The sequence below is a fragment of the Labrus mixtus genome, chromosome 10, assembly GCF_963584025.1.
Source record: "Labrus mixtus chromosome 10, fLabMix1.1, whole genome shotgun sequence".
NCBI lineage: Eukaryota > Metazoa > Chordata > Actinopteri > Labriformes > Labridae > Labrus > Labrus mixtus.
The window spans coordinates 7,063,687-7,171,984 of record NC_083621.1 but is presented as its reverse complement, the minus strand read 5'-3'; the positions used below and the strand labels follow the sequence as shown (position 1 = coordinate 7,171,984).

The window sequence follows — 108,298 nt, the reverse complement described above, 5'->3', positions numbered from 1 at the left end:
TTGAGACAAGCCATGATATTCTGAGAGACAGCACACCCAGCTCAGAGCCGTCCCCAAGGAGACCCTTCTCCATCAGATAGACTACATCAGAACACACAAACATGGTCCCTCATCCCACAACATCCCAGGAGGGCAGTCTGACCGTCAGGGCTCTATACAGCTGATAAGCACTTATGCACAGACTTCCTTCCTCCTCTGTATCTTTAAATGGATGACGGAAGATCCATCACTCACAAATGGGAGCATACAGTCATCAGGAAGTTAAGTTTCAATCCAGAAAAAAATATTATCCAGAAATGATCAAATCAAGTCCTGTTCAGGCTTAACTTAACATAGTCATTAAACAGTAACAGGATTGAGAGGAAGGGACTGTATCAACTTTGATAAGAACTTGTAAATAAATCATGGCTAATCTCTCTCTCTCTCTCTCTCTCTCTCTCTCTGTAAAAGCTATACGCACATTTTAGAATTCCCTGAGTCTTGCTGACGTGAAGAAAGAGATGAAAGATTCATGATTGTTTAAAAAATTCAAACAGATGTCCTGAACTTTCGCTACACAGCAATGCAGATAAATTATTTAGTCTTTGGATGCAAGAAAGGTATTTTGGGAGATTGGACCCGGGCAAGTAAAATCCAAACAATATAAGAATCCAGCAGACAAAAGCAGTGATTATTAGGCATTTGTGTCATTATCATCAACTAGCTGTAACTGTGATTTGATTGCAGCAAAGGATAATACTTACAAAAAAAAATATTTAATAAACTGAGTCCTTTAGAGTGCCGTGCTTTGTGTGTAAAATGTTCTGTTCCTCGTAAGACTTACACTGACTGTACTGGGTAGGTCAAGCTGCAGCGTCAGTCCGTGAATGCACCAGCAGAGGGAGACCATGACACATGACAGAGCTGTTTCCCTGCCTCTAGTTTTATTTTTTCTTCACTTTGACATTTTAATCAATAAAAGTGAGACTATTCATATATATATTTTTTTTAAATAAGGACATATATATTCATAGGTATGACTGTATTATACAATTCAATGTATGTTAATAGCCCCTTAAACGCCAATAGTTAATTTGTTGAAAATAACTTGCTTAACAAGTTGTCCCGCTGTCTTGAAACATTTTAAAATAATCTAAGGGGATGGCGGTGTCATCAAAGGTAGTGATGACGTAGCCTAACTTTAAGAGTCGGTCAGCTCTGAAGGGTTAATTTGAGTCGGACATGATGACACTGAAACAGCTTGATGAATTAGCCTAGCTGTGTTTTAGTCCTTTTCGCCGATTTTTTTTTTTTTTTTTTTGTCAGTCTTGTTTCCACAGGTGAGTGTAATGCCTCCGTAGCCTTAAGTGTAAGCACGAGCTCGTCGGCAACACAGAAATGTAACGCTCACGCGCCTGTACTGCGTCGTACTGTGCCGTCCTCAGCGCACTGCGTCATGGCGACAGCGGGGAGAAAGTTACGCATTTCCTAGCCGGAGTTTATGGAATATCACTCCGGCAGCCAGAAGACACATGTGTAAGTAGCCTACTCCACGTTTATACAGAATGTTGCTGAGATAAATACGGGAATACTTCCTGGCTGTATCTTACCTGTTCAGCAAGGTGAGCTTTCATGACACCTGTTAGCCAGCACTGTGTAGAGTAGGCTACTTATCTTATCACAGGTATCCCCCTCTTATCAAAGTCTTCGAAGTTTTGATAGTACTGTTATGTGTATGGTTTCTTTTACAGAGCACAGAAGGACTTTGGTCAGAAATGCTGTAACTCTTTAATTGTGTAATTTCTGACACTACTGGTGTCACTGAAGTAGCATGTCCCCTCTCTCTCTCTCTCTCTCTGTTGATTTCAGTGTTTGTCAAGTACCTGAAGCCCTAGTCTCAAACAGAGGCGACACTGTTAACATGGAGGAGCCAGCTCTGGTGGCCTTGCTGGAGTGTCCTCTGTGTTTCCAGCAGCTGGATGTGTCAGCTAAGGTCCTGCCCTGCCAGCACACCTTCTGCATGTCCTGCCTACAGAGTCAGGAGGCAGCCCACTCCAAGCTGCTCTGCCCAGAGTGTCGGGCTCCTGTCCCAGCCAAGACTGTGAACGAGCTTCCCACAAACCTCCTGCTGGTGCGGCTCTTGGAGGGTCTCCAGGGCTCACAGGGGCCCAGCAGGGGTGGACTCACTGCCCACTACACAGTGCCCTTGTCCAGAGGCGGTTTAACTGTGAGGGAGGGAAAGCAGCAGGAGAGTCAACATAGAGAGAAGCAAGGGCAGAATGAGGTCAGTGCACGACCCTGGCATTACCCTGGTTGACACTTTACATGGCCTTGTGAATTATGTCATTTTGATTCTGTTAGAGTTATTTGGAAACATATTACACAATATTTTAATGGCTAAAACCCACTGATGTTTTTACTGTCAGAAAACTGTGCACCAATCTCTATGACAACACAATTATATATTGAATGAGTGGTTACCAAAATACAAATATGAATATTTAAAATCTCTTTTACATTATGTGAACAGTAACTCTGCGTCACATTGTGATATTATATTGTCTTGACAATCGGTTGAGATACTTTTCACATGGCATGGTTGTCTTCTTTTGGTGATTAAATACACAATAACTCTATATCATACTGATGCAGAAATCTGAGAAAGAAATCTTAAAGAAATCCTGCATATTGATTTTTAACATTGCCCACATTGTCCTAATACACCCACACAAGCTGAAGGGAGCATTACCACAGTGTAAACAATAATCTCTCACAGTTGAAGAAATATAACTAGTCTTATTGTCTTTTTGCCCCTGTGGTGATTTCTAACAGTTTATTTATTTGCACTTTGTGCAAGAGGTTTAACTTTCTCATACTCTGTCGTGGCATATAAAATCTTGATCTTGAACGTTTCCCCTCAAAAGATTAACATTTCTCTTCTGGTGCTTTTCTGATTTTCTGATCTGATGATTTGTTCTGCATAGGGTAGAGAGAATATTTTGTGACAATTTATTTCAAGCTATGATCAAGCATTGACAATTTGTTTTGAGCTATGATAACTTAAAAAACATTAAGAAAAATATGTATTTGGTTAATGAAGATGGACCAGAGTAAAACTACTGTCCTCTGATATTTCCTGATAAGATATTCTGAAAATAAATTCAAATTCAATAGTTAAGCGCTCACAGACCATTATATTTTCTTTGTGTTCGATTGTGCTGATTTACAGGTGTATTTAGTGTTACAAATACATTTATTTTTTAGTGATTAACCCTGACTCGTGGAATTCTTAAAATGGGTTGTTAAGTCTTGTATATTTTTTAGGGTTTAAGGAGTTCTAAAAAAACAAAAACAAAGTGAACAGGAAAGAGGCAGCAGACAGTGATGTGAAGCATTATCTTTGAGAATCATTAGTCTGTGTATGAAAAAGCTCTGTTTTACAAATCTGTCTCCCACTTCAAACCCTGCTGAGATCTGTTGATCATTAAGTTTCTTCACAGTCTGTCAGCCATGACATACTCATTTGTTGCTTATGTTTTATTCTCCGAGGTCATGAGAGCACATTTCTGTGTACGAACTACACAGAGCTTCTAAGTGTTCTCGAGTTCAGCCAGAATTCAGACGCTTCACCCAAGTTTGTGACGATAACATTATTCTCATGCTGCTCAATTACACTGAAAGCATTTTAAAAACCTCCTCTTCATAAATGATCTATCTCACACTCATGTCTTCATTAATGCCCTTTCACGTAGAGTGTAAAAAAAAAAAAAAGTCCAAAGTTAAACTAGAGTTAATCTTTAGAGGGGAAAACGATGTGTCATGTTAAAGGAAACTATTTCTTGATAAAAACATCACAGGTCTTAACATGCAGATATTTGTCACTCATCACTCCTCCAGAGAACCAACACTAGATAATGCTGAACTAAACGAGACACACTGACTCCTCCTGTGGCTGGACTGGGGGGATTTTACAGCTTTAATATTCTGTTATCTGTCATGTGACAGTCACACACTTTGTGTCTCAGTAAAGTTAAGGGGACATGCTTTCTTTTAACTGCTGAAGTTGCAGTTTATGCATTATTTATTTAAATGTTTTATCTTTAAAGGCTTTATATGCGATTTATTTTGATCCAGCAGATGTTGCACCTTGAGCACCAGCATGAAACCAAAACAACTTGCGGTGCATTGTTGTGTTAGCATTAGCATGCTAACACAACAATGCACCTGAAATGAGCGTGATCTAGAAACGCAGTTAAGCAGTGAGTACAGTATGGTGTTCTTCTTTACTCTAGTCCCTCAATTAAACAACTTTTATTCGTGAGGGGAGGAGTCAGCCGTCATCCCAGCGATTTTAAACAAACTGAAAATATGACTCGGAAAACATCACAGACAGTGGGACTCAGGTGTTACACCCATTGTAGACAGTCATTACTCACAGAGTTATTTTCAGAGGATATACTTGATTTATACATATATATATATATATATAAAGCCTTTAAAACATAAAATGTTCCATATTACTTTCCCCCAGCTTGCCCTCAGAGATCTGATGCTCAACCAGAGAGCTGAATCAACCAGGGAGCCAATCTACGTGCTCAGTAATGGTAACACCCAGAAACATAAAGTGGATGAGAACTGGCACCATCTCGGAAACTATGCTGACAGTAGCGGTTTGTCTGTCACTGCCGGCCCGCTGCAGGTTGTCAGCCAGATCCCCCAGCTGCAGCCTCTCCAGCAGTCCCAACCTCTCTGCAGGGCGCTGTTCGACTTTAACCCCGGAGAGATGAATCAAGAAGACAGTAAATATTGTCTCAGCTTCCTCAAGGTCTGACTCTCACACAACTGACTTATCACAGCTGGAAAATATTATTTTAATTTGCACAGTCTTGTGTTTGTACACTTGATCTCTTGCTAGCAGGGTTTGTTAGTCTTTAGTAAAGCAACAGGAGAATGATTACAAGCAAACTAATACTTCTGGGAATAATGAGACTGAAAGAGCAAAGGTACACCTTGATTCTCTATAAAGGCCATCTTTATACTAACTACTTCAACTGTCCAACCACCTCTGTCACATTATTAAACATCAAGACTTTGACATTTAAGTCTTTTCTTCTGGTGCTTAGTCATTCAGTGAAAAATCCTGACAGTCATGTACCAAATATTTGTAATTGTTTGGTCTTAAAGTGAGCAACTTGTTAGGAATTACTTCACTTACAGCATACAGGAAACATTTATAAAACGTTCTTTCTTCTCTCGTGGACAATTTAAAAAAAGTCAGTTCACATTTATGCTACAACCACAAAAGATCTTCAGTTTTTGCTTTGAAAAAACTTCAACTGTAAAATTATTGTTTGCCTTATTTTTCTGCTAAATATCACATAAACCGGTTTCTTTCTGGCTGCTGGTCAAACCTATTGTGGAATATTAAAGATCACTGTGGTCTCTGTTTTTCATGGGCTAAATGATGTATTGGTTAGCTAAATAGATAACGAATGGATCCTTCAATTCTGAAAATAAGTGTTAGCTTCCTTTAGATTTGTTTAGACATAAACTTTAGTAGTCTGTTAATGTTTTAGCAAAGGAAGTTTGCGTCGATGCTTATAGATAATGGTAATCGTTTTTTGTGCTGTGCTTTATGAGACTTTTAGAGCTGGAGGTTCAGACCTTTCCGCTGTGGTCTTTATGTCCCCTAAAGGATTTCAGAGGCAGTTATATAAGAGCCTCTGTAGTTGTGTGCTTTCCATTAAAGCACACTTACACTCAGCTCTTTCCCCCTAGTTTTAATGCAGATGGTCAAATGGTTTTTAGAGCGAAGCTGTCCACAGAAAAGACTAGGCCTGCAGACACAAAGCGAGTGGATGTCACAGGAGAAACGCAGTGCTCAGTCTCCAGGACGACCACACTCTGCTACACACACCTGGATCCTGTTTGTTGTTTTATCCGTATCTCTGCTACTCAGCTTTGCTCCACTAAGTTCAGCTCTCTCTGTGCGCCTGTTGCTTATTTCTGGGCTACAGGGGGACATCCTGACTGTCATCAGGCGGGCAGATGAACACTGGATTGAAGCCAAGCTAGGGGACAAAGTTGGAATTTGCCCTTTGCAGTTTACAGAGGTAAGTTCTCTCTAGTTGTCTAGTTGTCTTCCCTCATTGTTTGAATGTGGCTTTGGCCTTTTCAGCGTGATCAAGCTTGACACCTGCCGTTTGACACTTGGGACTGACCGTGTAGCTCTACAAATTAGAGCGTAGACGACGTCCCTGGATGCCATTAATTCCAGATCACTGCCAGGGCACTACCTTGATTTTCATTCAAATCTTTTTTTATCCGTAAAGGTCTCTCCTACACTTTAAAGTGCTGAGGCATAGAGCTCATCTGTGAAGCCTCGCTGTTTCTGCAGATGCTCATTAGTGTGTGACTATGTGGCTTAGTCATGTTTGCTGTGCTTGCTTAGCTAGCTGACTATCATTTGTTTTCCTCTGTGGTTTCTGCCTCAAGGATGAACATCATCCCTGCCGGGGAAATTTGCTTGCTTCTACAGTCAGTTAATGTGGTGCCTCATTCAGTTTTCTTTCCTCACTTTTCATCTGTTCTGCTATAGTTTTTTTTCTAATATTTTGCTTTCTTCCCTCTTATTCATCCCCTCGTCTCCTGTCCACCCATATCTTCTCCTGAAGCCCCGCCTCAGTGATGCTCTTCATCTTTATCCAACTCTGTTCTCTATGCTTTCATCCTCCTCTTCTCTCCCCTCCTCCTCCCTGAGCCTGCCTCTCCTTGTGTCGTGCAGCCAGGCGTAAAGACACAGTAATGCTTTCTCTTCTTGGGTGGCATAACAGCACATCACTGTGGGGAGTGAAAGCATTAAACCTGCCATGTCTGTCTGTCTGCCTGCCTGCCTGTCTGTGCAGCTCCTCTCTTAGCACCAGTCAACCCTCCCTGGCTTAGTGGCTGGAACTTATGCTTCTGGCGTCCTGCTTGCCTGTCTAACAAGTTGTAGGGGTGAGTTGAGTGGTGAAAAGTGGGTGTGTTTAGACAGCCGTTTTGCTGAGGTTGATAGGAGCTGGTTGCAGGTAGCAGCGAGTTCTAGATGATTTTCTGCACTGAGGATTGACTTTTCTCTATATGGGGCTTCATCCTTATTTTTAAGATGGTTTCAATTTATGTTTTTATCTCTTTCAGCCAAACTCTGTTGCTGCCAAGCTGCTGGAGGGAAAATCTCAGAGGGGGAGTGAATCAGCAGAATTTCACCATCGCACTGGGAGTGGGAGCAAAGAAAAGGCCACTAACATTCCTAATAGGACCACCCTTTACGGGGTCCCTCAAGTCCCAGCAAAGACCCCCATCACCAATGCTTTGCCACTCTCCAACCAGCGGAAACAGCCTGCAGCCAGCGGCGACAACTTTTATCAGACCAGCAAAGGAGAGACGACAAAAATCAGCAACTTCAACAGCTTCAACCATCAGGGTCAGTCGCAGCGTCTCTCCGTGCATGCTGCAAACCGTGGCCTCTCTCACCCCTCCAGAGTGAACTCTCAGCGAATTAGAAGGCACTCTGAAACTACGCACCGACACCTGTTACAGGTGAGTCCTGTGCAAACACATCTTGCCTTTTTACGTTTAAAATTGCCCCTGTAAAGTTCTCAGATCTCTCTTTCACATCTTTGAGCTTAACTGTGTTCCGCTTTGTTTCGGTTTTTTATTCATTTGTTGAATGACTGAAAACATATGGTTAGCAAAAAAGGTGTTTTTCTGTGAGATAATTGATGTTTTTATTTGAGTCACTGAGGGATCAAGTTATCCTCATGAGTTGCAGGGAGGGATCTGTGACACTAAGCTTTAGGAATGAATGTGAAAAAGGCATCGCCCTTGTGCTAGCCGTTACATGATGAAGTGTCTTTCATTAGAACAACACAGATGTGGAAAAGTGTTTTAATGTGAAAGGAGGTGACTGGACCAAAACTTTGAAAGGTCTTTAATCAAGAGATCTGGAGAAGAAGCCAGTGTTTCCCCTCTGAGATGAGTAGTGGTTTTACAAGGTGTGTGTCCTTTTGCCATCTTCAGCAGATACAGATATAGTGCATGAGAGAAGTTCTTCTTGAAAGGGTGTTTAACAATGTACAGGTCAAATTCTAGTGCTTTTATAAACTACTAACGACTTCAAACACAATGCTGCAAAAAAATGAAAAGAAAAAACAACTCAACTATGCTGTAATTAAAAGGAGTGTGTTTTATACTCTTGACCCTAAAAAGAGGGTCATCTTTTGAATTAATTAATTAAAACTCTGAGTATAACTTCAGAACTTCTGGTTCCCAGGTTATCAGAATTCATTACTTGCTGTCTAACATGATATCTGCTGTTTTTTTCTTAATCGCTTTTTTATCCGTCAAGTTGAAAATAGAAAAGACAAGAACAACTTTTGAACACTTTCCCATGCTAAAAAGCATGCTTTGGAAATGCTCTGAGAATATAATCTTATTTAGTTCTTATCAACAGAGACTATACTTTTTGATTAATTTTCTTTGGTATGAACATAGCGTGACATGTTGCCAATTATTTGCATTGGGGGCGATGGCAACTAAAATGTGAATACTGCACAAAGTCAGCCAGTGCGTGAGTGCAGTGAAAACATAAAGGCCTTTGCAAGGTTTAATAATATCACTTGCTGCCAACTATCCTGCCTGCTTAGATAATGATGTCCTTTGATTTAGCTCAAATTTTAACTGCTCTGCTTGCAATAATACATGTCAGAGAATACAAATCGAAATCCTTAAGCAGGAGAATGAACAGGAAAGGAAGGGAGTTGGCATAGAAGTAGGACTTTAGAAAAAAAGGAAATGGAAGAGATAAGGCAGGAACAGGTAAAGTTGAGAGGAAATACCAGGGGAAAGATGATGCAGAGTTGGGAGAGAAACGGAGAACAAAATGTGTAAGCTGCAAAAAGGCAAAACACAGAAACATAGGAAGAAGGCGGAAGAGAAATAAGAGATAGATGTAAAGAGTGGGAGGCTTGGAGAGTCCCTCAGTGTGTCCGCTTATCTCTCTCATGCTGATCATGATGAGTCACTGGTGAAGTTGGTTACATAAGAGACCCTCTCTCCCTCTCTCCCTCTCTCTCTCTCTCCTTCTCTCCTCCCCTCTCCTCTGCCTTCAAACTCCTTCCTCTTCACTAAGCAGGTAACACTCACTTTCACATCAGTGGTCAAGTAAAATCAGGAAAGCCACGCACTTTTTCTTTTTAAAGGAGCTGAGGGTTCTGTCCCTAAAGCCGAGGCTGAGCTCTCCTCTGACCGAGCCAGCATGTATGCTATTCTTGGCGCTGCATCCAATCAGCTCTCACCTCTGGCTTTGCTCAGATGCAGCTTCCCACCAACTGTGGATGAAATGATGTGTTTTTCGTGTGAATATTGGCAGGCTTATGTAAGAGCAACATTTAGGGTGGGAATGATTCAAAAGTGAGAACATCTTTAAATGCAAAATAGAAGTGTTCAATCACACATCATCCACTTTAATGACACACCAAAGAGACTGATAATGTTTTCTTGTATTTAGTAAATACATAAACTGTTAAACAATGGCTTAAGAAGACTAAAAACAACTAAAAATATTCAAAGCATGTGTAAACAGAATGGGATTGAGTATCTTTAAAGTGTCCCATATCTAAAACAGGGACCTCAAATTACAGTTATCTTTAGATATAATATTAATATGCCTTGGAAAGGACAGTGGATAGTCAGAAACTTGGGGGGTGGGGGGGGAGAAAGTCGGGGAAGACATGCAGGAAAGGAACCACAGGTCAGATTCGAACCCAAGCCACCCGCTCTTGAGGACTTAGGCCTCTGTACATGGGGTGTGTGCAGTGACCTCTAGGCTACCAGCGCCCGGGCCTCTTGATTTTGTAAGGTACGATATCACATATCAAGTGTGATGCAGGTTGGCATCTAGTCATACAGAAATCTAAGCATCATGCCTTGTGGTGCTAATCTCCAACAGACATCATGTAAGTATCTAGTAGAGATTGATGACATCTTGGCGCACCCAATTTGTAATTATCTAGATTAACTGAACATTTGAGGGCTGTGCGGGGCATTTAAATGAGGCATTCATTGATACTGTTGCTTTACAAATATACATCCTTAAGCCAGATTTTGGGTGGGGGGGGGGGGGGGGGGGGGGGGGGGGTTCCACTCTTGTATAAAGAGTTACAAAAATGTAAATGTAGTTGAAGATTTCTGTCTGATTTACTTCAAAATGATTTCTCAGAATCCTGGTTATCTGTAGATAATCAACATTCTCTGTATGACTTGCACTGCAATTTGAACAGCACCCGCCGCCCACGTTAGTGCAAGAAAAAATCTGCAGACTAACTGGCTGTTGTCTATATTTCTGTCGAATAACTGCAGTTTGATCAACCGTATTGAGGAAAACGTGCATTATCATTATCCAAATTAATTTATTTGCAATCCCCTATCAAGACCATTTTATCACTCAACCAGCACTTTTGTATACTTCTGTAAAGAAGTACAGACTTCCCCAATCAATATGAATGAACCAGTAATAAACTATTTTATTGCTATTCTTTTATATATAACTGTCAGATAAAATAAAACTTTATCACTTATTTTATAATGTATTTCTTTTCGAATGCTTTGAGCCTCTGTTCATACTGTCCTTATTTTTTAATGTGTACAACAGAAAGTTGCTGTTTGACTTAAGTCGATTACAAGACAAGAGGTCAACCAAAGGTTGGCTAATTGGCTTCTTTATTTATGAAACCTGTCTGCATGAGTTTGTCAAGCATTTACACCTAATAAGGCTTTATTAACTACATGAATGATAGGTGCGCTATCCTCTCCATGTAAATATAACCACTGCCAATGTTGCATTACACAACATTATAAACTTGGGTGTTTGTTGCCGCTTTTAGTAATTCTAAACAAGTAGATAAAAAGCCACAGATGACAGTGATGCTTTTCCTTGTACTCTTGATGACATGCTGGTATGTCTTCAGGACATTATAGCACCACTTTATCTCGCTTTACTTCTGCCTCACAGCACCGCCATTGATAGGTGTGACTTTGCTTAGAGCAATGGCTGCATCTTGTTTATGACTCCTTTTGTGCTTCTCTGTTGTACTGTGTTTCTTTGCAGCCTAATGGAGGGGGAGCTGTGGGATCCAGGGACATGTTGTGTATAGGTAACACCAGGCCCACAGGCCAGCTGTAGTAGTTGAGTTGTTGTGCTGTTAAAAGTAGCAAATCTCTGCAGAGCTTTAAACGTAGGTTAAGTTTTTTGTTTTATTGTATTAAAAGAATTGTGGTATATTTTTTGATTGGATAAATGATGAGGATATAAAAAAAGATCTAAGTAAAGTACACGTTTCAGTTTGGACATTACATAAAAGGATTAATCTTCTGACTGTCATTAACGACTGTGAGACACATCTCTGTGTCACTCCATGCGAGTCAGCGGCTGTGTCAGGCCTGACTCACAGCCTGCTGACTTCAAGCCTGTCACACTTTGTTTGCTCTCAGATTTAAAAAGAGAAGAAATTTTTATTCTCACTGCATTTTGCATTGCAGGAAATGTATACGTCATCATTTTTGTAGGAGTTGGAGCTAAAAATATATCCATCAAAAATTATATATAATATTCAGGAAACAAATTAAAGGAAAGTCCTGAATAAAGAGAAACATATCTAATGCATATTTTATCACACAGAACATGAGAGTTTGCTGAATAATTGATGGGTAACAAAAAAAAAAAAAAGTCAATCATATGTTATGGCTTCAGCAGTCCCAACACACCAGCTCGAATAAAACATCCTAGTGAGAGTGTAGAGCAACGTGTTAAAGACGGCACTCTCCATCACCATTATTGAAAAACCAAACAGATACTTTAGTTGGTTTGGGCCAGTTTATATTTGACATTAGATGAACAATAATATAAAAACCCTTCATACGTCCTTTCAAGTCTTTTTTTCAATATACCCATGCCCTTTGTGCAAGATTTGGAATTGTTTTTCAAATAAATTGATTTTATCTGAAGTAAATATGAGGCTTCAGTTTTTTTTTTTTGACCAATCAGCTGAATATCTTGTTGTCTCTGTTTTCCTTCCAAACTCCTCTGGCCAGTCCATCTCTTGTTCAGACTTACATATATCAACAACTATGAGACAGGTTATCAGTGGATTTATTCAAGACAATCATGATGACCACAAGAAGAATCCTAATGACTTTGATGAATGATGAACCTCTGACCTATTCCTCCTCCCCCATGTAACGCAACCGTCTTGTCAAATGTTTATGTTCTTCAGTGTTTCGGGTTCATTGGTTGAATAAATCAGCCTCAGCTGCACTTTTTATTTTATAGTGGTCAACAAATGATATTGATTGTAATCAGGTGGGGTTGTTAAATTATATTTAAAGGGTTTTTGTGAATTTCTTAAATAGAAATCTGTACATGGATCTTTAATATTGTAAAAAAAAATGCAACACTTATATTTACCACCATTTGAGAAACAATAAATGTAAGAGAAATTAACTTCTGATAAAGGTGGAATAAAATGTTATCAATGTTACACATGTCAAAAGTGACATGGCACTGAGCCTTTTTCAAATAACAAAGTGAATGTCAGTCTATCATTTAAAATGCTCTCCAGTATCTGTGGGTGTGGATGATTTCAACATTTATGCAGTGGATAACAAAAGTGCTAGCATGGCTGTAGACTCTTGTTTTTATATTGTGCTCTTTAATCATGAGCAATGAATCACAGACTGATTTCCATAAGATGATCATTTTGAATCTATTATTATTATTTCAGAGTGAGAAGAAGATGACCAGTGAGACCCCACCCACCATCTCCATGGCCCTGGTAAACCCCCAAACGTCCTCTGCCTCTGCAGACAGCAAAAACTCCTCCACACAGCAGCTCTCAATCAGTGTGTGAGTCACTGTTTTAAAAGTATACTAATCATTTGATGCTGTCAGATAAATAAGAAAAGAAACAAGAACCACCTAAGTACCCTTAAAGTAAAATCTGCATTTATATTATAGAAAGTTTGGAAATAACAAAAACCAACCCTCTGTGTGACTCAGGTGTGCCGTCCTGTACTCCTACAAACCACGACAGCCTGAGGAGCTGGAGCTGAGGAAAGGAGAGATGGTGGGAGTGTACGGAAAGTTCAAAGAAGGTTGGCTACGTGGGTTGTCACTCAGAACTGGCAAAGTAGGCATCCTGCCCAGCAACTACATCTCGCCTGTGCTCAGGTGAGAGTTCATGATCTCTGACTGCTGAGAGTGGGAGCGAATGACAGTGTGATTCAGTGTTGGCGGGATGACATGCCATCAAGCACAAATTTAAATTGTTCAAATATAATACTAATGCTAGTGCTAATTTAGTTTAAATGATTTTACTTTGAGAAGTTAAAGTAGGAACATCAGTTTGTGCTAAACTAAAGTGTGTCATTGCCTTACTGCAGAACCTCGGCCAGACTCCTGGAGAACAAAGCAGCTAGTTCTTCCTCACAGTACAACACAGCAGCTGGAAAGAAACCCACAGCTGCCAAGAATCCTGCTGTGGTCCTTGCTCTTGATAGGGTCAACACAGGTGGAACGATATACTCAGCAGGACAGGTCCCATCTGTGCCAAATGGAGCACAGCATGCAATGCCATCCACTGGTGCTGGAAAACCATTCCTCTATGGGGGCTCACAAGGTTGGGAGACGGTGAGGCGAATCTTTAACCCTCATAGAGGTAAGAGTTTAACAACCACATCTAAAATATCACTTCTTGATTTATTTGGATTTGTAGTGCTGTTAAAGGATTCATTTAAATGTCTTTTTCAGGATCAAACCATTTCTCCCAAACATCCAATATGAACATCCCGTCCAACTCGCAACACTTTGCACAAGTTCAGGCGTCCGGCTACTCACCTGCCCTGCAGAGGAAGAAAAACAGCAGGATCCTGTCCAAATCCAGCAGACCACTGGGCTGGATGACTGAGCCAGCAGCGCCCTCTGCTGCTGCAGGTTTTAAGGACAGGGACTTCATTGCTTCGCATGAGGCTGCATTTCAGTATGACAGGCATCCATCCAACAGGCCTCATTCAATACTAGTCAGACCTGACTCACACAAGAACAACACAGATAAGGTAAGGTTACATGATAAAGAGAAATTAGATTTCCTTTATCTAAAGTTACACATGCTGTGAGCATTCCTAAACCATACCTATGATTACTTTTATTTCATATTTTATTTCCCTAGCCTGCAAAGTCAGTGCGGTTCCTAGCAGATGAAGACTCCCCTCCTCTAAGACTTCGGACCTCCTCCTGGTCATCAGGAAGTCAGGTCCCCTCCAACGTCCGTCCTGGGCCCCCTCTGTTAGAGGTTTGGGCCCCATCGCTCACCCTGGGAAGAGATGGGCCAGGCATCATTCTCAAAGAAGGAAAGGTTCCTATTTTTCGGCAAGGCCTTGAAACAACCATCTCAGATATAAATTCTAACCCACAGAAATCAATACCCTTACAGCCGTCCCTATCTGCTGTGTCAGCTCAGTTCAGCCCTAGCAGGTACGTTGGATTTGTGTTTGACCAACAAAAAGTTGATAGATTATTAGACAGATATGGTGGGCCTGAACCTTTTTTTTTAAATAAAGACTCTACTAAAACCTCTATCATCTTTTCCTTTTTTAATTCCAGACACAGAGTGACCTCAACACATTTTGCCCAGACAGACTCTGAGCTCAGTCTGCTTCTAGGGGAGTTGGTACTCGTCCACAGACCTCGACCTGATGGACGGATTCTGGTTACTCAGGAGAGCAGTGGACAGACAGGCTTATTCCACTGCAGTGTTCTTCAGGCCCTGGAGAGGCTCAGCTGACTGTGTAATAATGTTGTAGTACTGTATATTTCTATATTCCATATGGTCATACTGCCAAATGACTTGACTGACCTGCTGAACAACAAGACGGTCCAGTGGTCCGGTATATAGAGGTTCAAAGGTTAATACTACCAAATGACAATCTTATGAAGGAGGTGTTTTTTTTTGTTCTGAGTGCATATGAGACAGTGATTAATTCTACAAAGATATATTGTGTACTTCCAACATATGTGCATGTCTGTAACACATGTACTATTGTGAGATTTGCACAAAAACCCACCTAATGACTGTTCCTCGTTGAATACCCATGTTACACACATTGGATAGTGCCTTTGTCAAAACCCACAAAGAAAACAAACTATATTTAAATATATTCAGAGACATTATACAGTAAAATATCTGTACTGATTACTTGGTAATAAACTCTACTTCCAGAACATTGGTAGTTTGGTGTCTTAGTCTTTCATTTAAAAGTCCAACTGCAAACTAAGATAAGAGTAAATAAAGCAATTATATGTCAACGTTGCCTTATTAAACCGCCTTTGTGTTTTTTGGGTAACTGCACAATCCACATGTAAAACTTTACTCTGAAACCTCTGGCAACAACATGGTTAGCTTACCTACAACTATGGGACTCTTAATCAAACAAGCAAAAAAACCCACTATGTAATAATTAGCTAAAGTTATGTTCTGTATAATTGTGTCTTGAGTGGTGTCCTGTCCAGGACCAACACTGGTCTTTTAAAGCTAATTCCAGTTTCAATATTTGATTTCAGATTGTCTGAAAACTGTTTTTCATTATTTCTGGCAAAAAATATAGTATTATATTTACAAATATTCTGATAAGGACGATTTGAATTTGGTTCTTAAATAGTTTTGACCACAACTTGAACTAAGTATCCTAACTGAAAAGTGAAGACAATCTTCAAAAACAATTTCAGATATTCACATACACATTTTCTCTTTTAATTTATGAATTATGATCTCTTAAATGATACATTATACTCCAACTTTAAAATAATTTAAAGATACACTTTATTGGCCCCAAAGACAAATTTGTCTTGGACTCTGTCCTGCAGTTACAATAGAATAAAAAAAACAGAAATAGAGATAATACGAAATACAGCATTTCATGTAACAATTTCACAAATTAACATCTTACAGCAGTGACATGTTGACGTATTGCACGGCCCATTGGCACACCCTATATTACTTGTGATTCTGAAAAATAATGGACATCGGCACAAATTAATGTTTATAGCGGTTCAGCGTAGTGTGGGGGAACCGAAATCTCCTTCCAGAGGGTAAAAGCTATTGTTGCCTTATAATTCAAAATACATTAGCCAAAATCAGAGTTATTAGACCATCAGTGTCTCTTCAATGTGCTTTTAAAGTATGTGCCATATGAACATACAGTAAACTTGGGTCAGGTTTTGTTCTAGCAAAGGAATGTCATCCACAATGCACAAAGCAAAGAACGAAAAGGGGCTCAGCAACAAGCCCCCCCCCTCCAGCAGGTTAAGTCATTGCCAACAGTGCATAAAGTATAGTTGTTATTACACTGCAATAAATCACCTACAAAAACGTGTGTAGTTACTAAACATATGCCATATAATCCCCTTTTCTCATATATATAAATTATTAGATAATAATGTAATTTAGTAAATTGCAGCACTATTTGCAATCAACTGAGACCCCACTACCACTTTCCACTGCAACGCATGCGCAGTCCGACAGACCTGACAGAAAGCTGTCGGATGTGAGCTTTTGATGTTATGGGCACAGCGCTGGCATTTAAATTATTCGGATAACCTAGAGGCATATGCACAAAGCCAAACGTTTAACTGTTATTTTATTTATACAATAATCGCCTTTCTGCGTTGTCACTATGCCGGTAAGTAGCCACACCAGTTGGCATTGTTTTGTAAGAAGGGGTTCCTCCCTTCCTCCGACCGCACTGATGTGATGCTAACCGGTTAGCATTGTTAGCTTTACAGTAGCCATTTGTGTACGATACTGGGACATGTTAACTCTTCCGTAATGTGATTTTTCAAGTTACCACTAATAATGACGCTTTAACAATGTGGCACTTTGACCTGAACGTTCAAATTAAAGTGCTGTTGGTCTATTTAGTATGTAAGCTATTCGCGAATGCCTGCCTAGCAACCCGGGGTATAGGCGACAACGTTACGTCACAAGCGTGTAATTTAATCGAGTCACTAAACAAGCTAGTTGCACATTGATACACATAGATACTATTTCCTTACCCGTGTGCCGGCTATGTCCTTGTTCTCACTCTGTTTGACTGAAATGATTATTATGGTCCATTTTTTTTCAGAGTAATAAGCTTGAAAAACCTTACAAGCAGGAGGTAAATGATAACGTTAAGGTGGTGGTGAGATGTCGGCCTCTGAATCAGAAAGAGAAGATGATGGGCCACAAACAGGCCGTGAGTGTGGACGAGATCCGCGGGACCATTACAGTGAACAAGCTGGAGACCCCACAGGAGCCCCCTAAGACCTTCACATTTGACACCGTGTTTGGACCAGACAGCAAACAGCTGGATGTCTACAATCTCACAGCCCGCCCCATCATTAACTCAGTTTTAGAAGGATACAATGGTAAAATGTGGGGGACTTTACCCCGTATTTTTATAAAATAACACTGCTCTTAAATCTCTATCGTTGAAGTAGTAACTGGATAATCTGTGTCTAATATTGTTTTCATACAAACACACTCAAACATGCACATTATAACCTTTTCTTATATGTTTCTTGAATTGTTTGCATGAAGTTTTATATCTAACATACTAAATGGTTTTATTTAGACCCTTTTTTTGGTATATTATCCGATACTGGCATTGGTGAGTTTATGCTCTGCTGTCCATTTCAGGAACCATTTTTGCATATGGACAAACTGGCACAGGAAAAACCTTCACCATGGAGGGTATGAGGGCAGTGCCCGAACTCAGAGGAATAATCCCAAACTCATTTGCTCATATTTTTGGTCACATTGCCAAGGCAGAGGGTGACACAAGGTGAGAAAGCGATCATTCAAACATTCGGCAAAAAACAAAAACAAATCTATACCACAAATTAAAAAGAACTTGTCCTTCAACCCATGTGAAGTCCACCTGACAACTATAGATGTTAACATTAGAGTAAAAAAAGTGAAACTCCTGGTCTTTTGTTTATTTTTCCACTTCACCACAGTTATAGCAGAAACTGAGACATTTATCAATTTACTGTCTTCTTGTTTTATTCTGAAACACTAGTTTAATATGAATATAGTCAGGAGTCATTCAGAATGTCAAAGGCAAGTCTTGTGTTTAATACACTGCAAGTAAAAATGCAACTAATCTTCAATGGTTTCTTTAAGGTTGTCTAACTTTAAAAATAAAAATTATAAAAAAAGACCAAAACGGACATGCATTTCCAATTAAACTGGTTTGATGGATTTTATGCTTTTTTTGGAAATGCAAAACAATCAGACTCAGAATGAAAATAACACATTTGTATCTGTTCAATTGATTATAAATGGATAGCCCAGTGCTTTTAAGTGGAATAACATTTCTTTATAGTTTGAAAATGTATGTTTTGATTAGGCTGCCTTTATGAGGCAGTGTGTTTCTCATTGAGGTCTTGTTAGCAGATTGAAAGGCTGAATTCAGACAGTCCAGTGTTAAGTGTTGTGAGGGATTTTTTGCTCGATATTAATTGATTAATCTCACTTTGAATACACATTTTACTTTCACAGGTTTTTGGTTCGTGTTTCATACCTGGAAATTTACAATGAGGAAGTGCGGGACCTGTTGGGAAAGGACCAACTGCAGCGTCTGGAGGTAAACGAATATTCAAATTCATTGTTAAAACTTGGATTTCTGAAATTAATGACAAAACGTTTTTGGAGATCATGAATAGACTATTTTTTTTTTTTACATGAAACTAGCAGAAGATGGTGCACTATATTTTCATTTCCATGATGATAAAGTTCTATTTTCTCATTGCAGGTGAAAGAAAGGCCAGATGTTGGAGTTTATATCAAAGACCTCTCTGGTTACGTAGTGAACAATGCTGACGACATGGACAGGATTATGACACTGGGGCACAAGAATCGTAAGTAGAACAATCAATAGCTTTAAAAGGGAAGTAGACACCCTCAAAATCAGACCTTAAAACTTTATTTTACCCCGATGCATCCGGCAGATATGTGCTAACATCATATCAGATAAAAAGAAGCTCCTTCCTTGCATATAAGTAAATATGAGGGAGCTTAAGCAATCTTGCAGTCTTGCATTATTTATAACATTGTGTGGATTACAAAATAAAATCTCTGTTCTTCTTTATGTAGATAACATGTATATAAGCATTAAGCAAAAGGCTTGTTATTAAACATATAAAATAACATACAGTAAACAGCTGAGTATAGATTTTACAGATTGCAAAGCTAATAGGATAAAACATCCAAGTATTTTGCTTCGTATTTATGTCAACATACATAATAATTTCACTTATTTGCTCTTCACATAATTGTATGTGTTTAGGGTCTGTTGGTGCCACAAACATGAATGAACACAGCTCCCGTTCTCATGCTATCTTCACCATCACAATCGAGTGCAGTGAGAAGGGTGTGGATGGAAACCAGCATGTGCGAATGGGAAAACTTCATCTGGTTGATCTTGCAGTAAGTAATTACCCATTCCAGGGGCAGTACTCACAAAGCCTCCTAAGTAAAAAGTGTAGCTACTAGTGATACAATTCTAAGAAAAATATTAGAACCATGATGTCTTCTAAGAATTTCCCCTTAAAGTTAAGACTAGATCCTGTAAAAGATAAAAGTTATCCACAAAGCATCTTAGCCATTAAAGGGTGCACTCACATTAGGCAAACCAAGGAAGTGCTTGGGCACAGTACACTTTTACACAGCTCTACACTTTATACTACTATCAGCATATGAAGAGGCCGCTGCACAAGTGGGCATGTGTTTTGTAACATTTTGTAAGCTATATAAAGTTCATTATGAAAGTATGGCTTACAATTTATTCAACAGAGATGTTCATAACACAAAATAGAGTTCATGATTACACATTGTCTGACTATATTCTATGATTAAGCCGAGTGATTTCAGTGTCTTTATATGCCCATTTTCAATTACAGAGCAGTTTTTCTCTCCTTTTTTGATCAACCAATCACAGCTTTTGAAAAAATATGTAAATCCTAGCAATGAAATCAACCACGTTTCCTCACTAAAATAAAAAGTTTCAGTGCCTTCCTCGCTCAGAGTTGCTCTGAGAATGTTCTTAAATCACTCCTAAGCTCGGACTCCTTGCTGAAATGTTTTAAGACAAGTTAGGGTGCTCTCTGAAATTGTTCTCAGAATGTTTGTAAATACATGCCCAGAAATGACAACAATGATATGTGCCTTACTGCACCACAGTCTTATCTTACCACCACTCATGATCTGCCTCCCTACAGGGCTCAGAGAGACAGGGCAAGACTGGAGCCACAGGTCAACGTTTAAAGGAGGCAACAAAGATCAATCTCTCTCTCTCCACACTGGGTAACGTCATTTCTGCCCTGGTGGATGGCAAGAGCACTCATGTGCCCTACAGGAATTCTAAATTGACCCGTCTGCTGCAAGATTCCCTTGGAGGAAACTCCAAGACCATGATGGTAGAGTAAAAAAGTTATACATGAGTTGCACTTTAAAGTTTTTTTTTGTTGTGCTTTTTATTTTCTTTGCAATAAATGTGCATGAACCTGTGAATTACATGCAGCTGCCATACTCAACAGTGACTTGTAGTTTTTGCCTTACTTTTTTCTTAACATACTTCTCTCCCCAATAGTGTGCAAATATAGGCCCTGCAGACTACAACTATGACGAGACCATCAGCACCCTGCGCTACGCGAATAGGGCCAAAAACATTAAGAACAAAGCCAGGATCAATGAGGATCCTAAGGATGCTTTATTGCGCCAGTTTCAGAAGGAGATCGAGGAGCTTAAGAAGAAACTGGTGGAAGGTGATGAGCCAAACAGTAAAATATATATATATATTGTCATTGGAGTTTTTTTTTGTCTATTTAAAATGCTGTTTTTTGTGTTTTTAGGTGAAGAGATCTCTGGCTCAGAGGGCAGCGGATCAGATGAGATGGATGAAGGTGCAGATGAAGGAGGGGAGGCAGGAGAAGGTCGTAGAAGAAGAAGAGGTTAGAATTATGTTTTTATGCACACATTGATTCTGCTATTATACTCTACTAATATATGCATATTACAACATACAGAACATTCTGCTGATTACAACATTATAGCCATTGTGGTTGTTTTTTTGCCAAGCAGTGGTTTAAAATGCTGATTCTGTAAAGCGTTATATATACATCCGTTTAATTTTTTTTCTTCTACCTAGTCTGATCTCTTATCAGTGTGTTAATTGTTATGAGTCAGCATTCAGTTCGTAATGGTTAACAAGCAGATTTTCTTAAAAGTAATCTAAGTAGTCACCCTTTTTGCTGGCTGCCGTCTTTCACACAGATCTCACTCAGGAGTTCCCCTCCTGTTCTCACCTTTTACTTCTGCGTTTAAGTGAGAATAACTGTTCAATACTGACACCAAGATTAATTAGGTCAAACTATGTTGCAATGCCGGCATAAATGTTCCAGTGATGTCATTTTCCTCATAATATGTTCCTGCTGTCTTTATTGCTATTTTCAGTGCTTTATTATGACGTCCCTCTGAATGAATAATAACCAAATTTTTCCTCTCCTGTCAGTATGGTGCTTTACCTGCAGTTTGCATGCTTTTATCCACAGCGCCATGATCTGAAACTATGTTAGGCTTCAAGCTAACCAGTGGCTCTTAGGGAGTAGGGATGGGTATGGTTCGGATTTTAGCGATACCGGTATTGATACCACTACTGCTTCTTAATAACAATACTTACTGATATTCTTATCGATGCTACAAAGTTTGCAAAAAAACCGAAATGACATGAAAGATGTCTGAATGTAAAGGACATTAAATAAGTAATGATTTCACCACAACAAGGAGAACATTTTTAATTTAAAATTACTTTATTTTCAATTGATAAGCTATTGAAATAAATGCCAGACAGTTGAGATAAGCCTAGAAACTCTGACAGTTGCATGGCAACTCTTATTGTTTTAACTTGTTTCTACTATCATATCAATATGTTATAGTCTACAATGAACTCTTTGATGTGTCACACGGCTCGTTGGGGTTTTCTATCATGTACAACACTGTGTGACCGTATATGGAGTAATGTTCCCCATTCAGATGCAAACAGGGGATGTTTGGTTGGTTATGTTTAGTTTGCACCTTGACCACCAAACTACAACAGGAACTATTGATGGCTATTCATTTTAGATAAAATTAAGCATATCATGTAATTCTTACTCATAGTAGAAGTACAGGAGCTCAAAGGGGAGTTTTTTATGTGTGTTAGAAACTTTATGAACCTTCTGTCCGGAGCAGGTTTTAACGTAGTATTCATGATGTACATCAGTGCATGTGTGAAACGGCCTTCAGACTTTTCTTGGTCTTTACAACCCCTGTAGGCTCACAGTCAAAAAGTCACTGACCTTTAGTTTTTGTGTCACAAATATTCAAAGGATTTACATGAAAATGAATGTAAAGATTGTTGGTGTGCAAGAGTTGACGAGTATGTGTCTGTGAACTATGAAGCCATCCTTCCAAAGGATTGACACAGTCTATCTGTATGCATTTATTTATATTCCTTTTCCTCTTCTTTTTTTCATGCATGGCCTAAATAACTAAAGTATTGACATACAAGGTTGTTTCTGCATGAATGATTTCATATCCGTGATTCAGATTACACGTTGGCCAGGCTTTATTTATAATCTTTAACCCCTTCATATCCTGTCCCTCAAAAGATGCAAATCAACTGCATCATTTTACACTTCATGTTGTGATATGACTAAAAAAAAAATTTGGTTGCATCTTATCTGTCACTCCATCTGTTGTTTGATCTTTCTTTCTCCCACTCCTTGTCCTAAATGTGTTGTTCCACTCTGTAGAGTCATAAGACTTTCCAGATCCCTCTGTAATGTGTTGCTCTTTGTCTCTCTTTCCTCCTACCGGTGCAAATACTGCCTGTGTGGCTTTCAATACACCTTTTATAACAAGAAGACAGAGGTTGGTGATAGAATATACTGAGAATAGTCTGACTGCCCTGTAGCAAAAGTGTCTGTACTTGCAGAAATTATTCAGGTGACTGCCATGTGTTTCAGTAGCTATTTCACTAACTCTGACTAATCTAATGGCAGGTTAATTGTTGCTAAACATGATTTGTCTGTACTGACCGCTCTACCAACCATGGGTCTCATCATGTTTCCGTCTCCAAATTCATCATGTTATTTCAGAGATATCTGTAGTTTATGTTTTTGTTTTGATTTAGCTTCACTAACTAATTATTTAATACTGTGCATTAGCAAGTCATAGTTTTAGTAATGCTGAACTCCATTGGCACTGGCGTCAGGAAGGAAGTTAAAAAAAACACTCCTGTATTACAGATTATGAACTGAATCTGCACATATTTAAATAATTCTCCTGCTGGTTACGCTATCAATGGACTAATCGTTACTTAGTGCATTCTAATCTATAAAATAAAAATAGTTTGGTAGAGAAAGACACATCGATCACATCCTGGCAGTTGAGCACATGGTTCCCTGTGTTTCTCTCTTAAGGAAGGAAGAAGGTTTCTCCTGACAAGATGGTGGAAATGCAGGCAAAGATTGAAGAGGAAAGAAAGGCTTTGGAAGCCAAGTTGGACATGGAGGAGGAGGAGAGGAACAAGGCAAGAGCAGAGCTGGAAAAGAGAGAGAAGGACCTTCTGAAAGCCCAGTGAGTTCATCAAATACAAATATCTTCACTTTTCAAATAATAACTGTAATGTTTTATCCCCTCATTTAATACTGATTCCTACTCTGAACTGTTAGGCAGGAACATCACCTTCTGCTGGAGAAATTGTCTGCCTTGGAGAAAAAGGTGATCGTGGGGGGTGTGGACCTCTTGGCCAAGGCAGAGGAGCAGGAGAAGCTTTTGCAAGAGTCCAACAATGAACTGGAAGAACGTCGCAGGAGGGCCGAGCAGCTGCGGAGGGAGCTAGAGGAGAAAGAGGTACGAGAGATGTGAAAGAGTTTTTCCATCATGCTGTTATCAGGATGACATGAAATGAGTATATGAATGTGTGCATTAGTTACATCATATCTAAAAGCCCTCTGCCCTCATGCTCTATCTGTTGTAAAGGTGGAGTTGTAACTATGTCCGTGGTTGAGTTGTGCTTTTTTGTTCATCAAAAATATATGCATAATCTATAACAACCCATGATTTTTACCTTTAAATCAAATTAGCCCGGCTAAAGCTAGTTTCAAAATGAGGTGATGCATATATGGCAGCAGTAACTTTTACACAGCCAGTTCTAGGCGGGACTATACGTATAGCCTAGTCAGGTAGAGTCTCCCATAGGTGTTGTTTACATGTTGTTTATGACAGTATTTCCTGAGGTTCTACCATATGTTAGGATAGATCTCCCTCTGTGCTATCCATCAACATGACAGACAGTCTTTTGGCCTTGACATTTTCTAAAGTGGTCTCTTATTGAATAGCGCTTCTGTCTGCTAAGTGTGTTGATTGTCTCCAACTGAATGGGAATAGATGATAGATTTATTCTTATTCGTGTAAATATTTCTTGTACTTATTGCTTGATATCTTACTCACAGTCCTATTCTATTTGATTAATATTTTATTGTAACTATATTTCTACTGCTACATTGTGTTTAGAACAACTGTAACGACCTAATTTCCCCCTGGGGTTAATAAAGTATTTCTGATTCTGATTCTGATGCACTTAGAAAGACTTGTTTATATTAAGTCATTTAACATGCTTAAGAACACAAAATATGATACTAGTCAGCCACTAGTCATGGGCTATGTCTGTTCTTTAATGTTTAGTATTACTGGCATTACATACATAAATTTCCGAGTACAGACTCTCACTTTCTTTGTGTTTGCTTTTCAAGAAAAACCACAGGACCCACTTCATTTTTGCATGAACTAATGCATTTAAATGTCACAATTTAAACAACTCAACTCAACAATTTCCCTTTATGCTGAAAAAGAAAATGTTGTCTAGGCGTCAACCTGACCTTTACCATATATACGTTTTTTACTGTCATTACCATAAGCTTGAGCTTTCTGGTCTTCAGAAGGAGCTCACTCTGCATCATCACTGATTCCTCTCTTTCTCAAAACAGCAAGAACGTCTAGACATAGAAGAGAAGTACACTAGCCTTCAGGAGGAGGCTCAAGGAAAGACTAAGAAACTGAAGAAAGTCTGGACGATGCTGATGGCTGCCAAATCAGAAGTAAGCAAAGGATAAACAATGAAGAATGAGATATCAGACGTTGAACAGTCCCTATCAGGGCGAAGTAGTGTTTATCATACAGCGAGAAAAGGGTAATGTTCCGAAGGACAGTTGTGATTATTTTCTTTTTTTAAATCAGGGCATAAATTGATAAGCTATAAAACTCAATCCATGGTTGTACCTCCTTGTTGTTTCACTAAATCAGACCGATTCACGTGGTTGTGTTGTGTTTGTCAGATGGCAGATCTGCAGCAAGAGCATCACAGAGAGATCGAGGGCCTCCTGGAGAACATCCGCCAGCTGAGTCGTGAGCTGCGGCTCCAGATGCTCATCATAGACAATTTTATTCCCCAGGAATACCAGGTGAGTACGGGAGTGGACGTAACAATCAATTTTTTATCCCTCAAATCTGTGCACACAAAGAAATGTGGTTGTATGATGTATGAAAATGGTGTGTACTGTGTATAAGTTGCTCCTGAAGGAAATGTTGTGTGTGTCTTTTTAGGATTGGATCAAATTGATTGTCAATATTAATTAATCAAATCATTAAAATCTCAACATTGCAATGTTCCCAACCCCTGTTTGTTTTTACTTCTATTTTTTATATATATTTTCTTATGTGTAGGAGATGATCGAGAATTATGTGCACTGGAATGAAGACATTGGAGAATGGCAGCTGGTGAGCTGAGCATGCATAAGTCATGCACACACTTACTGTTCAAAGGGTAAAACTCAGTCCAGGACTTTTTCTCAGTGCTTTTGTTTATTTCTTCTTTCTTTCAGAAATGTGTGGCGTACACTGGCAACAACATGAGAAAGCAGACCCCAGCTCCTGATAAAAAAGAAAAAGATGTGAGTTCTGTGGTAACATTTGATGGTTTTTGTTTTCTGTCTTGTAAAATGTATCATCCTTATTCCTCTTCTCTCCCTGCCTCCTTTAGCCATTTGAAGTGGACCTGTCTCATGTGTATCTGGCCTACACAGAGGAGAGCATGCGTCAGTCTTTGATGAAACTAGAGCGACCCAGAACCTCTAAAAGTGGAAAGAGTGGAAGACCCAAGACCGGGCGCAGGTAATCTACATTCTGCACAGATTACAGACACCATGAAATGCCACATCCTCTTGAGCAATACATCCCCCCCCCCTCCCCCATGCAGTGCAAGTGTTTTCTTCCATCAGTCCCTACTTATATTCACCATTTCAAAAATCTGATTCTGATTCAATATAAATGTATTTTCATTCTCACAAATATTTTTACAAATCGGATTGTACACTTGAACTATGAACTCTCCATTGACATTGGTGTTAAATTTCACACCAACACTTTATCTGCTCCATTCAGTGCAGTTTAAAATAACTAGTGCCAACAAAGGCAAAAAGATTGATGTATTCAGGTTATCACCTGACTGTCCTTATGATTATTGTGAACAGGATATCTTAGCAGTGCCCATCAGCAGAGTCTAAAAGGATAATATAGTGAAGAGATTACTTTTTAAACTAAAAGATAAAGGTCAACTTCTGTGTAACATAGTCGACAAATATTTGTTCTGACTATTGCTCTCCTCCAAACTGAGCTGAATGCAGGGAGGGAATTTTGTCAGATTGTACAAACTCTGGCAAACAATGATGAATGGTATGGATATTTATGGTCAGACTAAGTAGCCTCGCTGCTGTCCTAATGTGATATATTAGAAATGCATAGCATCAGGGTTTTTCATCTGACTAAGAGAACAACACTATTAGAGATCCATTTGACTCTTAAATAAGACTCCTTGTGAATCTGTTCACTATACAGTTAAGGAAATGTCTACTGGAAATCATATTCTCTCCTGAGAAAAAAGTGAGAGAGGGGGGGACCTTCTTTGGTGTTATGTCACTCCTGTAAGCATGGTTTACATTAGCTGGTATCACATGCAGTTGTCTGGCAGGTGTAGATATCCATGGTCAAAATGTCTAGCATTAAAAATGAATAATGGCAAATTCAATTTGAGCATTTTTTCCCTTTTTAAAAAAATATCTCTCTATGGTCACCAATCCTGATCAATAGGCTGCACTAATCTAATGTGATCTAATGTCTCCCCTTGCTCTCCAACTCTCGCTTATCTGTGTAACTCCTGTCTGATGCCTGCTGGGCAGATCAGGGAGAGAGATGTTCGCTTGTACGTCCTTCGATTGAGCTGCGAGATCTCATATTAAAGATGAACCTTCTTGTGCTCTTGTTTTGAGTTTCACCTTTCAAAACAAAGCTTCCTCTCTGAATAAAGCAAACAAGGGCTGCTCGGAAAAACAAACAAAAACAAATTAAACAACAACAACCTTGTATCGTCGAAGGTAATGGCTCCAATCCAGACCGTGTGTGGAGCTGCTGACAGACTGATTAAGCCCCTGTTTATATTTATTATAGTAATGTCAAAGTCATATTTACAGGCTTTAAATACAGATCATTAATATTAAAGTCATACAGAGGCAGAATTGTTTTCCAGATCACTGGAAAGTTTTAGCATGACATCTTTTGTAAATTTTCCTGCGCAGTCACCACCAGGTCTCCGTAGACTTTGTGACTCTGTGTGTGGCTGTTAGCGCTGGTGTGTGGCTGTTAGCGCTGGTGTTTGTGAAATAGACACTTTTTTGGAAAGGGGTGGAGTTGCATCGTTGTTTTAAGAGAAAGAGTCGCACATCAGGCAACGTTGTGCTGTACACAGTACTGAGAGGACGTTTAAGGCATTTCATTCGTGCATGATGACAAGACACTCCTCTTTCATGTAAACATTCCTTTCCTTTTTTTGTAATATATTCATGTTTATGTATGCAATATACAAATGTATCCACAGTCCTGGTCATGGTTATACATTCATTCTATGGAGATCAATGGTGCATGTGAACTCAAAGTTGTCTGGTTGGCTGTGACAGAGAACTACAAACTAAACTCGTTTGTTGCCGTGGCTCGTCATGTGACAGGGAGATGGTGGATTTCTCTGTTATTTTAGTCCTCCGCTGTCAGTATACAAGGGAAGATTGTGTACATGACCACTTTCATTCATTCACATCTTCTCAGCAGGTGGTTTGAACAATTATGGTTTAATCCGTCCCTTGTGCATCTTGGCTGAATTATCCTGAATCTCTTTTTTTTAATCTAAGACATACTAGGTGACTAAAATAATTTAGCTTGATCTGGCTATATTATTTACACTTTCAGTTGAATATGATCAACCTCACTTTCTAGTGGGACAGTGTATCCTCTGCAACTCGTGGTCCAATTAAGTTTTTTATCAGTAAATCAGTAATACTGCTATGCGTAAACCAAAAAGTAACTGTTGGTTCATCAGAAGGATATTAATAGCATGATATTATGATGTGTAAACTAGATAGTATTTGCTCTTATCAAGCGGTATGGTTATTCTGAGAAATACTGAGCGCTTCCTGAAAATGTTTATAAACTTTATCGTGTGTCTTATCTCCACACAGGAAAAGGTCTGCAAAGCCTGAAGCTGTGATCGAATCCCTTCTGCAATGAAGAAAGCAAAGACGAGAGCTTGGTTTCTCTGCATATTTCATGTTACTTTAGCAAAACCAGTCGTTAGTCGAGTCTTGAGAATGAAATGTTCAACATAATTTAAAAGATTATACACTGTATATCCACTATGGTTTTAAATGTGAATCAGCTGCACCCATGATAGGACTAAGAACTCTTGGCCAAGACGACCTGTTATTTGTATTATAATCTAAGATTTCTTTAAGGATGTCCAACGTTTCTACGTTTCTTTGGCACAGTCAGGTGGTAAAAGCCTTTGTTTAGATGAAACTCTTTTACCTGAGCACCTTTAGCACTAAGGAGGAAACACCATAGTTTTAAAATATGACCAACATGAAACAGAATGAAAAAGACATGAACTGAATTCATATCTGTTGCAAGTATATTTAACACGCCAGGGTTCAACCTGGAGGATGTTTCCATGGAATACAAAAACTCCTTAATGCTGAGGGAAACAGAAACACTCATGTTTTCACACAAGAATGACAGGCTGTATTACGTATCAATAATGTAGTAAAAATGTGACTTATTATTATTCCCTTATGCTTCTAAGTCAAAGGCATAGGGGCGTGCATGCTTACCCAGCTCTACCAGTGCCATTTGCTATAATCAAAGAAAGTCTTTGAATTTCTTCTCACTGTAGAACACTTTTTGTTCCATTGAAATACACTCTACATACTGTATGCCTCAGTATAATGCACTAGTAGGAGGTCTCTGTGGTGAACATTTTCTTTAATGCTGTTCTGTAGTGGAACTGACTTTGATTTTGTAACATATGTTAAATGTTTACATTCAGCGAACCCCTGGATATTTTATTTATTAAATTATTTTTTACGTTTGATCCGACTTTTTGTGTACTGATCTGTTTCATCTTGGGGATGTTGTCTTATTGGTAATGGGTGCCCTTAAAACATCTCATTATGGGATGTAACAGCCATAAACAGCTTATCTAATTGCCCATAGTTCAGCTGCAGAATCAAAGTAATCCAAGAAGGTAAATGGTGTCTTAGAAGACGCCTCATGTTCTAAAGTCTGACTTCAAGTTGTTTGACTTCAATGGTAGGAGTTATTAATAATTCAAACTTGAATCAGAAATGATTGGAAAGAAAAGAGACCTCAAGACAAAATGAATGTCACTTTATGATTTATTGACAAATAAATACCAATATTACAAAATAGAATATATAAGAAAATAAATTCTTCCTTCAACAATAAATAAAAATAACTTATGTTAGTTACATTTGTCGCCTAAATAATTTTCATGATCAGTCACGGGCTCACTCCTGTCCTCTGGGACTTTTCCTTTTTAATTTTTGCACAGGAGCTGAGGTCTGTCAGGAATCTCGTCATGTTGACAAGGTTGGTTTTATGCAGGTCACACGTAATCTGAAATGAAGAAAAAAAAAAATATATATATATCTGTTTAAATTGTGCATAAAAATCTAGAGTTACATTTGTTAAATATGTGAGCTTTTCCAATAAACAATTAAAAGAAATTATTTAAAGAGTCAATGTATACCCATCTAAATGGACTTTCACTTAGAATTTCTCTTTACCTTCGGCTGGATTGAGTTGTTGTACTCTTCCAACATGTGGGTGAGTTTATTTAAATCCGTATCTTTTAGACCCTTCTCTTTCAGAGCCTTCTCAGCCAAGCAGAATAATTCTTTCTGTGAAGACAGCACAATTAGTAACAGTTTCCAACAAACTCAGTTAGTCTTGAATAACCTTGAAAAGTAAGAAATGATGTATATGTCCAACAAAATATCAAACACCATTGTGTACAGTTATTGTAAAATGTTTGCAACATACCCAACATCTTACTCCGTTTGTTTCTGGCCAGTGTATAAACTCCTCCTTCAATGACAAGATGAAAATGTCAAAACGTTATCAAGCAAACTAAACCACGTATTGTTTTTGTAGTTTTCTTACCTCATTTGAATTCTTCTGTAAAATGTTGTTTGCTTCTTGCTTAATTTGCTCAAGATTTGTCACAGTGACCGGTAGTGATGCTGTGTAGGTCATCACAAGGATCGTCGCTGAAAGAATTAGAAAAGTGAAATTCTTCATGTCTTTACGAGAGACCGCGTGCCAACACTGTAAGGTTGAGCAGAAAAATAAAACACCTACGGATACTGTCTCGTATTCCTGATGCTTCTTATAGTGTCATCATGTTCACACTCAAAACCCTATGTGACCACAATCTAGAGACACGTAAGAGGAGGAAAACACCAAATAAGGGCTTAAGGATGAGGTTTTTCAGGTTTACTATCAAGTGTTCCACTTAATGCATACACTTGTGGTTATATGTTATAAATGAATTACCTATTAATCCCTTAACAGCAAAGATCTCACCTCAAAATGCTGGGGTCATCACCACTAAGTGTGAACATCTAGTAAAGGATATTGAAACCTCGGGGGATTTTGGGGTAGATAACATGTAATGACCAAATACTATGATTACACTGTGAAAACTGTCTTATACACATTGAATCAAGTGTTTGGCTCCTAACTGTTCAATTAAACAGCCTGCAGTGATGTTTATGGACATTTTTTCACCCCAAATCTTTTCACCTGATAAACTGAATGCGTTTCCATTGGAAAGACAGCGATCCACATTTAAGCACTATTTATTATCTGTAACACCACCTGTGTTTCCCCTGCTATGACATATCAACAAGAATGCAGGCACATGTGAATCATGTTGAGTCAGTCTATTAGCTTGAAGAAATTAGGCAGAGGAAAATGTGACTGACAAAAAATGTCCACCTTTAGTGTCCCTTTGACTCCAGCAGAAAAGACCTTCAAACAGCTGTCAAAATAAAACACCTGCACATCTGTCAGTTCAGAAGAGTCTTTGTTAAAGTAAGTGGAAAGTCAATCAAAGTAAATCACTTAAATACTCGTGAAAATATTTAAAACAATGTTATGAACTGTAACAAAAAAGTTTTCTTTGGTTGACTGTGCTAAAATAATGTTTTTCAAAGTGGGGGTCCGGACCCCCTGGGGGGTCGCCAGGGGGTTCTAGGTGGGGTCATGGAAACTTGGAGGGAAGCGGGGTGAAACTGGAATAAAAAATCAAGTTCTACTAATTCTATACGTTCCATTTTGTTATTGATCGCTGCATATCCAAACTTGTATTCTATTTCTACCACAGTGGAAAAGGGGTAGGATTAAATAAATTGTATACTTCTTCCTACTCCTTTTCAGGCATATCAATTGAATATATGTAATTTTCTTTTTCTCTTTTTTTTTTTTTTTTTTGAAATTATTTGAACATTGTTTTTTGTTTATTGTATTTTCGTGCTTTTTCATTTTTGTTTTTGTATTTTTTATATGTTTGATTTTTATTTGATATGTCTGAAATAAATTTAATCAATCAATCAATCAAACAGTCTTTCAATATTGTAAAATAACACACAACAAAACGACATATTGAATATAACAAATGATTAACGAGGGAGAGTATTTGTAACAAATATGTGACTGTTACGATGACTGTTTATTTTTTTGAGACATAATCTATAAAAGACAGTTTACAAACAACAAGATTTTTCATTGTTAATTAAATAGGAAACATAGTAAGAATCTGTTCATTTAATTTGGGATATTTGCAATCATAAGGTAGGAGGAACTTGTGAAAATGTGCTCAAGGGGGTCCCAGCAATGGCAATGTTTGGGAACCTGCTTAAACATCTCATTGAAAGTCTTGAAACAAAGCTCACTTTTGATCATTTATTTCTAAGACAGATTTTCGCTCATACCTCCATCAAATAAAAAATATTTAGCCCACATTTTTAAACTGATCCTCTCTGTTACGGCACCATTTGCATCACTGCACCAACACCTGACAATGTTTGAAGAAGAGCCCCATCTTCAGGAAATATTTGTAAGTAAAGCAATGATGTTACAATACTGTAACAAACCTCTGCATTTCATTCAGGTACCAGTCACAGACGAGCAATGGTGCTCAAAATAAGAGTGTTGTAATTTTATTGTACTTACAAAGTATTTTTAATTAATTAATTAATTAATTAATTAATTAATTAAAACATGTTCTATTAGTCTATTCACTTCGTCTACCAGTCTATATCTTTTCATCGCTTCATCGTGTAGAGAAACTTGCTTGGATGCGAAACAAAATAGCGCGCCATGAACTGTATCAACAAATGAATGAAATGGAAATACAGCCAGCAGCATTTCACTTCCCCGAGAAAATCACTCTCTCAGCTGCTTAACGAATCAATAAGCTCCGGTGAACATGGACCACTCAGAGCAGGAGCGCGTCGGAGGATGCTGGCCAATAGGAATGCGCACAGGATTTAGGCTAGATGCGCCATTTTACCGCGTCCACAGCCATCCGGCAAGATGGTCCCCTTGCTTTGTCTGCCCTGACCGGAGTTGTTTCGGTATTTAGTGTTTCTTCTTACTTCCGTATCATCCGAATAGCTGTACGTTTGATTGACCCGGACTTCTTGCAACATTAACTAAACGTGTCTCAACCAGTTACGCAATGATGTCGATGAAAAGCAGGTAGGAACACTGTCTAATCTGTTTGTTTAGGCAAGTAATGTTTGCATCGATACTGTGCTACCTTCACTAGCGGCGCGCCGGGCCATGAGTGCTTATTGCTAGTTAGCGAGCTAGGCTATGTTGAAGCTATTAGCTGCGCAGCCGGCAGTGTACAAGTCCGTACACATGTATCGTCAGGTAGGCACATATGGAAAGAGGGAGACTTGACATCGTAATTTCAATTGAAAGCATTTTGTTGGTGTCTAGAATTGAATGGATTCTCGTAAACGTTGCATCGCTTTTTTTTCCGAGGAGCTACCAGCTAGTTTTGTGCCAGGCTGCAGGGAGCGCAGTGCCATGGTATTGTAAGAAAAGCGGGAAGGCCTGTATGTGCATTTTTTTTTTTTTTCCCCGGTGCATGCCATGCACCGGAGCTTGCATGCATGCATGCACTGCCGATATTGCAATGTTACCAGGGCAACACAGGGCAATGGGAGGAAGTCGCTCCTCGTTAACGTCGGGACGCGGTGGGCTGCTAACGTTAGCCGAAACTTGACATCTGTGACAGTCGAGGAGCTCAGGAGTGTTGTCAAAACATTGGGAAGAAGAAGAAGAAGAAGCACAGAGCCTCTCAAATGCATGATCGTGCCTATTCTTGGTTGGCGAGTGAGCTCTTTTTGTTCGACTGGCAGGATTTGGAGACACTTTAAGGCCTGGTTGTGAGTGTGGGAAAGCCCGACTCCTCCAGATCTAATCATTATTATGATGACGCTAAAAACAAAACAGCGGCCGGTCAACTCGTGCTACACGCATTTCTAATTATGTGTTTAATATTCACATTAATACGTATTGGAATATTATATTTGTCATTATATATATATACATATATATATATAAATCACTTCGTTAAATTAATAAACAGCAGTTTGTTAAACTAAGTCTGAGTTTTCAAACCCCCTGAACAGTGTCTGTTTAGTACATCAGTTTCTGACTTGAGAGTGAACTATTCCACATGTTTATCTACCACTCCTTGTTGAGCGTGTTGGATTTTCAACTAGCTGCCCTTTAATTTAACATCAAAGCGAAATATATAGAAAAACAGATTAAAAAAAGAGTATTGATTTAAAAAAAAAAAAAAAAAAAAAAACTCTCAGGCAAGTTGAAGTTCATGCGTTATGTTGTCATTTTTCCTCTTCCTGTTTATTTTCCTTTGCTCTTAAAAGTAAGTCCAAGCTTTGCTGTCATAAAACAAAAAGCACAATGTCCTTGATAGAACTAAATAGAAGTCCAGGCAGCAAGTATACACATTAAAGATATGTTTGTTTACAGTTCAGCTATTTTCAAATAATAGTCAAATAATCTAAATAAAATCTCAGAAGTTATCCAGTACGGATCAGTAACTGGGCAGTAGAAACCTCAGACTGTTTGTTTTTTAGATAACTGTAAAAAATGTAGACGTGCCATTATATTACACATTAACACACATTTCTGGAATGACCTGCTGTGGCATGAACATGTAAACAAATCTTTAAATTTCTCCCTAGGTAAAATGAGTCTGCTTTCTTCTGAATCAAACACAGACCAAATGGCAGAGAAAGCAGAGGAGGTAAGTTCGCAGCCTCTTTTTAGAATCAGTGTGATGACAATAATTCATACAGAAACAAATTATATTGCTGTTGTCAAAATAAACTTTGTATTCTCTTCAGGCTGGGAGCTCAACAGACACTATGAAGCCCTCCTCTTCTCGAAACAAGAGGTAAGGAGCAGTTTCCTGTAACCGGAATGTTTTCTTGTTTCTTTATAACCCTTTTCACACGTACGGAAATCTCCTGAAAAACTCCGGAGATTTGGCTACCCGGAGGTTCTTTAGGCTATGTGTGAACACTTCGCGCGGACTTTACCCAGAGTTTCTCCGGCCAGACCCCTAGTATTTTATCCGCAGAATATCCGAGTGAGCTGACGTCTGAACGCGGCCGGATATACTCCGGAGATTTCAATTCGAGCCAATAGAAAGAGAGTGACGTTTATATACTGACCGGCTAAAGTGTCTGCACACGACCACTACGATCTCCGTGCACGTAACGAACCTGCTGCATTATGTTTTCTGTTCGTCAGTATGTTGTTCTCCTCTCTTTTGTGGATGTTGTCATTCCATTGGATTACACATAGCATTGATATAAAGGCAAATATTCTCATTATAGCGTCGTGTAGCGGACTTTGTTGCTATAGCCGCTACTTCCGCGTTGTTTATTTACGTCACGTCTTACCTCGGAAAATCCCCCGCACCCCCCCTCCCCTCTGACAGGGAAAGTCCCCCGCTGTGAGGAGCATATGTGGAACGGCTAGTTCGGGAGAATCTCCGGAGCGGTCCTCCTGTAAATATCTAGATATTATCCGGAGTGCGTATGTGAAAACGGCTCATGGCTTGTCTTCAAAACTGTTCCCACACACAGCTTGTGATATTCAAGCTATTTGCTAACTCATTTTAGGAAGTCTGCTACTGTAACCAAGCACACTGAACAGAATGAACCGGACTCGGCTGAGAGTCAAAATGAAGGTGCCTCCTCTGACAACCCTTCAGACAATAACACAGGCAGCGTATCTAAAGGTACGAACTACAGATTTGGTTGATCTTGACACATCAATGCTGAAACTTAATGGGATGCTGATTATGGAATTATTATATATTTTTTTTGCTGTTGTCTTTGATCAGGCACTTTAGTGATGAGGCCATCTGGGAATGAAAACAAAGGCGCCATGAAACTCAGAGTGGATTTCAAACAGAAAAGTACAGGTGATTTCATTTCAGTTTTTTTCATGTCCTTGTTCACAAGTGAGGACATGTAGAATTTTAGTGTAACTTAACAGCCTAAGAGTTGCTTAGTGAGTGCAGAAGGAGACCGTTTTAAACGTCTTTTCTCCTTGTTACAGATGATACCCTGCAGAAGAAGATTAACTGCACTGCATGCGGAAAACAAGTATACCAGTTTCAGCGCAACTCTGTGTATGAGCATCCTGCGCTCAAAGTACTTATTTGCAAGGTAGGACAACTTAAATGTACGTTTCAAATATTTTGATAGCAATAATAGTAAATTATCATGTTGTTGTATTAGTTTTAACATGATGTCTTCCTCCTCTAGTCCTGCTACAAGTATTACACAAGTGATGACATCAACAGAGACTCTGATGGGATGGATGAGCAATGCAGGTACCTCCCCCACAAAAAAAGACATGTCTTTGTTTAACCAAATAGATGTAAACATCAATAAAATAGATTTTTTTTTTGCTTGACTAGTTTATTTGACTTAGCATGTCTAAATACATTACTTTGATTTATCATATGTTTTATTTTGTTGGTTTTGTAATATTTAATTAAAGCATTTGACCCATTTTCAATTCCTATGTATTTCTTTTATTTTTTAGACATGCATGATGTTTACTCAATCCTTATTCAAGTGCCAATCATTTTGGAAATTAAGTGGTCTGAATGGTTGAGGGATCTAATTTTCTTTATTGACTTCTTCAACTTTTCATTCCCAGATGGTGTGCTGAAGGTGGCAAACTCATCTGCTGCGACTACTGCAACAACGCTTTCTGCAAGAAGTGCATCCTGCGCAACCTGGGCAGGAAGGAGCTGTCAGTCATCACAGATGAGCTCTCAAAGTGGCAATGCTATGTCTGCAGGCCAGAGCCCCTCCAGGACCTGGTCTCCAAATGCAGCAGCATCATGGATAAACAAGAACTGAAGCAACGGAAAGTAGAGAAAACCTCAGAGGAGCGTGAGGGCAAGAGACACAAGAGCAAAGCAGTGAAAGAGCACAAAGCAGTGGTCAATGGAAAAGAACACATCGAAGGCTCAGGGACCATGACATTTTCCTACAAAAGACTGCATGTTCCTAAAGATCTTGTAAAAAAGGCAAAAAAGCTTGTTGAGACTACAACGGGTTTGAACAATACGTTCATCCAGTTCATCCAACAGGCTGAAGAGGATCAGGGAGATAAGTCTATCAGGTATCGACATTTGAAAGCCTTCAAGGCCGTTCTCGCTGATTTGAAGAAAGCCCACAGTGCTTTGGAGGCGGCATTAGGGCCCGAGTTCAAGAACATGGAGCTGCAGAACGGGACTGAAGAGCAAGCTGTTGTAGGAAAGAGCACTGAAGTTAACGCCCCTGTAGAGAAAGACCACAGTGAAGATGTGACGGAGGCATTTGATGAGGCGGACGCAGTCGAGGAGCAAGGCATGGAACAGATTGAGGCGCAGAATGAGCAGCCAGCCGAGGATTTTGATGAGGAACCAGATGAGCAGCATAACAAGGAGCTCAACGAGCAGTGTAACGAGGAGCTCAACGAGCAGAGTAAGGAGGAGCTCAACGAGCAGTGTAACGAGGAGCTCAACGAGCAGAGTAAGGAGGAGCTCAACGAGCAGAGTAAGGAGGAGCTCAACGAGCAGAGTAAGGAGGAGCTCAACGAGCAGAGTAAGGAGGAGCTCAACGAGCAGCGTAACGAGGAGCTCAACGAGCAGCGTAACGAGGAGCTCAACGAGCAGAGTAGCGAGGAGCTGAACGAGCAGAGTAAGGAGGAAGTCAACAAGCAGAATAAGGAGGGAGTCAACAAGCAGAGTAAGGAGGGAGTCAACAAGCAGAGTAAGGAGGGAGTCAACAAGCAGTGCAATATGAAGCTGAACAAGCAGTGCAATGAGAAGCTCAACAAGCAGCGTAACGAGAAGCTTAACGAGCAACGTAACGAGCAGGACGCAGATAGTGATCAGACGTCAACGAAGACTGCAGTAAAAGACAACCAAACAGAAACTGTTATAACCAAAAAGATCATTAAAACTGAAATGTGTGATGAGGCACTAATGTCAACCAGTGAAATGTCACTAGATCATGACATTATGTCAGTGTCTCCATCGGTTCCCGAAGAGCTTTTTCAGATGGTAGAAAGTCTGGCAGATTCCAGCATGCTCTCACAGAAAGACACTGATTTGGTCAAAAACACTGACGCAAAGTCAGACAAGAACTCTACAACAAACTCCACAGACTCTCAGCGCCCCCAGCCAAAGGTTAAGAACCTTATTGTCAAACTGACTCCTGTGCCTGTTGTGACAACACGTGGGTCAAGAACCTCCAGGTCCAAAAACAAAGAAAAGGATGGAGAGGTTCCCAAAAAGTGTAAAGAAGAAAAATGTGAGGAGACAGAAGATAATGCAGCAGTAGATCAGACAGACAGCCCACCCCCCAGCCGCCGCTCTAGTAGAGTGAAGACCACCCCACTGAGGAAGCAGGCTGAGAGTAAGAGCAAGGACGAGTCTTCTGAGTCTGAGACAGAGGAGGATAGTAAGAGCAAGGCCAAGTCCTCCAAGAAATCTCGTAACACCCAAAAAGAAGATGGGAAGGAGAGCAAGGCTTCAGAGAAAAAGACCATAGATTCGGACTCTGACGAAGTTCCAGACATACTGTTAGAGAAAGCTGCAGCAGCAAACAGTACAGACGAGGAACAGGGGAGCACAAATGCTAAAAAGTGTCTTTTCAAATCAAACAATACATCAGCAAAGGAAAAAGACACCGCGTCCAAACGCAAAAGGAAGTCTGAAAGCTCTGATTCCAATCCAGAGGACAAAAATAAAAAGGCTTCCAAGAAGAAGAAGAAACCAAATGGCACGGAGTCATCTGGGTCTGACTCTGACCAGGAGAGGGAAAATAAGAGTAAAGTGAGCACAGCGAGGAGGAGATCTAGCCGTGTGAAGAAGCAAGATGAAGCGAAAGAGGAAGTCTCAGCCGAGAGGAAGGCAACTGATCGGAAGAGGTCTTACGAAAAGAAGCGCAAGGGAAGAAGTTCCAAAGCAAACTCCAAGCTGCAGTCGTCGTCCAGTGAGGCTGAGGAGGAGGAGGAGGAGGAGGGGAAGCCTTTAGGAGACTCTGGAGAGGACAGCGATGAGCAGAAGATCAAACCCATTGTGGAGGATAATGTGTTGGGAGCCAGTGGACCTTTTCATCAATCCTCAGGTAAATGGGAATACAAGCAGTTTAAAGGTGCCCAGTTTAGCTTCTTGCTAAGTATCAGACCTGGCCCTTTAAAGTATCTCTAAAGCCAGCAGCTGGTAGCTTAGCATAATGCCAGCCTGGCTCTGTTAAAGGAAGGATATGCGACTTTTTGATCCACCAGCATGAAACCAAAACAGCTCGAGCTGCATTGTTGTTAGCATGCGAATGCTAGCTCTCTTTATTTATCTCGCAGCTTCACACTGCATGTAAATATAAACGAATTGAACGTGATCTAAAAACGCTAACGTGACATTCAAATAAGCAGTGAGTACAGTATGTTTTTCTTTTTTCCTCTAGTCCCTCAATTAAACAACTTTTATATGCAAGGTGATGGTCGGTCCCGTCCATGTAAACACGCTGAAAATACGGCAAGACGCGCATCACAGACAGCTGAACTCGGGTTTCACACCTATTGTAGACAGTCATGACTCAGAGTTATTTTCAGAGGGTATACTTGATTTCTGCTACATTTAAGTGTGGAAAATCGCACATTCTTCCTTTTTTAAAGGTATCATATCTGCTTCCCAGTCTCTCTTAAGCTACTTGTTGAGCAGGTGGTCTACATTGAAATGTGAAATATATGTGGCATTCTTCTTTCTCCTCTAAAATAATAATTATAATTTACACTTTATTGATCCTGCGAGGGGAAATTCGTTTTTTACACTCTGTCTAGTTAACATGCTACACAAACATGCACAAACAGGATCCTATGGACATGCACTAATGGAGAGGTCTCAGAGTGAGGGGGTGGCCCACAGCGGGCGCTCCTGGGCTGGTGGGGGGGGGTTAGGTGCCTTGCTCAAGGGCACCTCGGCAGTGCTCAGGAAGTGGACTGGCACCTCTCCAGCTACCAGACCAATTTCCGGACTTGGTCCGTGCCGGGACTTGAACCGGTGACCCTCCGATTCCCAACCCAAGTCCCTACAGACTGAGCTACTGCCACCCACTATTAACACTTCTTGTGATATTTTGTTGTGTAGGAGAAGAGATGGATGACAAAGAGAAACCTTCTGGGGTTTGTGAGGATGATGACGACGACGATGATGATCCTGAGAACAGGTACGTTCCTCAACAGTGGATCTAGAGCAGTGACTATTTATTTACTCCATGGTCATAATGGTAAAAATTTGTATCTTATTAAATGGCTGGAAGCATACTTTCATACTTAATCCACAAAGCATAGTGCAGCCGCTTATTGTCTGAAGATAGTTTTGTATTTAAATAAAATGTGTCAGCAGCATTTCTCTGGGTTGTTCAAGTAAACCCCCCTCCCCCTCGTTTTTTTTGTTTTTGTTTTTTTGTTTCAGGAAAGTGCCAATAGCAGTGTATAGAGTCATGCGATTTCTATAGGCAGCCTTTGCTTCCATCAGTTCTCCATTCATAGGCTCTGTGGAGAAATTGTAACATTCCTCAAATGTTCCAGTTGTAGATTTTCTTATCCTGACAGTTCTTTGTGAATAGAATGCAATTCAACACTTAAGGATCCTTTCTTGATTTTTAAAAAAATTTTTTTTTACCAAAGCCCACATTTGTCTCTTGTCTGTGTCTGTTTGTCTCTTTCTCCTGAAGGATTGCAAAGAAAATGCTCCTCGCTCAAATAAAATCCAACTATTCTTCCGGAGCTGAGAGCTCATCTGATAACGACGACGACGATAAGGCAGAGAAGTCCTCCAAGAAAGTAAAAAAAGAGGACGAGGGAGAGGAGGAGCAAGGTAGCACAACTTTAATTTAAAAAAAAAAAAAACAGCTGGACATATTTTTGGTGTGCATGGTTTCACACCTACATTTTTTTTTTTCTCTTCGAAGATTCGGAATCGGACGCCTCTAGTTCTGATGTTGAGGTGAAGACGTCAGGAAAACGTCACAAATTGCTTCGTCGTAAGCTCTCCCTGAGTGAGGGTGAATCAGGAGAGGAGAAAGACGCCAGTAAAGAGAAGAAGAAGAAGGGGGGCAAGAAGAAGTCCTCAAGGAAAGGTGGATGCAGAGTATTTTATTTTTTTCCTTGTGTCTTCACAATATGAGCAGGACTTTTCTGAACTCTGTGCCGCAAGAGCAGCAAATGACCTGTTTGTCCATTGTTTGTCCGCCTGTCAGTGGGCAGCGATGACTCAGCCGATTCAGACTTCGAAAAGTCAGAGGACTCCAGCGAGGAGTCGGGAATAAGCGAGGAACTCAGTGAATCAGAGAATGAAGGGAAGCGTCGAAAGACCAGGTGAGAAGACAGAACTTAACCCAATCAATAGCAGCAATTGATCCCTGCCACTGGATCTGGATTGATCTGCTGCTTCTCTTGTTGACGTGAACTCTGTTTTGTGTCTGTAGATCTTCCAAGAAGAAGAAGGATGAGGAGAAACAGAGAAGTTACAAGCAGAAGAAAAAGCGACGCAGGATCAAAGTTCAGGATTCCTCTTCCAGCAACGAGAAGGTGTTTAAAATGCAGAGCACTCAGTCGTAGTCTTGAACTGTCCCAAAGGTTGTTTTTTTTTCCCCCACTTGGGATTTGCCAGGTAGAGATGGACCAGTAAAAACGTTTACTAGTCAGGTCACGCTTGCTACATAAAATGTAATTTGAAGTTACCCCTGGAGTGTGTTGTGAGGATACGAATTAATCATAGGCTTTCTGGGCTTCTGATCATAGCAAGTGAACTTTTTCCTTTAGGGCTGAAGATCAGAGGGCTGAATTTAATGTTCCTTTTTGCAGAGCGGAGAGGATGAGGAGGATGCGGAAGGCAAAAAGGCGCGCAAAAAGATCCGCAAAATTCTGAAGGACGACAAGCTGCGGATGGAGACGAGAGATGCTCTGAAAGAGGAGGAGGATCGAAGGAAACGTATAGCTGAGAGGGAGGCGCTAAGGGAGAAACTTCGAGAGGTAAATATGAAGTGAAACAGGCTTTGTTCAGAGCTTCGAGCTGTGACATTCTCAACGCCAGGAATTGGCTTGTCTCCTGAAAACACGGCATGCAGGGTAACATGTTCAAGACCGCATTCAATACTGTGATTTCAGATTGGCAGTAATGACTGCCTAAGTAGTGATGTTTTACACTCACCTCATATAAATGCATGTAAGAGATGCAACCACTGTGAGCAGACTGATAAGAGATCACTGCTGATCACTCACTGTGTTACTAATAGAACAGTTGGGGAAACCATTCTAGGATCTACTTAAAGTGTAGAGTGTGAGAAACAAACAGCCCATGGTATGTACATGACAGCTATTGATATGTTTAGAAGGATTTTCAAATAAAACATATTCGCATTTTTACCTCTAGTGACACGGACAATTACAACCCTTTAAGATACATTTTGTAAGGTAAAAGATCCAACATTTTAAATAAGAATTCACTGCCCTGAAATCTAGGAATGTTATCGTGTATTATTGCTGACACTTTAAAAAAAAAAGTAACGTGGAATCACAGCCCTATCGTGTGTAATTAGATAAATGTGTGTATGGCTCGACAGGTGAGAGGTCACCCTACAAAGTGACGGTAACACTTAACAGTAATCGATTAAACATATTGGATTGACTCTGGTTGATTTTATTTTGTTTTTTATTTTTCTTAAACAAAGTTACATTATGATTCCTTCATGTTCCTCGTTACATTAGAGGGCTTTGGGAAGCTCTGTAATTAAAGCTTTTATCTTTGCTTTCACTTACTAGTTTAATTAGACTCAGACATTTGTGCTTTCATCTTTAATGAACTTCAAAGTCTGTTTGAAGATAATTCCCACGTAAAGGCGACTTGATAAACTTCTGTCACTCTTTCAAAATTACAGTTTGATTTGTATGATTGTGCATTCACAGTGTACTTTAAACACTTTTCGACCTTTTACCTGCAAGTTTAAAAAAAAAGTATTTCACAGACTTGTTCTTCAAAACAAAGTGGACGTACCTTGTTTGACTTTTCTCTCTCTGCCTCTGATCCTTCTTCAGGTCATCGAGGTGAAAGAGTCATCACAGATGACCTGTCCCATCACAACCAAGCTGGTGCTTGATGCAAATGAAGAAACCAAGGAGCCGCTGGTGCAGGTGCACAGGAACCTCGTCACAAAGCTCAAACCTCATCAGGTTGATGGTAAGAGCAAATAAGGGTGAAAAAAAAAAAAAATTATATTAGCTGACATAAGACTGTGTGAACTAGGGATGGGTACGAGTACTCGCCGTTGACCCCATTATTCGAGTAACATTTCGTTACTCGCGCACCTGTGCGAGCGCTGCTTTTCGTTACAAAACTTGAACTCATACAGCGTTACATGTGTGACCCAGCTTTTTATTTTCGCCTAACTGAATATACTAGGTAGGAAAATAATTAACGGGATACTAAACGTATGACTTCTCCGGCCACGGCTTCAGCTTTAGTACACACCGAGCCAGATTTCAGCAAAAACAACTGTTTTACGGCAGCTACGGCAACTCTCTAGGAACATATTATTAAAGCAAAAGCACAACAAATACAGAACAGTCTGCTACACCTGCGACATGTCAGTCAAGAAAAGTGATGTCTGGAAGTATTTCGACAAAAACGATGAAGTTAAAGGGATACTTCACCCGTTGAAACATGAATCTGTGTTGACATTGGGTCATACGTGTAGTAGAAATGTGGAATAAATGTTGAAGTTGGTGCCTTCTTGGCCGTGAAAAGGCAGAAAGTGTCTTTTTGGCTCTTGATGATGAAAGACACTAAATCCCAGAATGCACAGCACCGCAGGCCACTGGTCCGAATCAGAATCAGAAATACTTTTTTAATCCCAGAGGGAAATTCGATCGATACAGTTTCTCCAAAATATACAACATAGCAGTAGAAATGTAGTAATAAAAACATTTACAGACATATTTACTTCAACACATGAGGACATTTCCTCAACAGATTCAGAGATTTCTTCCACAATTGATCTTGGAAATTCCTGGCAGAAAACAGACTCTATGTCAGTGTCCATAGGCAAACAGTGAGAGCACCGACACTACCAGTCCGCCCCGGCTCCTTGTCCTCACCGCCGCCGCCAGGCAGGCCTTATGTCTCGGCTGCTGAGCTGGCAGCAGCGGCAATATAGCCGCGAGACGGTTGCTGCCGACAAGACGGTTTTGTGTCGCAGCCAGCGGCCGCAGCAGCCAAAACACAACACCACCCTGTCTGCAGCAGCCGTTTCGCCGCTATATTTATGTTTTCGCCATTATCAGCTTTCTCCATAGAGCCTGTCAGCGTAGCTTCCAAGCAATATGGCGGACGTTAAGTTTCGATTCTGGGCGTGAGTTCCCACCCACTGATCTGTGATTGGTCTGTAGCTTCAGTGGTCGAAAATATGATGAACTAGCGTTGTCGTTTCACCCTGCTAACTGCAACAGACTTAGAAATACAAAGATTTCCCATCTCAGGAGAAAATGAGGGCGGGATGCACGACCATTCAAAAATACTACCAGGTTTCTAATGATACAAAGATTAATGCGAATTGGTGAAGTATCCCTTTAACGTGCAGTGCAAGATATGTGGCATTAAACTTGCATACCATAGAAATACTAGTTCGATGCTTAACCACATGCGCTTAAAGCACAAGGAGAAAACAAGCGGAGACAGAAAACAGGCAGTCTCGCACCACGTCATTTGCTAGCCCTGTTAGCACACTTCGTTGTTAGCGACGTCGTTGAAATTGAAATCTGCTTTCTGTTGTTGGTTATTTATTTATGTTTAAAGATTGGATTTTAATGTCATTTTATAAGCATGAAGTCTACAATTCCGGTCCGGGAGGTCCGTGTCCGACGGACCATTTTTTTGTTTACGGTTAAGAAAAATAATAATCTGAGTACTCGTTCATTAGGTAATTCAAGTAATCGAGTACAGGGATTACTGTAAATTCCCATCCCTAGTGTGAACTCCTGAGATGCTCTGGACTGATTTTGACTTCTCTGTTTTTGATTTCAGGTGTTCAGTTCATGTGGGACTGCTGCTGTGAATCTGTGAAGAAGATGGAGAAGTCCTCTGGCTCTGGCTGCATCCTTGCCCACTGTATGGGACTGGGAAAAACTCTGCAGGTAGAAAGGACGAGATTCATGTCTGCTTTACATGAAGAGGTGTTAGATATTCCTTTAGACCATGAGGGGTATATCTAGTTGTCTACAGGTGTTTTCGGACCGCAGGAACTTTTTCATAGTTCTAGGAACCGTTTGAACCTTGCGCCCCTTTTTTATTGATCGAGCGCTGCAGGAACTATGAACTATTTTAGTTCCTGGAACCCCATTTAGAAGATCCTTTTTAGCTCCTGCTTCAGAGTAGGTACTCTACAAGCACCAGAGAGACTTTGAGTGTCTTTAGTGCAGGGTGATTGGTCCTTAGTATGTGGACATTGATTGGTCTAACACAATTGCCAATCCAGTACTAGGACTGCTCGACTATCACAAAAATTTAAATTCTGAATGTTGTGATTGTCATTGAGATCAAGATTATCAAACACCATTACTCATTGCATTTAAAGGGGAACTTAAACCCTTTTTTTTACACTTAACCATTGACAGTTCATAGGCTACTTGTGTGCTGCCTACAACTAAAGCTAAGTGGAGTAAAGCAGAGATGGTATTTCACACTAAAGGCAACATGTGAAAATATATGTGTGTATTTGCCTGTGAGGGTTGGATATTGTGCTAATTTGTCTGATGAAAATCCCATTCCTGATGAATGAAACCGTTTCAGTTTCTGGACTATTAAAGCTGTGCAAGTGTAGTTATTTAAGTTTGATAACTTTAACTCTCTGGTAATGCTAATGATGTACAAACAGTGACGATTAAGGTAGTTTATAAATAACTAAGATGTAACTACTGTGATTGTTAAGTAGGTAAACTGCTACCTTGTGCCTGTTTACATTTCTGATGCATGGCTTGCTGTCCACAAACTTGTGTTGGCGTCACAACTTAACTGCAGTTCTGTTTCTGCCCTGTAGGTGGTGGCATTCCTTCACACATTGTTACTGTGTGAGAAGCTGGACTTCAGCACAGCGCTGGTGGTTTGTCCTCTGAACACTGTCCTTAATTGGCTGAACGAGTTTGAGAAGTGGCAAGTGGGAATGCAAGATGATGAGAGTTTACAGGTAAACAGATGATAATGTAATATGTAACGTTGCTCCTTTTATCATGTGTGCCATTGTTTGTTTTTCATTTTTATCACAACATCTGACTTAGGGCTTCTCTTTTTTTTATTTTAATCCTGTGTATTTTATTCATGAACAAGGTGATTGAACTTGCCACAGTGAAGAGGCCTCAGGAACGAGCTTATGCACTCCAGCAATGGCAAGAGTCGGGGGGTGTTATGATCATCGGCTACGAGATGTACCGAAACCTGACGCAGGGCAGAAACACCAAGAGCAAGAAACTCAAAGAGATCTTTCAGAAGACTCTGGTAGATCCAGGTACAGTGCTTGAACTGCACATTTTAAGTTAAAATGGTAACATTTCTCTTATGTATGATCTGTTTTTATATTTAGTAAACCAAACAAAAATGCCTAAAAGACCTTAAGATATCTGCAGGTGCTTTGTAAGTTGCTGGATCATACTGTCTCAAGCTGTACTTCAACCTGTGATAACTCTTATTCTTTCTTCCGTCACTGTCCCCAGGTCCGGACATGGTGATTTGTGATGAAGGTCACATCCTGAAAAACGAGGCGTCTGCTGTGTCTAAAGCGATGAATTCCATCAGAACAAGGAGGAGGGTTGTGCTGACTGGAACTCCTCTGCAAAACAACCTTGTTGAATGTGAGTGTGCCCGTTCTTTCACGTGACTCTAGAGCTAAGGTTTTGTGTGGTCGAGGATGCGTATCAGCTTGTAATTTTTCTTTCTCCTTAGACCACTGTATGGTGAACTTCATTAAGGAGAACCTGCTTGGCTCAGTAAAGGAGTTCAAGAACCGTTTCATTAACCCAATCCAGAACGGTCAGTGTGCTGACTCCACGTCACACGATGTCCGGATCATGAAGAAGAGGGCTCACATCCTGTATGAGATGCTGGCCGGCTGTGTCCAGGTACAGATCTGTCCTAAATGGTTGAATCATTGGTTCTCTTTGACCTTTACTTTGTTGCCTCCCAAATACAATATTTGTCTCCTGTTTCTAACAGAGGAAGGACTACACTGCGCTCACTAAGTTCCTGCCTCCTAAACACGAGTATGTGCTGTCAGTCAGAGTGACCCCGCTCCAGTGTAAACTCTACAGATACTACCTGGAGCACTTCACAGGTCAGAACCATGCTCTTTTTAAAGCTGTGCTTAGTTTTTTCTTTTTGCAGGAGTGCATGCTGTTGAGAATAGCGGCGTCACTTGCTTGCTTACAGCTCTGATCTTGTTGGGTGTAGGGAGCAACAGAGCCTCTAGGTGCCACTAACTAAGTGTTTTTCTGTTGTTGCTCAGACTGGGGTTTAGCTAAGTCTCAGACTTCCGCTGGAAAACATGCATAGCCTAGGACTTGGCTAAATCCTACTGCAGGAGTCGTGTTTCTCTTTAAAGTGCTCTCTTGACTGGATGTCATTTACTCTGACAAGGTTTTCGGATAAAAGGAGGGCCTTACTGGTCTCTCACTTTTTCATACTTCATTGTTAAGTCGTTTAGTGGACTTTCCTCTCAGAATGTGGCCCAAGACGTACGTTTGTGTGAATGTCTGTGTGTGTGTGTGTGTGTGTGTGTTAGAGTGGCAGCTGGCAGAGTGCCGCAGGCAGGGTTTAAGCCCAGTTTCCCACGTCTCCCTAATGAAGAGCTCTGGGAGAGAGGGAACAGAGAGGGTGGGGGGTAAGGGGGGGGGGGATATGGGGGCATAAAGAAAAGGGAGGCTGGAGGGGCCAAAGGTTTTACACCAAAAGCGAAAACAATGAACAGGAGGGCTGGTATGTAAGAGGAGGATTGGGGTTGGGGGGGGGGGGGGGGGGGTGTAATGTGCTGTGGCTCATTACGCCTGGTTGTCCAGGCTTTGGGCGCAGTCTCACTGGCCATCCGTACCGTGCCCAAGCACGCTTCAACGCTAAAGTCCAGTTTGACCAGTGTGACCACTCCGTATCGTGCTCAGGCACCGTACACTTCCTTGGCTTTGTCACACTTCATGCATGAGCACGAGCATGAGCACAAGCACGCGGGTACACAACGCTGACAGCCTTCATTAAGGAGAAATCCAGAGTTTCATGCCTGTATCTGACTAAAATGACACAATATAAGACACAAAGTAGCTGTCATGTTCTCTGTGTTGTTCTCCGATGTGCAGAATATATCTTCAGTTTTTTTCTGAACCATGCTCTGTAACGGTGTTACAGCTATAGACTACAGCAGCCTGCGGGATAGCGTTACAAATGTTAAGTTTCAGATGTTTGTCGCACGCAACTGAACTGTTTCCAATGCAACTGAAGCAGCATTGGAAACACTGGTAACCATACATACACACAATGAAATATCAACACTTAACGACTGGGTTCAGCATGAAATTCCACAAACATTTTTAGGTAATCATATATTTTAAAAAGCTTCCTAGTCTTCCTCACAAGGCGAATCTGCATGGCCCTTACATGCAATACTTAACACTGACTTCTTTTCATTGGGTCTCTGCACTGGGATTTTGTGGCTGTACAATTATTTTAAACCATGTTTAAAAATTGTCCTTAGATCCGTGGATCCGCGGCTTGAACTGTGGGGGTTGATCTGAATGGATCACACATCAGCTGTGATCTGCCTGGGTCAATGAACGATAACTTCTAACTTACATGTCAACAGCTGACAATCAGTCCAGTTCATAAATCCGCTGTTTGAACAGATTAGATTTGACAAGTTCAACAAGTTGTTTTGCTGTCAAGAGAACAGCTGACACTTTGTCTTAGACGTGGTTTGTATTGTTTAAATAATTATGACTTTACTTTATTGTATCACTACTCAGGTGGTCAGGCAGACGGCCATGCGGCTCTCTGTATATAATACAAACACACATCCATCTTTTGCATTTTCTTCCTCCTAACGCTCTTTCCCGTGTGCAGGTGTGGGGAATGCTTTGGAGGGGGGCCGGGGCCGCGCAGGGACCAAACTCTTCCAGGATTTCCAGATGCTTAGCAGAATCTGGACACATCCCTGGTGCCTTCAGCTGGACTACATCAGTAAAGAAAACAGGGTATGGCTGGGCCAGACGATACAAAACCACTCTTAACAGTTACTCTAAAACTATACTGGAACAAATCACACACACACACACACACACACACACACACACACACACACACACACACACACACACACCTAAGGGAAACAATAGGAACTTAATGCTGACAATTACCAGGGGAGAACAACACACTTATTGCCACTGCAGCAAAAATGTCCCTTATGCATAATTTTTGCCGCCCACGACCTAGCTCTCTGTGTTTGTTTGACCTTTATCTTTGCACAGTAGAGACTAATGTGTGTGCGCACACTTTTGTAGGGTTTCTTTGACGAGGACAGTATGGACGAGTTCATCGCTTCAGAAACGGATGAATCCTCCATGAGCATGACCTCTGAGGATGAGAAGAAAAAGTAAAATACAATTTTATATCCAATTTTACTTTCTTATATATTCCCAACGGACACAATCTAACTGCCTTTTCAATCTCCCTATCTTCTATGTAATAGGAAAAAGAAGGGTGGGAGGGGTAAAAAGAAGGGATCTGAAGACTCGGACAGTGACGATGTGGAGGTCATCAAGGAGTGGAACTCCAGCTCACGGGGCAAAAATGGATTGGGCCGAAATAGACCAGAGCCTGTAGAAGAAGGTAAGTTGATCAAACGTGTCTAAGCATTATGGTCAAATGGCTATGAGTGGGGGGGGGAGCTATGAGGTAGTCTGAGTGAGTAATTGTTTGAGCCTTGCAACTAAAGAACAATTTAAAGACTTGAGACAATTCATATTTGACTGTTACAAACGGTGTTCTGTTCTTGTTTTTCAAACAAGATGAAGACGGTCGTGATTGTAAAGAAAGTTTTTGGTCTGTGACAATTAGGGCGCCTGATCTAAGCAATTTCCCCATAAGTTTGAAAACATTAAGAAAAATAAAACCCAGATGTATGCTTTTTTTTGTGCTTTAAAGGTCCTGGATTACAAATAACATTGTATACTTACTTCTACAATGTAAAAATGATATTTAATGATCTCATCCAATGTTCAGAAGTTAACTGAATTGTGTTGTGAAGAGCAAAATAAAAAGGCATGCAACATCTGCACACTCGGTAGATGTAGTGTAACAGTATGACTTATTTCTCTTTCTGACGCTTAATGCCTTGGTTACTGCTTGTTGTTGTTGTGAGACTGTACTTATCTCTGACATTGTGCATCAGAACCAGCTCCGCACACCGGCTCAACACCAGGCAGTCCCACTCCTGACTGGCACAAGGAGTTTGTCACTGAGGCGGACGCTGAGATCTTGTCGCACTCTGGGAAGATAATGCTCCTTTTTGAGATCCTGCGCATGGCAGAAGAAGTTGATGAGAAAGTGTAAGTTTCTCTACACTGTTTCTACTAAAAATGTTTTGGCCTTTCCTGCTATACAGTGTTCAGACAATCGCAAACAAAACAATCATAGACTGAGATGAAGCGGTTTATGCATCCTTCTGTGTTGTCTCTCCTGCCCTCAGGTTGGTCTTCAGTCAGTCACTTATCTCTCTGGATCTGATTGAGGATTTCCTGGAGCTTTCTTGCAGAGCCAAAGATGAAGGCAAAGTCTCTCCATACAAAGGTACATTTTTATTGCAGTCTGGCAGGGCTTCATATTCCAAGGAGTGCTCTCTATACTCACTCGACATGCCTGTCAATAGCTTACATCCCTTAAGGATCCTACAGTTACCTGGGATCCTCATGTCCTCCTAAAGATTGGATACCAAAAGCTAATTTTTCTATCATTGTGTGCTGTGATTGCAGAAAAAGCAGTATAAGCCATGTTGAATTTGACGGAGCTGGTGGAGGCTTTTTAATAGAATAGGTTATTTTTTGTCATGTTATGCTGTTGTCTTCAAACTGATTGAACTGTGTGTGCGAAAAAAAGAAGAGCCAACTTTTAACTTAAGAGCAGGCTGAAGTATTTTCATATGGAGATGCAGGTTTCACATTAGTAAGACAGCCCACATGCAACAATTCCTGTACACTCTCCTTATGTGTGCTTATTACCCTGGAACTCACAAACATGCCGCCATTGGTGTAAGGTCATGTTACTAATTAAACCTCGGCAGCTGTTTTTACTTTCATTTTTAAAATGATTAGACCTTGACTTTATATTCCACAAAAAAATGTTTGCTCAAGGGTTTGTAATTTGTAATGAAAAGATCACAGTGCTGTAATTGGAAACATACTGAAGTGGTGGTTATAAAGGCTGGTGTTGGGGGGAGGAGGAGGAGGAGGGGGTGGGGGGGGTGCATCTTGAAGGCTAAACATGGCTGGCCTCTTACCAACACGACAATCTATCTGCTGTCCTTCTGAAAAGGAAAAGGTAACACGTGTATGTTTGTATTTAAGTTCAGGGAGCCAAGAGCCGTAGCATTTCTGACTGTCACTTTTCTTTGCAGGCGATGGCAAGTGGTTCAGGAACATTGACTACTATCGCCTGGATGGCTCCACCAACGCGGTGACCAGAAAGAAGTGGGCTGAGGAGTTTAATGACACCAGTAATATAAGGTAATACACTTCTGTTCCTTGTAAACACATGAAATCTAATGTATTGATTGACGATTGCATTTTCAAGCATCAGCTCACCTCTCTCTTCTGCTTTCCTGTGCCTAACCAGAGGTCGCTTGTTCCTCATTTCAACGCGAGCTGGCTCACTGGGCATCAACCTTGTGGCAGCCAACAGGGTCATCATCTTCGACGCCTCCTGGAACCCCTCCTACGATGTCCAGAGTATCTTTAGGGTCTACCGATTCGGACAGATTAAGACAGTCTATGTGTACAGGTTCCTGGCCCAGGTGAGTTACCAAACTGCCCAAAAACTATTTTTACTATTTTAACTTTTGTTTTGTTTGCTTTTCATCATGAGGTTACATCATGAATAAACCCAGAATACAAATACTGGTGTCAGTTAGTCCTCTTTTTCAGTAGTCCGTTCTCTTCACACTGTGTGATGGCTTTTAAAGGCAAATCAGTTTTTCCATTTTCCATAGCATGAAGAGTGTGTGTAAAGTTCTCAATATCATGTAGTAGCAGTAAAACGTTTTGATGGTTAATTTATAAACTGCCGTGTTGCGTGACACAATATGAGTTACGTAACATCCATAAAAACCTTTGATGTACAAGTCTCAATGGCTTTAGTCAATTGTGCTTGTAAATATGTTCCAAATGTTCATCTCACCTTTTTCCCTTTCCTTCAGGGCACGATGGAGGAGAAGATTTATGACCGACAGGTAACCAAACAGTCTCTGTCGTTTCGAGTGGTTGACCAGCAGCAGATTGAGAGGCACTTCACCACCAACGAGCTGGCCGAGCTGTACCACTTTGAGCCCGACATGCTGGATGATCCCTCAGAGAAGAAGAGCAAGAAAGCCACACCTTTACTCCCTAAGGTAAACAAAGATAAACATAAGCCCTCTTTAGACTGTTTAATTATGCGTCTTTGTTGGCTCAACCAAGTCTATAAATGAAATTCACATTAAATCACACATGTAAGAGGACTAAAGCTGACCGTTGGGATTTCTTGTTGTCTTTGAACTGATCCCTTCAGGAAATGCAGGAAAGCAACCTGGAAGTCATTAACAGTAGTAAAATTGTCTTTTTTCTTTCAACAAACATGGCATAGAGTGCCATCTTAAATGCCAAGTTTTGTTTTCCCAGAATTGCACTTGAGTAGTTTGTTGTTCCTTTTGAAGTTTAGCACCTAAGTTATAAACTGTTATTTAGACTCAATGCCAGCTTGTATCCTGCTTGGCCTTTCCGGGATCTTTCAGTTTTTTCTCGTTTCCTTTCATAATACTACGCCAGCCGCTTCTCTCCTTCATGCAGGTGCTGTGTCACTATTTGAGCCCCCTGGGGTTTAATAAGAACACACAGCCCTTACATGGACCATCCAGCCCCGCACAGCTGCACAGATTTGTCTGTTTACTGCTATTTACTAAATAGTCTTCTCATTGCAACACTGCTGCTGCCCGTCTATAAACCTGCACTCCCTTTTTTTTTTTTTTTAAATGTCTTATCATTCCTTCTCTGTTGAGCTTTAAGTTTCTCCCATCATTGCTCACTCCTTTCCTTTTTGCAGTTTCTGGGTTTATTCGGGTCATCTCTGTCTCGGTTTGACTGTGATTCATCTGTAGAAATCTGTACAGGATAAATAGAGGAAACCCTGTAAGTCCTACTGTCTTGTGCTTTGACCGGATAGTTGAAAGACCTTTCAGTACACCTTAATCAAAAGATGTCAAAGGATCTTTAACTCTTTCCCCCTCGTGGCTATTATCAGGTAAGGAGCACTGCATGAATCCACCTAGCTGCCAGCCAATGTCAGTGCTCCAACTTCCATATTCCATGAAACAGGCAGTCTAGAGTACAGTGGAGCTCCATTGGAGATTTGAAGAGGAAAGATGTGTTCATTGAGCCGCAGCTCTTCAGATGTGTATGATCTTTAATGACCCCAGTGACATTTATGTGACACAGTAGGCTGACAAGCTCTTTAACAAGCTGACCTGTTTTGGCCAGGCGGTTAACTGTGATGTGGCAGCAGGGCTGCAGTATTACGGAAGGAATTTTTTATTCTGGAATGATGTGAAGATGAGTCAGAAACGCTTCATCACTTTGAGCCAACGACACAGACGGGAGAGGGATTGGAGCTACGACAGAAGGAGTTTTATTCTTTTTAACGTCTCATACTGGGAAGTGTTACTGACTTAAACTTGGGTCGCACGGGCCACAGAGAGGATGGCTTTTATAAAGAAGCTGATCTGAGTTAATCTTTTCTTTATAGTTAAGAAAAGAAATAGCGATGCTTTGCCATCACCCCCTACCTACCTATTCCTCTGATCAGTTCTTGTATGTGTTACCATGTTTATTTATGCACCACCCTGCCCTCATTATCCTACCTTGATGTCCTCGCTCTGTTCCCTGTCCAACATTACCCCACCTTGTTTTTTTTTTTTCCTGCCGTCTTCGTGACCATCTGTTGCCCCGACATGCCACTCTGCCTTTGAATGTTCAAAGCAAACTCAGTAAAAAAAAAAAAAAAAATCTCCCTCTGGCCTACCCCTGCATCATGAAGGGTCATTATTTAAACCCCGCTCTTAAAGATCTCTGTGTGCTCCTCGGAAAGACTAATTGGAGACAAAGGAAGAAAAAGCACTTCTCCCTAATAACAAAGAAGGTCTTCGGATCACAGACACAAGATTGTGACTCCACACCCACCCATACTGAGGCACCCTCACCTACTTCCTGTTCATCACAGTTGTCTCTTTTTCATAAAAGAAAAAGTGCAATGGAAGGTAAAGATAGTAGTTGTTTTTTGTTTTTTTTTACCCAAACTCCTCAGTCTTCTCATCAAACCTCAATGCATTGTACAGGCTGTGGGCGTTTCTCGTGTGTATGTACTCTCAGCAGGTGATGGCTGCAGTGGTCATTAGGGCCTGTCAGGTACAGCGTAAGCCTGTGGGGAGGCTGCACTAAGGCCACAGTGCAGACTGGAGTAGTAAGCCACACCGTGCTTGTCTCATTAGGGGTAGGAAGCCACTTTGACCTTGAAGGAAAAATCTGCCTTAAATACTCTGCAAACATAATATATCATCAGTCAGTGATGTTGAGTATATTACAGGGCAAGTTTTGCTTGTATACTCGGGTAAATGGTATCTTAATACTTCCCAGAATGCTTTTTGCCAGCTTTCAGAGAACGAGCCTGAGCTTGTTGCATTGCAGGTGGAGAGAAACACTAATGATAGTTACAGCAGGAGGCTGCAGAGTTGTTGCAGGTGAGAAAAAGCTGGAGCCGTCAGCAGGAAGTCTCCACAGATCAGAAGTAAGCAAATGATGTCTGCAGAGATATTGGAGTCTGTGCCTCATATGTTAGGAATCAGTTTGCAGTTGAAGAACTTCATGTGGAAAGACAGTTATTGGAAGAAGTTGTACCTGATTTAATGTTGCTAGGTGGTGAAGTTTGGTTGTCAGGGTGCAGAAACGGTTAGGCTTGCCACCTCAATGGTTCCCTACTCACATATTGCACTGGTGAAATAGGAAATAACCTACAAGAGAGGGAAATACAAAATTCAATTATTCTCAAGATATACAACCCCCAGCTCCTGTCATCCACAGCTCTCATTCTGCGAGTAATACTGTCCCTGCTTATAAAATGGACATGCGAATAAAGAAAACACTAACTGCTGATTTTTTTAATTAACATTGGAGTGTTCAAAAAAGACAAACATACTCTAAATATTCATAGACTCTGTGATCCTTCATAGCAACTGATTGAACCACTTCCCTAACCACTTCCCCAAGCTCTAATATTCTAGCACCACATAGCCCTGACTCTGCATGACATCCCCATAGAATGGGACGGGCAACTGTAGACTCAGCTGTTTTGAACTAATGGCACAGCCCTTCACATCAAACTTGTACAAAGCAGCACCTCACCTTGTCTATTTTTCCTAACGGTAAAGTTCAACCATCCCACTCTCATTAACTCCCTGTGAATCCCTTTCAAAATCCTCGTCCACCTCCAGCGTGGCCGGACCTTATCGTGAGCTCTGCCTTGTAGAAATCCAAACCCCCACTGCTGCTGCCTGGGGCTTGTTTTTATAGGAATGTGGTTTGGTTATTGTCTTTGTATAGCCCTTTGTGACATGCATGATTTTGTTTCTTTGTTAATCGACTGACTGCAAGATAAACCCTCTGACTTGTGCAGTCCCCAGAGGGTGTAAAGACAACGTGGTCCTCAGGGCATGGGTGGGCTCCTGAAGTCAGGCTCAGAGCCTGAAGCTGTGTGTGTCTCTGCATTAAAAAAAAAGTGTTTAGAGCAGGCCAGTAGGGTTGTGTGCATCACTTACGTGCAGCTGGGGGAGAGAGAGTTTTGACTGGCTATGTTTAGGTATTACAAATATCTCAGCCACTTGAATTCCTGCTGTCGGCCTCCTGTCTTGGCCCCCTCTGTTGCTATGGCTAACACACCTGTGCATCTAAAACACTTTCTGGCAGTCACAGATGCTCTGAATTAAAAAAAAAACTCCAAGTAGACATCTCCACACAATCTGTATAGTAGGACGATTCTGAATGTATCAGTAGTTTCAGTGTCTCCATGGTTCCCTCTATATTTTTCTTTTTATACTTAAACACAATCAAAAGTTTGTCTCCCCTCCAATTTTTCAAATTCAATACTTGAATCTTTTTTCTGCTCATGAATTTCCTCCTGTGTGGCGTTTTTTTTTTTTTTTCTTTTGTTAACTACAGGTTTATTGTTGAGAAAATGAGAGAAATGGAATAAAGAAGGGGCCATAGAAGCATGGTTAAAGCATTCTCAACCCATTAAGTATTTGTTCAGGTGAAGGAAATTGGGTTAACATGGTTGAGAATGTTCTCAGCTTGGGAAAATATCTGATAACATCGCCCCAAAACCCTGCCGGCAAAGAAGGCAGAGCTATTAATGCAAGCGAGTGTTTAATTGCATCAGACCTTTCACAGTTAAGCGCCACCTAAACTCTATTGATAAAGTACGCGTTGGCGCCTGTGCCAAGTTGTAAAGTCTACATGAGGCCAGCTCATGTCGACTCCAAACGTTTCATCTTTCTGATGTGAGAACTGCTTTACATCATTTATGGACTGCTGGCAGCTTGGACATTTTTATAATACAGTATATACACATGTACAAGAATTTGGCTTCTATATGGAATAAATTGTTCTGTCACTGGAAAGAATGGAAAGGCTTTCTAAAAGTGTTAAATGTATGTGTGTTGTTTGTTCTGTTGTACTGTTTGAATTGTCTGTATGTGTGTTTAAAAGTATAAAAGTTAAAAGTATAATACAAATATTTTTGAAGGGGAGAAAAAAAAGTGTTAAATGTCATACTAATGGTGCCTTGTGTGGTCAGAGTACCAATTCTTATATAATTTACACGTTTTATTTTTTATTTGTTGCTCTGTTGAGCCTTTTCCTTGGCTTTATGTTGAAGCCAAGACTTCTAACGTAGAGCTTTCTTAAAGGTAACGGCACATTTACAGATTCTAAAGGAGTGCTGCTTGAAATCAAGACAGTAGATTTTCTGACCAATGGCGACATTTTCTGGGTAAGCTGCATGTGTGAACGTAAATAATCAAATTCTTCACTCCCATTTATCCTGGGATTTATCTTCCAGCCCCCTCGTAAATAATTTTTGTCAAGTTGGGGTTAATGTGAGAATGCAGCGGGACAATTTCATGAGAATTCACCACGAGCAAGTGATGTACGTGATGACGTTAATAAACTGCAACCAGTGCTCGACCATAGACTGCGTAGCGCTCGACCGGTACAATCTCTATGCACGTAATGACACTTCTTCATTATGTTTTCTGTTCACCTGCTCTTTTATTGATATTATGAATTTGTCAAACCACATGTAGCATTGATATTAAAGAAAAAGTGTCATCAGTGTTGGACTCTGTGTGAACAACCAGATCAGAAAGATCTCAGGGGGCAGCCCGTCTGAAATTTTCATCAAAATTTTTGGAGAGCATATTTGAAAACGGCTCAAGAGACTGAAGAAAGTCTTACCCTCAGACATGGACAGCCACCTCTACTGTTACATCTGAACACACAAAACAAACGCTCCTTCCTAAGTTTTAGCCTGCGCCCCACTTTTTGTGCAGTTGGAGTAGAGTTGAGTGGGGTAATTTACCTCTTTCTCTGTGAGCATCTGCCCACCCAGCGTCTCTCTGGCTGCCTCTCTTCCCCTGCAGTAAAGCGATAGGCTCCAACATGCAGCTCCATATGGATGACAATAGCCCAGGTCAGTTTACCTACAATCATTAGTGCTGGCTAGGGACACACACTGAGCAAACCAGGATCCGAGATGGACCAGACCACCCCAGAGCTGCTGCTGGTTGGGATTACTTGGGTCTCTCAGAATTCACTGGGTTCCAGTGGAAGCGTCTGTACTGTCATTTGACCTGCAGCTCCAATGACCCATTACCCAAGTCTAAAGTGCTCCTCTAAGGAAACTAACAAATCAGCTAGCAGCTTTTTGCCACATGTGGCTTTAACTCTAGAGTTCAACAGTATTAAACTACAGCTTAAGCAAGATTTAATAACAAAGTCCAACAGTTAGAGCAAGTTTTTTGGTGTTTTTGCAATGAGGTGATAAGAAGCTGCCAGCTCTGGTTTCTGACTTCTGACTGCAGGCTGTAGTTGGAACAATCCAACTCAATCTGTTTGATTTAGGAATGCAAGTTGTGCATAATATTGCAAATATCTTTTTAGTTATTTATAAAGAAACAGCCTTGTTTTGAAATGTGGAAGACTGATTTTGTTTTCGCATCTTAAACCCTTTTCACACATACAGAAATCTCCTGAAAAACTCCGGAGATTTCGCCACCCGGAGGTTCTTTAGGCTATGTGTGAACACAAACAGCCGCATTTTTTTACACACAGCATTTATATAAAAGCAAATATTCTCATTATAACGCCGTGTAGCGGACTCTGTTGCTTCGGCCGCTACTTCCGCGTTGTTTATTTACGTCACGTCTTGCGTCGGGAAATCCCCCGCACCCCCCTCCCCTCTGACAGGGAAAGTCCCCCGCTGTGAGGAGCATATGTGAACGGCTAGTTCGGGAGAATCTCCGGAGAAGTCCTCCTGTAAATGTCTAGATATTATCCGGAGTGCATTTGTGAAAACGGCTATAGTTACAAATTCCTGTCACCCTTCTTCTTCACGCTGCACTGCAGATAACTGATATCTAAATGATATTTGTCTTTTAATAATAAAATGTGATTATCAACCTTTCCGGATTATCCTCTGAGTGGCCACTGTGCAGTCCTTATTGTCTGTATCAGGGCCATCATCAGGGACTAATCCAGCATCTAACATGGCCTGTACCTGACCTTGAGCTCACCTTTTTTAGGCAGAACAAACCAGGATGGATGCCTTTTATCCGAGTCAGGCCTACAGGCCCTTTTGTGCTTTTATGTCCTAATTAGAGAGCGAGCAGCGGTTGAATCGCTGACTGTACCACTGCTCCAAAATGTCTGGTTGTTCACTGGTGGTCTGTTTTAGTCCTGATTAAGTGTGATGACCGGGAAACATAAGCAGGTGTCAATGAGGAACATAAACAAGTCCAGGACTCAAGTATTAGAGGCTGATGTGTATGTGAGTGTGTTGCGTTGTGCTCCTGTCTGCTCTTACCTGCTTCAGCCAACTTATCTGTCACTTTCTGGAGCTGAGGCCTAAAAATAGGTTTCTGTGCAGCTTTCTTGCAGCGCTGTTCTCCCCCCTTCTATAAAGATCCAGTTTCACCCCATCTGGTCTGGTGTTTATTTTCTGTTTATTCAACAAAGGTCCGCAATCACTGCTTAATTTCATAGTTTGGTGTTTCTGATTTGCTCTTTTTTTTTGACTGCTGTAACACTAGTGACGTCTATGATTAATTTTGTTTGCAACTTCACACTCATTGTCACAGTTCAAAGTGAGACGGAAAAGGGCAGGGTAAGAGATCAGACACACACACACACACACACACACACACGCACACACACAACCCCCCACCCAGAGTTGGCCCATGTGGAGGTTAATGATGCAACTTGTGTATGTCGTTTCCAGATTGCAAAGTTGAATGTAAAGTGAAGTCGAGACAAAGAAAAGCAAACGCGCTGAAGGGAGAGTAATCTAAACCATGTTTGTGTGAGCGGAGCCTGGCCCGGCTCTCTTAATTTTCCTCAGGTATTGTTTTCAATAACAACGTAGTCATGGAAACCTGAAAGCGTAAGAACGTATCTTGTTTGTTTTTGTTTGCGATTCTTTATTTTTATTTTATTGTCTTGCCGGAAAATCAATTTCTGTGCTGCAGCAACAATGCAGGTGTACTGGAGCTGTGTTATTAGAATATCATTATTCATGCAAAACTGTAAATTAACTAAAGAAGTTAGACCACCCTGATCTTCAAACTCAAAAAGGAATTTGACCTTGACTCCATATTTGCATCTAACTGTTGTGTCATACATACAAGAAAATTGTGAATCTATTCTTAAATTGAGGGCGGTCGATAAAACAATCCATTTCCAATGTATATATGCAAAATGTCTATTTATGCTGTTAGTCTGAATATACAGTACCCTTCTTACTCAGGTGTTCAGTTTGGCCTACTTCAGCTCCCCCAGAGCCGCCTTCTCCCCCTCCTCAAAAAACATTGTAAACCCACCTCAACCTCTTTCTTGTTTTTCATCTTCTTAATGCAGGATCCCTTCTTGGCTGAGATGCTGCAGAACCACAAGGACTACATCGTATGTTACCATGAACATGACTCCCTGCTGGATCACAAGGAGGAGGAAGCCCTCAGCGAGGAGGATCGCAAGGCTGCCTGGGCCGAGTACGAAGCTGAGAAAAAGGTGGGTGCAGAGAGGACACACGCACAGAGACACGCATGCTACACACTGGCTGTTTCACCAGTTCTGAAACCAAAGGCCAATATACAAGATACCATTTTATTTTTTTACTCAATATGGATTGATCCAACATACAGAAACAACAGCAAGTTACACGATAGAGTACACATTCAGTCCCTGATGCAGATTTTTGTTGCGCTACCAGTTAGGAAAGTAGTTTCTCAGTAAAAAGAGGAAAGAAAGGAAAAAGTGTGAATGTGAACTTCCATTACACAAAGATGAGGAGATTGGGGACATGACATCAGTGACATGGATGTAAGTGGCAGCATAGTTAGCAGCACTCTCAACAGACGTCTGATGTTTACTGAAGAGGATCAGCAATAGAGAGGAACTGATATATAAATGTTATAACTTAATTTTTTCCTTACAGACCGACGTCTCTGTCCCGGTTTTTACCCCAATGTCATATAGCAACGGTGTCAATCATTCTTCAAATCATTAATATCACAGAAAAGGACAAGCTTTAAAGACATCCAACTTTTGTTTAAGATGCATGAGTTGGTGTTGGAGAATCTGTAGAATATGCTCAGGGCAAGAAACCACCAAGAAGTTATCACCACCAATCACTCCCCAATTTACTTTTGAACCACCATCAGCCTTTTGATCAAATGCATCAGGGTTTGTCGAAGCAGTGTCAGTGCTCCTTACTATAAGAACAACAGGTCCACAGATGGCTAGGGACTCCTTTCCTTTCTTTTAGGACTAATCAATGGGCATTTAGTGGGCTTTATTTGTTGAAGTGTATGGAGGGAGGGACATATAAGAGAGCAAGAGCACCCCTCCCCCCCAGGTGTAATCCAAGATTCAAATTCACTCTAATGATTATTTTTCCAACACACTCTCCCTCCTCTGCACTCTGTGTGCCTTAAGCAGCTTTTCTCTCAGAGCTCCTCTGCTTATCAGGAGAACAGAGGGTTCCCAGTCGCAGGGGGAACGGTGGTGCTGAGGTCGGATGTGAGGATTTCAATGGCGTTTGCGTCACTGCAATCCGTTTTTTCACCAGAGATGCACAAGTAGCCGCTTTTATCCATGAGAAGCTTTTCAGTATCAAGTTGTATACTCTGAGCTTTGTCGAAGAAACAACTGGAACGTAACCCAGTCGCTGTTAATGTCTTCACAACTGAAGGGCTGGCCAGCAGTGTCCAGGAAAAGCTATGTGTATGAGTATCAGATTTGTAACTCAGGAAATGGGAAAACCTGCGAGAACATGATCAGGCGCCCAAAACCAAACTGAACCCAGGTGCCCTCAGTCTCACTGGGAAGACTTCAGCTCATACCATAAATATAGATTTCAGACGCTGAGTTTTGGAAATGAATTCCAGTCTAGATTTTGTGTGTGTGTGTGTTTCTGTGAAGAATGTAAGGATGCAGCTGAAGTCAGAGAGCTGCTGGTTAATATTCAACACACATGAACACACTGACACATGCAGGTTTGGGTTTAAGTTGTTTTGGTGTGTTAAGACTTGCACACCTGTCTCTGACCTGTTCCAAAAATCCCCACTGGCCCCAACACACACACACACACACACACACACACACACTCACTCTCACACATGCCTAAATACCGGATGGCCAGATTACAGGGCACGGGAAAACCATCTGCAGCAGAGGCTCAATTACACACAAACATCGGCATCCTGCTGGCCTTTACTGGGACAAGACTGTTTACTTCAGGTCACATGTCTCACATGCACACACACACACACACACACACACATATTTTAATGCTGGTTATGTGTGAAGAGATGAAAGCTTTACTGTCAGATCACTGACCGATCATGAAGTGAAGGGCTCAAACAGTTTCAGTGTGAAGGAGAAGTGAACTGTCGACGCTGATGATGCACAGTGTTTCCCATCATGCCCTTAGTGGCTCTTAACACCTGCCTAATTGATGTGTGCTAATGCATGCCTCTCCCTCCCCCCCTTACCCTCTCTTTCTCTCTCTCTCTCTCTCCATTGCTGCCTTTCATCTCTCAGGGTATGTCCATGAGGAACAACTACCAGACACAATACTCCCAGATGGACATGGGCAACTCCAGCTACTTCTCTTACAACGTGGCCGCTTTGGCCTCCATGACCAACCAGCAGCTGGAGGTAAGTAATGAGCTCCACATGCCCCTCTCCTGCCTAGCACCCCTTCCTCTCTCCTCCTCGCGGCATGGAGCCCCCACATTCCTCAGACCTCACCGCTAGTTGTGACAAAAGTCTCCATTTTCAGATACAGTTTGGTGACAAAGGAGCTAGAACAGATTCCATAATCCTTACCCTTGGTCCTACGAGTCTCTGAACTCTCTTGAAGAGATGAACACAATTCCCCTAGAAGCTATTTCTGCCTTCACTGTTAATGCAACGGCGGTGGAAAGCAAGGTCAAACATGTTTAGTCCAAAACACGGTCCCCATTTCTCATGGTCTAATCTCAAAATGCTCCTAAAAGCTTCATTTAAATGTTAGATTGGCTACATTTTCCCCCCAGACCCCCCTACATTCAACTACTTGTCATACTTTCTCTTCTTTAGAGTCTTCTACAGAACACCTTCTGTGACTGTTAATGTGTAGAAGCATACAGTAAAATGTGTTGACTGTACCGTAGGTCACATTTGTTATAAAGAAACAAGGTCATATCTGTCAGCCTAGATCTTGAGCTTTCAAAAATGAAAAACGTGTCTGTTTTATTCCTTAGACAGAAAACATCTATTCAAATTGGTTATTTGCTACCAATTTTCTACATTGAGAATTTTCCGTCAAAATATATTTTTTTGCTTTAATCCCTGTCTAACATTAGTTTGTCCCTGAATGCTCACAGGTTTGAATCACTTTCTTCGGGTGAATAAGTAAACAGCTCACCATGCATCATGTTTAACATCTTCTTCCTTTGTGTTCAGGAACTTATAAACCAGGGAAGACAGAAAGTCATTGAAGCAACAAACGCATTAAAGACATTTTGCCGAGAGTCAATGGAAGATACCATCGCCAGAGTGGTGAGTGTCAAATAACAAGAGTGCAGTTGTGACAGTTTCGATGATGGTAAAAGCATGCCAATATGTGAGCTCTACACTCTTCCCACAGTGGAAGGAGAACGCGTCTCTCACAGAGAGTCAGGTCCAGTCTATCGCTCTGGGTCGACAGGCCAGCATTGAGCTTGAGGTGAAGCGCAGAGAGGCCGTCTACAGAGACGTCCTCACCCGGCAGCAGACGGTAAGAACTGCTCTGTGTTCAAATCCTCAACAACTGTCAACATTTTACCAGCAAACGAAACTATTTACCTCTAACTAAACTGTAGAAGGTGTGTGATTTGGACATATTGACAAAATAAATAACACCTACCTGTCTTTGGTAATATTTCATTAATGATGCTAAAAGGAGATTAACAAATAAAATATATTAAATGATCACAAGCTGACTGTTGAACTAATGCATTCAGAACGTACATGTTAAACATTCTCTTAGCCCAAAGAAAGGCAACAGTTTTATATTTCCGTTTAAAACCTGATTATTGATATGAAAGTTGAGCCTTCAAAACTACACATTACCGTGTCTGTTTGTTGTAAAATAGTGTTTTGCACTAACTAGGGTCTTGCAGTGCATGCAAACTTTTCTTAAATCATCTTTCTTTATCAGTCCATTTGATTATTTCTTTAATTATTATTTTTTTTTTTTGGTGAACTAATCACTTGCTTGTATTTCCTTCAATAATTCACGAAGTCAAAAATAAACCATCTCTCTGTTTGTGTCTGCTCAGCTGATGATGTACGTGCAGAAGCTGATCACCAACAGGAAGGTGCAGGAGCAGCAACTGGCCATGGCCAACCAGGCCAGTTACCTAAACCAGTTGGCCCTGCAGAACGGCATGATGGGAGGAGGCGGCGGGCTCAGCCAGATGGACCTGCTGGGGCTTTACCAGCAGCTTCACGGCCTCAACCCCCCCCAAGGCATGGGCAAGAATCCTGGGCCCTCCAAGGGCCTGTAGGTCAGAAGAACACTTCCTTGCCCACCCACACCACTCTGCTAGTCGGCTCCCAGTGGCTCAAACCCAGCGAGGTCCAGTCCTCTGTAACAAAACGCACTGTGAGGCCTCACAGAGTTCAAAGCAAACTGGTGCACCCAGGCAGAGGGTGGAGAAGTTTGAAACCAGGCTGCTGTCCACTGGGGGGATATACTCTCAGTTCTTTATTGTGTAGTTCACTGAGAGACGCTGGTATATAATGTATAAATGACTGTGTACTAGGAGTCCAGTAGAACAGAAAAAAAATGTATATACAGCCTTAATGTTATTCAAATTCTACATCTTCATTTTTCATGTATTTAAAGATGACTTTTATCCCCAGTGCTTTAAAGCATTGTATTGTTTTGCCCTTAAATGAGGATTTCGTTATTATTCAAACTCAGTTTTTTATACTGTTTTAAATGACTAATTGAACCTGAGTGGGACCAGTGTAGTGGCAGGTGACAGGACTCTATTATGTAAAGCTCTTCAGGATCATAAACCCTGGTAGATTCCTTCACCAATATCTAGCAAAGCAGACAGCTGATGGTGCTGCAAAGTCCTGCTCTCTTTTGGAGTTAAAAGAAATTGATAAATCAACAAAAACCGAAGAAAAAGAAAAAATATGGCCTTATATTTGTTTCTTAAAAAAACTGTAAAGATCTGAGATTTGTTGAGAATATTTTCTATTCTGCTTTTAATTGTTTACATTAGTTGTTGCTGAACATGGTAATGGAATGCTTGTGTTGTTCAAAACTGCCTGCCGGTTCCTATGACCTTTTTGTAACATCATCCTCATTGTCACGTGTTGTCTAGCATAGCGCTGTGCGTCCTGTTCATTGTTTATGTTCCACTTGTGTTGATCCCAAGCTTGGGTGAGCAACTGGGTCTCACAAGCACAGACAGTTCAGTGGGGCACCCCAGGGCCCACAAGTTGTCACATTACTTTTCTTTCAAAAAAAAATGTGTGTCTCGGTGGATTTGATAGAAAAGTAAGGACTGTTAATCTTGTAATACCTGGCTGATCTGCGTCCTTTGCTTCATGAGAAATGCCTTCTGGACCCTGTAGTCTCACCAGGCACGCCCCTAAAGCAACTGTATTCTACCTTGGCACATGTTTTCTTCTAAACTCTGGTGTACCTGTTATCCATGGGGATTATGTACAGTTCTCATGAAGAGACCCCTGCTGTCTCACGTTGGCTCCTGTGTTTGCACAAAGTGTATTTCATAAATGTAGAGACACTTTTTGGCCCTCCTCTAAGAATGTTCTTATGTTAACAAATACACCACCATGATCTGCCATGAATCTGATCTGCTATTATCTTGATAAGTATTTAATATGACATTTAATAAAGTGACCAAAAGAGTGAAAAATCTGTGTTTGAGTCATTTGGTTATCAGGTACTTGCATATCCTTTGTTCTCACTGAATTTTTGGGAAATGTTTGAAAGAAATTAGTAATTATACAAGTAAGAGAACATACCTGAAGAATTTTTAGGGTTTGTGCAAATAATTATATTTTAGGGTAAATAAAATAGGCAGAAAGCACTTAGTGGAATTGTATCGGGAAGATGATGGTAGAGATGTCAAATGAGTCTTGGACTTGACTCATGCTCCAGCATGTTGTTGTTCATTGTCAGTTCCTTAAGCCTCCTGGATAGAGGCTAAGAGCAGGGACCAAAATATGGCTGATTTATACAGAATACAGATCACCTTTAAATAAGCTCAAACATAGAATTAGGTAAACCCAGTTTAGCATAAAGATAAGGGGGAAAAAGGGAAATGACTTTTGTCACAGCTTTTTTCTACAAGCTCAAACTAAGTTATCACATGAATGTAAGTGTGTTTCTGTGTCATTTTGAGCCTTTTGGAAATAGTAATCTATCTACTGTATCTTTGTTCCGTTATCATACAAGGGAGTGGTATTTTTCAAAAAAAAAAAAATCTCATCACAAAACAAAGTTGAATTTACTCTATTCAGAGTATAGCTGGAAAAAGACTGCAGATACATCTTTATAGATGCCTCTATTTCCCATCCACAGCACTAAGTGCCTTTTGTCCCATTCTCTTCTACCCTCAATCTTTCATCTATTTTTTCCCTCTCCCGGTATTGTTTTCATTTCTCAGTCTGCCAGGGTTTTCCCCTGCATGTCTTTGACTTTTCCATTCTCTCCTCCCAGGGGAGCTTGCTCTCACAGCTTACAGATATCTGCCAGTGGAGAAACATTACAACTATTGCAGATGTTGAAATGTTGATCCCATCCCCTCTCACCCTGAGATTACCACCACTCCAGGTTTGCGTCCCTGCTGGTTCTCTGTGCAGCAGGCAGCTGTTTCTGTCCATTGAAAAGGACTGCCCCACAGTGGAGTCTGTGAGGCCCCTGCAATGAACGACCAGTCACCGCTCTAAATCCATGCTGATGTGCAAAGCCAATTAGGAGTCGGGATTCAGTTGCACGAGGAATCTGATTTTGTACGGTGGATGTAGGCTGACAGAGAGGGTCTGTGCAAGTTCCTTGGTTAAGGGTGTATGAGGGCAAATTGGGAAGGGAATTTATCAGGACTCAACTCTGGGAAAGTCTGCTTTATCTTTCTACCTGAATTAATTCAGCATTATAATGGCCTCCAAAGACTTTTAATTAAGCAAAGCCAAATTATACAACAGTTCATTCCAAGTATTCTGAATTGACAAGAGACATTCTGTGAGTGCTGATGTAAAGCACAACATCACTGGGACTTCTCACAATGTGTATCACTCGTCTTATGCGCAGATATTCTGAATACCTGAAGTCAACATTACATCAGACAGAGTTTGTCCTAGCTTGTACCCGAATCACAGAACAGACTCGTATTTAACTATCTGCATGATCAATTAAAACATACTTTGAAAATAAAACTAAGTAGCTAGTCTTTGTTAACCGTGGATACAAAGAAGTAGAAAGAGTGCAAGAGAATGTTTGGGTTGCTTGGCAACAACTAGTTGAATTGGTGGAGCAAAAAATGATAAGCAGTGGTTTTTAACTTTATGTATGCCGGTCATTTAATTGTTGTTTGAAAGGAATATCCAACTCCAGGTCCAGATGTTGTCAGCAGTCCTTACATTCAGTACATTACTCCCTCTTGTGTGGTATTGCTAAATTTAATCACAAAAGTCAACGATATATTTGCACCATATAAAATGTGAAGTCATTCAAAGTAATCCTCTGAAGACTAAGAACATCTATACTAAACTTCTTGGCAGACCATCCACAGGTTGTTGAGATATTTCAAGTTATGACAAAAGTTTAAGACCTTTGGACTATCATGACCAAAGACCAAAGTAAAGAAATGCAACATTCACATAGATTCTTTATCTGGTTTTAATTGGTACATAAGATGTTTATCCAAGCAAAAATAGTCTCTCACAAAGAGTTCTAGAAAGCAGGACAATTTTATTGTCATGTTCATTGTAGTTTTGTTGTAATTTTTTGGTATATTTTCAGTAGAATCTACAGCCCAGATAACTTCAAGTTCATTACAAAATAAAGTCTTTGCAATAAATAAATATATAGATTTATATTTATACTTAATATGTAGAAAATAAATATATTGTACATCTCATAAATAGGATCACCCATATGTACACCTCAGCTGCTTGCATCTTTAATAATGTTCCTGACACTCTGAACATTACAAGTCACCATCTTTTAAAAAAACACACCCCATCAATTCTTCTTTACAACTTCAGTCAAAGAAGTGCTTGTGTCCCAAGATTTAGCTCTTGTTTTGCATTCAATTCCTACAAGACGCCGCTATTCAAATGTGATGAATGAGACTCTGATGATGACGTGGGAGTCCGAATGAGCTGGGACTGGGGATGTGCAGTAAGTGCTCTATCATCTATTACACATTCTTTAAAGAGATTAAACATCCCCTTTTCCATCTTTCGTTTTGGGAAAAAAACGTTTAAACTCCAGTTCTGCCACGCCTCTTCACTCTTTGAGTTCCTGGCTATGTCACTAACGAGCATGACACATATACATTTTGTGCATTTCTGACCCCTCTACTTCAAAAAATGCGTGCCTGGAATGTGCCCTTTTTAAAAAAAATCTTTTTTTTTTTCTTTTTTTTACACCTAACGTCATTATGGATGTGTATTTTCTATGAAAATAGCATAATGTGACATTTGCAGAGCTTTCCACCTTTTGGAGCTCCTAAAAATCTTTTCTTGGTGTTCTCATCATTCATTGTACTCCCACTCCAGCTTAGTGCTACTTAAAAGCCAAGAACCATGACTCCACTTGTCGTTGCAAGTTGCTTCAGTTTTTACGCATTTCCCTCAGATAAAAAGTGGTTATGGAGAAAACTTGACACCTGATTTATCGTCCTGATCACACACAGGCCTCCTTCATCCATGTCCTCAGTGGTTTTATAAGACTACTTTCCCTCTTCTTTTGAGGTCACAAGTCCACTAAAGAAGCAGCATCCAGGATCCTGCACGATGTTTATGTCAGTGCTGTAACGTGCTTTGCAGTGGGCTTAGGTGTAAACACACTGATCTCAGGGGGAGTTGAGGGTAAACAGTTCCGTCCAAGGTCCAAAATATCCAAAACAGCCTCTCCCTCCTCTTCTTTTACCTCTGTTTCTCCAGTTGGAACCACTTCTCCTAGCATTAGTGCTGGTCACCTGTACTGGAATAAGTCTCTGTATTCCTGAGGGATCTTCTCTATCTCCACTGGTCTTGGTAAAAAGTGGGTGAGTTTTTGATGTTTTTTAGTCCTGTTGCCCTCCCTGGGCGAGCCGTCCTTATTTAAAGCCACATAGTAGAAGCGTCCCGTGTCTGTGTGCTTGTACAAAGTTGAAGCGTAGGTATTGTACCAGTTCTCCTCAAACTGCTCCCTGAACACACACTCCGCTGTCAGCTTCTTCTGTAGGAAATAAAACAACCCATTAGTGAATCCTAAAAGTCCCGCTAAAAGTTTGAAAAACAGATTTATAGCAAAATCAAAGTAAATGCAACCATTTCTTACTGTCATCGAAAGCTGAAATGAAGTAGTATAAACTCATTCAGGCAGCTGCTCGTTGTGACAAAAGACGGGAAGTCATGGGAAACGTTTCCCTTTCATGCCAAACACGCTTTCCGAAAACCTGTTAACCTCTCATTGTGCATGGAGAAATATTTCTCTCCCTGTGATGCAAGAGGAGCGTACCGTCAACTTCCCTACAAACACACGCACGCACGCACGCACACACACACACACACACACACACACACACACACACACACACACACACACAGAGGCTCCCAAAGCCTTCCCTGACAGCCCAGCATGAGCGATGGCTGCGGGTTCAGCAGGTGAGAGTGTGCTGGCTGAGTGAGTGTGTGAGAACAGTGAGACACACTGGGGTAAGAGCTGCTTTTGTGCCAAAACCTGAGAGGACCAGGGGACCATCACAAAGGACCAGGAGCCCAATATGTAAAACATTTTTAAGGGTGTTACTATCACCTATTTCTTTAGGGACACCATTTTTTTTTTGTTTGGATTAGAGGACATAACTTCTCTTCGTGGCTATCAGTCGGTACTTGCCTTTAATAACACACACTATAGTGTTTTTACAAGAGTCTCCTCTTTAATTCCCGCAGCAATTTTGTTGATTGGCTGTCAGGCTGTGCTTGGCTGGGGCTATGTGGTGAAGCTGTTGTCTGTAAACACAGCCCAGAGGGCACATGACTGGGCCAGCTCTATCCTAATACACACACACACACACACACACACACACCGACACACACCGACACACACCTCATCGGATCAAAAGCTTGTGGTCTTGCGATTGTGGGACGGAAGCAGCCTTCTACCTGTCTCCTTCCCCTCCTCTCCTCTCTTCCCCCTCCACCTCCGCCCCCTGGCCCCTCAGCCTCAGACAGACATGTCTATACTTCCTCTGTCAGTCAGGTGACTCTGTCAGGTGTGCAATTAACCAACCCCCCCCCCCCCCACCCCAAATCACAGCCTCCTCCCTCCACTGAACGCCCACCTCCCCTCAGGGTCAAAGCTCCAGGATGCCAGACTCTGATAGCACGCGGTAATAATATCTGCACTTTCAACATAATGGCCGTGTTTAAAAAGTAGCCTCTCTGTTCGAAAATGTTCAGAGCCATGAGGGGGGGGGGGGGGGGGGGGGGGGGTCTGAGCCTGAGAGGCCCCCAGGTAAAGCCCAGGGACACCTGATACAGGTTACCCTCACAGACTTCCCCTTCTTTGTATCTCTTTTCCTTCCTCTCCCTTTGTCTCAACAAACCACATGACAGACAAAATCTAAGAAAAAAAACAAAACTAAATGTTTCCTAAATTGGATAAACATCACATTCACCCACAAAACACATCCAAAGTGACTGAAAACGTTCCTTTCTGCACTTTGGGAAAGAAAGTAAATATTTCTACGTAAATGAAGAGGTTAAGTTTGCTCTCTAAAGCTGTCAAATTGACTGTTCCTGGATTCTCAAAAAACACATGTAGGGATCTATATTACTATTCAGTCTTTCTGCTGCTTTTAGTCACAGACATCATCATAAATTGGATTTGTCCTCTTTTTTTAATTTATTTTCTGACTGTACCATTAAAAACAGCAAGAGAAGAAACTGTGAGAACGAGAGTGTTGGACTCTAAAAAAGAAAAACACACTTGTTTTGTCTCGCTGTGGTTTTCCCATCTGCTCTGTATGGGAACATTGATAACAAACTGGTTCTGACATTGCTATTGAAAATGTATTCTCTTCTCTTTGAGATAGCTCAGTACTAGGTGTAGTTTAATAAAAGAGCAATTTTTCTCATGTCACTTGTATCAGGGGTCAGACTTCTTGTGAATGGGCGGGTGTGTGAATTAATTGATTTTTTCTTTTGACTCACCGACCCAAAGAGCTCTCCTTTTTCATTCATGCCGAGGTACAGTCCAGCGTCCACCCCTCTGATGCTGACCAGACCCACTGCCAGACTGATGAACTCCAGGATGCCTGAAGCCAAACCATACACAAACACACAAAATGCAACGAAAACCAGTCAGGAAAGTGAAAAAACATACAAACACAGAAAGTAGCCTCCATGTGACAGAAGAATTAACAAAATATAACCTATATATTGCTTTACTCCTAAATTAGCTCTAAAAATTATTTATATTCTTTCCTACATTGTGCATTGCACATCCATTTTTATAGAAAGACTGCATATTCATTCTATAATAGAAAAAAATATATTTAATTCCACACGCACAGCGACATTTGAATCAAAATAGAGTATGACTTCATTTTTGCATCAGAGCACAATTCACACTCTTATTTCTCTGTTTTTGGGCCCACACTGAGCCTTTTATGTCACAATTATTTTAATGTTAGAAAAAAAATCATCATTACCAGTTTTCAAAAGAAAAATTGCTCATTTAATGCAATCAAATGACATGTTTTCATTGCAGAAATACCAATGCATGGACTCGACGAGAAAAGTCCTGATCAATATTTATTTGCTTTTCTATTTCGTTTTCCAAAGTTTGTTCAAGAACATATAGGCCCAATATCTTAAATCATAGGTCGGTTGTTGTATCTTAAACGTGTTCATCCTGACTTTGGGATTCACAACTGCAAAAACAGACAGGGAAGTGACTTTTATGAAGCTGAGACATGGCTGTTGTTTGGTGGGCTGCTGAGTCACAGGAAGTTACAGTAAAGTGAACTTGTACTTCAAAGGCAGGGGGAACAACCGGTGAAATTAAAAGTCTGCTGTGCTGCGGAGGTTAGTCAGAGAGGATCCAGCTGGCGGTACTGACTGGCAGAGGCCAGCGTGCAGCCACCTGGTCCCCATCTCCACGACCTCATCTGATGCCAGAGGATGACACAGAACATCCCTCTAATTTTTGTGGGGTGAAGAGTGTGTTTCATATCCCTCTAATCAAAGCCATGTCCCTTAGACAAAGACGTTTAATTTAAAAGGAAAGTGAAGCCAGAAACAAACACGCGGACCACCCATCCCTACCGGCTTGTTTTGGCTCTAGTTAAAACGTTAGACCCTCCCTGTGCAGAGGTCCTATTTTAATGAAGTGTTACCCCGCAGGGAGACAGGTAGCCTATCTGTGAGATGACTGCATTGAACTGAGGCGCGACACATGTGCGTATCTGCCTTCTGACCTCATTTGTTTATCTCTCGCGCGAGCCGCACCTTGCTCCTCTTTAAATGATGAAACCAAAAGTTCAACTAGCCCAGGCGCGCGTGACCTTGAGACGTGCACGCGCTGCTTGTTTGTGGTGGAGGAGAGACACCTGCCCCCCCCCCCCCCCCCCCCCCCCCCCCCCCCCTACGCGCAGCGGGATTGCCATAGAAAGGTGTGTTGCTCTTCTTCCCCACGCGCCAGGTGAGTGACGCACGAGAGACTATTCACTGGGGATGTGTGGCAGGAAAAAGCCACTTAAATAAACAAACTTCAGCAAGTTTCAGAGTGTAGTGCGTAAATAAGCCTATTCAAATGTATAGCCTATAAAACATTGACCTCAACTTAACAATTGTCATCACGTTGTTTAATTGGCCATTCTTCAATACCTTCATTTGACCTTAGAAATTGTGTCGTCAAAATAATACATTTCGTTCTAGTCAAAAATATTAAAGCCTATAACTTGGCATAATGTGATTAAAGAATAAGACTTTTTCAGTAAATAAAAGTTTAATATATTAAATACCCTCACCAAATCTGCTGTGGTCCTGTCTCGTCCCGTACACAGTCCCATTTGGGAATATCTCCAGCTGGAAGCCGGTCCTGCAGTAGAGCTGTCGCCGCCTCAGGATCCCTTTCAGGTGCCCGAAATCCGTTGGCGACCCCCGCTGCAGCCTCCCTTCAATCTGCCCCAGACGCTCATTCAAGCCCACTGGAGACTCCGGCAGGGGCATATTTCCGAGTGCAGGAAAGCTTTGTAAATCCAGGTCGATTGTCCCCAGAAAACTCCCGACTTCTGCCATTGTGTGCACAGCTGTTAAATTAAGCGACGGCATTTCAAATGAAGACTATGGTGACTCAAGTAGTTAAAAAAAGAAAAGTTAGACAAGTCCGGTCCATGCACGCACAAAGCGTACCCAGCGCTCGGTGCTCCCCCAATCAGCAGCGTCCTCTCACTTTATTGATCGTCCTTTGCTACAATGATCACTTTGATATCTATGATTATCAAAAGGAAAGCCTCTATTATATACATACTCCCCACGCATTCTCACATTGGATATTCAAGCACAAGCCACGCCTGGCTGGCATCCCTTCTTACGCGCATCAGTTTCCTTACAGAAAGTGTACTTTCTAACCAACTTTTATAACCGATGATGCCGCTGTCTACGCGCCTCTGTCAATGCTCTCTCAGGAAGCTGGATCTGTCTCCCAAATCCAAGAAAATCCAAGTCCAGAGGCGTCTTCTCAAAGGTTCTGCACTCCTGATAACGCCCCAAGGCTGTGTGATAAAAACACATCGCCAATCCAGGGGCAGGGGACTCTGGCAACAGTAAGTGGTGCATTAACATGCGACACAGACACAGATGGAAATATCATTGTTCAGTTGACAAACGCCAAAAGCGCACCTATCATAACCTGCAAGAACTCCAACACGAATTAACTCAAAAACTTACTCTGACTGCTTTTTAGTCACACCACAGCTTCTTCTAGAAACAAAATGTAAAAAAATAAAAAATAAAAAATAAATACACAGCATCAGGCGATCTTTCTCCAATCAAGATTATCAAAATAGTCTGTGCATAATCTCAGAGCCATCCAACCTCCTGCACAAGTGTCTGTGCCAACCTCTGGAGTTGGGCGTTTTCATGAGAGCATTTTCTCCACCTCCTTGTTGGAAGCAGGTGCTTCCTCGCCCCTCTGCATAACGTTTGCAATGTGCTCTAGCAAACAGCAGCTTAACCACTTGTACTCCTGCCCAAGGAGGGGAGAATAGGGAAAATCCAAATACTGATGACGTGTAGATCTGACTGGTGCAGAGACTGGAAGAACTTTTGGAGTCTTCAGAAGTGCTTTAATAACAGTGACTTAGATAATGCTATAAAAATAAATATTTGCAATTTTCATTTTGGATTTTCTTTTATTTCCCATGACTTTTGCAATGTATGGATAAAGCTGCTGCTTCTCCACTAAACTTCTGCTTTGTGATAATGTAATGAAACAAGAGCAAAAGCAGCACACACCATGAAAAGAAACAAATAAGTTTATTAGTTATTCGATAGTTAAATAAATGTGGATGAGTGTTGAGTAAGTATTCAGATCCTTATTAGTGTTGCATTACTACAAATAAAAATCCTGCACTCAAACTATCGTATAAAGGACTCATTAAGCAAAGAATGAACTGATTGCAATCAAGCAGCAACCTCCGGTGATGAAAAATAAGACAGATGTGGAAGCGCAAAATCCTGCAGTTTGTCTAGTGTCTGCTTGAGGCTGGCTGCAGAAGCACCAGAAGTCACATACACACCACAGTCAAAAAAGCACATTTTTACAACAGTGATTAACATGTTCACAGCCTGGTTAAAAAAAAGTGGCCTGATTAGCTTATTTCTCGATTGGCACTCATTGTATTGGGGATGAATTATTTTTTTTTTAATCCACTCTGATTTTATGAAAGATAAGCTTTATTACAATAAGAGGTGTAGCTGACCTGATTGACAGGCGGGCGCAATGTAACAGTTTGTCAAGGGGCTTAAAATCCAGCCCAGCTCCAGCTCTCTGACAGTGGTAGGTTGAAACAGCATTTTCAGCATGGTGACCGTCATCAATGGGACTCCAATGGTGTAAAACGATTCATTAGCTGCACTTGCATGCATTAATCTGTTTTCAAGCATTCATCAGATTACCCCAGGGAGCCAGGATGTACACTTATTGTGGATTGCGTTCAGTCTGCTTTTGCTCTCCACACACCTGCTAATAAGTGATTGGTCAATACCACTAAGACTAAGGTACTCCAAATGGAAATCAGAGCACTTCTCATACTATACCTATAACTATAGAATCTGTAAATAAAGATTAGTTTAAAAGAATTGTTTGGACTTGTAATGCAATTTTTATTTAACCAAATTTTGTATGTAGTCATTATTTAAAAAGTAGCATCACTACAGCTGTCAAGAAGTAAACATTTCCCGCAAGTCCCGGTGAAGAAAAGATGAAATACCATTTGAATAGCCTGCTTAAGTAAAGTAAAAGTACCTCAACATCATAAGAGTAGATGCACTTAGTTACTCTCTCCACTCGCTTGCATATTCCCCTCTCCTCCTCCTTCTGGCTGCTGAGGCCAGACCTTCTCCCCTGATGTCAGACATTTTGGTATTTCAGGTGCTTGGTGATCTGTGCTATCATGCACATGAAAGAGAACGGAGGGAAAGCCACAACGGGAATAAGGAATAATAGGTGTAATTTATGATTGAATGGAGATTTTGCATCTCCTCTGTGCACAATTGGACAACATGTCTTAACGTGTGGCTTTGAAGGAAAAAACCCAACTGTTTAGTGAAGATTTCTGTGTGAGGACTGTAATGAAAACAAACAGCAGGAGTGTTTTAATTAGTTCACTGTTCTTGAGATATCAGTGACAGCAAGGCGGGCGGGAGCGAGGGGGAGGGCATGATTACATCAATAACACTGTTTAACTATTAGGCATGTTATTTTAGACCTCCTTTGAGATGTTTTTGGAAACCCCCGTCCTGAGGGGGAGTTCTCACCTCAGAGCTGCTCATCACAAGCAGCAGAACGGCAGCAGCTTCCCTGTAGGGAGATGGGATTTATGACGGTGTCTAGCGTCCATGAATGGTGAGAAATAGTACATTAAAATGACCCAGAGTGTGTAGGATTGTTTTGATGTCACTGTCTGGCTTTGATGAATTTCCATTGCTTCTTGTTTTCGGCTAATTCATCAACTTTGTGCGATTTATTTAGAAGCAGATGTGACTGGCTTTCAGAGGTACGGCTTGACTGACCCTCTAAAGCATGCAGGCCTTTTTCACTGCTACTAATTATGCTACAATAAATCTTAGGGGTGTGTCACGGCGGCATTGAAGTCAGAACAGGGACAGTGGCTTTCAGCTGGTGCGGGATATGAAAGGTGGTGGGGGTGATGAATGCCCATGGGCCTCCGCTTGATGAATTGGGCGAAGGGGTTGATGAGGAGTCAGCGATGGTCAGGCTTTGTGCGAGCAGAGAGCAGGGCCCTCACTGCAGAGGATGATGAAAGGAGGATTCGTCTCAGCAAAAAGGGTAGAAGGAGAGGGATTAAAGAAAAGACAGAGGAGGAGAAGGATAGAAAGAGATCGAGCAAGTAGAACAGAGTAATAGAAAATTAAAGGGAAACACCCCAACCCCCCCCCCCCCCCCCTTTTCTTCTATCTGTACGAGCATGGTCAGACTTTCACTGACTGTCCATCTACTGTGCACAAAGCTGAAATCAATCTTACAGGCTATTAAGTGAAAGAACAAAAATTGAAAGGTGGTAAATTTTGATTTCATTTTTTTGGTAGCTATTAGAGCTACATCTGTTGCTGGTCAGCTATATTTTATAGTTGACACGGCAGATTTATAGCTGCATACACACACACACACACACACACACACACACACACACACACATGCACACACACACACACACACACACACACACACACACACATAACACACAAAAAAATCCTGAGTTAAAATGTTCCCATATGCTGAGAACCTGCAGAGGATATAGAAATGAAGATAATGACCTCAAGTGCATAGGCTGCCGCTTTGAAGTCGCTCTCCCATGAGTCACAGCGGGAGAGTCCAAATTGAAAATGAAGTTACACTTGCAACAGGAATTGGAGGCTAATAAGAGCCTTACCTGTTTATTTGGATTAGACAAACCTCAAATGTGTCCTCTTTAGAGGGGCAAGCAAAGGTCTGCTCGCACAAATAAAGCTGATATATTTAACAGACTGAGATTTGTTTGATTCAATTATGGAGCCAGCTGGAGGCGCTGTCTGTATTTGGCAGGACTATTGTTGAATTAACAGAAATTTGCAACATTTTTGGGAAATATGCGTTCTTGCCAAGTAATATAAAAAAATGATACCATGTTTGATGTCAGGTTGGGGATTATGAGCAGACAGCCACTTAGTTTAGCATACAAACTGGAAACATTGGGAAACAGCTAGCTCTGCACCTCAATGAAATTGTCCGTGTTATTAGTTAACTCTAGATGTGCTAGGAGTTACATTTTTTGCTTGTATGTAACCTATTTTCCCTAGTTAAAGTCTTGATGCTAAGCATTGCTAGGCTGCTGCTGCTGGATGTAGCTTCTTATTTTTACTGCAGATATGATAGTCGTTTTTACATATAAACAAATCTTTAAAATCTTTCCTTTAAGTATGTTCTGTGTTGTTGCATTGTGTTTGTCTGAATTCCTCAACAGAAAAGCTCAAAATATCTTCTACATGTGTCATACTGGTTAAAGTGGAGCCAGTTTCAGTCTCCCTCTCCTCTGATTAATGCCCAGTTTAGAAAAAAGGCCTCCCGCTGGCTCCTGACGGCTCACATGTAATCATCAGATCTGGGATCAGGTTCCTCGAACCCCTCTTAACCCCGGCCAACTGAGGGCATGAAAAAATGGCTGACTCAATGTCAGTGGCTATTAGCAATGAGCCCTTGTATTTCAAACCAGCTGGTTAACAAGGCCACTACAGGCCAAACCCCTGCGTCTCCTGGTCGGGGGAAGCAGCACAACAAAGTGTAAAAAACGAAGAACTGAGGCTGTGGAGTTGGGAGAGAGGACATCATCTGTTCTTATTTTACCTTTTGTCAAGCACCATGTGGAAAATGATCTTCACTGTGAGTTATTTGCAGAGCTGGATTCCGTGTTATTTCATTCCCTAGCAGAGACATAACAGAGAGGGTCTCCTCTTTCACGCAGGTGGTCCTTCGGCCTTGTTCAAGGGCGCCTTGTGCGCTGGGGCAGGGGCGGGAGGGGACGCAGGCTGGGATGGGAAGGAGGAGGGGTAAGACACAGACAGATGCATGCGAATTTAGGTAATGGTGTAACATTTCAGCGCTTGCTTTCCTTGGCCACCCAATGTAACGATAGTGTTAATTAATTTGTTTGCTTTGCTTTCAAGCGCTAAAGAATGGAGCCCCCCTGGTTTGAGAAGCCACTAGTATGCAAGGAACACAGTCTAAAACCAACATTTGTTGTACAAATTACTTGCATATGTTCTTGGAGAGGGAAAAAGATCCTTGTCATGACACACAAACAGAGATGTCCCATTTTTTTTTTCACTCCATGGGAAACGCTTGGTAGGAATATTTTAAGTTTGTCTCCAACACTTTGGTTTAGCAGTTAATTATACGTAGGCCAAACTTGGGGTTTTTCTGTTTTCATCAGATGTCTGGCTAAAACTGGAACATTAAAGGCTGTGTTTCACGGTGTCAACCTCTAATCCCTGACATAATAGTGTTTTGAAACTTTTTATGTTCTGGTGGCTTTTTTCACTGCCACTGATTCGTCAATTAATTTACACCTCTTGGATTCGATGCAAGGGTAATGAGTGAAATGAATTGCTGTCTCATATTGACCCTGACTTGCAGCAAAAAAAAAGAGCCCTGGCAATGTGAGCGATGTTCCACCTGTCCATCGCCGCTGATGACTGAGTTGTGGTGTTATAACATCAATAAATGCCTGATTTGTGTTTCTCTGCTCTGCGGGGCTGTGGTCTGACGTTAGAGAGTGTATATGCATGATCATGATCCAGTCTGATGAGGGAACAGGCCCTCAGAGCGAGACCATTATTCTTACAACAACACAGAGCAGGAATCTACCCTCAAACAGATGTTCAGAGCCCTTTGTAGAGCCTCTGGCACCAAGCCCAACCCTACCTATCTACACAGCTATTTACATGGCAATCCAGCTGCTCTGTCTCTCTTTTTCTTCTTCTTTTTCTCTCTTTCTTTCACCCCCTCACTCCGCCTGTGTCTCTACATTTACATACCCCCTTTCTCTCCCCCTTTCCTCCTGTCCTCCCCTCGCCCTTTGAAATCATATACCCTTTTTTGTATAAACTTTGATCAATCAAACACACTAATTTGTTTAGCCGACGAGACAGTGACATACGGATGCAGGTACATTTACACAGAGATGAAAAAGGCCAGGCGTCTCGTATCTGGGAATGTCTTACTGCTGACGCAAACCTTTACTGCACACTTTATATTTAGTTATTCTCTGACATTGTAAAACTAAATATATCCCAAAAGGTTCTAACGGCTCCGCTGACTTCTTGTCCTCTCTAGTCCAAACAGATGTGGGAGGTGAGGATTTTTAATGATAACCATTCCTGGAATCAGAGTTTATATTTGCTTTCTCACTTATCATACGAAGTGATAAAAAAATACTCTGCACTTCTATTTTAACCATCGTAGATTAAGAAATGTGCAAACCTGTTGTTACATCATCTGTTAAAATAATTTATTTCATTGAACTCATCCATCAATTTCAGATTACATAGGAACTGTTCTAAAATTATTGCAATAGGCAAAGGGGCTGTTATAAACAAGGAAGGCCCACCTCCGTGTTAATGCACACGCTTCAGACACTCCCTTTGAGTGAGAAAAAAATCACAACAAACTTTAATGTAAAAAAGAATCGAGCAGTTATTTTCACCATTTCTCATGTAATCCCTGATATATTAATTGCATACAACTCTTAACATATCCACTAATTGTCAACATTTAAAAAGATTCTGAAATGGATGCATCCTTTGTAAACCAAACTCCTCCATGTGTTGACTCATGTGTGGTTCTTATACCTTTTAATGGTGTTTAATAATCAATAGGGTTTATATAAAGTGACTCAGAGGATCGATCTAGTCGTGATCAGCAGGCCGCTCAGTGGCAGCATCATCACAAGACAATAACAAGACAAGCAACCTTCAAGTAAATGAGAGGAAATGAAATCAGAGTCCGCAGGGGCCCTGAAGCTGGCCGACTCCTCAGTAGAGGGTGCTGATGTTTTCCCCTCTCATAGCCCGGCCAACAGTTCAGATTGCCTCAGAATCATGCAGTGTCACGCTATGACAAATTGAGATACATTAGTTAATTAAAGTGGGGAGTTTAAGCGAGGGGTGACGTGGGTCCTCTCGCCTTTACACAAATCCATGTCACGATGCGAAGGCAGAGCTAAGTCCAACTTGTTGACTCTCCTGATGTGATTCCAGAGTTCTTTCTCAGTTTCTGCAATCAAGATGGTTTAGACTTCTGACATATTTTTCAGCTGATATTCTCCCCTCTGTTGTTGACTTAAATGAGCTGTCAAATCGGGTTTATTAGTGGAGGTAGTTTTACTATGGAGAGTGATTTACAGTTTTTGGATGACTGTGTTGGCTAAGACGGTTGTTTAAGTGGATTTTCTGCAGGCAAGTGCACACATAGACAAAAAGAAGAGGCTTGAGCGCCTGCCCTGTTGCCCTCTACAGAGAAAGTGCCCTTTAAATAAAAATCAAGTAATTTCCTGTTGGTACACAGACTGGCCCAACGACCAGATAAAGTAAGATAAATAAGAATATCAGGAGAAGGGCTACAGTATGTGGTCCAGGCCAGTGCAATACCCTCTCCTCCTCTTTTCCTGCTGGGAGAGTATGCGCCCATATGTGAGCGTGCATATGCATGCACAGGCTCTCCGGCAGTATAGCTGTCAAAGGGTTCACGTCCCTGTGAAATATCCCCAAAACCTCAGTCTCTTCTGATTTTTCAAAAACAGATCAAGTTCTTTAACCAAAATGTTAACTAATCAGAGTATCTACGTTTCATTTCACACTGCAGGGATTACTGTTTAATTAGCACACCATCACTGTTGGATCACAAGGCTCGCTTTTATGTGCTCCATTCAGACGGACAGACTGACAGACAGACTGCAGATGAAGAACAGGAGAGAGAGAGAGAGAGAGAGAGAGAGAGAGAGAGAGAGAGAGAGAGAGAGAGAGAGAAACAGCAAAAGATGATTATGAGAGAGGGGGAAAGGGATCAGCAGATGAGATTTACACAGTGCAGACAACTCTAATCTAAACTCTAAAAATGTGTGTGATTGTTGTTTTGAATGATTAAATTAAACTAATGGTAAAAGAAAGGCATTCAACATTTTATCCAAATCTATTCATTTGTGAGAGCTGGATCATTTGTGACGTACACATCTTAAATTTTCAGGGACTCAAACATGTATTTGAATGTAACCAGGGAAAATATAATCAAAATATAAGTATTTAGTACCTCTGTACCCCCTGAGGTCTGGTCTCAGCCCTGAACACCCCATGATTAGCACATTGTATAATCTAGATCTGTATTATATCATATCATCAGTTCTTTGTTGGATTTCTTTGTTGCATTGTGGTATGTAATATAATATGATCAATAATACTATTTTGGAATACCCGTTGTCATAAGTTTGTTTTAAATACATATTGTTTAATGCCTTCAACAGTTTCACAAAGTAGTCTTCCAGGTGCATACATATATATATATATATATATATATATATATATATATATATATATATATGTATATATATATATATATTTTAAAGAAATCCCTTTTGTGATTTTGGGCCCTTGCCCCTCTAAAATCCTCTGCACGTCCCTGTTTACATAATACATATCCCGTGTGTGCTCATTGACATTCAAAAGTTCCTCAAGCAGAATTGTTTAATTGACCATTAGTGTTTTTTGGCAAATGAGAAAACCAACTAATAGGGGCATAAGGTTCATTGTTGTTGGATGTAATGGGAGGCAATGATGGAAAGGCAAGCCGAAAAACCCACTCCTCTTCCATTCCTCCGTCTTTGATGTTATGGGGGCGAATAGTTGTTTGGCTGAGACAGTCTCAGGTCAGCTGCCAGAAACAAGGCTGGAGGCTGAGGCAGGTGCATGGCGTTCATCACATCCTGATGGAGGAGACAGAGGGCCAAGATGTTGTTCTCAACATATTGGAAGTGTTTGTTAACAGATGGAGACATGTGCTGGCAAACGTTACCTCACTTGGTCCAGAATGAGCAGAGAGAAAAAAAGGGACGGAGTGGAAAGCAACGCTGAATTTGCAATGGCACGGAAGACATCGAGATAGAAAGAAAGATAAAAGACAAACTGATCAAGATTTTATTTTAATATGTGCATGTCCAAATGTTACAATCGAGGGTAAGGTATAGAATTAACCACTAAACGTAGTTTGAGAGAAAATGATCCAGACTTGGTTTATTCCCAGGTTTGATTGTAATATCCAGTTGCAAATTGTACAAAACCACAAGCAGGTTAAATATTTTCCGCTGAGGAAATCTTTTTTATCCGATGTCTGTCATACTTTTTAAGCATGTCTCAGTCACATATGTTCTGCTCCTCTATATCTGTTTTTGTATCACAGCTTTATTTCTCTTGTAAGGTCATGCAGCTACAGCTGGCATCAATATGGTTGGCCTTTTTTTTTTTGTCTGAGTCCAGCTCTGGAAAGTTAAATTCATAGGCCTAATCAGTTTAAAAGATAATGAAAACAGAGATTGTTTAGAGAGATTAGGCCCTTGGAAATGGAGTAATCAGTGCTTTGAAAAGGGCACTGACAGCGGTGGGCTGGATTACTGTCTGTACAAACTGAGCTATGACCACTCTAACTCGCCATCTCTAACAAGCTCTGCGAGCCCTGATGTCATCACAGATAGAAGATAGAGTACCTTATCCTCCACTCCTCTCCATTTGCTCCTCTTTGCTGGAATGAAATTACTCAACGCTTAACAGATGGGGCACCTGTCAGCCAGATGTGTTTGAGTAATGAACAAAGTGTAGGATGAAGTAAGCGTTTTTACAAAAATGTCTGCAGAAAAATTAATCATGGACCAAATTTCTCCTCAGTTGAATTTTTTGATATGCTGTGTGATTTATCCTGTAATGAATTGATCCATGTCGGAGATATAGATACTATAGAAAATAAAAAACGCCTAACAAAAGATCTTGAAATATTTGTAATTTTTCACACTTCTAAGCATATGGATACTTGTCTTTATGACAGCGTTATGTGGAAGCCAGTTATTATGTTTTTCAGCTCTTGAGGGTGCATTTTAATTTGTATGGCTACCACAGTGTTGTTTGTTGGCCAAGCTATTCGATTCGGTTCCCATTTTATTGATTGGACAGACACATGGGGCCCCGGTTTAATTGGGGAGGGGTTCCCTTATATGAGCTTGCCACAGAAAAGCCATGAAAGTAATGATCAGTATCTCAGATCTCATCTGCAAGGGGGGGGGGGAAACATATGTTTAGGATTTGGACTTGTACAGGGTTGCCCTCTTCACCAGCCAAACACAATTTGTATCCTACCACAAAGTGAACACACAGTGCAAGTACGTCTGTAGCAACATGTCCTCTGACAGAAAAAAAAAAAAAAAGATCTGGGAGGAAGATAGAGAGTTTTTGTCCAAGAAGATAGTGGGTGTGATGTGCCAGGACAAGAGGTAGAGCTGCTTGTTTTGGCTCCGGGTTTGATTCAACATTTGGCTGTTCCTGAGACTTTCCTTTTGTTATTGAAGAAATGAAGTGGGGGACACCAGAAAGAAAAATCCCACCTCAATTGTAATTCATGTTTTGCATTATTGAATCTGACTCTTTACTTTGGATGTACTTTAGATGGAAATAAAAGGAATAATCAGAATACAGAAAAAACAAATATACTTTGTGTTGTATGCTCTTTGACTGATCAGGAAGACTTCTGGGAAGAGATCCTCCTGCAGGGAAGAGGATGGGTGTGAATCTTTTAGTCTTTTGGCGACTGTCAGTTGAGCAGTCCAGCGAGGCTAACCCCCGGCCCTCCGCCTCTGACCAATGGCTCTGGCATCCTCGGCTCTGGCACTGCGATGTCCTAGGGGAATCTTTATTCTGATCAGAACTCAGGGCAGAAACCTCCTATAAAGTCCCACAATAAAGTGAAACAGAGTAACCATGGACATCACTGGAGAGGAAAAAGGGACTGATCACCATAAAAATGTAATTTATCTTTTGGGATTTCTACTATACTGATCACATTGTCCTATTTTTCCTACGAGATACCTTCCTGTGCTTCAGCAAAGACGAAGGAGTTGACTTTTTTCTGCTGCTGCTGTCACTTTTAAAGCCCTCTTAAGACTGATGTAAAAGTTTGGGTTTGTTAAGCACTGCATGTATTCCAGTGCTTTAGGAAATCTATCCATTTGATTGTAGAGGAGACTCTGACAGTGTACTTGACAAACAGTCGGCTGATCCATTTCCTTCCCAAAGGAGAATGACAGGGGGCTGCCTTTGCAGTTAGCGGCCCCACTGTGCGCCTATAAGAGCTGAGAGTTGGGTGGTCTGTCCATCAACGGCAGATTTGGGGTTAGCCCTGAGAAAAGCAGCTCACCCATATCGGTTTCAAAGAATGAAACCCAAAGCGCCGGCCGCTCTCTGCCCACTGCAGCCTCGTATGCACAAAGACACCTGTTGTTCAACTCCCACACAAAGGCTAAACCCATCTAGGTGTTTGCAGCCAAACAAACATAGACTCCTTCTTATATTAAGTTTGATACGTTTCATGTGAAAAACTTCAAAATTTCAGAAAAACTGTACATTTGTTTTTTTTGCATTGGGCTCATGACAGCGATGGAGAACAAAGCAAAGGCACTTATGACAGGCCATTATCCTTTTAGTATAAAAAAAAACATTTTTCAATCAGATGTGACCTTACATTTACTGTCAGACTGCAACAGAAAATGCAATGCCAAGCTGGAGTGAACTTGTGGTCAGCAGGGGCATAATAAGACATTTTGAGGGTAGGGGCTGAAGAAAAAAAAGGGGCACCCACAACTCCTATAAAATTGCCACATCTAATTTATAATGAAACCATTTTTGCACACAGGATGTTCAAGAGGTGGTCTGTTTCGACACTGATTTAAGGGGACAACATTTGAATGATTGGAGATATCTACGTGTATGATGTAAACGTCTGAGCTGAAATAGAAAAACAGACCTCTTCTATAGGATGCTGCATTACTTTCGCATCACTTTTACTGAACAGAGGTACTTGTCTAGTACACCCAGCTGGGCCACTCAAACTCGCATCTAAAAAAGTCAATTACTTTTTCTAATGACAAAAATAAATGTCAATGAGTTTCCAAGGAGTTATTGCCACAGGCCCTTTGGAGGAAACAGGTCAAAGCTGTAGTGCATGGTATATAGAGGGCAGTAGGGCGTTACTTACTTCAAAAGTAATGTGTTAAATACGTGTTGAACATACATGAGAGAGACCAGGGGAAAGCTTATACAATATACATTATTGCATAGATACTTTCACACACCATCCACACTTTATAGAATGAAACAGTTGAATGATAACTATCCTTCATTGCATATGAAAGTGTGGTTTGGTCACTCTTGGACGGGTACACATGAATGCTAGCACTTCCCCAGGTGATGGCAATCTTATATGTACCAGGTTGGACTTTAAGATGGGGAAGTTGTATTGTTTTTCTTTTTGTACTTTGTTTTGAACCAGCCCAAAGTAAGATTAACTTTACCAGGATTAATTTTTTTGTGAAGTAATTTCACATTTTAAAGACTGTATTGAAGTGTGATGTTTGTAATGTTTTTGAATTTCTTACTAGTCTGTGTAATTTCCCCCTGCTTGTAGCAATGTGGGTTTTACTAAGAAGTATTTAAAGCTGTTGTTTGGTCCTCACAATCTCTTTGTCAGTCGGCGGGGAGTTTATTTTTATTATATAAATAGTTCAGATTTGAACATTTTGTGACAGTTTGACTAAGAGATGCTTTTAAGATATGTTTGCATTCCACAATGCAGCCCTTCTGGGTAACATCCAGACATTTTCAGGAGTGCAGTGCATGTGTGAAAGGGGCCACAAAAGATGAACCAACTGCAGACATTGTGAGTCATGCAGAAAAGACCAGATTGACCCTGTAATTGTCTAGAAAGTTTTTGTTTTGTTTTTTTTCTTCTGAATATTTGGTCCTGAATCACAGCGGGTAATTGGAGTCAGTAAGAGGAGCAAACCTTATATGTTGATTGCTTGTTGCTATTGTAAAGACAAGGCTATTGCTTGGTTCATGGCTACTTATCCCTCCTACATTTGAACTTGTAATGAGAAATGACATTTGCATAATTGTGTTGATTATCTTTGGACATCGTGTTTCATTTATGCGGAGCAGCATCTGGGCGTTGCCCGCATGTGAGGGCCAATGATGAAACATATGTCCATGTTGAGCAAATTTAGTTAAAATTTGATAGTGTTTGGTTTAACAATCAAATAGCATTAAATGGATGAAATAAATCAGTTTGGGATGTCTTGTTGAAGTTTTATTAAGTTTTCCCAAACAGTTGGAAAATGTCTAGTCTGGAAAAATTTGAGTTCAGTTTGCATCATGAGCACCTTTCTTTTACAGTAGTTTATCTATGTTAAAAGGCAGTTGTTATGCACTAAAACTCCTAGCAAAGGTTTCTAAATGTATTTTTCCTGGTTGTGGCTGGTGTCTAAAGCAAAATATCAGAGCATTTGGCTTCTTTTATTTTATTAGACTTGATTGACAATAATACATTATTTTCACTCCCACTGGCTTTATGTCTGACGCTTATTAAATCTAGCCAACAATTAAAAGAGACCAAAGATTGTTGAGGAAAGATGTATGGGATATGTTTCTTCCTAAGCCTTTCCAGTAGAGGGGAGGCAGATATGAAGGAGCTGCAGTAATTTGATGAGCTGCTGCTTCTCTTTGGGATCACACACACAGAGAGGAGGCCTTGTTTAAGAGCCAGAAAGGTTTATGGAATCAAATAGAACTTTTCATTTCCTCATTTGAGGCGATGCGCAGAGGATTAGAGGAGGAAATATGTGGTCAATGATGAAAAGTAGTTATCAGACACACGGTGGGTGGAACAAAGCCTCCATGGTTTATCCGTTAGTCGGCCTGACTTTCCTCTCTTGCTTTGAACCGTGTCTCAGTGGTTTAACTTTTACTAAGTTATTAGTCTGACAGGATTAGGTTTTTTTTTTTTATGTCCAATGGAAAACTTGGTTTGGTTGATTCACCTGCATGGATAAATTGACACCTGCACAGGTAAAAACACATGAGAACACAACTTATTTTGGGACTGAATCACAGAGCTACTGTCTCAGCAAATGTTACCAAAGTAAATAATTATTATATTAAATTCATGATTGTAATAGCAGACTGTATTGACTTCATCTTCTTGATAATTAAATATGTATATACAGTATATAAACAGAGTGGCATTCATGGGGCAGAGTAATTCAAATTACCGCTTTAATATCTGTCTGTTAAAATGATTATTTTCTACTTATTAGGTTATAAAGTGGATATGTTTTTTTATAAATACATAACTGGTGTGTGAATTTAGCTCCTCAGCTGGTAGGAGGAGTTTGTTTAATTTACACAGAGTTAATCTAACCACTGCTTCTGCTTCCAGTCTTTATGCTAAGCTATGCTAACTATAAAAACCTGTAGCAGATAGATGGCTTTGAAGTTGCTGCCTGCATTCTGAATTTGATTTGGCAAAAATTGGCCAATCAGAGACTGTCTTTTAAAAACAGCACTACCCTTTGGAAACTTAAGAATCCCAGTATGGCCAGGGCTAAGTCCTTCTTTGCCCCTGAACATCAAGTACACTACTCATTGCTATTGGTGGCTGTGATGGTAAGACATAAGGTATGAGTTTGCTTTGGGTTAGGTTAAAAATGTCAGGTTAGGACATCAGCAGCAGACCAGGGTAGGTCATGACTTCACATAACTCACTTTGGCCATATATCTTTGGGTTAAGACTCACCTTAACTTAACAAGTCTATTTCACTACTCAGAGCCAATAAAAAAGACAACCTACCTGTGGCTGCCCCTTTTGGTTTGAAGGGGTCACAGGTCTGTTGGCGGGAAAAGACTTAGGCCTATTTTTCACACCCAGCCAAGCTCTGATTTAAATTAAAGAGATTGTATGTGTGTGTGTTGGTGTTTGCATTCCTTACCTGAAGAGGACAGTCATGACCCCAAGTAGTGGTCTCTGACAAACTCCCTTTCAAACTATCTTCTGATATCACCAACAACATTTGAGGTTTTCAAAACACACAAAAAAAACAAAACAACATTTTACCGTCTTGCCAGCCTCTCGACACTGAATACGAGACTCTGCTGACCATCCAGACAAACTTCACGGATAAAACATGGAGTGTGTGTATTTTGACTTAAAATATGCTTTTATTGGCTTTTGGGTGTGAGACACAAGTGAGGTTATTAAAGATCTCAGTCTCTCAGTTCTTGTAAAGGCTACAGCTGCATTTCAAAGGGGACTTGCAGGCAGCTTGTGTGTAAAACAACTGATTGACATAGATCTTTGCGCCTTAGAGTGATGTGTTTTTCAAAAACTTTCACTGGTGATGAAGAGTCAACAATTGTTTTTCTTTTCATCAAAACCACATCAATTCTTAAATATCTTTTATAGACGAGGGGGCCATTATTTTGACACAGGCAAATCAGGTTTCACAGTCATTTTAAAAAAAACTTTTCTTTAAGCTAATATGACGCATTTCACCTGCTGCAACTAGCTAGTCCATTAGCTAATGTAAGCTCTTCTAATTGGTTGAAAATCACAGCAACCGGCTGACTTTTTAGCAGCTCTAGTTGAATGTTTTTAAAACTAGAACATTCTCTTGAAAATGCAATTTCTATTTTGATCCAGTCACTTCACCCACAAGTTGATGCAACCTACAGTACGTTTGCTAGATATCGCTGTGCTACTTGTTTTTAGAAGTAGCGTAAAATTGATAATGCTGTTAAAACAGTCCGTTTTGTTTTGTTTTGGAAAGGCTATAAAGGCGTCCCTCCAAACCAGTAAGACGGTTTAAAATGAGCTAGTTTGCCATAAAGAGAAGTAGTTAAAAAGTGTTTGACTTTAACAGTTTGTGGGAAACTGAGATATTAGCCTTGTGGTCTGAATACGTGGTTGTTAGTACATTTCCTTCTGTTGAGTTCAATATTATGATGATTGAGACAGAACACACACAGTGGCAGCCCATTCGGCATAACCTTTGAAGTGACTGGTGACAGTAGTTCATATATCTGGGGATGGTTTTGTCAGGTGGACGGCCGTCTATAAACACATTCCAGAGGCTCAGACATGAGCCATTTTCCAGAGAAGGTGGAAAGCAGGGATCCGACAATCACAGGGTTGTTTAGGTTTTTTTTTTGCAGAGTGATCACTGCATTGTGAAACTTTACATTTCTGACCCTGAGGTCTGAAAAATGCTCACATGGACACATGGCTTTTTCCTTGTCCTCACAAAGCCTGTCTATTGTCTGTCTACTCTCGCAGTCAAAATCAGAGACTCCAAACGCAGCTCTGCGGATGCACCTGGCCCATAAGGTTTCACTCATATGTCCTCTGCCTTGGAATATTAGAACACAGACAAGAAGTTAACCTGAGTGGTGCTGTCATCTTTTAGCCGGCTGCTCTGCGGTGCAATATTTGATGCTCTTTGTCCGGACATGGTAAGCATTCAGTAAAATTTAAAAACAGCATGGTCGGTACTTGGGGATATCATGTTTTCAGGGGATGAATTCAGAATTCTTTGAGCTGGAAGGGCTGCGATGAGGGGGCGAGGTGTGGAAGAAGTCTGGAGGTGGCTCTGACTTCTGCTATTAGTCTCAGCTCCTGCGTAGGGGCACAGAGTCAGTGGATCTTCCCAGTCATGAGCCTAACAGATGTGGCCCTCTCTCTGTTCCTCGTCCAGGCTGTCATGGCAGTCGTTCAGGTTTTCTCTGTCCAAGGTTCAGCTCAAAGAGAACAGGTTTGGGCCTTGCGTGCACCCTTACCCAGTGTTTACTCTTCATCCTGTCAGCATAGCTGGATACCTGCTAAAAACAGCCATCCGCTGATGTTGTCAATTGCTGATAGCGGTATCTGCTTTCAACAAAGAAGAACTCTATTAGCCCATGGTGTGAGCTTTACGTTTGTCCTTTGAGGCCTAGCATCAAAAGAATGAAGGTTATCGATAGCGCTCTAATTGGAACCACCTTGACTGTTGCTTCTCTTTCACTCTGCGCTCTCCGCCTCTCTTGTGAGTGATTTCATGACTTTTGTCCATTTGCGTCACAAGAAACAGATGTGAGCGTGGTTCTTGCCGGTTTCTGTTTTCGATCAAAAACCTGGTAGATGGACGGTTTGATGACATTTTGTTTGCCTGTGAACATGTTCCTCGTTGGATTTATGAAGTGTCTCTCTGCTTTCAAACCACCTGCTGCGCTGGGGCAGATGTCAAATCAAAGTTGATACTCTCGTGTCCCTCATATCGCTGAACACGAAACGACAGAAGAGATGAAAGTCTGCCATAAAAATTTAAATAAACTGGAAAGCACACAAAGTGAAAAGTATCTCTTGGTGGACATATAATTTGATAATGTTTTATCATCCTCATAAAAGACATAAATGTGGGTCACTAAGGATTAATTTATTATTATGGGGATTATGATACATTATTGATCTATGCTGAATAGAAATATGAAAGACAAAGCAAATACAGTTCAGTACAATCAGGGGTAAAATATCACCTATTACTGTATTAAGATAAGTGGATTATCATAGACCAAGAGTATTGTTTTTCTACCATCTTTTAATGCCATTAAGGTACATGTCAGGCTATAAAGATTTAATGTATTTTCTTATACTATTAGCGGTAACCATTCAATTGATTGCAGTTGAACCTGTCAAGTCAAACAATAGACGTTGGATGTAAGTGTTTTCCCTGATTTGTCTTTAACATGTGGTTAACCGGAAAAGCTGCTCTGGAGAGAAATGATCCTCTTTTCTTTCTCCGGCTTCAGAAGCCCTGTCACTTCGCATTAGCGCTAACTGTCAGCTGCTCCCCGGCCTCCTCTGTCTGGCAATCAGCTCGGGAGCCTGCAACACCTGCTCTGTGAGGCCGTTTCCATGGAATAATGCAGTAACTCTATTAGGAATTGATTGGGATCGGGAAAAGAGAAGGGAAAAATATGTGCCCGCACATCTAGTAGCCTCGATTGGAAAGAATGCCATTGATTGTTTGTTTTTCAAGCTGAGGAAAAACCTCACATCAAAGAGGTTCTGTGATATGAGATGTTCGGCATGCAACGTTTCCGAGTGAATTAGGCCTACAGTTCCCCCTGTGCAGTCTGCAGCCCCCCTTTGATAATTGTGAAAAACAGTATATGCTACTGTATTTGTTTTGTATTTGGGATCTCTTTATTTGAAATAAGTCAAAGTTACGACATAGAATTGCACTCAACATTCAGATTAAAAAAAAAAACATCTAGCTGTTTAAGAAAAACTTTTAATCAATACCAAATAACACATAAAGCCCCTCAGCAATTCACAAAGATATACATCCATAATGTCCTCCATCTTCTGTTTTCACAAATCTGATAGAAACACATGATTCCATTCCTAGAGGGAAGGAAAAGTGTTGGTGTAGTTGCAGAGGTTAAAAACACACTGCATGAGGACATGATTTCAAAGGGCTGGGTTAGATTTTGAGAGTGAGGAAGCACATGTCTTGGTTTGGTTTCCCTGGAGAAACACAACTCTTCACACGTCCTTCATCAACTATAACACCATCAATGTCTTTACCTAGCTGAGGACTGAGCAACTCGCTGGATTTTTCTCTCTTCTTCAAACATTCAATCTAAATTCTTTCATTCCTTTCCATCTCATTACTTTTCCTTGGGCGTGATGTTTATATGTTTAAATTGTACTTCAATACAATTTAGTAGACTCCAAAACACACATTTTAAACATGTGATTAAAAAAGATGATATTCAAGCGATAAGATGTTGGTCCGCCTTTGCTTTGTAATTTGGCTGCAGCTCTTTTTTCCATATTTAGCTGGGCAATGATAACAAAAAAAAAATAGATCTGATTGCAAATTCTACATTAACTGGTTAAAATCTGTGTATGTGTGCTGCTGAGCCTAATCTAGATACAGACTGGCATGTTCTCCCTGTGCCTACTCACTGTTTACTTTGTCTCCTCAACCTGCTACGACATGAGATATTGTCTTCCGACTCGCAGGTATTGTACGCGCTGTCTCTCCTGAGCATGCACACACGTGGTGCACAAACAATTTCCCCCTGTGTTGATGGGTGAGAGAGAAAAACATTCCTCAGTCAGGAGGTAGAGGTGCCCTGAAGGACTGTGTGTCTGGTGTGTGAATATGTGTGTGTGTGTGTGCGTGTGCATGTAGAGAGAGAGAGAGAGAGAGAGAGAGAGAGAGAGAGAGATACAGAGGACACACAGCAGTTTAACCCCCAAAAGATACTGGACTCAATCGATGCTCATACACACACACGCACACACACACACACACACACACACACACACACACACACACACACACACACACACACACGCCAGAGTGAAGAGTGGGATTACATCAGGACTTGGGTATTACTTCAGGTGATGCCTTGTCATCTTGAGGGTGTAGGTGTTGTACATGCACTAATGCAGTGAACCCTGGGGAGAGGTGTTTTGTCGAGGCGAAGGCTTAACTGCAAAGAAATAAACATGTTGTCAAGGCGATATCAAGCATGTTCTCTCACGCCTGCGACTGGCAGCACGAGAATTTTTTCGAAGCCTCAACCACCGTTTCACTACTTAAACACCTGTGTCACACCATAGGAGTAAAGCCTGGGAACAGCATGGTTGGGGTTCCCTTGGGGGAGTTTAGGTCGGAACGAGGGTGGGGATGTGTGTGTGTGAGGCCCCCGAAGGAGAGTGCGTTCATGGGGTGTTCGCCATGCAGCCAAGTGTAAGGAGCTTGGGGATGCTGGGGACTCCGTTGTGTGTTCAGCTGGACCTGCAGGATGTTTTTATAAGGGAGGCGATCCCCTCCTGCACAATGCATTTATGCAAACACACACACACACACACTAATGTAGACACACACACAGGTGCTTAAAGGCTCTGACGGTGCAGGGTTACGTGGCCAGTGCACAATGCGTCACTGTGCAATATGTTCGGTATGCGTGTACTGTAGGTCGGTCTCAGTGCAGCGGCAGGGCCTTTCCTGTCGCCTCTGTCTGATGTCTGCTTCATTGCAGCCCAGCTTGAACGCCTTCTCCTCTCTCCTGTCAGTCTATCAGAGGGCTTGTTCAAAAATCTGGAGATTTGTTCTGCAACGCCAGGCCTCAGAGGGACCTCACTCACATGTTTCCCACAACCGGGAGCGAAGAGAAAGAGGAGGAGGACGGGGAGGCCTGACATCTGCAGCCAGTGCAGTTACAGTAACTGTCTGGATATTCCCAGTCAGGGAGAATAAATTAACAATAAAATAAAGGGAACTCCACTTCATAACATTTTAATTGGCTTTGGAGGCTTAGCTGTGGTTAGCGCGGTCAGGCAAGTATGGAGTGCAGCAGCCACTGGATGTTTTAAACTCTCAGCCACACCAATGCTCTCTAAGAAACACACACACACACACTGTTTCTCATTTTGTTAAGGCCAGGAGTGCTGTACCACAGAGGTTGGCATTTCCTTTGACAAAACCACTTGTCGAAATTTGACTCCCTCATTACTACGTGTTAGAATATCTACACACTGCAGAGAAATGCAGTCGATGTGAGCCCAAAAATAGCACAGACTTATCCTCCAAACAGGTCGAAATGTGACTGTAAACACATCATGATTTTGTTTCTGGTCGACCTCCAGTTCTGCTGCCCCCCCTAACCCAACCCCCTTGTATGAAGGTTTTGATGTGTTTTGACTTGAGGCTTTTGCGGTGTGTGTGGTTCTCATGCTGTAGTGGTTTGGATCCTGTCAGCATAGAGCCTCTCTGCAATGAAGCCTCCAAGTGGCGTCTGATGATGTCATTATAGCCTGTAGGAGTGTGGAAGATGTGTGTCGGAGTAGATATGTGTGTGTGTTGTTATAACAGGGATTAAGTGGTGTTCAGTGCGCCCCCCCTCTCTTCAGATTTGTAGATATGGAGGTCTGTACAAGACTGCGTCTGTGTTTCACCGTGTGAATGTTTCCTGGTTCCCTCTGAGTGATCGAAAAGTCTCCAATTAGAGCCTGAGCTCATGTCACACATCTGCTGATCCCATCCACCCTGCTCCAGGAGTTTCCTACCTATTTATGAGAAAGCCATCCATCCGCCTTCACGCCTACTAATCCCCCAGCCTCCATTATTCCTGGGAACGCACTGTCACCATAGAAATCAAGAGCTAGAAACAGAAAAACAAAACAACTACAACTGGGGGGAAATGTAGAAGAAGAAAACAGGGGAAGGGGGCAGGAAACAATTATGAAAATCCGCCAAAGGTCAAAACACTGGTTAAAAAAAAAAAAGAAAAAGTACATAAAAGGGAGAAAAATGGAGAAAAAGGAATCAGTCATGAAAGTGTCAATGTGGAGTTGATGACGCATTGTCGGTGCGGGGTTTGCCTGCTCAGGCGAATGGGTCTCAGGGGCTCTTTATTTTTGAAGCTTGACTGCAATTTGGATAAGAGAAGCAGAGGTCCCTGGGAAGGAGCCACCAACCCTGACAGGCTGCTGGAGGAGCCCTGAGCAGGGTCAGTGAGCGAGCTCCAACACGGCAAGACAAAGCACTCACACACCTTGAACAGTTGTGCATGCATTTTGGTGCAAGTTAGCATGCATGAGTAGGACGGATCGAGCATCATCTTTCATTTTATGCATCGGTGTCTTATTGTCTGTGTGTCCTGTTGTCAATATTACCCCTCATCTCAAGACTTCATTAACGACCTGTTTTTCTCTCCCTTAAAAGAGAGCAACAAACTCACTAAAGGCCTCAAAAGAAAATAGTTAAAAGGTGTGGACATAAAAACATTTCTTTATAAAGCTGTGAACAAATTAAACCCTGCAAGACAACTTCAGACAAGAAGCTGGTTCCCCAACCCTTATCCAGTTCAAAAGCATCAGATATATTAATTGTTCTCCACACACTCATTTTTTGCATGTGCTAATCTGTCAGACTGCTGCGCGATAAGATGTAACAAGGCCAAACAGTGTGAAAGTACAACGAGCCAGGGAGCGAGAGGAACCTGACATGTCCCTGTTGTGAAGGGGAGATTCCATTATTACTGCAAAGGTTAAGCTAGCAGAAAGCTGGCTGCTGCCTTTGTGATGGGATTAGAGAATACATAACTTTTTCGCCATGCACATGTGTCATAAAAAGAGTCGCCAAAGCCTTTGTAATGAGGATTATGTGTCTTTTCCATGGATTCATTTCTCCGCTCGGTGACATTATTGTGTGCCTGTATCTCTCCCATCCTGACAGTCTTTGTCTGATTGCACACAGGGGCCAACTACCTTGACTTTCCACTGTGCACTTTGAGGTTTTTACTGGTCAGTGTGGATACAACGCACCATTGGCCAAACCCTATAAAACTAGCACAAGCATGTTTCATTGCGCTACAAGGTGTGAACTAATAGAGCATTAGTGTTTGGCAGCAGAGAAACTGGAAGTGAACCTTTGGACCTGGACTAACCTGAGCAGATAATTGTCTGTTATTTTGCTTTTACTCAGAGTTGTTTTTGAAACCGGCCTTTAAGGTGTTTTATGTGCTGGACTGATGAAAGCCACTGGCAAAGTCTTCTTTCAAATGGTTGTGAGTAGATTTTTAGTGTTCACTTAGTTAATTGACTTTAAGTGCTCCCACAGGTGCAATAAAGTCAAATGAAATAGCCACAGTTGTATAAATCCCCCACCCTGAGGTGAATACAAAAACAAGAAAACCACACATTCATGCAGGTTTGCATGAAATAGTGTGTGTGTGTGTGTGTGTGAGAGAGAGAAAGAGAGAGAGAGAGAGAGAAAGCAGAGACAAAAAGAGATTGAGATAATAAATCCCCAACGCCATCTTTTTAAGGTTTGATAAAGGCTTTAAGTGGGGAACCTCAAATTGTATTATAATTGATCATACAGTAATACTTAATTGATCTGTTATGAGCTATTTCCAAGGACAGCTTTTAGGTTGCCAGGTTGTAGAAAATCCTCTTCATGCCCAGCACTTGCTTTTTTTCTCCTAGCATTGCTCTCAGATCTACCAAAGAGACTCTCTGACCACCAAAGACCATCATTAACTTTGAGAACAGTAATTAATTATGTATTTAAAAATCAGTACTCTTACAGCGTACAGCGTTCCTTTATGTTATAACTGCTCTGTAAAGCATTAGTGAATATTTCATCTTTTATAAAGCTTAAAAACTTATTCTAATGGGGTACTTCATTGGAAAGCAGTAAAACAGCTTGCTCTGTTAAGCAATTTCCAGAGCCTAACATTAACAGGTGACAATTACAAATTAGCAAGCCTATCTAAAGAAACCCAAGTCTACCAAAGCTTTCAACTATAGCCCCTTTTACAGCCTGTTTAAGGCAGTACTGTTGCGTTGCTGTTCAGAGAGTGGCAAAGTTTCAAATCTTGTGAAGTACAAGCAGAGGTGTACAAGGCCCCTCGGGTCCAGACAGCAACTCTCTGCTGATTTAACCTGGTCACTGTTGTTTGATGTTGTTGTTGTTGTTGTTGTTCTGTTTTACTATTTCACTGCTCTAAACATAGTCTGTCTCAGTGTGATCATGTAATCAACAACCTGTGACATAGATGATTCAGGTTTTGTGTTTGGAGCAAACCACTGCTGAGTGTTAATGTTAAGTGATCCTCGGAGCATGCTCTGAATTAAGGCTTGGCTGTGGGGAAAGGAAAAATTAAGGTTAGATCTGCAAAACTGCATTACAAATTAAAGTCACATTACAGTGTGTTTTGCGTTGCTTGTGACTCTAATGCAGGAGCGGGGCATTCAGCGTGTGTACAACTCAGGAATCAGGATTAACCTTAAACTACACATTCATAACGAGTTTTCTTGCATGTCAGGCGGTTAAATTGTTGGACTTGGTGGACAAAGCAAGTCGTTACGCCCCAACAGTCTGTTCTTGAGGTAAGAAGCCTACTCTATAGTCCCTCCTGCTGTGTGAACTGGAACAGCCAGGGATAAGATAAGTGTGTCACTGATCTCAGAACAGTGAACACAGCCTAAACAGTGGCTTCAATGAACTTGTTCCTCATTGTCTACCAGAAACTGAATAATCCTTTGACACACTAGTTCAGTCTGTCTGACATTGGAACTAAACGTGTTTATTTGAGGTTTGACTTAAAGCAAAAAGTATCTGTTTATTTATATCCAAATGTTAAACTTGACTTAGTCTTGTGTAGAATGGATTGTGTGCTGAGGTAAAGATTCAATTAGTTGTTGATGCTCCCTCAACTCTCCATTACATTACAACATATTACGCCCATAACTTAAGTGTTTCATTTAGTCTTGCTGCTCTCATCAGTGTGGTGTTTGATCATCGCAGGCAATAATGTCCTGTAAAAAATCTCTAATGCCACTTCACTATAATATTTTAGGTACCCAGCTCCCGAGGGAAAACATGCAACGTTAGCAACTAGTTAAACTAGCATTTAGCAGCATGGTGGAGAACAAAGCAGAGTTTGTAATATGTAAGATATCTACTGAATTAAAACATAAAATGACCTGACTATATGATCAGACATTAAGGAAACGTGCTATGTTGAAGTGCTGTCTTCTCTGACAAGCGGCCAGCAGCCAGTATGTCCTCCTTCTAAGTTTTGAATCCAGTTCAGAATGGCTTGTATATGTTTTGACCAGAGAAGGTAGGCGGTTTTAAGGCACCTCCAAACAGCCTTTTGGACACACCTCGGTTTGCCAGATATGAGACCAGTTATCACGGCAAATGAACAGGTCTTGCAGCAATCGAAGCTGGCAAGCAAACTGGTTCAGAAATAGCTGATTCTACCCATCCTAAAAAGCCTCTGCATTTTCATAATAAGTTCCATGACGAGAACTGTGGTACAATTAGGATAAATATTGGAGATACTTTTGAACAAGGGCGAGAGGTTTGAATGTAGAAAGCTTTTAAGACCAATGCAGAGCTGGCTAAACACCGAAGCTTCCGGGTCTGCAACGTGGCAACTCGTGAGCGCTACCACTCTTGGAAGGAGATGCATGGGAGACAGCTCTGTACAATGTTTTGAATATGGGCTTCAGTAAACATTTTTAAAAAGCTGTGTGTCAGTTACATATTGCTCCTTTTAATGCCTCAAAAAATGACTGACCATATAACTATAAACATATGTTTACGTGCTTCTTTTCTGCCTTTCATTCCTTTTTCATTTGGATTTGTTCTGTTCTTGTGTAAGAAACAAACACAAAATGTTGCGAGTGTGTGCGGTCCTGTTGGTGCACTTCTACAACACCCTGAAAAGCGTAAAATGGCCCTCAGTGGAGCGAGGCTCCACACTGCCTATCACTCCATTACCAGCCGCACCGCTTGACTCAGGCCAATGTGCAAAACAGCTGTGGAAAAGGCCTCATGCCTTTTCTTTAATAGAGTGTCCCCTTAGAAATGTTTTTCCTACTTCCCCCATTTTTATCAGAAGTATAGAAATACCCACCCACTTCTGTCATGTAAGATTGGTTCCCCTCCAAGTATGACATGATGGAGCTCATCTGGATTGAGTTAGGGTGGGGCACCCTGTGGAGATAGAGTGGACGGGAATGTCATTACTAAATCGATAAAGCCTTGTTTGCAGTTGGGGCTCATGGTGTGCAATAAACAGTTGACTAACTTGATAGGATGCAGTCTACTTGTTCAGAGAGCTGCTGTTCCATGACTCTGCACCAGCTTGTTTTTAGGAGGCCTTTGCCCCCCCCACCCCCACACACACACACACCTCATCCACGCTCCTGTTTCTGGTATGTTACTTGTGAACCACATGTTGCACAAATTTCAGCACTATTAAAGTGCTCTCTGTTACCACTCAGCACAGGCAGGATGCAGCAGCTTTAATTGTCTCTTGTACCAGGGGGATAGAAGATCCAGGATGAGTATGACCTCTTGATTAACATCAGTTACATTTTTAACATTAGTTTGTTATTCAACAAATCCAATAGAAACAACTTCTGAGTCATGCATTGTGGCTTACATGCTACTGTAATTAAGTTTATTGGGTTTCTCTTACAGGAATGCAATCTGTGAGGAGAGTTCCTTTAAAACCATGTATTTCAAAATAAAATACAAAAATCAATAAACAAATTCTAATGTTGGAGAAAATAAAAGATAGCGAGAAATATTTAAAGTAACAATATCAGCAAAATCTGACATTGATTTGATATTTATAAAACTGATGCTCCAGAAAAATCTACTGTCGGTTACACAAATACATGATTTATAACAAAATCTGAGGTGACTGGATTTTTGGGCCACTAGTTGGCAGCATAAACAAGCAGTAAAAAACTAATTTGCATATGAATGTGTTGGGAATAGTGACTGTATGCAAAGATAGGCAGCACATCTCCACCAACTCCCTCCAATTGTACAAAAGTGAAGCCCAAATATCCTGCGACGGCCGCTGACCTCTTGTGCATTTGCCGCCAGAGTCACATCAGGTATCGTCTCGAGGAGCCCAGGTATTGACATCCCAGCCTCTGCTAATCAACGCACATTTAACTTACTGATAAAATGGCAAAGATAACTATGGTTGCTACAGTCCCCATCAGAAATAGATTCTGGTGTTTTCATTCTTTTTATCACACCCAATAACTAGCCTTATTAAATAATAATTTTAAGAACTACTGTATCTATAATGACCATGGTTGATAAGAACTTATTTTACATGTATATTTAATTTTATAGTTTGACCCATGTCCTGTCTGTTAACATGGAGGTGGTTATTATGATTAAAAAACATCACTAAACATTTGACTCTACAGTATGTCCAGCAGGTACCAGCAGCAGTACTGTAGCATTCATTTGAAGTTGTACAGATCTATTTTCAGCCCTGTATTTGGTCTTAATCTATACCTGAAAGAAAAGCAGCTCCTAATGTTGCCATGTGCTTTATTTGATCAGTCTGCTGTCTGCCTGCTGTTACTGGAAATGCGTGCCAAATAATGAAATTTAAGGTGGTTTCACCCAAAACACTGAGCTAAAAGAGGCTAAAATGCTACATAATACTGATAGAAACTGCAGATTCTGTCAGTTTGTCAACCTCTTGTCATTAAGTCAATTCATTTGAGTCATTGTTGATGTCAAAGTATTATTCATAGCAGCATTTAAGTTTATAGTGGCATTATTTTATAGGCAGTGCATTCCCCTATTTATTCTAAAATTGCAGTGTGTGGAATACATATTTTACATTTCAGAAAAAGAGAGAAGCAGTATGAAACTTCAAGAAGTTGAATCCATACATCTTTTACAACCTTTTTTTTTATCATTGAATCCTTTATGGTGGTCCAATAAGAGTTATAATCAGAAATCAGTTGTGTCCTCCCAGCTCATGAAATATTGTTTTTATAACAGCCATGTGGGTGACGCATTCTGAACTGAGAGTAGTAGGAAAATGATGCATGGGAGAGAGCGTGTACCTGTATCAGGTGTCCTACGGTGCAGCTGTTTTGGTTGCTCTGCACAATGTGAGAGTTGAAAGAAGAGTGCTGTAGGTGTTTTTGGTTCGTTGGTTTGTTCTTTTCCTATGACACACACAAATTGTTTCCACTTGTCCTTTTGTTGCTGCATCTGTAAATCCCCCGTTGAATGACATTTGCTTTTTGAATGACATTTCCTTGTGAGTGATCTAATTATGAAAAGGTTTCCATTTTCCATTACCAGCCATGTGATAATGTCTCCCAATCAACCATAGTACATTTGAATTTGCGTGATAAAAGGCAATTTGTGAGGACACGTGCATGACCAGTCCTCTCATCCTCCAACATTTATCTTTGCATGAGCAAGATCTCTCGTCTATCTCATCCCCCTGGTGGCAGATTTGAGTCCTTGTATCCATTTATGCAAGCTGACGTAAAAAGCATAGCTGAAATAGCTGACATTTTCCCTAAGTCTTGTTTGATTACGTGAGAAAGGTCCTAATGAGAGACATCAGGCCTGTTTCCAGTCCTTCTAGTGCATGTCTAACACTCAGCCCATGTCCCTTCAGGCGCGTTCTCCCAGCCCGCTTTCATGCCAGCGCAGAGCAATCAGACTAATTGGCCATGGTAACACTGATGAAACATTTCAGAAGGAGAAAAACAACGGCTTGGGAAACTGAATCAATATCATTAATCACACAGGAATCTGCTATTAATGGTGTCTGTTTTCTATTAGGTGCTGAACACAGACGTTAGCTGTGTGCAGGGATGGAGATTATCTGGACGGTGCTGTGACCCCAGCTGTCCTCTGCACAACCAGTTACAAAAGTTCACAGTAGAGTGCGCAGCACAGCTTTAAATATTGTCCCCGTTTGTGAAAACAAAAAAACATATGCTAATCTATATGAGTCAGGGCCAGGGTGAATGACACAAACACACATGCGTGCTGGTGTACCTGCAAAACTGGGGGTGTCAGAATTTATATTACAGAGGGGTTTAAGATGCATTTTTTTACCGTTTTAACGTATCCCGTGTACATAGTGTGTGTATTCGGTCCTCCTGTGCTTTAGACACATCAGAATTGTTTTCTTTGAAGGCAGACAATATGAATGTCTATTAGATTAAAACAAGAGTAATCATTCAGCAAGGCTGTCTGGAAAAATGTGATTATTTGTCTCTCTTCGTGAAGCGGGTTATTATAAATATTGTAGCTAGGTCACTACACAAACAACTTCACCTAAACCTGCAATAACAGATTCATGTGGACTTCATTCCCTGAACCAATGGAACCCTGTATGAGATCATAGCCTTTGTAACAAGATTTGGATTGGATCACCGTGTAACAGAGAGTTGCACACCACTAATTAATACCAACAATATTTTTGCAAATACTCCCAGAAACCAACACTGATTTGAAGTTGTGTTTCTCTCCACTGGTGGAATCTAAAACCCTTTTCACACATATGGAAATCTCCTGAAAAACTCCGGAGATTTGGTTACCCGGAGGGGCTTTAGAGAGACTTATGTGTGAACGCAAACATCCACATTTTTTCGCGAGGACTTTACCTGGAGTTTCTCCGGCCAGACCTCTAGTATTTTTTCCGCAGAAAGTCCGAGTGAGCTGACGTCTGAACGCGGCAGCGTATACTCCGGAAAATTCACCTCGAGCCAATAGAAAGAGAAAGACGTTTATATACAGTGACTGCCTAAAGTGTCTGCACGCGACCACTACGATCTGCATTACGTTTTCTGTTCGTCAGTATGTTGTTCTCCGCTCTTTTGTGGATCTAAATTTCACCCCACTTTTGAAAACAATACAAGATGACTTAAACCGATGGATGACAATACCACTCTCAATTATAGGACGCATTGCTACCATAAAAATGATGATACTACCAAAACTCAATTACTTATTCACAATGATCCCCATCCAACCTACAGCAAAACATAAACAAAAGACATTGGATTCAATAATAACGACATTCTATTGGAAAAACAAAAAACCCAGAATTAAACCAACCACATTACAACAATCAAAACTTCAAGGAGGCCTAGAAGCGCCAAATCTTTATCACTATTACCGAGCAAATCAGTTACAATACCTTATCAAATGGATGTTGTCATTCCATTTGACTACACATAGCATTGATATAAAGGCAAACATTCTCATTATAACGTCATGTAGCGGACTCTGTTTCTACGGCTGCGTTGTTTATTTATGTCACGTCTTAGGAAATCCCCCGATCCCCCCTCCCCTCTGACGGGGATAGTCCCCCGCTGTGAGGAACATTTGTGAACGGCTAGTTTAGGAGAATCTCCGGAGCGGTCCTCCTGTAATTATCTAGATATTATCCGGAGTGCATATGTAAAAACGGCTTAAGTGACTTCTTCTTTGAGCTCTGTTTTGGTCTCCTCCATCCCCTTAAAAAAGCTATCTGGCTCTTCAGGTGATTAAAGGTCTACTGTACTATGTTCAGTAGCTGCTAACTTTGTCCCTCTGTTGTAAGTTGTATGCAGGAAGCTTCCAGTGTGTTTATCAGAGGTTTGTCTGTTGAAAATAACTTCCCGTTGTTGCTGGAAGATATAATAGCATTAACGAGAGATTACTGAACCAGTTCAATTGTGGAGAAAAAAGCTGAAGCCATGAGTTGTGAGACCGAGGGGAGCTGTAGTCGCATGAAGATTTTGAAGGTTTGTTACTATTAGCAACCCCCTTTCCCATATAAGTTGTCATGTGATTCCTTGTAAATATAGAAATACAATATAATATTTCCTTTAAATGCACTCACATTGAGAGTAAATGTGCATGATTTAAGATTCTGAATGAATAAGTCCTAGGTTTTGCATTATGGTATGTAATGGTGTGAAAAAAAAACACCAATCATGAACATGCACGATGTCTGAGCCCTGCCCTGAGCCAGGTAACATGAAAGACCCTTTCACAAGTGGCTCGGGACTTTATTGAAGCCCTTCAGACCAGAAAAGCAGCCCGGGCCTCCAGTGAAAAAACATGACCCACAGCGGCTGTCCAACCAGCAGCTGTCCATCCACCAGAAAGCCGACCTTCCCTCCAAGGCTCTGCTAACACAGGAGAACTATGAGAAAACTACCTCAAGTGGAAAGTTTGTTATGCTAATGTGTTGAGGGACTGCAGGGAGAAGTGTCAAGCGTGAAGGCTGTATGGCTGCGGAGGCTAAATAGTAGGGCCGGCGTCCCGACTTAAAGATTCAGCTCTGCTGCACTGAGGTGGTGAGCACCTCTGATTTGCCAGAGAAAGGGGAGAACGAGTAAGGGTACACAGGAGCAAAACAAAATGTATCCCTCCTCTTGCTATGTCTCTTTTCTCTCTCTCTCTCTCTCTCTCTCTCTCTCTCCTCCCTTTACAATCCCTGACTTTGATGTAGCACTGCTATGCCAAATTTTTCTTGGCTGTGAGTCCTTATGGAAAATACAATGCAACAAAGTTCTTGTTGCTGCCCAACTGCATAGATTTTACATTTAATGTGGAGGAACTTTTCGGAGGTGACACAGTGGCTCTAATTCCCCTCTAATCCCTAACTCAACACAGAGCTCTTCAGCAAATGAGAAGTCCCCTCCACACTCGTTTTAATGCCCCAGCTCTCCTTTGTACCAAGTAGTGACATCATCACTACAAGACATGTCCATTATCAGCAACCTGATGATATGTGTGAGTTTGTTGTCATGACGATTGGAAACACTGCTGTATACAATGCATATCTTTCCACATCTGCAGCTCTATCACATAAGCATTTATGCTACATCAGGTTACGTATATCTCACACAAATCTGCTGAAAATGAACTGAAACACAGCTGTACTATTTTTAATAGCCTGAGTTCAACCCCAGCCAGATGTACAAGAGCTGCTCGTAGTAACATGACTATCCAAGGGAAGCATGTTTCTACCCGCTCAGATATGTCTCCAATCAGTGAATCACACATTTAGAAGTATTGGTGTTTGCACTCTTTTGACAGTGATTACTTATGTTGTCAAATTTATAGTCTCAGGAATGGCATGCCGTGGTAGGCGTCTGGGTCACTGTATATTAAGTCTGCAGTCTGTGGGAGTATATATCAATGTGCACTGGGAACATTTGGGATATCAGAGTCTGGATGAAGATTTCCAGTCACTCTGACACCCCAACTAAAGTTCTGTTTGGACCCACGAGAGTCTCTTTCCAGGCAGCTGTCGGTCTGGCCAGTGGCTCCTGAGAGCGGTGTGACTGTAACACTGGATCCAACACAGGGGAGAAAACAGTCAGCTGCCAGGGTTTACATGACACTGCCAATGGAAAGATGGAGATTTTAAAATACATCAGTGAAAAGAGCTTTCATGAAACCAGCTTCCCCTTCCTGATAAAAGAAGCTGATGACAACAAACACACTCACTGACAAACAATGAACAGACTTATTGATTTGAAGCTTTACTCTGACAGTGTCAGAGTGATGAAAGTGTTCATTCAGAAGACTATTAAATATGAAATAAAATATGAAATGTCATATGTTCTTCACTGAAATACTTTGCCAGCTATTAGATGGGTCAACAAATTATTTCTGCATTCCATGGACCACAGAAGATCAACCCTAGTCACACTGTAGATAGTCTGACTTAGTTTCTTGTGCAACCTTGAGGTTCAAATTTTAGTTTTAAGTGAAAGGTCTGTTGGCATCTGTTGGATGGATAGATTCTTTGCTCAATAATTCGTAAAACTGGCAAAATAGAACAGTCTGAGAGACATTTACATCGGCTGTTTCTGTGCAACGCAAGCAGCCTCCACATTATATTTAAGAGACATAAAATACTTAAATGGTTCAAATTTGAAATAAAAATTTAAAACAGGAAAATGTGAACTACCTATACTGACTGAAAATAATACACATGATCTTTGCTCCACTCTGCAAAAAGGTTGAATTGGGAATGTCTTCCTACTCTGAAGCTATTCTTACTTTGCTACAAGTTCCACCTGTTGGTCACGGACATCACATTACCAGACACCACTTCCCCTCCTCTCATGCTGTCCTCCCTTGTCTGTTTCTTCTTAATATCTCTTTTACTGTAATGACATTTTCTTCAGGATTTGTATGTTGTGTGTGACATGTACCAATGGATACCCGAAGGATCTTTTAATAAGTTATTGTCCCGTGCATAAGAAGATATTAAGAAGCTGGAGAAGAAGAACGGTGTATAACAGAAGTACTTCCATCGGTATTTACCCTCGAATGCCTTACAGCTTTACTTACCAGCCTGTTTGGAAAAAAATAAGAAATTGCAGCTATTTTAGTTGAAATGAGTGAGGTGGAAGTAAAGACTTTCTGGAAAATAAATACTTGAGAAAAGGATGGATATATTAAAACACAGAAATGTACAGTATGATTTTACTTCCTTCACCTGGTGTTTAGTGCTAACAAGCATGCTAACATGTTGACATGTCAGCTGAAGATAGCAAATGTGATATTTTACCTGCTGAATGTAAAGTCATTGAGAGCGTGTCATCATGCTAACATTTAGCTTGAAGCAGTTCCACAGTTCAACCTCACAGACCTTCTAACTTATTCTTGTAGCCTCAGCACTTTCTTTTCAAGACAAATCCTTAATCAACTATTTGCTCCTAGAGAAAAAAGTCCCTAAATTCAGAATCCGCAGTAAATCAAACAACAAGCAGCTGTTTAGAATGGCAACATGCAGGTTTTTGCTGGTGTTCATTCCTGTAATCATAACTGATTACCGGTACTCAGCTTGAAGCCTCGGGCGTGATGCAGAGTCGTACAAATTGGTAGGAAATGTCTAAAGTGTATGAGTAACAACTTGTAAGACACATGGTTAATGTATTATTTTCTATTCTTATACACAATGTCAGCTAATGAAGTGTCGCTACTGGCATAGGTGGTTCAAAACTGGCTTTTGTGCCCTATTTGTAATGTTTTGCTGTCTGTCTGTCTGTCTGTGTTTTAAAGGCCTTTATGTATCAGAAACAGTGACTGGTCCAGGTTTGTTGGGGGTGCAGACAAGGTCAACAACATTTGCTATGACTACCACCCAGCCCCCTGCGGTCCAGACTGCATCTGTTACATTCCTCACAAAACAGAGCAAAACACCATCACTCTGTGTGTTATGTTGAGCAGGAGCATGAAATTACATTAGTGCCTACATTAGGGAGCTTTAAATGCTATGGTTAGGTTTCTTTAATGTGGTTTACAACAGTGACTGTGCCACCTTTGGCTGCCTTCTTTTCTCTCACCGCAAATGACTTACTCAATAAACCACCTTACATAGGTTTACTCTCTTCATATACCTGGATGTTTCCATCCCATGAACTCTCACATTCACATATCTCCTTAATCGTTTTATTTTATTTTACCTATGCTATGATTACCCTCCTGTCTGCTCCTTGCTCTCTTTACTTCTCAGCCATTTCACTTTTTTGCAATCTCTCTCCCTCCCACATTTATCTCCCTCTGTTCTATTTATTCCACCCTCGAAGTCTCTCTCTCGGACTCCCTGCCCCTGCGTGTTAAATTGGAGCATGGAAACAGATTCCCTTAAGTACCTGCTCTGGAATCTCCTCTGCGATGATAACTCCAGACCCTTTCCATGCAGAACTGGCAAAACAGGCAAACCTGAACTGTGTTTTTTAAGAGGAGAAAGAAACAAAAACAAGCCATTAAAGGGTTTTTGTGAGCTTTAAAATGTCAATTAGTGTCACTTATGGGGTCACGTTTGGATTCAAGTCATTTTCTAAAAATATTTATGAGCATGTAACCTGGAAAAGCATTTCTGAAGGTTCAAATGGGGTGCTAAAAAAATGACAGCATGCTTCCATAGCAGGAGAAATATGAGCTGTTGGCTTCCCAGATTCTCTTTATGCCACATTACTGCTCCGTCAGAGCTCAGCTCTATGC

At 41.0% G+C, this 108,298-nt stretch overlaps 4 protein-coding genes across 5 annotated transcripts; 3 read left to right on the top strand and 1 right to left on the bottom strand.

Annotated features, from left to right (window-relative positions):
• The first annotated feature begins 1,183 nt into the window (after nt 1-1,183).
• Nucleotides 1,184-15,300, top strand: sh3rf2 (SH3 domain containing ring finger 2). The gene is made up of 11 exons (XM_061047808.1): nt 1,184-1,515; nt 1,849-2,263; nt 4,511-4,804; nt 5,997-6,092; nt 7,156-7,557; nt 12,798-12,919; nt 13,073-13,243; nt 13,456-13,730; nt 13,823-14,127; nt 14,241-14,545; nt 14,675-15,300. The coding sequence occupies exons 1-11, from the start codon at nt 1,481-1,483 to the stop codon at nt 14,853-14,855; spliced, it is 2,601 nt and encodes an 866-aa protein (XP_060903791.1). The 5' UTR covers nt 1,184-1,480; the 3' UTR covers nt 14,856-15,300.
• A 1,284-nt stretch (nt 15,301-16,584) lies between these two features.
• kif3a (kinesin family member 3A) lies at nt 16,585-29,630 on the top strand. Its single transcript, XM_061047807.1, has 17 exons — nt 16,585-16,749; nt 17,194-17,476; nt 17,748-17,892; nt 18,612-18,696; nt 18,865-18,970; nt 19,399-19,538; nt 20,330-20,527; nt 20,701-20,875; nt 20,963-21,061; nt 23,573-23,729; nt 23,825-24,005; nt 25,142-25,252; nt 25,490-25,615; nt 25,878-25,931; nt 26,036-26,104; nt 26,194-26,324; nt 28,718-29,630. Exons 1-17 carry the CDS (start codon nt 16,744-16,746, stop codon nt 28,764-28,766), a joined length of 2,115 nt encoding a protein of 704 aa, XP_060903790.1. The 5' UTR covers nt 16,585-16,743; the 3' UTR covers nt 28,767-29,630.
• A 3,510-nt stretch (nt 29,631-33,140) lies between these two features.
• Nucleotides 33,141-66,253, top strand: atrx (ATRX chromatin remodeler). The gene is made up of 34 exons (XM_061047806.1): nt 33,141-33,317; nt 34,841-34,902; nt 35,003-35,052; nt 35,786-35,904; nt 36,010-36,090; nt 36,228-36,337; nt 36,437-36,504; nt 36,837-39,301; nt 40,321-40,399; nt 40,910-41,052; nt 41,147-41,314; nt 41,435-41,552; nt 41,663-41,765; nt 42,042-42,209; nt 43,272-43,413; nt 45,256-45,365; nt 46,268-46,414; nt 46,555-46,732; nt 46,938-47,075; nt 47,167-47,342; nt 47,437-47,554; nt 49,327-49,457; nt 49,764-49,855; nt 49,952-50,091; nt 50,654-50,810; nt 50,951-51,051; nt 51,875-51,983; nt 52,093-52,270; nt 52,673-52,864; nt 60,690-60,839; nt 62,874-62,990; nt 63,780-63,875; nt 63,964-64,092; nt 64,637-66,253. The coding sequence occupies exons 2-34, from the start codon at nt 34,846-34,848 to the stop codon at nt 64,862-64,864; spliced, it is 6,558 nt and encodes a 2,185-aa protein (XP_060903789.1). The 5' UTR covers nt 33,141-33,317; nt 34,841-34,845; the 3' UTR covers nt 64,865-66,253.
• Nucleotides 66,254-68,220: 1,967 nt separating this feature from the next.
• On the bottom strand, nt 68,221-74,766 carry fgf16 (fibroblast growth factor 16). Of its 2 annotated transcripts, none has more exons than XM_061047805.1 (3): nt 73,586-74,766; nt 71,766-71,869; nt 68,221-69,783 (listed from the first exon to the last, which is right to left on the bottom strand). In XM_061047805.1, the coding sequence occupies exons 1-3, from the start codon at nt 73,887-73,889 to the stop codon at nt 69,541-69,543; spliced, it is 651 nt and encodes a 216-aa protein (XP_060903788.1). In that variant the 5' UTR covers nt 73,890-74,766; the 3' UTR covers nt 68,221-69,540. The 2 variants fall into 2 exon arrangements, with proteins under 2 accessions (XP_060903788.1, XP_060903787.1); XM_061047804.1 differs by having other exon boundaries at nt 68,221-69,786; nt 73,586-74,765.
• Nucleotides 74,767-108,298: the final 33,532 nt, after the last annotated feature.

Bases quoted from the DNA above. Each gene is read 5' to 3' on its own strand.
- atrx (XM_061047806.1), top strand. From the start codon at position 34,846: ATGAGTCTGCTTTCTTCTGAATCAAACACAGACCAAATGGCAGAGAAA. The intron at 36,338-36,436 runs GTAGGACAACTT...TTCCTCCTCTAG, and splicing joins TCAAAGTACTTATTTGCAAG to TCCTGCTACAAGTATTACAC. The intron at 45,366-46,267 runs GTAGAAAGGACG...TCTGCCCTGTAG, and splicing joins GACTGGGAAAAACTCTGCAG to GTGGTGGCATTCCTTCACAC.
- sh3rf2 (XM_061047808.1), top strand. From the start codon at position 1,481: ATGGAATATCACTCCGGCAGCCAGAAGACACATGT. The intron at 1,516-1,848 runs GTAAGTAGCCTA...TGTTGATTTCAG, and splicing joins GGCAGCCAGAAGACACATGT to TGTTTGTCAAGTACCTGAAG. The intron at 7,558-12,797 runs GTGAGTCCTGTG...TTATTATTTCAG, and splicing joins CGCACCGACACCTGTTACAG to AGTGAGAAGAAGATGACCAG.
- kif3a (XM_061047807.1), top strand. The intron at 24,006-25,141 runs GTACGAGAGATG...TTCTCAAAACAG, and splicing joins GGGAGCTAGAGGAGAAAGAG to CAAGAACGTCTAGACATAGA. The intron at 26,325-28,717 runs GTAATCTACATT...ATCTCCACACAG, and splicing joins AGACCCAAGACCGGGCGCAG to GAAAAGGTCTGCAAAGCCTG.
- fgf16 (XM_061047804.1), bottom strand. From the start codon at position 73,889: ATGCCGTCGCTTAATTTAACAGCTGTGCACACAATGGCAGAAGTCGGG. The intron at 71,870-73,585 runs GTGAGGGTATTT...GTTTGGCTTCAG, and splicing joins ACAGGACCACAGCAGATTTG to GCATCCTGGAGTTCATCAGT. The intron at 69,787-71,765 runs GTGAGTCAAAAG...TATTTCCTACAG, and splicing joins AAGGAGAGCTCTTTGGGTCG to AAGAAGCTGACAGCGGAGTG.